This window comes from Manis pentadactyla, chromosome 1 (assembly GCF_030020395.1).
Source record: "Manis pentadactyla isolate mManPen7 chromosome 1, mManPen7.hap1, whole genome shotgun sequence".
NCBI classification, from domain to species: Eukaryota; Metazoa; Chordata; class Mammalia; order Pholidota; family Manidae; genus Manis; species Manis pentadactyla.
In genome coordinates this window covers 169311489-169455667 of record NC_080019.1, presented here as the reverse complement: position 1 = coordinate 169455667, position 144179 = coordinate 169311489, and the positions used below count along the sequence as shown (strand labels likewise).

At 38.3% G+C, this 144179-nt stretch overlaps 2 protein-coding genes across 16 annotated transcripts in view; one reads left to right on the top strand and one right to left on the bottom strand.

Moving 5' to 3' along the window:
* The window catches only part of SIDT1 (SID1 transmembrane family member 1), a 90064-nt gene extending 31682 nt beyond the window's left edge, over positions 1-58382 (bottom strand). The window contains exons 1-10 of one of the 7 annotated variants that reach the window (XM_057502716.1): positions 57456-57583; positions 45809-45929; positions 24164-24285; positions 22993-23163; positions 10662-10707; positions 7367-7468; positions 6696-6779; positions 5329-5416; positions 4118-4189; positions 3609-3702 (exon numbers count right to left, since the gene is read on the bottom strand). In XM_057502716.1, the coding sequence (XP_057358699.1) occupies positions 3609-3702; positions 4118-4189; positions 5329-5416; positions 6696-6779; positions 7367-7468; positions 10662-10707; positions 22993-23163; positions 24164-24285; positions 45809-45811 (782 nt within the window). In that variant the 5' untranslated portion in view covers positions 45812-45929; positions 57456-57583. Of the gene's footprint in view, positions 1-3608; positions 3703-4117; positions 4190-5328; positions 5417-6695; positions 6780-7366; positions 7469-9796; positions 9946-10661; positions 10708-22992; positions 23164-24163; positions 24286-45808; positions 45930-57455 lie in introns of those variants that run through there. The other 6 variants (XM_057502710.1, XM_036929593.2, XM_036929594.2 and 3 more) reach the window with 6 other exon arrangements.
* Positions 58383-73006: 14624 nt separating this feature from the next.
* On the top strand, positions 73007-143547 carry SPICE1 (spindle and centriole associated protein 1). 9 transcript variants are annotated; one of them, XM_036929583.2, is made up of 18 exons: positions 73007-73110; positions 80644-80742; positions 83366-83413; positions 86807-86950; positions 90860-90941; positions 91720-91826; positions 94295-94410; positions 111218-111360; positions 111557-111709; positions 112055-112320; positions 113699-113830; positions 117190-117334; positions 118256-118480; positions 124348-124835; positions 126128-126311; positions 127647-127749; positions 141365-141440; positions 142837-143547. In XM_036929583.2, the coding sequence occupies exons 2-18, from the start codon at positions 80644-80646 to the stop codon at positions 142888-142890; spliced, it is 2565 nt and encodes an 854-aa protein (XP_036785478.2). In that variant the 5' UTR covers positions 73007-73110; the 3' UTR covers positions 142891-143547. The 9 variants fall into 9 exon arrangements, with proteins under 9 accessions (XP_036785478.2, XP_036785477.2, XP_036785474.2 ...); XM_036929582.2 differs by having other exon boundaries at positions 90839-90941; positions 111572-111709; XM_036929579.2 differs by having other exon boundaries at positions 90839-90941.
* The last annotated feature ends 632 nt before the right edge of the window (positions 143548-144179 follow it).

Genomic DNA, 144179 nt, shown 5'->3' with positions numbered 1-144179 from the left:
AATTCCAAAATGATTACAAAATGAGTCTAAAATCAAGGTATCACTAGGGCTGTATTCCTTCTGGATGTTCCAGAGGGAGTATGCATTTCCTTGATTTTTCCAGCTTCTAGAAGTAGCCTGCATTCCTTGACTCAGGACCCCTTTCTGAATCTTCAGAGGGCATCATTTCAACCTCTGCTTCCATCATCACATCTGCTGACTTTGACCCTCCTGCCTCCCTCTTATAATGATCATTGTGGTTACATTACACTCCCAAGAGATAATCTGGGATAATCTCTGTAACTTTATCACATCTGCAAAATCTCTTATGCCATGTAAAGTAACATATTCTCAGGTTCTGGATATTAGGGCATGGACATATTTTGGAGGCCATTATTCTCTCCAATACACCATGTTAACAATATTAAGTCTTTCAGTCCATGAACCTGGGATGTCTTTCTATTTATTTAGGTCCTCTTTAATTTCCTAGGATGTTTTGTAGTTTTCTATGTACAAGTCCTATATTTAATTAGCTGAATTTATTCTTAAGTATTTTATTATTTTTGATGCTACTATAAATGGAATTATTTTCTTAATTTCATGTTTGAATTTTTCATTGCTAGCGTATAGAAATACACTTGATTTTTGTATATTGATCTTAAATCCTGCAATCTCAGTGAACCCAGGGTTTCTTTTTGGAGGTGATGAAAAATAGATAGAAGTGATGGTTAGGCAATTACTGTGAATATACTAAAAACCACTGAATTGTATATTTAAAAGGGTGAATTTTATGTTCTGTGCATTATTTCTCAATAAATCTATTATTTAGGAAAAAAATAGGTATACCATTTGGGGACACCTATCAAAAATTAAAATGTGAATTATCCTCTTCCCCAAAAACAAGCCTCCCTTTTGAATGTGAGGTTGTAGTCAGGAAGGAGGAATGTTGGAGGTTAGATGTGCTTGTGCTTTGGTACATGTGCTTATTTAGACAGGGACTCCTGCAGTTGCACACTTCTGATCCTGGTGTTTCATGGAAGAATTTCTCTTTATACCTCTTTTGTTCCTAGATACAGCAAACTTATCCCTGCATCAGGCTCTTTGCTCTTGTTCTCTGTGTGGGCCACTCTTTCCCCAGATCCTTATATGGCTGGCTCCTTCTTGCCATTCAGGTCCTGGTTCTGAGAGGTCTTCGTTGCTGAATAAATCAAATCTAAAGTAGCTTCCCCAATCCAATCATTCTCTGTCACACCATTGTCTTTATTCTTCTGTCACTAGCTGAAATTATTTTCTTTATTAATTCCTTGCTTGCATCTGTTCCCCCTCTGTACATTGTGAGCTTGGTTAGAGCAGGGATCTAGGTTGTCTTGTTCTCCACTGTACCCCTAACCTCTAGGATAGGGTCTGGCACATAGGATATGATAACTAAATATTTGTTGAATCAACAGGCATATCATTAAGAAGGGTAGTTACAATTTGTCCTGACTGTTGTGGCTGACAAATGAGGCTCTAGTGAAGTCCTTTTTAAAAATAATTTTAGTAATATTAACTGGCAAGCAATTATATGGACTTATAAAACATGATGTGTTTGGATATGTGTATTAATAGACCTTACTCACATTTGCCCTAGGTTTTGGAGCTGGTAAAATTCTTTAGTTGAGGAGTTAAATGATTTAGAAAGTTAGGGTGAGATAGGCAGTATCCCGTGAACCAAGGAAAAGCAGTAAACGAGAGCTGTGCTAGACTGATTGCAAAACGGCTACACCTCATCCTGTAGCCGGAGCCTTCAGTCAACAGGTGGAGTCTATCTTCATCCCTTGAATCTAGATTGGCCTCATGACTTATTTTGACCAGTGGAATGAGGCAGAAGTGTTATCATGCCACAGCTGATCCCACGTTTTAAGAAGGCCCTGCGTTCTTCTGCCATCTCTTGTGGAGATACAATAAACCAGGGCTAGCCTGCCAGAGGATGAAAGACCGAGAGCAGCTGAGGCCAGTCTAGAAGAGACAGCTCATCGTGGACCTGCCAGCTGACTGCACTCTGTGACCACACGCTGCTGAGATCTCTAAGCTCAGCCCAGATTAGCAGAATCATCCGGCTGACCCATAACATTTGTGAGTAAGCTTAAATATTTATTTCTGCATGTCACTGGAGTTTTTATGGTTGCCTTTCATGCAGCATTTTTGTGGTAATGGATAACTGATACAACAATCAAGGGCTGTTTGAACTCAATGTCTGCAGCTTGGTTGAGGGGAATGAATAAGAGAACACGTATGCAGTGCTTAGCCCTGGGCCTGCACATTCAGTGTGGGGACTCCATAAATACTTGCTGAGTGGATTGGGGCCGGTGGATACAAGGAGAATTGTGTTTAGGTTCAAGCTAATATGGCATAAAGACCCTTTGGATTCTTAGTTCCCTGAGTGCAGGGACCATGTCTCTTATCAGTGTTTTTGTTCTGATCTCATAGCATGTACTGCAAAACATGTTAATAATAAGGTACAGGGGACTCATCCTGCAAATGGCATTATGCTCCAGGACTGGCTTCATTTGGTTTTTTTTTTGGAAAACTTTGGTATTTCTACTTAGTTAAATGAAGGAAGTGTTCTGTGAGCATTTTCCCTCAGTCTCTTCTTCTGTTTAGAATGCCAAATGGTTTTCACGTCTCTAGATTTCTATTCTCAGTTTGTCTATATTTGAAAATAATCTATGCTTGTGCAATTGACTTTAGCAAAATAATCTGATCATGTGGCAGCTAGAGGTTTCGACTGAGCCTTACACCGCAGCTTTGAAACACTGCTCACTTCAGTAGGCTGAATAACAACTTTAGAGGGTGATATCCACTTACTTATTTAATTTTTTATCTGTATGTTGATTATGCATGCTAGATAACTGAAGAGGTGAAATCCTGTTTTCTAGAATCTAAAACTTCAGGAGTAGAGATGGTCTTCCTCAGACAGGCAAAAGAGATGAACTCCTTTCTTCCACGACATGGGAGATCCAAACTCGTGGGAAAGGAGATTTCCGTTGGCAAATTACAGCACCATTATCTCTTTTTTTCTCTCAAGGGATATTTTACTGGAAAACTGATGCTACAATAGTAAGACAGCACCTGGTATTGTAGTATCTAAGCACATTACTCCTGCTATTTACTATACCTTAAGATTTATTATAGGTGTTGATTTTACTTTTTGACGGCATGTTTAAAGCTGTTTCTAAATCTCCTTGTTAGGAAGAACTCACCATTTCCTACATTCTGTAGGATTTACAGTGAGTATTTTTTGGTCTAAAAAAATCCCCAAGCTGTCTTTCTGAGGAGGTTTCTTTCATTAACTATGAAATAACTAACACTCTACTGGTACTTACTCTGTGCAGGATATGGACATAAACAATGCAGTTATAATCTTCTTTGAGATAAATTCTTATCTCATTTTGCAGATGAGGAAACTGAAGTATAGAGGGGCTAAGTAACTTTCCCAAGGTCACACAGTTAATGGCTGAGGTAGATTTGAATCTCCACCCATGAGGTTTTTCTACAGAGGGGGTTCATCTTGATGTAAAGCCTAAAGCTCTAATCATGAAGCAGAGAGAGGCAAAGGGGGTTAGCATTTCTTGACACTATTCACCTACCTGATATAATGAACAAGTGCAATAAGCAGGCATCCCAAGTAGAAGGAGAAGAAGATGAGGAAACTGAGAAGAATGGATTTCACATACACGGCTTCTGAGGGAACAGAAACAACTTTGGTCAGGATGTCCTCAGGAGAAAAGAGGACCATGTCTGGGACAGGAGAGTTTCAATGGCTACCTCCATCACACCCATTCTGAAGTCCTAAGATATTTCTGCTCAAAGCAGCAAAGCTACTGGAGATCATCCAGATGGTATTCGTGAGTGCTGCCTTTCACAGTGATGACTTCCCAGTGGACGTTGGAAAGGGACTTCCTGCCTACAACTTCTCATCAGTGAGTTCCCTTCCTTTCTGGAAGATATTTAACAGAATGCTTTGATTCTCTCTTCTATCTTAAAGGTCAATTAATTTTCTTTTAATATTTCTCTGGAAGGATGATATTAGCATTAATTTATGTGTTCAGTTTCCTGCTGGAAGAATCTCTCCACTAAATCCTACGGTCAAACTGACCTTTAATGGAAGGAACAATGGTCACTTTAAGGTTCTTTGTCCGTTGTAGATTCCAGGTTTGGTTCTCCTTTTCTGGTAAAAAAGAACAGGGCACAGTGGCTCAAATCCTTGGCCCTTGGCCTTTCATCTGAACAATTGTTCAAAAACTGTCCAGAATTAACTCTGGCTGCTGAATTTTCTTTTAACAAGAACTAGCGTAAAACTTAACCCCCAATCCTTCCAACCATCTAATAGCCCTTTTGGTTAAGCTTTACATTTGACCTCTGCCTTTGTGTATTTTGATAGCATAACTGATGCAAATTAGACTGCAGCCTCCCTTCTTGAATGGAGAAGGCCTGACCCTTCCCCTGATATTCACATGGCTCAATATGCCACAGACATCTGAAGAAAACACCTGCAAAAATGGAAAGCTACCTTGTATTTTGATTCGCATTTTTCTAGCCAGTGGAGAATTTGATTTTCTTATAATCATCAAGGGGCTTGCAGTTTATCGAAGAACTTAGACATTGGCAAAACTCTAGAGCTATGAAATTAAGAGATTAAAGAAGTTTCACCTAAATATCAAGGGAGCCATGTTATATGAAATACTAAACACCTCTGTGTTGATCACATATGGTCCAGCAATTGCTGGGGGTCTGTTTTTTCAATCAACAGCCTGTTCCATTCCCAAAGTAGGTAATGGATAGTTACCCATAGCCATTTGTACAATGCCTAAGGACTCACACAACCCTTGGCTTTAGGATAAGTGTCCCATTTTGCTTTCTTACTATCTTGCAAGGCACAATTTTGGCAACTAGAATTGAGAACTCTGAATTTTCTTTGTATATTCTTGTGGAAATGATGACTACTGATAAGTGACCCCATTACCGTTGGCTACGAAACCAGTCTTAGAAAATGGGCCTTGATCTGCTGTATAAAGTTATTACTTCATAGTAGTGATTTGTTAAATAAAAGGCAACTGACCTCAATACACTTCACATGGACTGAGGGAGCACAAGATATTGAAAAGATACAATGCACAAATGACATTTTGTAATGAATAATACCTTTAGATCTATCATTTTCTTCCCTTATTTTTCCTCAAGTATCTCTCAGACTGCCTTGCAAGTCAATGCTGATGATCCTCACTTGGTAGGAGCCAGAGATGGGTGCTCTTGGCTTCCCTTCCATTCATTCCATTAGGTAGCCATATATTCCTCTCTACCTCTTACCCTGGATGAAGAAAGATCCTCCACAGGCATAATCTTCAGGCTTTATCACAAATACCACGAAGAACTGCTCACCTGGAAAATCCTTCTTCTGCATAAGACATAACAATCTTAATGATAAGCAGCAGGAAAGACAGCAAGAAGGGGGAAAGTCCATGGTGGTGGGGTTGGGGGCAGGAAGACAGAGGAAAGAGAAGGAAAGTAGAGTTCTCCCCTGCCTCCTAACTTGTTAGAAAGGACTTTCACATAACCGTGATCTGCTCCACATTATCCACAACAACATAATTGTTACATCAACAAAATTAAAGATACACTATTCTGATTTCAATCCATCTTGTGCCCACTTGAGTGCTTGGAACTATAGTAGGCCCCATGTAAAGTATATGTCAACAGCCTGTGTTTAATGAGTAGTACTTGTAGGTTAAGTTTTTAAAATTAAATAAACTCAGTTTTTTAGAGCAGTTTTAGATTCACTATATTTTCCATTATTTAAATTGCTAATGATAAATGACTTCACTAAAAGTCACACAGTCAGCAATTAAATAAATAATTTAGGATAGGGAGGCAAAGACTCGAGTCAGGAGACCTGAACAGAGTCATGGCTTTGATTTTCTCTAAGTGGCTTCACATGTGTCCCAGTTCCCTTATAAAATCTGAGGCTGTAGAAAATTAAAGCCTGACTGAGAAGGTTTTAGGTCTGATACCTAAGTTATAATTAACATCTCCTTAGTCTTTGCTTATTTAATGAGCAGCTATCACCTTACACTAGAGAACAATCAAGTTGCAGGTACCTCAAATAAATATCACCCCAAAGGCAGGGAGAGAATCTGAAAATTTACTGACATGATGTGTGTATATTTTTGCTATCAAATTATCATGGGAATGACAATTTAATTATAAATGCTAAAAAGGTAAGCTGCTATACAAATGTGGTCCATGTTTCTTTGAACCTATCCATTCTGTCCAGAGTTGAAGTCCTCTTTTGGAAACTGGAATTTTGGTAACAAATTATTGGAATTTGTTTAATTGCTTTAAATGGATGAGATAAATTTTACTCTAAATTGGCATCCTCCCGTGAGTAGGTTGGAATTTTACCTCACCTCTCTGAGAAGTCTCTCCGATAGATGCTCCCCTGAATCATGGGTTCCCAGCCTTCCCCAGTGGGAATGGGGCACCTGACAGAGTAGCCCATCATAGCCCAGGCTTTCATTTCAGGTGTAGCAATGTTTTGTTTTAAAGCCAATCAGAAAGGAAAGAGATTCAAGATACACAGTGAATGACAAACCCTTTTGGATGCTGCTCCAGCAGGTAACCTGACTGTAAACTGTGCACGGCCATTGACCATACCAACCACAGAAGCAGTGTCTCACCTGTAGGGTGATAGCAGCTTTCCTGGTCATGGACTGGTAGACACCATTAAATTCTACATTGTGGTCGAGGTCATATACTGGACACTGTCAGGTGCACGAGGGATAAAAAGAAAAGCATCACTAACGTCACGCCACATACCACCTGGATCTCCTGGATTTCTCTCTAAGCCAGAAACCAGGGGATGTTTTCCCCTAGAACAGTCATGAAACAGTCCTCCTAAAACTTGGTGACTTGTCCTCTAAATATAAAGACAATTTTTATCCAAGACAACTGAAAGGACTGTCTTAAAGTGTATAACACCTTTCTCATTGTTAATAATTAACACCTTATGAGACAAAGGGAAAAATGTTGCAATTAATTTTAAAAAACACAGCTGTGGATTTCTGTTTTTCTTGTGCAGCCCACAACTTGGTCTTCCTTGTTCTTTGTCATGATCCTCCCTCTCTTCCTCTGTTTATTTTGGTGAAGAGTCAATTCTTCTCTATCTCCCCCAAATGTATGCCCAAACATAGACTGCCCACTTGTATGCACAAGATACTGTTTTCATTATTTAGCAGTTTTGCAGGAGATACATAGTGAGAGAAGGACATGGCCCCCACCCTTCGTTTTGATTTACCCTGGGACAATATAATGCTCCATATAGGAAGGTTGACAAGTTATTAAGACTCACCATGGTGTTCTGGACTGAGACAACAGAACATGGATAAGTCATTTCAGACCTGACTTTAATGATAACTGAGTCCACATCTTCAGGAAACTTGTACAGAAAATACTGAGAATAAGAAAAAGAAAAGACATGATTTGTTAATTTTAAGACATGTTTACAAAGTTTTGAACTCAAACTATTTTCACATGAATAGGATTGTTTCCTCTAATATTAGGTACAAAGTTCAGATGTAAACCTCAGTAAATCACCACTGATGCAATCAGCCGTTCGTCTCAGAACATATTGAACACCTGCTCTGTGCAGGGCTCTGTACCAGCTGTTAGGAATATAGTGGTGAACAAGAGAAAGCAACCATTTCATACAATATTTCCGTGTCATTTTCTATGGTACTTCTTTCTCAACTAAACTTTACTATACTCCATTCCAGTTTCTACTTACGATCCCTCCAGCCCTTTGAATTAAGGAGATGTCAGATGTATCAGATGTAACATGAGACAAGATGTATTTCTGTTGTGTCATGCGTGGTCATTTTTTAAATAGAAGCTCTACCTTGAAAAGCAGATAAACCTGTTCTTCAAGAATCTTAACCTTCTTCCCATAGACAAGAATTAGCCCTAGACCCACCCCCACCTGGCTGGAATATAGTGCAATGACATTTAGATTCAAAGACAAAGCCTTATAACTAGCCCCCTGAAATATGTTCATGATTTTGGGCAGACAGAGACATCTTTAAAAGAATTTCTCAAATATCATCAGAATCAGAAAACATTTATAATACAAAGAGGTCATGCTATTTAGCTACTCAGATTATGAGTCTACTGAAAAAATTTATTAACTCTAAGTTTTAAACATGTTGTTAGTAATGAAGACAGGGGACAGATGCCCAGTAAGTATAAATATGGTAACTGGTTGAGAAGTTGACATGAAGAATATGAAGAAGATTTTGAGGTAACCAACCAACACAAGCCCTGATATCCTAGGATGCGAATAACTGGTATCACTTTCAAGGAGAGGCAAAACATGTTAAAACTTAATTTTGCATTCCAACATCCCATTCGCTAACCTTATTCTGAGACTGGAGCAATAAAAATAGAATGTTTTTCAATAATCCAAAGCTTTCCAATTCCAATGGGGGAAAAAAACAACTTTAAGATTAAGGAGGGTCATCAACACTGCTGTTTGGAAGTCTGTTCATGCCTTATAACAGATGGCAACACTCCCAAGAACCCACTTTATTTGCACTTTCATTTTGGAGCTTGTTTCAAATACATATAACACAGGGCTCTTTCAAAGGTGAACCCTCTGGCACCCTCAAAGGTGTTCTTGGTTCTTAGGGGAACCAAACTTTGTAACAATGTTACTATGATTCCTATTATTATGATTCCTGTTAGCAATATTAGGCATCTTATATATATTCCTGTGTATTATAGGAGTTGGTGATGTCCAAGCAGTAGACATCATCTGAAGCCTTATCTATATGCTAAAATATTATCAGCCTTCTTTATCTCTAAATTACCATAAACACCAAAGGGATGTTTATGACCTTTGCCTTGATAATCTACTTTTATTAGAAAGAAGCATATGGCAACTACCCAAAGCAATGGCTGGAATTTAGGCCAAACATCACCAGCTTGGGTCCTGATAACCCACCCAGTTTCTGTAACCTGCTCTTGTTTATAAGAACAGAGGCAGACAGTGCTGATGAAGGTTGTCTGAGAATGTGCAGTAGTTTAGGGGAGTTTATAGGCATAAGACATCTTTCCTGCAGTCGAAGAGGATATAAAATTTAGGTCAAAATGTGAACAGCTAAATAGTAAGGTGAAACTTTCATAAAAATTAAAGAATTTCTATTTTGTTTAATTAGTTTGTTCTAAGTATATTTTACTCTAGCTGGGGCTTACAAATTACTTAGGCTGTAATATTTACATACCTTTTTAAAATAAGAGGAAGCCGTAATATTTAATCATCATTGATTTTCAATCTACAAACTGAAAGTGCATTCAGTAAATCATATTTAGGAGAGTGCTGAACAGGACTCTGTATTTTCTGTAGCTGGCATTGCTGACTTTTTCCTCCCTTTCTAGATATCTCCCATGGCACCTAGCAACTCATGCTTTAACATGAATTAAGTGGCTGATAAATGCTAAGAGCAATGGATTGTGGGCCTACAGTCCTCTTCTGTCACTGGGTGGCAGGATATATGCACCTCAGAGGCTTTCACTGAAGGGAAGCTTGACTCTTAAAGGTGTGTGGGAGGGAGTCAACTCATATAGGTCTGGGGAGTTGACCGTGCTCATCTCTTCCCACCTCTGGGTTGACAGACTTTGTGTTGGCAGCTTGAAATTGAGCGTGGTGGAGGTATTTACACCACAGAAATGGGAAAATACTACAAATCAAGACTTTCTTCCTGAGAATCAGTTGTTAAATATTTACCAGCACACAAGTGGTTGTGATAGATTTACGACAGGATCCATATGTCAATCCTACTTTTAGTATATCCAAAGCAAAAACTGAGTAGCTATTGATGACCAGAGATGTATTATATGTAGCCTGCAGAAGATTTACAGTAAGTATCAGTATATTAATGAATCTGTTTTAAACTTGTATAGACTTTACTTTTCCAGAAGCTGTGAAAGAAAAAAGAAAGGTAGTTAGCAGTGTCACCAGAAAAGCAGCCTGAATCAATCAAGAGAAGTGTGGTTTTCATTCATTTATTCTGTTCATGACTGTGGTTTAATGGACAGCACAATTATGCAATTCTTCCAATAAACTTTTGCTAGCATTCCTGTTCTCTCTTTACATCAGGAGAAACTAATTTATTCCATCCATAACACTGTAGAAATTAAAATTGGTCTTATTTTTATTGTATTTCCAGGTCAATTGATTATGTATCGGTTCAGTGTTGGTCTTCCATTCCCCTGCCTCCCATCCCCATCCTGATTACAGAGTCCATGAAGGCAAAAGCTGCATCTCTTTTGTTTATCCTTCTATCCCTGGGACCTAGCACAGTCTAGAACTGGGCTTGGGACATAGCAGGCACATGATTTGATGAATGAAAGTTAAACCAAGGAACATCTGCAAACAAGTGTCGTGCCTCTGATTTCATGCCAATTAAGGTAAGGAGATTAAATGTTATTTCCAAAATCTCAGTAACATGAACAATATTCCCATAATACAAATACATCTCAAGTTGTGAAAGATCAAGAGCAACCCTACCTGCTGACTCTACCTATTACCATAGTTTCTTTGGGTAACCCTAACAGGTAAGATCATGGTAACTGGGGACCCCTTCACTTACCTGAGGTTGAGAGGGGCTGGCAGTGAAGTGAAAGGCAACATTTGTCCTGAGAAATGTAAGTGGGAGAGGGAAAAGGGGGAAAAGTGAGAGAAAAGCTAAGTTAGCAGGCAAAAATTATTTATTTAAAAGAGAACATCTTAAACTAGATGTAACAAAAGCTCTAGCCTTTGTGAAGGGAGTTGTGGTCCCATCAAAATGGCAAAGTAAATTGCATGGGGATTTGGTGGTTTCCATCTCAAGAATGATCACAGTGGGGAAGGGATGAATTTTATGTTTCTATATGCCCATGAAGTCATGTGTATAAAAGTAAGTACTTCTGTAAATACTTATACATTTGGATTCTCTTAAAATTTTACAATCAAGCACAGGGCCGCAGTGGGCTGAAAGAGGAAAAGACGGCTTGAGGTCCTTTTGGATAACGGAGGTACTACTTCAAATAATTTGGGTGTATACATGGCAAAAGGTCGTTTCTGAATCTTGCCGCTAAGCACTGTCCCAGTTGCCCGCCACACTGGCTGAAATTCCTCTCCTGGGCTGTGTCCTATCTGGGTTAGGCATTGCCTTCAATGGTCCTTTAAAATGCAAGCACCACCAAAAGAATATAATGAAGTTATTTTCTCTCCAGTTAGTAGTTTACTGTGAATTAAGTTACGAGCTATTTTCGTTCTTTGGTGAAAGAGCAATGACCCAGCCCGGAGGAGAGTGTGAGGAGATGGGGGAAGCAGCAGAGTGCTGTCTGCAACGCACATAGGCAAAATGTTCAAGAGGCTGGAAAAGACAAGACATTTGGTTTTCTCTGCAGTGTAGTAGGGGCTGCTTCGGCCTTTGCTCTTTCTGGCTCTCGCCTCAACTTCAGCTGTGAAGATCACTCACACTGTCCCACTGCCTTCTCCATACCCGCACCCCTCCAATGTGGCCTGTGTTTCTGGGAACCTGAACTTGAATTTCTTCTGGGATCCTGATTCTCCTTTTATAAAAACTAAACAGTTTATACATTAAAGATTCCTATAGAAAGGGCAGACAAGACATTTAAACAAGAAGATTCTAACTAGAGGTGTTCAGGAGTCATGAAATTTGAGCACTGTTTCTAAAGGTAATGCTCGGTAGTTTAGGCTGTTGGCAGACTTGGCTCAGAATGTAACAGTCGATGCCATTTTTATATATTCACTCTCAACAGAAGTCACCATCAATGTCAAGTAATGGTTCTGTGGAAGCACAGATGAAGTCATCTAGAGAAGCCAAAGGCACAGTCAGAGCCATGTGTGTGCTCCTGAGATTCCGCACCTGGGGCCCAGCCCCAGGGGGGCTGTGTGTGGCTGGGCAGCACCCTCCCAGCAGTGTGGGGAGTGTCCCGGCCGTTGCCAGGGCAACAGGGCCTTCAGCTCTTTGCTGCTGGGTCAAGGGACTGAAAAGAACACAATTTTCTTGACTAGCAGCAGACAGCATGAGATTTCCAGAAACAACCAAGTATTCTTGGGCCAGAACCTGTTTTTTTTTTTCATTGTCCCCTATTATTTGAATTCCAATTGTATCACTGAGTATTTGGACATCATTATGAATTTTCTGGGTTTTTTTCCCCCCTGTCCTTTATGTTTTCTTTGTTAGTACAACAAATACAAACTTAAAAAATATATTATTTTCTTTAAGACTGCCACATTGAAGCCCTGTCTTCTCATAAAGTCAACAGGGTGTGCAAAATAAACAGCCTCTGTTGCAGGTGAAATGTTCTAATTCCTCTCCGACAGGCCCTGACGGAGGTGGGGAAGGTTTATTGTATCAAGAGTCATTAACCGACAGAACAAAGCTAATTGAGACTCATGTGTACCTTTAGTTTTAGAGAGAGAAGTATACAATTTCAACATACTTGTTTAAAAAAATTAAACACAGGAAACAAATGTTTAGTCAATAAATCAGAAAAACCTCACACTGGCTTTGTTCCCTCATTTTGGCTAGTTTGAGGGAGAGGAGTCAAGAGAGATGGGTATGCAGATAAGGAGACTGGAGAAGAAGAGGGAGAGAGAGGCCCCGGGGACAGGTAGGGGAGGGGGAATAATACAGGAGAGTAAATAAAACTGAAGAAAAAAGAAAGGGGGGTGGGAAGAAAGGGTAAATGGGTAAGTTGCTTCTGAGGTGAGTATAGAGAGGCCGGGGGGTTGTTTCTGAGGTGAGTACCCAAGAGGCGGGCGAGAGTCATGGCCTCTTATTCATCTTCTGAGAGCAAGCCCCTAGCACAGGGAGCAGTGGGTGTTCAAGAGCCCCGTTTTTTTGTTAAGGAAATGACATCTGATTTTCATTTGGCCTGTAGAACAAAGACTGTCCCTCTCGGTATCTCCTGTTTGCCATCTGTCAGGAAATCCCCTGTCCTTCCCCAACCTTCCACCAGCCCTCTCCTCATCTGTAACCTGCACCTCAGCACACACACAATAAATCCTGTCCTTTCCTTCTCCAGGATGTTGCTTCTACAAAATCCAGCTCTCCTATACATTTTGTCTGCCTTTCTACCTCTTGGTTTATGAACAAACTCTAGTCTCAACCATTTTCAAAATATGTAACAAAAACATCCCAACAAAATTCCTCCCATGTCCCCGCCTTTCCCTACTGTGATGTCCTCTTACATCCTTCCTCTCCTTTACACGCCAGCTTCTTAAGAGTACTCTGCTCTCATCTCTCATTCATTCTCCCTCTCCCCACTGCCATCTGGATTCTTGCCCCACCATCCCTGTGAAGCTGCCTGTGCTCAGGGTGACAGTCACCAACTAATTGCTAAATCCAGTGACTTAGTCCTTAATGTTCTTGACCCCTCTTTGACACGGACACTGACAGCTGCTCCTTCTCTCTGGAAACCCCTCCCATGGCTCTGTGACACCAGCTTCCCTGGGTTTTCTCCCACACATCTGGATACGCCTACTCAGCTTCTTTTGATAAGTTCCTGTTTCTCAGGCAATCCCTTAAATAACAGCATTACCTATGATCCTGTTCTTGGATCACCTCATTTTCCTCAGCCACTTACATGTTCATATGCCATTAAAATACACATATATATTCAAATGCCATAAAGATCACATATATCGTCAGTTGCCGCAAACCCCACAAAAACACCAGTGAAGTTGAGTCTCTGTGTCCGGCCTGGGGCCATCTTCTGAGCCGGAGGGTGATCATCTGCTGGGTGCCTGCACTGGGCTCAAGGCCCCTCAAGCACCTCAAACTCCACGTGATCAGAGTGGGAGGTGCTGCTTCCCTGCTCCTGACCCACTGTGTGTTTTTGTCAGTAAACCTCCCCAGACTTCTGACATCATGGCTGGAGTCATCTTGGATTCCTCCCTCTTTGTCAACTTCCACATCTGATTGATCACCAAGTCTGACTGATTCTATTAGTGTAAAAATGGCCTGGATGCAGCTGCTCCCACCAGAAACACTGTCTGTGCCCAATATGGCATCCAGGAAGGAAAAAAACTGAAAAGTAATGTAAATCATGACTGCATTCTATCCCCAAAATACCAAAGGGTGATTACACAGTATGACCCATAGCAAAATGGTCTACAAGCCTCATTAGTCACCCATTTCCTCAAAACAGAACAAAACAAAAACAGAAACAACTACTACTTTTCACAGCGTGGCTGCCTCTCTCACTCAAAACTCTCTCAGAACAGACTCAAGATCCCTACTCAGAAGGCTAGAGGAGGCTGATGGTGCAAGTGCTCATACGGTGCTATACTTCTTATTCTAGCCCAAGTATTTTCTGAATTTGTGAATCATCCCAGGTGTATACTTGACTCTTTCTCTCTTAGAACTTTATTGCTGCTGTAACACGTTCTGGTCCTAATCATTTTTTATTCTCTATTCAAAGAGCTTTTCATTTGCCCATTTGCCTCTACCTTCTCCTTTCTCCAGTTCATCTTCCACACTGCCACAAAAGACATCTCGAACAGTCAGATCTGCTCATCTTATTTTGTTGCTTAAAATCTTTTAGTGGCTCTCAAAACTTGAAAGATCAAGTCTAAACTTCCTAGTGCAGCATACAAAATCTTGAATATCAAGGATGGGGTGCCATCTGTTTCTCTGCCTGCCTCCTGTAAGGCTGCCTTGGGCACCATGGGGAAGAGCCTTCCACGAGTGCTTTCGCTGGGCCTGCTACCTGTAACTCAGGCCTCTCTGCAGCAGGCACCTGCACTTCGGGTTTCAACACGTTCCAAAGTGAACCTATCCTTTCTTCCCTCCCTTCTCAAAATTCTCATTTTCTCTTAGTGGCACCACCATCTACAAGTGGGGGAGTCATCTTTGATTCTCTCATTTTTCTGCAGCCCAATCAGGTTTTGTCAATTTCTTCTATAAATTCAATTCCTCTCATTATTTTTCTTGACCACTGTCTCAGCCTTCTAATTTCTCTGCACAGAGTCTTGTCCCCTTTGAATCTGTTCTGCACACAACTATCACAATTTAGATAACTGCCTAAATTTCTTAACACTTCTTCCAAGCTCCCACTCCCCCATGATGAGGTGCCTGCCAGCTCCTACAGCTTCCTGCTCTTCCCTGTCTGCAACTTCACACTGAGACACTGAGCACCAGGGCACTGAAGTTTGGGAAAATGAGTTGTGGCAAAGTTGTGTGTAAGTGTGTGTGAAGGTGGGTGAGGGATAGTTAGACGGCAGGAAGTAATGCTTTAAGGCAGGATTTTATTTTCAAAGCTACATTTAAATAAATAGATGTTTTATGAAGTTGAGAACATATCTAGGGCAACATAAAAATTTGGAGCAGAGTTTTAGACAGGAAGTAGAAATAGCAGGTTATAGCAGGAAAAGCTTAGAACTGAAAGTCAGGAATAGAATCTAGCTTTGATTTCATTCTTTCCTAGCTGTGTGAGTATAGACAAGTCACTTAATCTCTCTGAGCATCGGATTGCTCCTTGGTAAAAATGATGTGACTGGATTGATTCCTGAAGTTCTTCTATTCTTAAAATTTGTAATTCTAGAAAACAAAATCATAGAACATGTTTCATATACCTTTTAGTCTGCCTCAAAAACATACAACAGCAACTGCAGTGTTAGGAATTTTGAGTTAATTCTTCAGTGTTTCTCTTAATACCTAGAGTCTAGATCTCACCACAGTCCTTGGCTCTTGCCTATTACCAACATCCTCTGGCTTTCTGGGTCACAGGCAAGGCTGGTGTGGGGCAATCCAGAGCCAGGGAGCAAGTGACACGAATATCTCAGTTACCATCTCTTCTCAGGCTTATCTTATTCTCACAGTCACTGTATACATTTTGAAATGCTCTGAATACTTGGTTGCTGAGGTCAAGGCACATTATAAAAGGTGGAAACAGAAAACAATTGTGAGGAGGGAACAGATTTGCACTTTCACCAGCATGCATATCATTCATTAGCACTTGAGTAGAGTTGTGACCTTATGACTTCAGCCTCACAGAATTCAGCTCTCCAAAGAGTATACTTTGTCTCACAGAAAACCAGCCCTGGAATTCCAGCACACTGCCACCAGGTGACAGTGACAGGTCAAAGACACAGAGACCAATCAGGAAATGCAAGGCATTTCCAAAGTTCAAACTACATTCTGTTCCAGTAATGTCCTGCTGCCTCCTTCAAATATGTAATCATGAATTCCTATATTGTTTGATATCTTAAGTAGATTTAATTATTAAAACAATGAAATGTAAACGCCATTTCTAGAAATTGCTTAAAGGCAGTGCTTCTCAACTCTGGCTGCACATTACAATCACAGGGGAACTTAAAAAATATAGATGCTAATGCTCAAACCTCCCTCCTAGAGACTCTGATTTAATTAATCTGGGTGGGTTTTATCCACCAGAGAATCTTTTTCTGCTTTCTTTTTTTTTCTGGGGATGGTGGGGAGTTCTTTGTTCTTGAAATTATATCACATTTTTCTACAACAAAACTAATGGAGAGACTTGGAAAAAAATGCTGTGATTACTTCTCCATCCTTCTGACCATTCATTCATCTATTTGCCCATCTGTCTTTATGGGTATACACTGTCAAAGGGCGTAGAGAAGACCACGATAACTATTTAATTTCTATTAGCAATTCTGCTGACTACAGACTTCTTTATAAACTGCCTTGGAAAATTTAAGTAGAGCTTTATAATAGGACAGAGCAAACCGTTCAGAAAAATAAGCTACAAAAAAGTAGTATATACTAACTTGAAATATTCTGATTTAAAAAAGTTTAACCTTTTAATTGAAGTATAACAAAGACAGAAAAGAGCACAAGTCATAAGTATGTACCTGAATAAATTCTCACCAGGTAAACATAACCATGTTTCCTCTTTCCTTCCTAAAGTTACCATTATCCTGACTTCTAACATTACAGAATGATTTTGCCTTTTTTTAAACTTTATGTAAATAGAATGGAACAGTATGTATTCCTTCTGTCTGGCATCTTTTCCATAATACTGTCTTTGTGAGGTTTATCCATGTTGTTAGGTATGGCAGGAGTTTGTCCATGTTTATTGTTGTGTAGTGTTGAATGAGTAGCACAAATGCCTAGGCATTGTGTGTATCACCAGGAGTGGAACTGCATTGTCAGCAGTTTGGCAGGTGTTGTGAAATCTCATCATAGTTTTAATTTGTGTTCCTGGTAGCTAATGAAGTTGGGCTTTTGGACCACTTGGTAGCTTCTTTGTTGAAGTGTCTATTTATGTCTCTTGACTATTTTTTTCAATGAACTTGCCTTTTTTATTTAAAAAAAAACAAACAGGTATAAAAATTATACTAGTCAATTCAAATAACTGGTTTATGGTTTTGGTTGACTCTGTCTATTCTCAATTTGGTATCAATTAATTCTTTTGTGCTTTTTAATTACTTCTTTTTACTTTAAGTTTTATTTTCAGTTCTTTTTCTAACTTCCTGAAATGGATACTTAACACACTGATTTTTAGACATTCTTCTTTGCTAACATCTACATTTGAAGCTATACATTTTCCTCTAGGTGGTGCTTTAGTTGCATCCCAGAAGTTTGGATACATCATATTTTCATTATCATTTGTTCAAAATATTTTCTAGGAGGCGGAGCCAACATGGCGGCGTGAGTAGGACAGTGGGAATCTCCTCCCAAAAACATATATACTTTTGAAAATACAACAAACACAACTAGCCCTAAAAGAGAGATCAGAAGACGCAGGACAGTGGCCAAACTGCAGCTACACCAGCGAGAACCCAGCGACTGGTGAAAGGGGTAAGATACAAGCCCCGGCCCGGCGGGACCCGAGCGCCCCTCCCCCCAGCTCCCGGCGGGAAAAGAATAGGCAGAGCGGGAGGGAGACGGAGCCCAGGACTGCCGAACACCCAGCCCCAGCCATCCAGGCCAGAGCGCAGACACAGTGCATGGACGGAGGGCCCTGGATACTGGGGGAACAGGGAGTAAGACCTCTGAGCGGGTGCCGAAGCTGATGCCCCTGTGACAAAGAAAAGCGAGGGCTTTTTGAAAGTCTTAAAGGGACAGGGACTTAACAGCTTGACGGAAACAACCCAGGTCACAGTTCAGCAGCTGGAAATTACAGGGAAAACCGGGCGCACTAACCCCCTGGGCAACAGCTCTGAGACCCCTCATGGAGGTAAACAGTCAAGCAGCCCCCCCATCCATTACCCCACCGGGCGCTGCGAAAGCAGAGAAGCAGCCTGAGACAAATTCCGCCCACAGAAAGGGAAATTTCTCCCTTCCGGCCCGGCAAGACACAAAGACCCACTCTACACGCAATTACCCAACACAAGCCACTAGGGGTCGCAGTTACCCCAGTAAAGAAAGGCCAGTAGCAAGTGAAAATTTTGGCCCTCCCAGCTGACAGTCAATAGCACCTGTCAACATGAAAAGGCAAAAAAATACAATCCAGACAAGACTAACCCAGACAGCTTTGGCATCTGCTACATCTTCCCCTGAGAAGGAATCTGGGGAGATAGATTTAGCCAGTCTTCCTGAAAAAGAATTCAAAACAAAAGTCATAACCATGCTGATGGACTTGCAGAGAAATATGCAAGAACTAAGGAAGGAGAATTCAGAAATAAAACAAGCTCTGGAAGGACTTCAAAGCAGAATGGACGAGATGCAAGAGACCATTAATGGACTAGAAAACAGAGAACAGGAACGCAGAGAAGCTGATGCAGAGAGAGATAAAAGGATCTCCAGGAATGAAAGAATTTTAAGAGAGCTGAGTGACCAAATGAAAAGGAACAATATATGAATTATAGGTATTCCAGAAGAAGTAGAGAGAGAAAAGGGGATAGAAAATGTCTTTGAAGAATTAATTGCTGAAAACTTCCCCAAACTAGGGGAGGAAATGGCCTCTCAGACCACAGAGGTACACAGAACTCCCATGACAAGGGATCCAAGGAGGGCAACACCAAGACACATAATAATTAAAATGGCAAAGATCAAAGACAAGGACAAAGTATTAAAGGCAGCCAGAGAGAAAAAAAGGTTACCTACAAAGGAAAACCCATCAGGCTATCATCAGACTTCTCAACAGAAACCCTACAGGCCAGAAGAGAATGGCATGATATACTTAATGCAATGAAACAGAAGGGCCTCGAACCAAGACTACTGTATCCAGCACAAATATCATTTAAATATGAAGGAGGGATTAAACAATTCCCAGACTAGCAAAAGTTGAGGGAATTTGCCTCCCACAAACCACCTCTACAGGGCATCCTACAGGGACTGCTCTAGATGGGAGCACTCCTAAAAAGAGCACACAACAAAACACCCAACATATGAAGAAGGGAGGAGGAGGAATAAGAAGGGAGAGAAATAAAGAATCATCAGACTGTGTTAATAATAGCTCAACAAGCAAGTTAAGTTAGACAGTAAGATAGTAAAGAAGCTAACCCTAAACCTTTGGTAACCACAAACTTAAAGCCTGCAATGGCAATAAATTCATACCTTTCAATAATCACCCTAAATGTAAATGGACTGAATGCACCAATCAAAAGACACAGAGTAATAGAATGGATAAAAAAGCAAGATCCATCCATATGCTGCTTACAAGAGACTCCCCTCAAACCCAAAGACGCGCACAGACTTAAAGTCAAGGGATGGAAAAAGATATTTCAAGCAAACAACAGAGAGAAGAAAGCAGGTGTTGCAATTCTGGTATCAGACAAAACAGACTTCAAAATAAAGAAAGTAACAAAAGACAAAGAAGGACATTACATAATGATAAAGGGCTCAGTCCATCAAGAGGATATAACCATTATAAATATATATGCACCCAATACAGGAGCACCAACATACCTGAAACAAATATTAACAGAACTAAAGGAGGAAATAGAATGCAATGCATTCATTCTAGGAGACTTCAACACACCACTCACTCCAAAGGACAGATCCACCAGACAGAAAATAAGTAAGGACACAGAGGCACTGAACAACACACTAGAACAGATGGACCTAATAGACATCTACAGAACTCTACATCCAAAAGCAACAGGATACACATTCTTCTCAAGTGCACATGGAACATTCTCCAGAATAGACCACATACTAGTACACAAAAAGAGCCTCAGTAAATTCCAAAAGATTGAAACCCTACCAACCAACTTTTCAGACCACAAAGGCATTAAACTAGAAATAAACTGTTCAAAGAAAGCAAAAAGGCTCACAAACACATGGAGGCTAAACAACATGCTCCTAAATAATCAATGGATCAATGACCAAATCAAAATGGAGATCCAGCAATATATGGAAACAAATGACAACAACAACACTAAGCCCCAACTTCTGTGGGACACAGCAAAAGCAGTCTTAAGAGGAAAGTATATAGCAATCCAAGCATATTTAAAAAAGGAAGAGCAATCCCAAATGAACGGTCTAATGTCACAATTATCGAAACTGGAAAAAGAAGAACAAATGAGGCCTAAGGTCAGCAGAAGGAGGGACATAATAAAGATCAGAGAAGAAATAAATAAAATTGAGAAGAATAAAACAATAGCAAAAATCAATGAAACCAAGAGCTGGTTCTTTGAGAAAATAAACAAAATAGATAAGCCTCTAGCCAGACTTATTAAGAGGAAAAGAGAGTCAACACAAATCAACAGTATCAGAAACGAGAAAGGAAAAATCACGACGGACCCCGCAGAAAATATTTTCTAAATTTTATTGTGATTTCTTCTTTTATCTCATAAGTTATTTGGAAGTAGACCACTCAATTTCCAAACATTTGGAGATTTTCTTAGATATCATTTTGTATTTGATTTCTATCTCAGTTCCATATAGAGGATTTCCGTCCTTTGAAATTTATCAACATAGGCATTAAAGTTTGGCACTTTTGGTAAATGTTACATGTGCACGTGAGAAGCTCAGGTGGTCTATCATTTTGAGATGTAGGTTTCTAAATATATTAATTAGCCCAAGTTTGTTAATCATGTCTATCTTCTCTTTTATATCAGGCATTGGCAAAATTTTTCTTTAGGGGCCACATAGTAAATATTTTAGCCTTGCAGGCCATTATGTCTCTATCCCAACTGCTCAGCTTTGTCAGTGTTGCATGAAAGCAGCCAGAGATAACATGTAAATGAATGGGTAGGTAGTCAAGGTGTTCCAAAAAATCTTTGTTTACAAAAACCAGTGGCCAGTCTGTGGGCCATGGTTTTCCAAAGCCTGTTCTATCTAATCAACACGTACAGACATACATAAATACGTATATTCACATAAATATGCATGTCTATGTATATATATATATATATTTCAAATTTTTATCTGCTTATTCTACTAGTTATAGAGAATTCTCCCACAAAGATTGTGCATTTTTCCTTAGTTCTCTTTTTCATTCTGCAGCTGTTGCTTTGTTTATTTTGAAGTGATGTTACTAGGTGCATACAAATTTAGAATTTAAGTTTATCTTCATGGTGAATGATTATTTTAGAAATATGTAATGTCCCTCTATCTCTAATAATCTTGACTTAAATAGTATCTTGTATAATACCACCTTGATACATCACCTTTTCCCTTGGTTAGTATCAGTATGGTGTTTCTTTTACCATCCTTTTATTTACACTTATATATTCTTTTATTTGAGGTTATACACTTACAAGCAACATATATTGGTTTTCTTTTTTTCTAAATTCCATTTGACATTCTGAGTCTTTTACTTGGCATATTTGAGTCCATTTATATTATGTATATGTTTTTTCATTGGGTAAATATAGACATAGATTCCCCTGCTGAGACTCTTCTGTCTCTGTCCTAAAGTTCTAGTGAGAGATCCAGGTCACAGGATTGTTTTCTCAGGTATAATATCTGCTCCTGAGATCTCATTTTGCCTCAGAAAACCTATTTGTTCCAGTAAAGCTAAGTCTGAACCTGTGAGCACACAGACTTGTATTTACCTGTGTGCCAGTCCCTACACTGAGCAGTGCCCAGACTCATAGGCTCCAAGATTCTTGCCCTATGAAGCTAAAGCCACAGAAGGGTGGGTGATAATGAGGACAGCAGCTAAGGAACTTGCCTATTTTTTCTTATTGATTTGTAGGAATTCTTTATATATTTTGTGCATAATGCCTTTGTCAGTTATGTGTGTTAGAAATATATTCTAGTCTATGGTTCTTTTTGTTCTCTTAATTATGAGTACAAATTCTAGTTTTTACCATAACCAATTTAACACTATTTTCTTTTAGAATTTATTTATAACACTGAGAGGGGAGGAAATGGTTTGAATCCTTGATAAGTCTTGAGTTTGAGGCAGAAAAGTCCCTGAAGTTTATGGCCTTATTAAGGAATGACCCTAGCCTTTCTGTTTAAATTTCCACACATATTTATGCAATATTTTTCAAGAGTAATCTCTGGGAGAGAACAGATCCTTTGGAGACAAGGCGTCCAAGTGAATTTATTATACTCTGCATCTAACATAAACAATTTGAGGTGGTAGATCCGAAGTGATTTGGATCCCAGCCTGGATGGAGAAAACTGGAATAGAAATAGGAGTAAGAAAAAAATAGCTTAAGGTCTTTCTTAAAACAATTCCAAAACTCCTTGCAGAAGAGTGACACTGGTGAATAATACAGGACTACCCAGTCACCAGTGCCTCTTGCTCGGATGACAGGCAGGACAGGGTCCTCACACAGCGCCTTGAAGACAGATGCTCTGTGGGGTCAGCTGCCCTAACTCCCTCCACCAGCCTCCACTGTGTCCTCCCTGCTGCCCAGATTAACGCTCTGCTGCCCAGCGGTGAGCAGGAGAGTTCAGAAGGCGCTAAAACAGTACTCCAAGGGGGGAGTTTCCTTGCTGAGTGCTGATCTGGAAGGCAGGAAGCTAGACTGAGCACGCACGAGCAGGGGAAGAGCAGAGAGAGGCCACAGTGGGCCCTGCTTACTGCAGCTGGAAGTGCTTGAGCTTGGTGACCAGCAGTTTGTACTGGGCACCCAGGGGCGCCATGGACGCTACATCTACAAATATCGGTTGCTCCAGAGGTCCTGTTTCATTGGTTGCTTCCGAGGGACACAAGGTGCGGCTCACTCCCTGGTAGCTGTAGCTCCTCTGGTACCTGCAGCGGCCAGTGGAGGAGAGAAGCAGCAAGAACAAGGAAGACTCGATGAACAAGCAAGGGAAGAAACGCATCTCAGTCCACCTCTCTGCTAATTTGTTTCTGAATCCTATGTTTTAAAGTTCAGACTGGACTTACTGATAGTGATTTTTGAGCTAGTGTGTTAGCTTGAGTTTGTCCCATGCTAGGGGTGTGAGGCCTGCTCAGTGCTGGCCGGTTCCTTCAGGCCATGTCACAGTACACTGACCATCCTCCTCATTTAATGAGGAAAAAGTAGCCTATTTTAAAGGGGAAACTGTCCTGATAAAACAACTAATTGATTCCATTTTTCTCTTCTTTGAAAGTTTTGCTAAAAGAGTCCCAGAGCCCAAGTCAAGGCTTTCAGAATTAGCATTTCAACCCTCAGATTTCTCAACGTCTAAAATGATTGAACACCATACTATGTGTCCATGTCTGAATGCTTTTTGTTTTTTTTCTTATCAGTGCTATCGTACCTTGTACAGTTTCCTCTGCCAAAATATTTGCTTCACAAGGGAGGGACTTTGTTGTTGTTGATCTTCCGCTGCCATTACCCTAGCATTTAGCACTTAGCAGTGCTCAGTAAATATGGAATGAAGACCCCACACTCAGTGGACATTTTAAAGAGTGGGGGAGGTGCTGCTCATTTAAGTTGACTGTTGGGCTTAGCCCTGTCCTCAGTGGATGATACACCAACCAGCCAAGAGCTACGGAACATACTGGATCGAATTAAAACGCTACAAGTTTTTCTAGATGTTAAAAATCTTGGCAGAGTGCTCATCTGAACTTCAAAGTGGATGGAAATCAAGCACAGCTGCCCAGGTCAGGGTATGCACCTCGACCAATGCTTGCACCTAGCATGCAAAATATGTCAGCATTCCACATGTTCGATTTCTCCTTTTATTAGGGAAAGAGCATTTAAAGTCTATGACCTTGAAAGAAACCAAATGTAATGAAGTTGTCTGGGCAAAGATCCACTTACAGTCCTTGGAAGAGCAGAGGAACCTGCCAGGATAGCACCTCTTTCTGTTGGCGAACCACCACGAGGACTGGGTAGTCGAGGTTCTCCGAGGAACTGTTCACATACACCCGCACGGCATTCACCTGCACATCAGGGTGGAGAGGTGAATCAAATCGCACATGTACATAGATGCACACTCATGCACACATCGTAGCTGCCATCTGATGAGGTCTTGGGTGAAGGCAAATTGTGGGGGCTTCAAATGGCAGGCAGAGGAGTTTGAACTGGGTGGTCAACACAGATTTGGAGAATGATCCCAGAACAGGAAAAGAAAGATACTGATGTGCTTCTCCTCTTACTTGACTACAAAGGCTAAAGATACAAATACCTGCAAAAATAAGAAATCTACAAGCATCTCAATTGCTGATAAACTTTAATTTTGGTTTGGAAAGTATTCTGTGCTTCAAACCAAAATGTTATTGCCGTGTTTTATTAAAGCCTAGCCAATGGCCTGATGCCTCCCCAGCAACAGATAACACAGGGGCTGAGTAGTCTTCTCTTTGCCTGGCTCCAGGGCAGAAATCAATCCCTGGCACAAAATGCTTTTTATGTGAGCAGCTCCATGGCTCCTTCTGAATACACAAGTCAACCCAAGGACTTAACATTATCATGGCTGTTTCAAAGACAGGAAATTGAATGCTGGCCAGAATCTAGATGGTTTTGGTGTTTTTCTTCAGTTTTTGTATAACATAGAAAAAACAAAATTTTTAAAAAAGGTAAGATAAAAAAGAAAAAGTAAAATTTGATCTTTCAGATGAGATTTTCCCCCCATAATGTATTAAAGTCCTCCCTAGTGTTGTCTTGAAAATTCCCTTATTAGGGGAAAGAAATTAAATAAGAAAATCTGGCAGTCAAACCCTGAAGATCTCTACATGTTTAAAATGGAAATCGAGAGGACACAGAATAGCATGAATGGTTATTATCATACATTAGTATTTTTTTCTCTTATATCATTTTTGATTAAACCACTTTGCTTTTGTAATGTTAGCACAGTCCAAGAGTAATTTTTTAATTTGATAAGAAGCACTTGATGAAGGGAGTGTCTTCTTGTGCCTACCCTCCATGTGTTTCCATGGAAATTATGCTGCAGCTAATAACTGCCCACACCCTGTCCTTGTGCAGACCTCTTCCCTGAGTGCTGGATGTTCTGCAGGTGCCTCAACTCAACCTGTCTGAAATGGGACCTCTTGCACCCTTCACCCCTCACTTTAATTTCTTCTAAATTTCCTGGTTTGTAGAATGGCCTCACCATGCAGTCATTCATCTGTGTCAGAATCCTGAGAGTCATCCTTGACTCCTACGTCTTCTACTCCTTCTGCTGTTTCTACTGCTTGACTCCTTCCACTGCTTCTACTCCTTCATCCTGATCCTTCCCTCCACCCCAATGTCACCCAAATGTCACTTTCAGATTTACCCCAAAGAAATGAGAACAGTATAATGAATCCTTATGTACTTATCACCCAGCTTTAATAATTATAACACCAGTACCATTTTATTTAATTTACACCTCCTATTTCCCACATATACCTGTACTGGATTATTTTAAAGTAAATACCTAAGATCATACCATTTCATCTGCAAATAGTTCAATCTATACCTCTAGGAGATAAGACCTCCTCTTTTTCACATAACACATTACAATGATCACAATTGATAAATTAATAGTAATTATTTAAAATTATCCAATATCCACGCAATATTTGAATTTCTTGTTTCAAAACTGCTTTATTTTCAGTTAAAAAAAATTTGGGTACAAACATGATCCACACTTTGCATTTGGTTGATATGTCTTTTGACTCTCTTTTAATGTATAGGTATACCTCCTTGCTTTCTTATTTTTATCTTTTTGCACTTTTTTATTAAGGAAAGCAACTCATAAACAGCAGTAAATCTGAAGTGCCCACATTCTAGATTTTGCTGACTGCGCCATTGATCAGGTTCCTTTATCTCATTTTTTTCTGTAAACTGGTAGTTAGGGCTAGAGACTTGATTAGTTTCAGGGAGCCACATTTCTCAGTTTTTTCCCTGGATTTTGAGTCACAGTCAAGAAAGTTTTTACAAGTCCAGCTTCCTAAGCCTTACGTTTTCTTTTAGTATTTTATGGTTTTATTTTTTAAATATTTATATCTCTGATTCCTTTGCAATCAATACTAGTACATGGTATAAGGAACAATTTCAGTTTTATCTTTTTTCTTATTCCTCTCCAGTTATCCCAACCCCACTTATTAACTAATCCACCTTCTTGCCACTAATCTGAATCCCTCAAGGCTCTTCTTGACTCCTGTCATCTCCTCTAGTTTCTTACCTGCCAATCTCCTTCATGCCCAATGACTCTGTTTCTCAAAAGGATGGTGTCTCTAGTGACTGACCTTTGGATATCATCCTCATCCCTAAAGTCCCCCCTTTGGGAAGTGATATTGCCCCACCCTCCTTTGTGGGGACCCCATGTGGGCTTTGATTATCCTTATGTGGCATGTTAATACCACTGTGAAATAATAGAAAAAGTACATATGGTCTCTGCCTTCCATTACTGGCACAGAGCTCCTAAAACCCTTGTAATTTCCTAACTGATATGAGCACAAGGAGTATCTTTGTTCTAATATTTGTTCCTTGACACTAAGTTAATTTCAGAGCTCTCAAATTCTTTGGAATTTCCTGGGTGATAGGCATCTCCTTTGTTCTAATGAGGAGACTCTGGGTGGGCTCCTGAATAGCTTCAGGATGGGAGGTGGTCGCCAGGAAGACCAAGCCATGATTAGAAGCTTGGAACTTTGAGCTCCACCGTTCTGTAGAAAGAGGAGGGAGGTGGAGACTGAGTTAATGATTGGTCATTCCTACATGATGGAGTCTCCATAAATATCTCCTAAGTGCGTGTGAGGTTTGGCGCACTCGCGGGTTGGTGAATGCATCTGGGAGGGTGGAGCACCTCAACTCCACAGGGACCTCATCCTGTGCATCTCTCCCCTATGGCTCATCCTGAGTTATAGCATTTGATAATAAACCAGTAATCTAGTGAATAAATAACTTCCCTGAGTTCTGTGAGCTGCTCCAACAAGTTAATCGAAACCAAAAAGTGGGTTGTTGGAACCTCTGATCTATAGCTGGTTAGTCAGAAGCACTGGTGACAACCTGGACTTTTGATTGGCTTCTAAAGTGGGGGATTGGCAGTCTTGTAGGACTGAGCCCTAACCTATGAGATCTGATGCTAACACCAGGTAGGTAGTGTCAGAACTGAATTGAATTGTAGGACACTCAGCTGATGTCAAAGAATTGCTTGGTGTGTGGAAAACCTCACACATCAGGTGTTAGAAATGTTGTAGTATGAGTAGAAAGACACATAAGTGAGTTTTTCCTACAGATAACCACAAAGCATTTTTCTCATGTAGTCAAATTTATTATTTTTTCTTTGGACACTTCTTCCATCATTTAAAAAAATTGGGATATAATTCACATACCACACAATTCCTAAAGTGTGCAACTCAGTAGTTTTAAGTATATTCACAGAGCTGTGCAACTATCACCACTATCGAATTCCAGAATATTCTCATCACCCCAAAAGGAAGCCCCATGCCCATTAGCAATCACTCCTCATTCCCTCCTCCAATCCCTGGTAAGCACTAAGCTAATTTCTGTCTCTCCGGATTTGCCTATTCTGGACATTTCATATAAATGAAATAATATAATATATGCCCTTTTATATCTGGTTTATTTCACTTAACAGAAGATTTTCAAGATTCTTCTACCTTTTAGCACGTATCAATACTTCACCTCTTTCAAATGGTAAATAATATCCCATTGTATGTATGTACCACATTTGTTTATCTATCCTTCAGTTGATGGACATTTTGGTTATTTCCACTTTTTGGCTACTACAAACAATGCTGCTATGCACATTCCAATAGAGTTTATGTATGAAAATGTTTTTAATTCTTTTGAGTGTATACTTAGGAATAGAATTGCTAGGTGACATTGTAACTCTATGTTTAACTTTTGAGGAACTGCAAAAATGTTTCCAAAGAGTATGTCATTTTACATTCCAGCAATTTCCATTACCATTATGTAAAAGAGTTCCCATTTCTCCACATCCTTGCCAACACTGTTACTGTCTTCTTGATTATAATCATCCTAGTGGGTGTGAGGTGGTATCTTATTGTGGACCATATGGTATTTTAACCAGTTTACCTGCCTGGCCCTTCTAGCATGCTGCAAACCTTTGGCATCCTTACTGCTGGCCAAATGAATTAGCTTAGAAGCAGGATTACTTTTGAGGTTCACAACACAAATATTGACTGGCATTATACAACACATGTTGTAGAGCACACTTTAGTTTGACTTTAATTAACAGCAGTCAGAATGGAGGTAAACCCTAATGAGAGCTGTGAACTAGGCAAGCTTCATCTTTTGCCTGTCTGCTTCCCTTTTCAATACCTATGAAGCAACCTCTCCTTCCTTCTTAGGTACTTAGTGCCAGAAGGGATTTCCCTCCATTTTTGTTTCCACACTTTACTCTGAGGCAGCAATTCTCAAATTTTAGTGTGCTTTTTGTCATTCAAATCCCTCAAGCCTCCCCCACCCCATCTTCTGGCCCCAGCATTTTTTTTTTTTTTGAGAGGGCATCTCTCATATTTATTGATCAAATGGTTGTTAACAACAATCAAATTCTGTATAGGGGACTCAATGCACAATCATTAATCAACCCCAAGCCTAATTCTCAACAGTCTCCAATCTTCTGAAACATAACGAACAAGTTCTTACATGGTGAACAAATTCTTACATAGTGAATAAGTTCTTACATGGTGAACAGTGCAAGGGCAGTCATCACAGAAACTTTCGGTTTTGATCATGCATTATGAACTATAAACAATCAGGTCAAATATGAATATTCGTTTGATTTTTATACTTGATTTATATGTGAATCCCACATTTCTCCCTTATTATTATTATTATTATTTTTAATAAAATGCTGAAGTGGTAGGTAGATGCAAGATAAAGGTAGAAAACATAGTTTAGTGCTGTAAGAGGGCAAATGTAGATGATCAGGTGTGTGCCTATAGACTAAGTATTAATCCAAGCTAGACAAGAGCAACAAAACATCCATGGATGCAGAAGATTTCTCTCAAAACAGAGGGGGTGAGGTTCTAGGCCTCACCTCTGTTGATCCCCAATTTCTCACCTGATGGCCCCCCTGCGACTGTGCCTGTCTTAGGTTGTTCCTCCCTTGAGGAATCTTACCTGTCTCTGGCTAACCAGTCATCTTCTGGTGGCCCAAGCATTTTTGATAAAGCAGATAAGAAATATGTATTTTTAACAAGCACGCTGGGGAACTCTGATGCACATGGGTTGGAGCCTACACTTTGGGAGGTACTGTGCAAAGGAAACCATCTAGTGAATGACTCCGTTATGACAGGACATACAATCATGAGATCACTAACATGGCTGGAAGCTGGTGTCTGGAGGGGCTGAAATTGGGCTGCCAGGAAGGAGGTCTGCTGGGAGAAGCACGGAACAGATGTATCCCTGCCACAGCCACCCCACCCCACTCTACTGTTCATCTCCACACCCTAATTTTATTCCTGGTCTGGTTCTCGTAATCCACTTACTTTTTTATTATTTAATGATGATCTTACTAATTATAATAAAAACAAACACAGAGATACTGGCATAATAAATTTGCAAAAAAATACGTTAGAGTAGGAGATAGAAAACACTGCACAGTTTTTCAAGATGAACAGATAATGTATTACCCCCAGGGAAGGATAGAGTCCTGCTCAAATTTTGCTTTGCTTTTCCAGAGACTAATGTGCAACTGAGAAAATTGGATTATATTTGCAGCAGTGAAGTAAGCTGTGTAAAGTCAAAACTAAACGAAGGACAGGGTATTATCCATGCATAATTTGCCCTGATACCTTGTAACAGACCATTCTTAAGAGCCAGGAGTTTCCCTCCCATTGCTTCTTCCCATTGTCATGAGCAATTTTATTATAGTTGTCCCCCTTATCCACAGGGGTATGTTCTAAGACCCCAGAGGATGTCTAAACCTGCAGGTAGTACCAAACACTGCATGTACTATGTTTTTTCCTGTATATACATACCTATGATAAAATGTAATTAGAAAATTAGGCTGAGGAAGAGATTAACAAAAATAACTAATAATAAAATAGAACAATTGTAACAATGTATTATAATACAAGTTATATGAATGTGGTCTCTCTCTCTCTCCCTCTCAAAATACCTTACTCATCCTGCTTCTGGTGATGATGTGAGCTGATAAAATGCCTAAGTGATGAGATAAGTGACATAGGCATTGTGATGTAGTGTTAGGCTACTACAGCAGCGACCTTCTGGCAAAATGTCAGGAGGAGGATCATCTGCTTCCAGTCCACAGTTGACCACAATTGACTGAAACCACAGAAGGCAAAACTATGGATAAGATGGGACTATAGTACATAATCTTGTTTTCTTCCTTTATTTGCTACAAGCAGGGAATTGCATTATAGCTAAGAGAGAATAATTATTTAAGTACTCCCATCTCGTATTATGTAGATCGCAATTATGAAAGGTCCTAAAGATTAGAGACTCCCTTTTTAATCTTTTAGAACATGTCAGTTGGGAAAAGTTCAAAATAATAAGTAATATAGTTTTGTTGCATAAAGAGGATGAAGATGAGTTTAATTCAAACTCTATTTTGGTTTTGCTAAAATAATGAGACTAGGATTTATTAGTTGGAAGATCAGATTAAAAATCAGAAATTATTGGTCTCTATTAATAAGCAACTGTTGTTTTCCCATGTGATCCAGGAAAACTGACTCCACTTGTAAAATACTTGCAATAGTATTTGTTTATGGTTCATTTTACTAATGTGTAACTGTTTTGGGAATTCTGTTAAATTCATTTGGGTACATACGTTCTTTAGTCCTTCTTTTCTTCCTCCACCCCTTTCCTTCTTCCAACCTTTCTTCCTACCTCCCTGAGTTCCTCCATCATTCTTCAAGCATTCACTGAGTCAGGAGCTATGGGAGGTGCTGGGGATATACTAAGGTCAACCCTGTCCTACAGAAGCTCATGATCTAGTCAGAGAGATAACTGGTGCTATCACCAACAGCATTATGTGATACTGTGATAGCGATGTGAGCAGGGGCTGTGGGTACATTGAGAACTAAGTGGCTACCCCTGTGAGGAAGTTAGGGAAAACAACACAGAAGCTGCCCAGTCACTTCCCAAGTTATAGTAAAGTTGGGCTTATCCATATAGGCCCTGCTGTTGCCTGCCTGGTAGACATGACTTTGACTCTAAGTGTTAGAGAAACTTACATTTGGGAAGGTGCTTAGGGGGACCATCTAGCCCAAAGGTGCCATTTCCAGATAAGGAGCCCCAGACACAGATGTGATGTGACTTCCCCAGAGACACTCAACTATGGAAGAATCATGCCTAGAGCCCAATCTTCTTGCAGCCCAGTCTCTATACAATGCTTGGTCAGATCATACTCTCATCACTATTTTGAATCCCTGACTCCATTGAACACCACTATGAATACAGACTTCTCCTGGAACTCCACTGTGAAAAGTTATAGAAACACCATGAATGAAGGGAAGAGACAAGCCAGAGAGCAGATGTTATTTGTATATAAATAAGAGACAAAATATCAGTATCTTGAATATATAAACAAACCGTAACACACAACAACCCAGTAGGAAAATGGGTAAAGGATACAAACAGCAATGAAGAGGAAAAGAAAGACCAAAGAACATGTGAAAAGATGTACAGCACTTAACACTCATCAGAGAGGTAAAGCCCCGCAAGCATGATGGTACACACTTGCAAGGATGTAGAGAAACAGGAAATCTTGCATATTGCTTATGAAATGTTATTCGGTACAATCACTTCAGGAAGCAAGTTGGCGGTATCTACTAAAGCTGAAGGTAAGTTCACATTACATTCCAGTGTTTCCACTCCTAAATTTATACACAAGAAAAATCCTTACACATGCACAAGGAGTCATGAACAAGAATGAAATGGATGACCTAGAACATGGATCAGTACTGATAACTCTGAAGAAGACAAATTGAGAAAGAGCAGGCTGCTGAAGGATACATACATACTGCATGATCCCATTTAAATAAACTTTGTAAACAAGTAAAAAAATACTGTCATCTATCATCTATCTATCTATCATGTATCTATCTATCTATCTATCTACCTATCTATCTATCTATCTATCTATCTATCTATCTATCTATCTATCTATCTATCTATCTATATCTGTATCATCTCTATCTTCTATCTAGCAAAATACACATACACAGAAATAATAAACACCAAATTGAAGATAACTGTCTTCAAAATCTTTGAAGGATCTGAGGCTTCCCCCCTTGACACAGTTTCATTGATTTTGGTAGAAGACAGATTCCTGGGTTAGAGAAAAAGGACTATATTCCGTTTGTCATGGCAAGCAGCATGAGTATCGGCACAGTTGCACCAGTTCCCGCGACCCCCGTGTACCATGCAGGTGATGAGAAGGGACGTGGGGAGATGCCCATGTGCATGCTGTGGGCTGACCTACAGGAGAGGAACCATGAACTTAGGAAATCTGTATCTTTTCTAATGGGCAGTGAGCCTGCTTGACCTTTGCTCCAGGGGGGAACACTGTCTCTATCTTCTGAGGCTGTTCACTATACAAATATCCTTGAAATGATAGTATAGAAAACATTTCAATCATTACCTTTCTGTAAGATGTGCAGGAATTAAGAAACCTATGGAGAATTGTCTCCCCAAAATGGTCACTTTTGGGGATGAAGGGTAGGGACGGGTAGGGGTAAATAGGGAACACTCATTGCTTTTTTGTTTCTTGAGCTGAGTTGTGTGTACACAGGTGTTTGTTATGTTATTTTCTATACCTGTTTATATGTCTAAAATGTTTCATAATGATAATGAAAAAGAAGCCACAATGTGCTGGCCTATGTGTTTGCCTGCTTCTGAGTGTCAAACCTCATTCTGTAAGGCAGATTTGTTATTCAGAGATGTGGCAAACGTTCAGTCCCCGAGACATACTCTTCCGGATCTCCTGGCTCCTTATGCCGTCATCCGTCCTTGCTCTGGTGCTTGGCCTCCTTTCACTGCCTTCACTGATTGCGGCCTCTGTCTCTCAGCCAGCTGTGAAGTTTGCATTGTCTTTGATCTAATTAACACAGCTCATTTCTTCATGGCTTCACACTGGAAAAGAAATATGCTCAGGCGACCCAAGTGAAGCTGGTGCTACATTGAACAGTAATATGCTAGCCTAGAATTGGTTATTAGGTGTATTAGTAGTTTCCTAAAGCCACTGTGAAAGTGCCACAAACTGAGAGGTTTAAAACAACAGAGATGTATTCTCTCCCAGTTCTGGAGGCTGGAAGTCTGAAATCAAGATGTCAGCCAGGCCACTCTCCATCTGAGACTCAGGGTAGGATCCTTCCTTGCCTCCCGCAAGCTTCTGGTGGTGGCTGTGAATCCTTGGTGTGCCTGTGCCTCGGCTCACAGTTTCATTACTCCATCCCTGGCCTCTGTCATCACATGTTTCACATGCTGTTCTCCTCTCTGTGTACATCTATGTCCAAATTTCCCTCCTACCAGGATTCCACTTACACTGGATCAGGGCCTGCTTTAATGATGTCTCTTCACTTGCTTACATCTGCAAAGATCCTACTTTCGATAAGGTATACATTCACAGGTCACAGGGGTTAGGACTTCAACATATATTTTTGGAGGACATAAATCAACCCATAACAGATTTGTAAGATTTGTAAGCAATAAAGTCATTCTCCCAAACTATCAGCTTATCTCCAACTTGTACCCACTTGCCAAGATCCTTGGTGCTCAGTGAGGCAGGCCTTCTGGGAGAGCCCATTATGGGACTTTTGCATGAAAACAGCTGCTCCTGAGCAGAGCAGCCTTGCAGTTCCAAATCCCTTTCTTATTAGAGGCTAGAGAGTCCTATTCAATGGAGCCTTTCATCCCAAGATTTTCATAACTGCTACAGGGGACTGAGCTGCTTCAATCACAGGTTATACTCTTTTTAAAAAAAAAAAACATTAAAACGATTCATATACTGATTGATGTGACTATTCGAAATCCCCTCTGCCTTATTCAGCCTTGGAAAACCATCTCCTGTAGACTCATGCCATATGAAGAAAGACGTGTAGACCTGATTTTTATTTCTGGCACTAACGCCTACTATCTGGGTGACCTTGGACACATCATTTAAATTCTCTGGGCCTCAGGTTCCTTAACTGTAGAATGGAAACAGTAGCACCCAGACTGTCTACCTCCCTAGACTGTGGTGACAGTGCTTTGTGACCTGCAGAGCCCCGGGAAGGGCAGAAGGCAGAGCTGTCCCTACTGGACTTCATGTTGGGGCAGTGCTTTTCCACTCCCACCTATTCACTGATAAATCAGGTATGGTCTGTCTGCTCCCCGTGTGTGGAGATAAGCTTATAAGCCCAGAAGCCCCTGGCAGAGGAGAAGGTTATATGGTTCATCTCACGTAGGATATTAATTTACTTTCACAGCCTGGCTTCCAGCTTCCCTGGAACAGCTCATTCATCTCACTGAAAAGAGCTGTTTGCCCCTTGGGAGCTATTTATTCCCTCTGCTCTTAGATACTCAGCATTTTGTATGCAGAGCACTTTTCCTAAGAAGGATGCTTTACAGGCCTCATCTCACCCATTTCATTATGCCAACAGTAATCCAGACACAAATATCTCCATATAACTTTCCTATTTTGGCTTATGATTTAAATTTCATACTAAACATTTCCATTCCAATAAAAGCATTGAAGAGAGGTATAATAATTGGCAGGCTTGGAATACAGTCTAGATTCTATCTACTTTATGATGAACTTTGCTCATTCAATAAATGTTTGACTCCCTATCCTGTGCGCATTGTTCTGGGCATAGGAGATACATTCCTAAGCAGTGCAACCTAGTCCCTGCCCTCATTCAGATCACAGGTGTACATGTGGAGTGCCAATCAAACAAGCATTGCATTGCATTAACATGCAAGTTCCTATGCAAGTGTGTAGCATAGATTTTCAGGGGAAATATTTCCTAAGGGATGAGTAGGAATTAATCAAAAAAATAAGTGGAACAGAGCAAGAGAACTGTCCAAATAAAGGGAATAGTGTAGTAGTGCTGGGAGCCATGCTACTCAAGCTGTGTAGCAGAGCTCAGGCTGGAGGAAGACCCCCACAAAGCAGGGGCCTTCACAGCTGGCTCCCCCTATTACCCACCTTGCTTTTGTTTTTCTCCATTATACTATTGGCTTTGCTTTTGCTTGCATTTTTGCCAAAGACTAAGCTAACCTTTGATAAGCAGTACAGAAAGGAGGAGAACATAAACTTCCCAGAAGCTTTTCAGGATAGTGCTCTTGAAGAATAGAACACGCAGGGGCCAGATGGCGATCTTGGCATAGAATACTGAAACCTACAGTTAGTTGGTCAAACACTGACCGCCCCATCTCCACTAAGTGAGAATGCCCCCCCCTTTTTTTTATTACAATGCTAGTGAAACTAGTGATGGAGAGTTTTACAGAAATAGAGCTATGAGAGAATATTGAATAAAATAACCCTGTCTGACACTTAATCAATCTTCTCATGTTTTCTTCCCTCTGCTACTTCTATGGTTTTTCTTCTTCCTTCCTAATTACAGCCCTTTACTAGGATTTGTGCCTTATATGTGAAATTACCAAATACCATAATTTTCCAAGTGATAAAAATACCTCAAGACAAGTGCTGGGCATAGAAGGCACGGGGCATAAATCTGCAAAGAAGTAAAAAGCTAACATTTTCAAAGAATATTACTTCTCTCTCACTTACCAGCTTTATGTCTCCCTGTATGGCCGGAAGATGGCTGTTAGCCAGAGATGGGTAAGATTCCTCAAGGGAGGAACAACCTAAGACAGGCACAGTCGCAGGGGCGCCATCAGGTGAGAAAATGGGGGCGAACAGAGGTGAGGCTTAGAACCTCATCTCCTCAATTTTGAGAGAAATTGTCTACACCCATGGATGTTTTGTTGCCCTTGTCTGGCTTGGATTAATACCTAGTCTATAGGCACATACTTGATCATCTACACTTGCCCTCTTACAGCACTAAATCATGCTTTCTATCTTTATCTTGCATCTACCTATGATAGAATAAATATTATGAGGAGATAAAATGTACCCACTGCATTAGAAATATAGATGATGATACCTGCCTAGCTAACTGTAGTAGTGAGTGACCCGTATTTCACCCTGAGCTGATAGACTCCATAGTCACTGCTACGTGCTGCACGTTTCTGTGGTCACATGCATTACTTAGAAACCGCTTTGCATAGAAACAAGAAACACAATAGAGTCCATGTTGCTAAGAAAAGTTTAGGTCAAGGAACAGAAAAAAAATCCCCTAACACTTGGCTAACCATGTATAGATTAGAAGGAAACAGAAAGAAAAAAGCTTGCCTATGCTTGTTAATCAAAAGAACAAATAAAAAATAATCATATCCTTGTGCAAAGTGGTATAAATAAAGCTGTCATCGGCACTTTGTCGAGAGACCACCTCCATCTGACTCTGTGTCCTGTCTCTCTGTGCACTGACTCTGTCTCATCCTTTTGAGCTTCACCGCCCCCCACCCCACCCCCCCAGCTGGAGCTGGACTCCGGAATAGTAGACATAAGGAGGGATGGAGAAGAGAGAGAGAAGGCAAGAAGCAAGTTTGAAGAATTAAGAGGGAATCCATTTGGCTGAAGCATGAGATATGTGAAGGACAATTACAGTCCTCAAGAGTCTTAAAGTCATCTCAGGAAGGTTGGCACTTTACTCCGAGGGCAGCAGAAAGCCTTTGGAAGGTTTTAAGTGCTACCAGCACAGTGCCACAGCATCCCTGGAGACCCAGCGCTGCCTCTGTTCTCGCTGAACAGCTGCCTTCCTGCATCACTGACTCCCAAGTCAGTGTCTGGGGAAAGCAGATCTGACTGGCACCACCAAGACCACATGCCCGTGACTGAGCTTGATGTGTGTGTGTGAAAACAGGTGCTTGCTGTTTAACTTCTGCAGTGGAAGTAGCTCTACCTCCAGTAGAGACTCACAAAATGCAGAATTCCCCCAAACATATAGGAATGGGGCGCGGATGTTGGGCAGTTAAAACACAGCCAAGTTCTACTACACCTGGAACCCCTTTTACATGCAACACCAAGACACTCTACAGACAGGTGTACCATGGAACTGACTTTGGGAAATGCTGTCCAAGGGTTTTTTGTTTTTTTTTTCACAAGAATTAGTGTCAAGTCAGGTATATTCTGAAAACCCTAACACCTTAATCTTGCCATGTAATACTCATAAAATGTAGTGATGGTACTACCCAATTTTGCACTCAATTCCTTCATATCTTCATGTTTGTAACATTTGCTAATAGTTCCATGATTTGTTCTGTCTTTGAAGATTTTTATCTGTGATATATTTGGAATTAAGCATGTATTTGATAGTACATACACAGCAAATATTTACTGTTTTTACATGGGTGGAGGTAGTTCAGTTAAGGTTGTAACTTTCAACAAGTCCTAAAAAATACCCCCAGGGTTATCAGGGAAGTGGCTGTTGTTAAATCTTTAGCATTATTTCTGCAAATATTTCTTTCTCTCCATTTGCTTTCTTCTTGTGGGGCTCCTATTATGTTGACGTCATGACTGGGTTTGCCTTCCCAAGTTCTTGGTTTTTCTGTTCTATTCTACATCTCTTTAGGGAAATCTTCAGCCTGATCCTCTAGTTCTCTAATCCATTGTTCATTCTAATGTCCAGCCCATAGTTGAGGTCTTTACATAAGCAGTATTATTTTTAAAAACTGGGATTTCCAGTTGGTTCATCTTTATTACTGTAACCTGCTTCATTTTAGCAATGTCCTCCTATCTCTCTCTCTCCCAGGGTAGTCACTTTGTTTATGTTAAAGTCTTATTCTTCATTCTTCCTGTTTATTAATTCTGCTACATCTGGTGAAGACCTTTCAGTTTGACGTCTCTCTTCTAGCTTCCTTCTGCAGATAGTTGTCCCTTTCTTCTGTGAGCGCTGATTCCCTGGGCTATCAGCTGCCTGGGTAGTCCTGAGAGCCCGTAGGGGAGGAGGTGAATGTGGAGAGTTCAGAGGGAAGGGGTCATGGAATGGAAAACCCCCTTCGGGAGGAGAACCTGAGTTGATTATACCCCTTTTCATCCCCCCTTGGGGGTCCAGTCTGCCCCCATCTAATTGTACTTCTATCCTCCACTTGCACTGCTCCTGCTTCCACTGTAGTCTGCTGGCCTCTGAAGGGGTGGCAGGGAGGCAGGCAGTGTTCAGTCAGGCATGGTGGTGACCCTGCCACAGACGCCATCCCTTGGAGCCCAGGAAGCCCTGGGCTGGTGCCACTTGTTCTTCTCCCTCACAAAGGTGATAAGCAGGGCAGGTGGCAATCCACCCAGTCCAAAATGAGGGAGGCAAAAAAGCGCAGTGAAAAAGCCGTCTCCCAACTTATTCCTTACGGCCTTTTCAATTGTGGGCTGCCATTTGCCTCTCACTCCATCTCCTGTCTCCTCAGGTTTCTTGCAGATTTTGCATTAGCTCCTCTGTTCCCCTGACCTCCTCTGGCTTTAGGCATCTCCAGACTAGGCTCCTGGGAGAGCCAGCAGCCTCTAGGTTCGCCGACCCCTCAGGTAGCTGGATCTGCACACTTCTAGCGCAGGAGTCTTTCCTCCTCTTTATTTTTCCTGCCTTGCTCTCCGTCTCTCATTTATATTCCTTCTCCTGTGAAGGGGGTTGGAGAGGGAACAATAATTATTTTATGGTTTGAGGCAGAACTCAAGGATCCACTCCCTGGATTTTATTTATATGCTGAGTGATTGCACAGCAGGTAAGTTTTTTTTGAGAGCTATTCTGAGACCTACTTAATTAATGCTCTGAAGATGGAGATGCCCTAGGAAATTGTTATGGTTGTCAGAGTTATGATCTGACACTTACCAGCTATTTATTTCTGTAGTAGTGTTTATTGTTCGACCAGTGCCATTTATGATTTAAAAAATAATTTTGGGACATAAACATTATCTAAAGGCAACTTCTTTCAAAATAAGACAAAACTGATCATCTGCGAACATCTTCCTCAACTCTTCTAAGAAAATTTCTTGGGACAAGTAGAAGAGGCCTTAGGGAAAGTCCTGTTTAAGAGACAAACCATTTCTGATCATGGAGTGAACATTGTGGCAGAGATGCTATGTACTACGTGAATTCTTTGAAACTTAGATTAGTGTCCCTCTTTAAATGGCTGAAGATAGAAGGCTGAAGCACCCCAGTCTTCCTCCCTGCCACAGCGTGGTCCCTGACCACCTAGCTCTGGGTCCATGTTGCTGTCTTCCAACAAATGCCCTAGCTCAAGAACACCCCAAGAGGACTGGTGGTGGGGTTTATTTGGGGGCTACCCAGCATCCAAATCCCTTGTGTGTTTTAGAGGAGCTCCCTCCATCCCACCTCACTGTGTGGTTTTGTGGGAGGCAAGGTTGCCCGTGGATGCCAAGAGAGACAGAAATGTGACCCATGCTCAGATAGTGGATGCACCCACTTGGTACTTTCAGTGATGATTAAGTGATACAAGAATGAAGGGAGAGTTTAGAATTCATGGCAATGGTGACACCAGTGGGACCGTGGCAGCAGGGTTCAGGGGTGACCATCTCTGCCCAGATGAGCACCTGCCCAAACCATTCTTGCTGCATGACCGCTGCTGTTGTTTCCTGCAGCTGAGTCTTCCTTGGTCCCCAGTCATAGTCTGAGCGGGGGAACTCAGGTTTGTGAGCTACCCAATACCCTTCTAATAAATTCCTTGTCTGCTATGTTTGCTGCTTGACTTCTGTTGCTTGCAGCTAAGAGCCTTGCCTGACCCGGTGTCTTCTTTCCTCATCTCCTTCACTCATGCCCCACAGCTATCTTGGGGGCCTACTGTCCACAGACCTCCCAAATCATCTCTGTGCACCCAGATTTCACCCTGTTTGCCTTGCTTCTTATCCCCTATTTTTAATCCCTTTATTACCCAGGTAAACATGGTCTCCTTCCTAGAAAGATATAATTCCTCCACTTTGGTGAAGGTGGTGTGGGGAGACCAGTACATGATTTCTTTTTGCAAATATTGGAGAGGATAAAATGGTGAGCATTTACATGTTAATTTTTAACATACACTTTCAGGCTAATAAAATGGTTGTGAGTCATTTTGTCCACAAAAGGGCAGTTAAACTTAGAGGGACAGAAATAGTTATTCTTGTTTGCCTCCCTGTTTGCTATGGCTTATCTTCATGGCTGTTTAGTGGGAATCCAGAAATACCAGTTCTCAGGATTAGCACTGCCCTAGAATAACAAACAGGCTAACAGCTTGCATCTCCAAGCTGCCCTGTGCCTGGCCCAAAGGAACCCAGCACAAAAGAGGTGGAGAGTGGCTCTCTAGGTCTGCAGGGAGTCAAAGTAAGATCACTGTTAGTGGGTTGCTATGGCTCTGTGAAATACTGAGGAAAATCTGCCAACTTCACCATTTTACTTAGTGTCAACCCTGCTTGCCTAACTTACTCAGACAAATGGATGGCTGGACAGTTCATGGGGGAACAAGAAAAATGACAAATCTGCTGTTTCACTTTTCGGTAATTGTCAGGGAGTCTCACATGAAGCTCTTAAACTGTGTGGTCAAATGACCTGACCGTGAGATATGACTCAGGTATTTTTAAATGATTTTTACTGTTATTGATAAGAATACAGATGTGCTCTGGTGGGAGGGAAAGTGGTTTAGTAGAAATATCCTGAGGAAATATCCTTAGGAACCTGAGTTATATTCCTGGTTTTGCCTCAAGCTAATTGCACGATTTGGACACTGCGGGTAAAATTGCAATATTTCCAGATACTCTGGCCTGGCCTTAGTGCATCTCCATATCAATAGGTGTTTCCAAGGGGTGGAGAGAAGTAGTCCATCTCAGTATCAGTAGGTAATTACAAGGGCGAGCTAGGGCATATCTGGATAGGAGAGATTGGGTGGGGCCCTTCTTCTGAAGCTGGGTCACAGGAGACACAGAAGAGCAATAGTGGACGACTGCTTGTAAGCAATAAACAGGTTTCTCCCACTTTATTTCTCTCTTCGACTGATTTCAGTTTCAAAGGTATTCTGCTCTGTGATTTTCCCCCTGGAGTTACAGACACATAATTCATTTCACTGAGTCTCTCTTTTCTCTCCTGTTAAATGAGGAGATTGGGTGATTTAAAAGTTCCTTTTAGCTCTTAAATTTAAAAGACAGTTATCTCTTTCTTTGGTTGCAAGGGATATTTTATGTTTCTTTAGTTACAGAAAAGGGAACCAAAATAGATCTCAGTGTGAGCTCAGTTACAACTCTGTAGCTGAGCAGACTTGACAGGAAAATCTTGATGCTGTGAATAAGGCACATGAAGTCAACACCAGTGTTTACTGACTGCTCAAATTATGTATGTTCTTCATCCTCCACCACTGGTATTATTAAAATTTTATAGCAAAACCTTGAAAATAGGGAGGTTGGCTCTCTAGTAACTGAGATTACCCATCACGGCTCTGAATCAGGAAGTAAGGAACAAAACATCTCCTGAGATGAAGAAGGAATGTCCTCACCAGTAGCAAAGCCTCAAACAAGCTGAGCAGATCTATCAGAGAAGAGGAAGAACCTGATGGGCCTACAGTGTTCATAAAAGATTTCAGAGACAAAGAGGATGGGAGAGGCAGAGGAATAAGATAAGATACACAGGAAAAAGAGGAACAAGACAGTGGTAGAAGTTAGAGGTGGTGCTAGCAGAAGGCAAGTCGGGAACAATGGTAAGAATAATGAGACCTAAATAAGGAGCTGCTTCAAATTTTTTGGTCCATTTTGGCTATAGATACATACAATGCACACAACTGCAATACTAGGAATATAAGTGGTCTCTTCAATAAAGGTGCTGGAACTATTGAATATCGTATGCAACAATGGCAAAGATATAGACAGAGACCATATACCTTTCATACAATTAACCCACAATTGAACCATAAGCTAAAATGTAAAATTAAAAACTATAAATCTTCCAGAAGATAATATAGGAGAAAATCTAGGTGACCGTAGATTTGTTGACAACTTTTTAGATACAACACCAAAGGTGTGATCCATGAAAAAAAATTGATAAGTGGTATTTCATTCAATTTAAAAGCATCTGCTTTGTGGAAAACACTATGAAGAGAAGAAAAAGACAAGTCACAGATAAGGATAAAATATTTGCAAAACTTGTGTCTCGTAAAGGACTGGTGTCCAAAATCTACAAAAAACTCTTAAAATTCAACAGTAGGGAAACAATCCAATTTAAAAGTGGGCAAAAGATCTGACTAGACACCTCACTAAAGAAGATATACAGATGGCAACTAATCATATGAAAAGATGCTCAAAAGCATCTGCCATTAGGAAATTACAAATTAAAAGAACAAGGTATCATTATATACCTATTAGAATTGCTAAACTCTGAAGCACTGATGAGACCAGATGCAAGTGAGGAAGTGGAATTACAGGAATCCTGTAGTTTCTGATGGGAACACAGGTTTGGAAGATAAGTTTGATGGTTTCTTACAAAACTAAACATACTCTTTCCATCTGACCCAGGAATTAAGTTCCTTGATATTTACCCAAAGGAGTTGAAAACTAATTGTAAGATAAATTTTAGCCAAAATAAGCAGGCAAAGAGAGGCAACAAAGGGCCAGGTAGTTTATTTGAGTGCAACTCCCGGGTGATGTTCCGCAGTCTGGGTGTTACAGGCCGGGGAAGTCACACCCGGTCAGGGAGGTGGGGGGCTTATAAGGGATTAGGAGGGGGAGGAGTGGGCAAGCTATCCTAGGGGGGTGTGGAGAGGTATGATTGGCTAAAGGTGACATAATAGACAACTAGAAACTTTTTTTCCTTCCAAGAGGGAGGAGGCTGACATCCGGGTCTTAGTTGGCACATCAGAAGGTTGGAATTCAGGAAGAGCTGTCCCCTTTCCATATAAGGCACGGACCTTGGGGTCTGGTCTGGTCTGTTCTCCCCCTGTGGCATCTCTCTGTTCTGTTTGCATGTCCTTGTTTTTCCTTCCTCCAGCCTAACACTAATGTCCACATGAAAACCTGCACACAAATGTTTACAGCAGCTTTACTCATAATTGCCAAAAAATCGGAGGCAATCAAGATGGCCTTTAATAGGTGAATGGATAAACAAATGGTGGTACATCCAAACAATGGAATATTATTCAGTACTAAAATGTAAAAAGCTATCACATCATGAAAATGTTACGGGTTGAGTTCATTCTTCTCTGTTCTTGTCCCCACCACAACAAATTGAAGGGCAGAGACAGCTGTGAAGCAGAGTGAAAGTTTTATTTACATATATACTCCAAGGGAGGAGTGGGCCAGAGTCAAGGTAGGCAAAGGCACTGAACTTTTAGGGGAGGGTCTATTTATCACCAGCTAGCTGGGAGCCTCTTCTTTTGATTTACAGGGTGAGGTCATGTTATGGACAGCTCTAGTTCTATACCCATTCTTTTTGGTGTACATGTCTTTTCCCAGAATGTACACAAAAAAGCCCATGGGAGATGGGGGAGCAAAACCACAATTTTATTTTAATGAGATTATAAGGAGGTGTGGTTTGGGTGGTTCTTAGTTTTGTTCCATTGTACCCTTCTCGGGGGCCTGATTGGGACTGGTTTGGCCTGGTCCCAATAGGTAAGAAGTGATCTCCCTACAAAGCCTTTGTCTTCACATGGGAACCCTACCTGGGCAGTTTGGGCTATTTTCCCTGGAACTTTATCTTCCCCTTCCCCAGACGCTCATGTCTGTCTTTCTACCTAATATTCCTAACAAAAAAGAGGAGAAACCTTAAATGCATATTACTAAGTGAAAGAAGCCAGTCTGAAAAGGCTACATGCTGTATGATTTCAATTATATGATATTATGGAAGGCAAAACTAGAGAGACAGTTAAAAAAAAAATCAGTGGTTGTCAGGGTTTGAGGGCAAGAGGGAGGGATGAATAGGTGGAGCATAGGGAATTTTTATGGGGGGTGATACTATATTCTATACAATCCACTGTGATGGTGGGTACATGACATTATGCATTTCTCAAAACTCAAAGAACTAGATAACACCAAGAGTGAACCCTAATATAAACTGTGGACTTCAGTAAATGAAAAAGATCAATACAATATCAGTATTGTATCAATATAATTTCATCACCAGTGTACTACATTAGCAGAGGATGTTAATAGTAGGGGAAACTATGTATGTTGGCAGGTGGAGGGTGGAAGAGGATATATGGGAACTCTCTTCACTTTCTGCTTAATTTTTCTGCTTTAAAAAATAAGGTCTACTTAAAAATATATATAGGGAAACTGAGGAAGTGAACAAAGTTGAAAAGCTTTTGCATCCCAGCTTAGGCAGAGGGAGGGGCGAACCTTTATTTACACTCTTAAAGGTCTGAAGTTCCAACTGTAGGTGCCCCAAGAAGCCAGAGGATGATTTTACTCAGGACTAAATGTTCCTTGATGATATCAGATAAACTTGAATTTTGCTGCCCTTTTCAGAAATAAAGTATTTTATTCAAAACTTAATAGCCTGACTAAAACCTAAGTGATCTTCACCTTTAAATAAGCAAATACGTTCATAGTTACATACTGACACCCCTGGCCAGTGTCAGATCAGTTGGTAGAAGAGGGGTCCAAAATTAAGTTCCTTAAAACTATGAGTTGAGAACTAGCTCCTAACAAGCTTTCAAATAGAGAGAAAGTTCTTGGGAGCTGTGACAAGGAAGTGGATTCCCAGAACTTTCTTATCAGGAAAGAAGGCTTACATTCAACTTTCTCTGGACACATTTTTCAATACAGGACACCTTCAGCCAGTTTCACTCTTCTTGTTCAACCCATTGAAATATCCCCTCTTCAATCTTGTACAAAATTAACATTTGAATATCCTTCTTCCTAATAGCGAAATCAATTTCTTTGCCTATTATAGTCACTTCAAATATACTGAGAGGATGAGGAAAATGAGAATTTGGAATAATTAATGACTATAGCAAATTAATTTTAATTAATTTTATTATGAAAAACACGTTATATAAATTTACATTTGTTATGTATCACTCAGCTTGCTTTTCCCTCTCCAGGAATGGAGCACTATTTTTTACCATGTAAATTAGCTGCTTCTCCTGTATAAATCACTTTACACACTTTCATAGAAACTCATTATATATGAAACCCAAAGGATCGTAGACTGAGGACTTAATGGGATACAATACAATGTTGTTCTCATTGCTGACCTCAGATTTTAAGCAAAATTCAGATCCTTTAGTTTTGTTTTTGGTTTGCATAGCCAACTAATGTACTGAAAAAACCTCAGAGTTTCCATTTTCAAAATATCCAAGAAAAAGGAAAGCAGTGTTTATAATTTTTTTTTAGCAAAATAGAAAAGACTATGATGGTATTGTCTGGCAGCGCCATGATATGTTTGGTATTTTCCTTAGCAAATAAGCAGAAAAGATGGCGAGCCCACAGTTCAAATAGTTCATTAGATGTGCTTTTCATGAACGCACCATCTTGGTGTGTTGTCCTGGTGCTTCAGTTCGCTCCAGAGTGAAACACTATAGGAAGAGCTGGCTAGCATACTCTGGGGTGCTGCATGGAAATGTGTACTAATCTCAACATGGTGTTCTTCTATTTGAAAAGAAGAAAGAAATACTGGCGTCTTCTAGCAGCAAAGAAGTTTCACAGTATCTCAAGTATCTCCAAGGGCCTTGGTCTTTTAGATTCAAGCCAACAGTGAGAAATGACATAGGATGCACTTCAGATAACATGTTGAAACAAAAGTAGAAAGGACGCAAGGCTGAAAATCCCTATATTGTATCAGATACCCGCCCCCCCACTTCAGAAGGGACCATCACATCAGTGAAATCAAAGCAAAATAAACCAACAGCCGAAAAACCAACCCACCACAGCTAGCCTACTGACATGACCCTCAGCAAGAAACTAAAGAACAGGAGGAGGACACAGAAAGGAGTTGGAATCCAAGGTCAGCACATGCGTAAAGCTGAAGGGAAGAAACAAACAAGACAAAATCCCCTCCCCGGAGTGAAGAGCCCTCTGGGAAGCATATCAAAAGGAAAATAAGACAAAAACAAAAACAAAAACAAAAAGTAGTATTTTGAAACAGTCATTTAAAGTTTTCATTTATTTGCTTTTATAAGTTGAAAATGATCTTCTTGATACAGGGTTTCTCTTATTTGTCTATGATTAAGAAAAAATTACAATCTCACACATGGTAAAAAGAGAATCAGAACACCAAACCTTACAGATTGAATAAGGACCAATAATTCAGTCTTCTCTCCTTATCGGTGAAGAAAATAAAGCTCAGGGAGAGAATAGGATTTGATGAAGGTCCACAGGTTGTTTCAGGGATAAAAACATGAATCTCCTGGTGCCCCACTCAGTCTCTTCCCCAAAACTGCTCAGTCTCTTGGCTATTTATTGTTCTTGTCTTAGAAAAAAATAAAACATATTTAGGGTGAAATATCTAGAAAATACAGAAAAGCACAGAAAAGAACATTAAAATTCTCTGTGATCTCACCACCCAGAGATAATGCAAAGTTTACTGTGTTTCAGAAACCACTAATGAAAACCTACATTAAAAATATATCCTGAGTACTCCATAGTCCAGGACTTGAAATGGATAAAATTATGGACCTGAAATCAGACACAGGAATTCTAGCTTCAGTTATCACTGATACAATTTGTTTCACTACTCTGGCTTTCAGTTTCTCATGAAACAAATATATGCTTATTCTTTTAACTTCAAATTCAAAACAGAGGATTACTATTCTTATCAAATGGTCTGGAGGATCTGCTTAGGACCCAACAGATGATCTGGATAATGGGTCACAATAGATGACCTAGATGTTGATGTCATCTTCCTTTGTGATTTCTTAAAAACCATTGAAATGTCATTGTTTTGCTAGTGATGTGGAGGTATAATTCTGCACCCTGAATTACAGTGTGTGTTTTTTCCCCACATAATCAAGCAATTTTTAGACACCAACTAGGTGTCCTACAGTTTAAATAAATTCTGACATTATCTACCTGTAGAAAGCATCAGATCCCACAAGTTAAAGACTCAGTTCAAGACTGCCCCCCTCCCCTGCTTTCAGATGCCAATTAAAATTCCGGGTTGTCACCTATGCTTCTGACTGACTAGCTATATAGATCAGAGTTTTCAACAACCTCCTCCTTGAGTTTGATTAATTTGCTACAGGGGTTCAGAGAACTTAGAGAAACATTTTACTTACTAGATAATCCATTTATTACAAAGGATATAATTCAGGAAGAGCCAGATGGCAGAGATGTGTAGAATAAGGTATGTGGGATGGGCCATGGAGCTTCCAAGCCCTCTCCAGACACACCATTACTCTGCACCTCCACATGCTCACCAGCCTGGAAGCTCTCCAAAGCCAGTCCTGTTACATAGGCATCATCGGCCATTGTAACTGATTTAACTTCCAGCTCTCTCCTCTCCCCAGAGGAAAGATCCAACCCTCCACTTACAATGTTGGTTCCCCTAGCAATCAGCCCACCTCCTGCTGTCCCCAAGTCACTTCTGGCAACCTCCAAAAGTCACCTCATTAACATAAGCTCAGATGTGTTATAAATGATGAGACACATTTATCACTCTTATCATTTAGGAAATCCTAAGGGTTTTAGGGGCTGTATACCAGAAATGAGTTGAAGAACAAGAACATATTTATTAAAAATCACAGTATCACAGGAGGGAAGAGAAGAAACCTTCTTTCTGGGTTAAAGTGAAAGAGATTTTTAATATGTCCACTACAGACATGGATTATGACTGATTTGAAGGGGAAAAAATTACTTAATGCTTGGAATGGTAGGTTATTTAAAACAAAATTTTAATGTAAATAAAAGCATTGAGTATTAGGCTCAAATAAGAATCCAAAAGTCCATAGTGACATAAATAAATAAATGAATATATAAATGGCAGAGAAGGAAAAGCTCTTTCTTACAGTAGAATGTCAACTGGTAAATGTAGAATGATGAATTAGGAAATTACTAGTCGAGTTGGAAGCCATCATAGTAATAGCTGATTCAGGCAAGAATTAACAATGGATACTAAAGCAAGCTAATGGTTAAAAGTTTATGAGGTATAGTATATTTAGACAGTCTCAAGGTATTGCTTCAAAAATTACTTTTTAATTACAAAAGGAAAATAATAACTAAAGTGGAGAGATTGAGAAAGACCATCTTAACCAAGTAACCAAAATTACCCACAACAGCGGTAATAGGAAATATCACAAGCTTCTGGTATGATGCACTAAGGATATATCATCACTCCTGTGGTGTTCTGCCAAAAATGTATACCCTGCATCTTATCATGAGGTCAGGCAAATCCAAATTGAGGGACAATCTCTAAAAAAACCTTGAGGTCCTGGAAGACAAAATAGAATGAGGAAATGTTCCAGATTAAGAAGACTAAAGGTTCATGACAACAAAACTCAATGTGTATTCTTGGATTGGATTCTGAAAGAAGGGGAAAAAAAAATGCTTTTTTCCTTTTTGCTATAAAACACACTATTGGGAAATTGCTGAAATTTGAATAAAGTCTGTAGATTAAACAGTGGCATTATTATTAATGTTAATTTTCTGATTTTGATCGTTGTTCCATAGCTATGTAAGAAAATGCCTTTGATCATAGGAAATGTACACTGAAGTATTTAGGGATGAAGGAACATCATGTCCGTAACTTACTCTCAAGTGTTTCAGGAAAAAATAATCTTATATGGAGAAAGACTGATAAAGCAAATCTGAGAAAATGTTAACAATTGGGAAATCTGAGTGAAGGGCTTATTGGAGTTCATTATACTGTTTTAACTTTTATGTTAGTTTGAAGTTATTTCAAAATTAGAAGTTTCAGGGAAAAAAACGAGGCGAGGATTCGAAGATCATATCAATAGCAGCATAGATTTTGAATCTCTGAATATCCCCTGTGAAAACAGAGCAAATGGGATACCAAAACCAAAGTAACATGGAAAACAGCTATTAGAGAACCCCTAGGTGATAAGACTTCCCCCACAAATCCTAAAACATGAGTGGGTGGGAAAAATTATCAGCAACTTCAACAAGTTTGTAGTATTAACAATTGTGGGAAAAGCAGAGGGAAGGCATGGAGCTATGATGTCTGAGAATCAGAGAACCACCAAATTCTTTAAAAGGTGCTCACTGAAGAGACTAGAGGGTCAATCTGAGAACAGCAGTTAAAACTGGAGGGAGTTTTGTAGGCTCCAAATCATGGGTAAGGGTAAGGCTACTTCAGGAAGTCCAGAGCATTCTGAAACAGTGTTGGCCTCATTAATTCTCAAACCTAACGAATCCAAACTCCCTTCCTAGAAAAAGTCCTGCCTGAGGAAAAGCTATGGGAGTGAAATCCAAACTGAGCAGGATGGAGCATGAATGAACACAGAGGAAGGCTCCATACAATGGGGAAGAGGACCTGGGGAGGAAGATCTCAGAAACAAATCATGTTTTGATGACTTCACAAAAGGTAGCAGAAGAAAACGAGGAAAACTATGCAGATCTACCTTTTTTTCTAAAATAAGAAGTCACCTAATGTAAGAGCAATAGACAAGGGTTGCAGTTGAATCCCACACAAAGACACTGTAAGTAAAAGATAATAAGAATCAGAAAATGCCATTTTAGATGGTGAGCATAGGCCAAAAAGCTATGACTACAAAACAGATGGAAATTATAGCCTACTATCTCAAAATTAAAAATTATGAAAATTTTGTTCTTCATGTAATTGTAGATTAATGATAATAAAATGAATTAAATAAAAAAAGAAAAGAAAAGAAAAAAAAAAGAAACACGATGTTCAGTAAGAATATTCAACCATGTTTAACCTCACAAACAATAAAAGAATTATAAATTGTAAAAAAAATTATGAAAATTTAAAAGACTGAAAAAAATAAGAATTAAAAAAATTAGAAATGAGATGACTGGAGAAAGTGAAATTAAAAAAAAAAGAAATGGCAGAACTCAGGAAAACATTAGAAATAAAACTTTAAATTATTTCATAAATGAATATGTAATTTGAAGGAGCACAAGGATATAACAAATACCTCAATAACATCATAAGGAAAATATAAAGTGGAAAGGAGAAAAAAATTTTTAAGCAGGAAAAAAAATAATTCTAGAAAAACTGATATAGAAAACAACAAGGGAGGGCCAATGTAAGTGTAAAGGGAATTTCAAAAGAAGATAATCAAGCTTTGGAATAGACTAATGTTAAAAACTCTAAGAAGAATTTCCTGAATTAAAAAAAAATCATTGAAACTACATATTTAAAGATTATACCACATATCTGGGAAAAATTGACCTACTAGACATCTCTGGTAAAATGACTGGATTTCAAAGAAAAAGGAAAAAAAGTGTTTCTGGAATCCAGGAAGAAACATGAAGTTATTTATAAAGGAAAGAAAATCGGTTAATTATCACTTTTGCCAGAACAAAGGAATAATATGTTTAAAACTCAAGGCAAAAAATGTGAACCAAGGATTTTATATTCAGCCAAACAGACCTTACAAGTACAAAGGCCATGGACAAACTGTTATGAATGTGAAAGAATTCTAGGAATATTGTTCCCATGAGTCCCTCCTGCATTACCTCCTCGAGAAAAAGCTTTGGACAGTCAAAATGACCGGGAAATATTAACATAAGGATTAGTTGTGAAATATAAATATGTATGTACCTGTTGAACTAAGACTAAGGATTGGTTATAAGGGAGATAGTAGAGCTAATAATGGCTGTAGGTTCTGACAATGCAGATACAGTACAACTAACCAAAAGTGGGGGAGAGTGGAAACAATGTATGAAAAGTAGAATAAGTTCATTAATTTCTTTATAGGCATTCACTAGGTTTAGATTTTAGGGTTGAAGAAAGAGATGGAAAAGAAGATATTAGCTAATTTCAATATTGCTCATTATAGAGAACTAATAGACAAAAACAGGAAACTAAGGACATTATATAAATATATTAGTAAAAAGGAAACCATTAGAACAACAACAAGATCCAGAACAAAATGCTTTATCTTACAGACCTTACATTTTTAAGGGCTTACCTATAGAGGAAGACAGAGAATGAGGTACAGGAGGTAAGGATAGAAGCTAGACTTCTTTTAATATGTCATGTTTTGTAGATTTTTGTTTGTTAATTTTCAAACAGAATTAAGCATCCCTAAAATTCAAAAGTAAAATGAAATAAATGAATTTAATTGATAGTATAACTGTACTGAAAGGAACTATGCACCTACATTACTTTAAAACAGTAATTTGACTCATCATAATGAAATATGTCCTATGGTAAAAGGAAGTATAAAAATAAATCTTAAAACTATTGCTGGTAATCTTATTGTTGATGGTAATGTTTCATACTGTTACTAACACTGTTATGTGTATGTTGTGGGTTAAAGCAAATGAGTAATTAAGCTGATATAGTTGAGAACCAGGATTTTTGACAAGGGTGAAAGGAGATACAGATGTAAGTTTACTGAGGTTAAATAAAAGCCTGTATTTATGAATTTTAATTAGAAGTACTAGTATGAACTTGTGATATAATGTATTCCTTAGCTCTGTCCATGGAAAAAGCTTAGAAGAAAATTCCCAATCTGTGAACAGTGAAGGCTTCTAGTTCTCAAACTGTTGTCTCCAAACACTATTTCTTACTCTATAGAATCTGACTTTCCTGGAGAAATGGCTGATTCCAGGTAGGGGACAGGAACTAAACCTGATGAACCTAGAATAACTTCATGCAAGACAGCAAAGATGTCAGAGAGCACTTGGATTTTATCAAAAGAATTTGGGAGTCAACTCAAACTGGCTTTTACTGGCCAAACATGAACAACTTGAACTTAAAAAGTATAATTGTAATAGATTGAAACACATCAAATATGTTTAAATTCATGAGCTCATGATTATGCTAAACAAAATGTCATTGATCATTGTTGCAGGATGCTAAGAGACCAGCTCATTATTTTGAAAATTGGTAAATAAGGTAAAGAATGAAGACTTCATTCCATGTTTGTTCATTAACAGTAGCTTAAGGTAACCAAATAACTGATGAGAGGTTTCTCTTTATAGAAGTATTCAAGCTCATAAATCAAAAAATAAATAATATAATAAAATATTATCTTACTGTTCCTAATGAATTCATGATCAATTGTGGCTATTATCATAAAAAGAGACAATCAGACATATGTGCCTCCTGGTAGAAATATACACTACTGCCTCACGTGCAGTCTTGTCAAAAAAGAAATCGGATTATTTTCCCATATCTCAAAGGCCTTTCCTCTTTCTGCCAATCCAAGTTCTGCTTATCTATATATGACCTTTTCAAGCCTCATTTACTCCAACAGAGCTATCTGTGGGTTGTAATGACTTCTCTAAAGTCTTATAGCACTCAGAGCAGTGCTGCCCAATAAAAATATAATATGAGCTGCATATGTGTTTTTGAATTTTCTAATAGCTACATTAAAAAAGTAAAAAGAAATAGGTTTTTTAAATTAATATATTTTATTTATGTTAATATATCCAAAATATTATCATTTAAACATATAATTAATAAAAATTTTAAGGCACATCTTATTATTTTTAATACTGTCTTCAAAATCTGGTGTGTATTTTACACTTATAGTACATCTTATTTTGTCACCAGCCCTATTGCAAGTGCTTGATAGCCACATGTAAATAGAGGCTCCTCTGCTGGACAGCACCAGTTTACAGAATCCCACTATACAAATAATCATGTGATTGTCATGTGTAAGTAGGTAGATGGGTCCTTCATAAAATCAAACCCATAACTGGAGTAATGTCAGCCCCTAAATACCCTTACAACACATTGATGTTCTGTTTGCAGAGTCACAGATAAAAATTTGGGAGGTGACTGCTGTGGATGAAATGTTTGTGTCCCCCCTAAATTCATACTTGGAAGCGTAATATCCCACATGCTAATATTTGGAGGTAGAGCCTGTAGAATATAATTAGTTCATGAGGTTGGCATCCTCATGATGAGATTAGTGCCCTTGTAAGAAGGGATGGGAGAGAGCTTGGTTCTTGCTCTGCTGTCTGGGCCATGTGAGGACCCAGTGAGAAGGTGCTGTCTACCAGCTAGGAAGCAGGCTCTTAGCAGACACCAGGTCTGAGGGCACTCTGATCTTGATAAATGTTTGTTTTTTAAGCCACCTCGTCTATGGTATTCTGTTACAATATCCAGAACTGACGGAGACAGTAACCAGCCACCCAGATAATGTGCTGAAGAGTTGATACTCTTCTCACAAACAAGCGCCAGTCCAGTTCAGTAAAAGGATGTGGAAGAAGTTGAGAGGATGCTTCTCCACCTCAGTGCATTGAGAATGTGGGTAGAGTTCATGCAGTTTTTAATTATTCTATATAACTAATAATGTGTATAGCTAGAAGTTACCACTGGAATGTGCTGATAAATATTTTATTGTTCCTGAGAACTGTATAGGCTTTTGAATCTGGATCCAAGAGGCTGGTATAACTGGTTTGAGATACATAACTACTGGTTGATATTAATAAAGCCAAAGATTGTTCCTTGGGCATATAAAAGTACATGTAACTAAAAGAGAAGTGCATCAGTTTAATAAACAAAGTAAATATTTCCAGGGAGACATTTCAAATTCAAAAATCTATGGTGAACAATGAATTCTGTTATTGAAAACCTCAAAGAAGACATTTTGTTGCACAAGGTTAGATTTTTATTTAAGGGCTTCTTATCACCATCTAGTTCAAATATAAGTATCTGATTATTGCTCCCACCTGTCTCCACAAGAGTATTCTCATTCCCCAGTAAACCTGCTTTTGTGCCCTCTGTCCCAGTCACAAATATCTCTGGCCACATTCTCAACAAGGTGATTTCCTTCTAGTTTGGCTCCAGCGCTGTGGTCATGGAACAGCCTGTTTGCCACAGTGAAACCCAACTCCCTTCAAAAGGGGCGCTTCCTCTCCAGGAAATGAAATGAACCATGATCTTGCCTAACCTGCACCTTCAATCCTTATTTTCATTATTCTTCTTTAAACCAGTCACTCACTTCATTCTTTCAGTTTTTTTTTTTTTTTTTTAAGGCAACTTCAGATTTACATTACTCTCTGCCTGGAAGGCAAGTGAGACTTTTCCTGGTGCTGAGCTCAGCTAATTAGCATGACACATGCTTGGCTAAATAGTTCTCTGGGACAGCTTTGGGTCTGGGAGGGAGATGCAGTGGCTGACAGAAAGATTAGGAGCAAACACTACCATAACAGCTTCCTCTCCTCATCAAAGTCTAAACTGAGAATAGGCTTTCTTCTCCAAACTAAGGAAAAAGAATAGTAAACATAACAATGGCTTGAAGAGAAAAGGAAAAAAGATTAAAACTCAAAAAATTAGACTTTCTTGTTCTAAATCAAATTCTTTGCTGCGCTGAAGTGGGGAAGGTGGCAAATGACCCTTGTAGGGAAGGGAGTCCTAACCAAGACTTGTCAAAGGAACAAGGTCATGCATGACTAAGCTTCTGCTCTTGGGTGCATAGATCTTTATTTAGCAGAGCTCTTTAGTGAGTTTGGGGTTGGCAATGGAGGCTTGATATCAGAGAGTGATGGAAATTTAGAGTCGGAGGCCAGCATTCAGGGTGAGGGGTGGCCAAGAAGGTGGCGACAAGCTGGGGCCTGAAAAATCGTGCCATCATCTTGAAATTACTCCCCTTGGGGACTAGCTGGTAAATCGTGATGACAGTGTTGCCTAGATTTCTGATTTAATCACAAATTCCTGTGCTGTTTTGCAGTATTTTATATTATTCTAAACCTTCAGGAAAATTCCTCCATATCTGGCAGCAGTGTTTTGTGGTGTTGGAAGGAGGGGCTGCTGGTGTCAAACATGAGGCAAAAAGAACAAAGAAGAGAGCGGCCTTTAAGAGAAACATAGTAATACTTTGGAAAGATAGATCAGAAAAATGCCATCTCTGGAGAAATCAGTGGGAATACTGGCAGGAGGGAGAGGAAGGTATAATTTCCCAGAGTAAGTAGATTGAGGGTTCTACTGTCTTATTTGCATACTGAAGACATGGCTCAGAAAGCTCTAAGATTTTAGGAAATCTGGTTCATATTATTGCCTACTGGCATGAAAATAATTAAAATATTTGAGTTATGTGCTAGTGCCATGGTTCCCAACTATATTTAGGGCTTCCAGAATTGTCCACTTTTATTGTATCATGCAAAGATTTTTAGAAAACTAATCACCATTGTTTCATAAAAGAAAGGGCATTTTAACACACATACAGGCAAAAGAGAAAGGGCATAATCTCAGAATAATTTTAAAAAATATTTTGTTTTTATCTGAAATGCTGTCATACTTTCAACCTATTAAAAATTATACATTTTATTTCATTTAGTTTCAGCTTAAAGATTCCTTGAGTCTTTCTTCACTTATTTATTCATTTTTTTCAAAAACATTCAAAAACCTTTTAGGTGCCTGTCACTGTGCTAGGTATCAGGGTGCACAGATGAACATGACTCTGTTCGTGACCTCATTATCTCACACGTCTGAAGAAAGTCAAAGATGTGGCCCCAACTGCCAATACTGCAGCACGTGATCTAGTAAAGGAACTCACCAAATACTAAGGGCAAAATGGCTAAAACAACAGTTAAAAACAGTCAACCTATGTCTAAGCTGAAGTGCAAGAAAGGAAAAAGCCTGATTGTCAGGACTACTTTGCGCATTTGAGTTTCTTTACCAATGATTTAGGGAGAAACTAATAGTACACCCTAGAGATCCTGGGGTCTTTCAGACTTTTATTTATTCTGAGCCAGTCACAGAACTTGGAACACAACTCTTGGGCAATGTCAGCTGGTCCATATGGCACACTGGACAGCAAGAGGTGCGATACATGGAATTTGAGAAACAAAAACTGTCCCCTCCCACTTGTCTACGTAGAGTGACTTTGCACACAGCCATTCTGCTCACTCAGAACATACGACCTGAAGGTCGGCAGAGGACAGGACGGTAAGGGCTGTACTGTCATGGTAACAGCACCTGAGGGTTTGGTGCCAGTCTGGAGATGGGGCACTTGCTCAGTATTCACAGTTGGGAGCTGTCTGGAGTGGTGATGGACACATTGGTCCCTCAGGCTCAGTACTACCCTAAGCTACCAGGTTTCTGAGTTCTGATCCTGTGTGTGTATGTGTGTGTGAGTGTGAGAGAGGCATATGGTGGTATCCCAATCATCTGGTTCTGGAATTTCCCAAGGGAGTAGGGAATGCTGGCATAGTAAGGATTAAAATAAACATTCATATGGGAATGAGAAACAGAGGCAGGTACACTGGGGAATTTTTTCTTTTCTCTGTGCCCTAGAGGGTACCCACCCTGTTAGAGGGAAAAAGCTGACTGTATGCATTTTCTTACATTATAATCAGGGTGCATGTGTCAAAAGGATAGTTGCTGGAACAGTGATTTCCTCTCCTTGTCTCACCTCAAATCTTGTCAGAAATAGGTCTAGAACTTTCACACACTTATCCAGACTTATTTAAAACCAGAACCTTGACAAATCAGCTGAAGGCTGCAGTTACAATATCTTTGTCCAGTCTAGTAGCTTGTCTAAAGCACGTACGGGTGATACGGTACAGAAACACAGGAAGGGACTAGAACACACAGAGGTTCTGCAGCCTGCGTCCATTCTCACACACACACTCGCGTTTTAAATTCTGAGCAGCTCTCCCTCCCAGCACTATGAAACAGAAGGCTCTGGCAGAATCATCCGCATGAAATGAGGCTCCTTCCCGCAGGGGATTAGGAACAGAGGTGTGGTCCTTTCCCTTCGCAACCCTAGAAATCTTGACTTTCCAAGAGAAAGGCCCGGCAGGGGGCCAGGACCCAGTGCGGGGGGAACCAGCACCTCTGCAGAGCCGAGAAATGCCAGCGACCAGGCCAGGGGAGACGCTAGATGAAGCGGAGTTGTCCCCAGGCGGAGGATGCGACAGCTTCAGTAGGGCAGTGATTGCTTTGAAGGGAACAGGGGAAGAGGGTTGCCTGGCCCCTGAGGTCTCCCGAGGTAAATGCCCAGGGGACGCAGAGCAGTGACGGGGCTGAGATTTGGCGAGTTCCTGCGAGTCGAGCGAGGAGAGCAAGTGTCTTACCTGGCCGGGCTGGCTGGTGTAGTTGAAGGAATAGATGTTCTCGGTGCTGAGGCTCACCACCCCGCTGTAGAGGCGACCGAAGTCGGCGCCCCTGGCGGGGTCGCGGCGCGGCGCGAGGGGCAGCGCGGGGTGGCCGGGCGCCGCCGCCCGCAGGAGCCAGGGCAGCGCGCAGAGGAGCGCGAGCCGCGGGCAGCCCCGCATGGTGCGCGCCGCGCGCCGGTCGCCCAGGACAGCCGCCCCGGGGAGCGGGCGAGCGCAGAGCCGGTCCTTCCGAGGCCCCCGGCGGACCCGGCGCTGGTTTCCGCGCAGCGCGGGCGATGCCTGGCTAGCCCCGCCGGCAGGGCTGGCAAGGCGCTGGCGAAGGGCAGGTCGAGTATCTGCGCTGCCGCCGGGGTTTTCCCCAGGAGGTCACCGGCCGGGGGCAGGGGGTGCGGAGAATCCCGGGGCCAGGGGCTGCTGCTTTGCTCTCTGGCTTCTAAATCCGTTTCCCTCCCGCTTTCTCATTTCTGAGAATCGCCCACTTACCCAGCCAGAATTTCAACCGATCGCTTCCCCCTCAGCCTCCCAAAAATACGTAAATAAAAAATTAAAAAGGCACTGGAGACATTAAAAAGGAATATCCACTAGTCTGGAAGAGTCAGCCCCATCAGCCATTGAGCAGGAAATTCAGTCCATTCCAAATAAATGTGCACCCTGGCTGCAAGCGAAGCAATAGGAAGCAACAGAGCCTGTCCCCAAGGAGGGGTGCCCAGTTCGCTTCTGCAGTCGGCTACCTGCAGAGAACTCCTGCCCGTCTGAACGACGGTTATTAACTCTCAATTCTCCCTTCGCTCACAGAAACCCTTCCCAGACACCTGTGTTATTTCCTCACCACCTCCTGTTCAGAAGGAGAGTCTCACGTCATTGCTCTCTCCCTTGCTATACTTACATAATGTAAATATGTACAGTCATAAAAAGGTAAATAGATATGGTACAGAAGACAATTCCGAACACCGCCCCAAGTCTGGTCCCGGAAGTTGTCAAAGACCACTGAGAGTTACTGGATTTACTCAGAGGGCATTTTTTCCCTCCCCAACTTCTTGCCTATTTTACCTCTGCAATGACTTCTTAGATTCTGTGAGACTCCCCGGTATATTGCATTATTTTTCAAAAGAGAGAAACCACACGCCATCATTAAAAGAAAATACCCTTTTGGCAAATATTAGGGCATGGGATTTGAACAGTTGAAGAAGCCGATAGAGGGTGAGGTAAGATCTCTTTGAAGTTCCTGCAGAGCATCAGTCACAATTCAGGTGTATAAGAGAACTGTTTTGTTTCAGCTTCAAGTTATTTGTAAACTAAAAAAGAACATAATTGCATTCAACCTGAAGGGACATTAAAATAAGAAGCCACAAAAAGGAAAAAAATCATGTTCAAAAGAGTTAAGATTTCAGATCAAAATCCTTGCACTTAACCATTCAAGGGGAGGTTTTTTCCCAACTTTATTGATTTCCTACAATTTGTTAAAACTTTAAAAATGAGTGCAATACATTTGGTGTGAAGTTTTATAACTGCCATCAGAAAACAATACCGATGGAAGATTGAGTTAGACAACTCCTATTAGGACAATTTTCACTTTAAAAAAATGTTCTTGACTTATTCACTATGTAAGAATTTGTTCACCATGTAAGAACTTGTTCGTTATGCTTCAGAAGATCGGAGACTGATGAGAATTAGGCTTGGGGTGGATTAATGATTGTGCATTGAGTCCCCTATACAGAATTTTATTGTTGTTAACAACCATTTGATCAATAAATATGAGAGATGCCCTCTCAAAAAAAAATAAGTTCTTGAAAATGTGTGGGCATCTGGACAAAAATACTAATTCAAAGAGGAGTCTGGAGGTAAAGTTTAAAGTAAAACTCACTGTTTTTGGGAAACAGAACATAATTTCATCCAGAATTTGAATGACATTAAGCTGCTGTATTTAAAATGTCTATGCCTCTTTTTAGAATTTAACAAAATTTCATAAACTTGAGGTTTATGAAGTCCTTTAAGGTTAGTGATCAAGGCTAGTTCAAGCATCCCTAGAGGTGTAGGATCATCAAGTCAACTCAAAACTGCAAGAGATGAGGAACTGCTTTGTCACAAGGCAACCCCTTCTTGGGGGGAAACGTCTCATGATTAGAAAGTTATTTCACATTCTAAACTGAAATGTGCATCCCTTCCACTTACTGGCATGAGTTCTGTGCTTTAGGGCCATAGGAATAAACCTAATCCTTCTTCCATTTGACAGCCTTCTAGGTATTTGAAAAGAACTGACCTTTCAAGGCTTTATCCTAACTTTAAGCAATGAAACTGGAGGCAATTGGAACCCAAAATATTTTATTTTAAAGCTATTATAGATGATATCTATACTGGAGAATTTGAGTGATGTATTACAAATCACTTTATAGTATGATCTAATCCTAATTCTATGAATGACCTTAGGTAGTTAACCTCCTGGGATCACAAGGTTGCTGTGAGGCTAAAAGAGGGAAGAATGAATTTGAAAGTGTATTATAATTGTATAAAATGTTATATGACCAAATATTGCTACTATATGACTCCTAGTTGAAGAGTTAGAAAGTAAAATATGGTCATTCAGCCAGGTTTTTAAAATATCTCTGATGCCAAACTTCTACTGTTAAAGACAGAATAGACACAGACAATGGTCAGCCCATACATGACAACAGACCTCTGGTCCATAGCCTCTGTAATAACCAGTCCAGGAAGCTGAACCACAGCCTCTGCAGCAAATGGCTTAGAATACTCAGGACCTGGTCAGTGACTGCCAGCTTCCCCAATTTTTGACCCTGCTTGCAAATCAGGATCAATCAGAGGAAGCCAAATATGCTCCACAAACCATAAATGCCCTGCTTCTAGTTAGCATCCACTTCTCCATGCCACTGAGATCCAATCAGAGCATTTCTGAAACCTTTTCCTTTTTTCTCTATAAATCTTCCCCAACTTCCTGCCCGCTTTTGGGTCTCTGCCAAACACAAGTGACGGAGGCTTGCTCTGACAAGCTCTGAATAAATAACCTGTTTGTTTTCATTTGGGGGTTCTTTGTTTATTTCCAGTTTCTTGAAGTTTCCATCAAGGTAATGTCTGCACTGCCTATCACAGACTGTAGCCATCAGCCAGATGTGGAACCCGTCAAGGCCGTTGTACTCTGCTGCTCGCAGTGCCAAGTGTGCGTTGATGTAGTAAATCGGCACCGAGTCTGCGACTCTGTTGTCTTTGCTTTTGAGTTCTTTGGCTGTCTAGTCTCGGTTTGATCGCTGGGTTTTGTTATTGGTTCCCATGTCTTTGGTGGAGTCAGGCCATTCCTTTCTGTCTGTTTTTACTCTTTTCTGCTTCTGTTTTGTGTCGTGTTGTCTAAAAGTGTTGTTTGTTACAGTGTAAAACACTGGACCGGCATTCTGTCGGACAAACTTTGCATTGGGTCACCAATACATTCAGGTAAGGTTATCATTGTGTTTCAGTTTTTTTGTCTTGAGAGTTTGGCTTTGATTCACAGGGAGCACTCTTTCTGGTTTCCACCTGCCTGGAAGTGTATGTTGTTGGATCTATGTTTGAAGTCAGCTACCATCAAGTTGTGGTCTCAAGACTCAAAGTGCACAAGCATTGTTATCAGCCGATTGCTGCCAGTTCTTCTGGGGTTGGTCAAAGAATTCTTCTCTTCTTTCTGGGAAAACTCCCACTTCTTATGTCTACTTACTGCAATGGACTCATATGTCTACTTGTACCATGTTTCAAATGTCATAACTTACCAAGATGATCTGAGCCTTCATTGACCATTCTGTGGAACACTGGACTTGAACAAAATCACTCATTTGAGAGATGCCTTAAATAAGAAAGAGGATAAGATTTCTCAGACCTACTGGGCAGCATTCTTTTTTTTTTTTTTTCTTTTTTTTTTTTTGTAGATAATCATTTTTTATTGAAGGGTAGTTGACACAGTATTACATTACATTAGTTTCAGGTGTACAACATAGTGATTCAACATTTATATACATGACAATTCTAGGTACCAGCTATCACCCTACCAAGCTGTTACAATATCTTGACTATATTCATTACATCCCAGTTACTTATTATTTTACCATTGGAAGTGTGTACTTTTTTTTTTTTTTTTTGTGAGGGCATCTCTCATATTTATTGATCAAATGGTTGTTAACAACAATAAAATTCTGTATAGGGGAGTCAGTGCTCAATGCACAATCATTAATCCACCCCAAGCCTAATTTTCGTCAGTCTCCAATCTTCTGAGGCATAACAAACAAGTTCTTACATGGAGAACAAAATCTTACATAGTGAATAAGTTCTTACATGGTGAACAGTACAAGGGCAACCATCACAGAAACCTTCGGTTTTGCTCATGCATTATGAACTATAATCAGTCAGTTCAAATATGAATACTCATTTGATTTTTATACTTGATTTATATGTGGATACCACATTTCTCTCTTTATTATTATATTTTTAATAAAATGCTGAAGTGGTAGGTAGATACAAGATAAAGGTAGAAAACATAGTTTAGTGTTGTAAGAGAGCAAATGTAGATGATCAGGTGTGTGCCTGTAGACTATGTGTTAATCCAAGCTAGACAAGGGCAATAAAACATCCATGTATGCAGAAGATTTCTCTCAGAACAGGGGGGGTGAGGTTCTAAGCCTCACCTCTGTTGATCCCCAATTTCTCACCTGATGACCCCCCTGCAACTGTGCCTGTCTTAGGTTGTTCCTCCCTTGAGGAATCTTACCCGTCTCTGGCTAAGCAGTCATCTTCCGGGGCCATACAGGGAAATGTAAAGTTGGTAAGTGAGAGAGAAGCCTTATTGTTTGAAATGGTTAGCTTTTTATTTCTTTGCATATTTATGCCCTGTGGCTTCTATGCCCAGAATTTGTCTTTGGGCAGCATTCTTTTAATTGGTTTGTGGAGGCTTTTAAATGAAATTCTGTTTAAAATTTGCTTCACTAAAAGATTCTTTGGTCAAAGCTATTGCATAGTTTGGCAAACTTACAATCTAGATTCATTTCCATGTAAGTCTTCAGCCCCCTTGTTCTCCAGTTGCCTCCCTGTAGCCAGCTCTCCCTCTTTCCGCTTGTCTTTGTAATCTCTTCCCTTCTCCACCTCCTCCTTCCTCTTCCCCTTGTCCAGACCCCCTACTTTTTCCAAAGCACTCCTAAAAACCCCAAATGCCAGTTTCCTGTAAGGATCCATCCCTCCCATGAGCCAGATACACAGGCAACTGCAGACTTTAACCTTGGACTCAAATGAATCAAAAGCTATGATGAAAGATTCCCTTAACCCAGGCAGGACCTGTGAGTATTCATAGAAGAATTTGGAATTACTTGGATATGGCCTAGCATTAACTGACCTATGTCAACTTGTGCACATGTTGATCAGAACCCCAGATGCTAAATCCTGGATGACAAAAGCTGATTGGTCCAACCCAGAGAGGGACCTACAGGATCCCTCTTTCCACAAAAAACTTCAGGGTCAAAGAAAAGGCAAAAAAAATAGGTCAAAGTCTCCTAAAAGTCATGCCTGAAACATTTCCAGTGAAAGTTGATTGTTCCATAATTCAATTATGAAAACAAATGAAAAAGATGAGATTACAGGAGATTTGGGGATAAACTAGAAAATATCTTCCCAAAACACAGGTCTTTCTGCATTGAACCCTGCTGTCTTTGTTTAATCTCTTCCTTGGAATAAATACAGAATACAAGTGGCAAGTATTTCAAATAACTCACAGATTTTCCCCTCTCTTCCAGCCCTCACTACAACCCTTGGGTCCCTGACCAAAAAATATTCCTTCCTGCTCTATGGTACCACAGCCACAGATTTATCAGGGAGATATACTTTGCAAATAGCACTGTAATATTAAATACACCCTAGAAGGACTACTTTTTGATTCAAAGGACTCATCTCCTCCTAATCAAATTGTGTCTGGTCTTTGTAAACCTTTTCTTCTCCACTATACCTGATGTATATTCAGGTACAGATCTTGACACTGTACTTGACTCTCTATGGGCTAAAATTCCCATTGACAGAGGAAAACTAATTGGAGCAGAATCTATTAAAACTCAGATAGATTCCACCAAGCTATTACCCAAACTTCCCCAAAGCTAGATGCTAGAGGGAAAGAAACTCTCAAATCTATAGTTAAGAGCCTTATATCCAAAGGTCTTTTCATAACCTGCACTGCCTCTTGTAACATTAGTGTCCCACCAGTAAAGAACAAAAGTGAATGTGTTCAAGATCTCAGGGACATCAATACAATTACTATCCCTCCCTTTCCTTTAGTACCTAAACTGAATACTAAACTGTCATCAGTTCTTCCCAAACACCTCCTTCACTGTAGTGGATTATTGCTCTGCCTTTCTCAGTGTGTCCCTACACCATGACAGTCAGTGCCTTTCTGCCTTCATCCGGGAGGATAATACTATACTTAGATAGGTGGGTCCTAAGGGTTCACTGAAGTCCTTTCCTGTTTTTCTTAGGTCCTTAATCAAGAACTAAAAAATCCAATTTCCCAAAATTCATCTCACAATTGTGCATGGATTCACCTGTCAATAATTTATGACCAACCTTGTAATGCATCCTCATAGAGTATTTGTGCAAAACAGCTGTCAATATTATGATGAGGGCAAGGAAGAGAAAAGCAGGTAAGACAGTAAAGAGGGCAGAGAACACAGAAGAAAAGAGACATATTGGAGGTCAAAATGAATGCTGAAAGTACTAAGAAAGCCCAACCAACTTTACTCTTAGCTGAAAAACAGTATGACAAAGCTGTAATTTCTGCATTTATCAACTCTGTTGGTAGGCCATTATTTTGTTCTAGTTAATGGAGTCCTAGAAATAGAGTCAGCACAGCTGAACTTGAATTTTCATTTCACCTTTAACTAGGTATTTACCTGCAATTAGCCACAAATCCTTGGTTTTTCAAGGAGATTTTAATTTCTGGCTCTACTAGAGTTATTTCTTGTTCTTAAAAAGAGCCACTGGAGTCGACATAGTGTGTTCCCATGATTTGTTCCTTTACTTGTGACAGTCTATGAGATACAATTGGAAGGCGAAATATACTTCTGAATATTTCTAAATAAAGAAAGATTTAAATATCTTCAATGAGAGCTATTTTATTTTATTCATCAACATAATCATGATTATGATAAAAAGCATCATGAAACAGCAGCAACCCCATCTTTTTCTTTTCCTCTATTAAATAGCCCAAAGGATATATCTGCCACACCTCTAACTGACAGGATATTGTGTAATGTGAGATTGTAGGAAAATTGCTCTTAGAAGAAAGCCTTCTCCTATTAAAATATGAATAATCCAAAAAATTGGTAATGAATATAATAAAGTACCAGTCCTATTGGCTGAGGTATGAACATTTTGGAAGGCAAAACATGTTTTACTCTTTTATGATTACTGATTTGCAGTTTTCAGCAATTCCTCAGTAATTATGGTGAAAAGGTATTGTTGGAAGATAACTGTTTGCTGAGATGATGATTTGTCTCTTTCTTATTTTCTTTTAAACTTTCCCACTGGTACTATTTTTATTTCCAGTGGGGTTTCCATATTGTTGGAGAGACATTTATAGCTTTCTCATGTTTATTAATATGTGAATAGAAACGTGTCAAAGTCACTGGATTTTTTACTTTAAAATGGTTAGTTTTATGCTCCATGAGTTTTGCTTTAATAAGAAGTGTTAATTAAAAAAATCCAATTGTCCTTGTGATTCAGTTTTTGACATAATATGTAGATGATCTACTTTGTTCAGAGAAACCTGTAAAAAGGATTCCATTTCCTTGTTCTCAGTCTTAGCAGAAAAAGGACATAAGTTTCAAAAAAGATAAATAATGATTTTGCCAAAACATAGTCCATTATTTAGGGCACGACCTATTTAAGGAGGGAAATCTCACGACCAGAAGAAGACTATCCACTCCTACCCTAGCCTCCTCACAAAACTACACTTGGGACCACATCTAGATCTAACTGAGTATTTCAGAAAATGGGTGTGAATTTTTCTGAGATTGTGACACCTCTCCATGACATGGCTAAGTCTTTCATAAGAACCCCTCTTTTCTGGGAGCCCAAGTGTTAGACAAGCCTTCTATAATCTGAAGAAGGCTAGTCTTCACCTAACAACACCACCCCTAATAACAACAATAAACCCTTTTGCCTATTTGTACATGAGCCTTGTGGACAAACCTTGGGGTTTTAACTCAACTTTATGGGGACCATCAAAACTCCATCACTTACTGTAGCCTCAGCCTCAGTTGCAAAGGCTGATCCCCTTGCCTTAGGGCAATACTGCTGCTATAAAAATTGTCAGTGTTTCTGCTGAATTAGTACTAGGCTCCCTGTTTGACTTTATGGTTCCCCATTCAGTACAGACTTTACTGTGAACTGAGGACACACACTTTTTAGTCAGTCAATTAACCTCTTATAATTTCTGTGGCCCTCTCCCTCTCATTGCTGCAATACCCTGAATTCTGCCCCTCTCCTGTCCTTACCCAGAAGAAGGGGAACCGCATGATTGTCTTACTTGAGTTGGGGAAATTTCTGTACCTTGCTCAGCTTTATTAGAAGCTCCTATTTAGAGTCCTGACCTAATATTTGTTGATGGGTCATATTTAAAAATTGAAATTGGAGGTTATTAAACTATCTCTAGTGCCTTCACTAATCTAAACTCTCCTTTATAAGACAGTTCTCTGCCTGAGGTAAAGTGAGTCCAGAGGGCAGAATTTATTATAGCTTATCAACTAGCCAAAAGCTAGAGAGTAAATAGGAACATAGACAGCAGCATGCTTTTGGAGTTGTACATGATGTTTTAGAAGCAAAAAGCTTTTCTCACCTCTGCTGGGACCCCCATCAAAAGTGGACAAGAAGTTAAAGAATTTTTAGATGCTCTTCTACTTCCCAGTGAAATGGCTGTTATACAGATTGAGGTCTATGCTGACAGAGGTAGTAGGGAAGTTAAAGGAAATACCCTAGTACATCATCTTGCCAAACAAGCAGCCTTAACCAAAGTTATGCTACTAACTAAATCCCCAAAGGGTAAATCTCTAGGCTGAGTCAATTAGGCCACTTTCAAATATCTACAGTTAGCCCTGATCTGGAAAACGAAGAATAGAAAAATTGCGGTATATGTTCTTCCTTCAGATAATCCTTGGCACTCTCAAGATGACCATTTGGTGGCACCAGATGATTTCAAATGGATATTAGCCAGTGTTCTCCATGAAACTACTCATTGTGATGAAGATGGATTGCTCACTATTTTAAATCAACATTGGTGGAAACTTTCAAAAGACAGCTGAGATTATTTTAGGGTCATGTGTTACTTGTGAACAATATAATCCTGAAAAGAACTGTAAAGATGAAGCATGGCCAGGCAACAAAGCCTTAAGGACCCTTTGAATACCTTCAGAAGGGTTTTATCCAGCTCCCACTTTCCACATGATTTGTTTGTTGTCAGGATGGGTTAAAGCATTTCCTTGTTGAAAATCTTCATCGGAAATTCCTTTCAGTCTCTGAAAACATGCTTGATTTTGTGTTTTCGACGTGGTGCATAGCAATAGCAATTTTACATCAAGTGACCAGGGCACGCAATTTACATGAACCACTATAAGGAACTTTGTAAGATATTACCCTTCTCAAAAACTATACTGCTCTTACCACTCACAAACTTCTGGAAAGTTCAAAAGAACCAATGGCATCCTTACAAAAATTAGTAAAACTTAAAAATATCCGAGTTCCCTTGGCTAAAAATACTCCCATTAGCCCTATGCCATATGATCCATTCCCTCAGAGACACATTGGTTATATCTGTATAAACTGTTAACAAAATGGCTCATACATTTAGAATTTTTACCTGTGATGATATACTCTTCTCTGCCATATGCAGATGTGGCAAAATATTGCAAGGCAGTCATGTACTAAACCCAGTCCTATCATGAATAAGTTAAGGCCAGCTTCCAGGAACTCTTCTTAAATAAGCTCTTCATGATTATTAGCCGTGAAATTTCATCTATTGGAAGAGACACTGGGAAAAAAAAATGCTCTTGAATCTCATTGGAAGGGACCCGATCAGGTACTACTAACAACAAATACATTAGTGAAATTTCAGCAAGTCTACCTTTGACTTCGCAGTTTACCACTAAAAAACAAAAGAATTCTACACAACGGGAAGGTTATTCCAATAGGCAACGTTCAGCTGAGGATTCTTAAAGATCATCTAGGAGCAGCCTGTCTTTGAAAATAGTTGATTCAAGACCTTTGCACATGACCTCAGATAATGGAGCTTCCACCTAGAATATTGGACCAGGACCCTTGTCTAATTCCTGTTTTGTTTTTGACCTGCTTACTAATAATTGCTCTCTTCATTTACTATAGACCACTGGTGTTTTCTACTAATAATGGCCCTGTCTTTCTTTTTTTTTCTTCTTTAATTATAATCAATTTAACTATAATTCTAATTGTTATAAGAATATACTCATTCTAACACTATACTTAGATTATCACAAATTGTAGCTTCCGTACTCAATCTCACTCACTGTTGAATATGCCATCTATCATTGGACCCCCACAATAAAAATCTCTAGTCTATTCCAGTCTCATCAAATGAGATCATAAGGAATTACAGCCAGTGGTGATTCCACAAATGTCGTTTAACATATTAACCAATGACTTTGTTAGTTTCCTTTCTCCTACAAAAAGAATAAATTATTACAATCTATTGAACAGACCACAGATAATTCTAAATTTGAATTTCAACAACTCTTGTAGGCTGATAGGTCAAATACTTGCCACCTAGAAGAGACTAAGAGAGATCCAAATATGTGAGACCTTGGGTCTGACTTCAGAGCAGTCTTCCCAGTGGTGAAAATTACACAAGCAGGAAAAACTTTGAGAAACTTACCATTAATTCTGTCAGATGTTATTAATGATACCACACCTCAGCTCTAGATGGAGTACAATCAATCTCAACTCATTGGCATGAGCAGGGGTAGACAATTGCATTTTTCTTGATTTCTTGTTTGCAAGTCACGGTGGCATCTGTATCATTGCTACTATTCCTTGTATTAATGAGATCAGCAAGATAGAATAAGCTGTGCATTGCCTTCAGGGAAAAGCCACTTAAGGTTGATCCTCATGACTTCAAGGATTTGTTTTCTTGACCTGAGTTGGGCAGTTAGGATTCCTGGTTCTGGAGCATCTTACAGGGACTACTAATTGTTATTGTTCTTGTTATAATGGCCGTGATGTTGGTCCACTGCATTCTACCTAGAGTCTTAAATACTTCTGTGCACCTGCGCTTTCATCAGATGATTGCTATGATGATGCACCAATAAAAAAGTCAAGAAGATTTCAAAATACAGTTGAATCTTTGAGAGATTAACTAAATTGATGATTTCATTTCAGAGACAACTGGATAATCTCAAGTGGTGAAGATATAGGTTTCATCTTCTCTGAATTGCTCAAACTCTTGCAAGCAAGAGATTGGCCAAAGGAAGGGACTGCAAGACTGAATATTCAAATGGACAATGGCCAGACCATATGTGACAATAAAACTTGACCCATAATCTCTGCAGCAATTTTTTTTATTAAGGTATAATTGGTATACACTCTTTTGAAGGTTTCACATGAAAAACATTGTGATTACTACATTCACCCACATTATCAAGTCCCCCCCATACCCCATTGAAGTCACTGTCCATCAGTGTAGTAAGGTGCCACAGAGTCCTTATTTGTCTTCTCTGAGCTACACTGCCTTCCCTGTGACCCTTCCAGCAACATGTACTAATCATAACACCCCTCAATCCCCTTTCCCTCTCTCCCCACCCACTATCTCCCACCCGTCCCCTTTGGTAACCACTAGTTCCTTTTTGGAGTCTGTGAGTCTGCTGCTGTTTTATTCCTTCAGTTTTGTTTTGCTGTTATACTCCACATATGAGTGAAGTCATTTGGTACTTGTCTTTCTCCTCCTGGTTTATTTCACTGAGCATAATACCCTCTAGCTCTGAAGCAATCTCAAAGCCAAACCGTAGCCTTTGCAACAATCATAGCAGAATGGTCATGACCGCCTGCCTCCCTATTTTTTGTCCTTCATGACCAAGAAGAGATCCTTATAATATATATATCTTAGTTTAGGTATTTTTACATTTTAGAAATCAGGCATACAAAAACTATGACTCTTCTCATAGTAATCCTCAATATGAATCTTCCCAATATTTAAAAACAATCAGTGTCATTAAAAAAAATTCAGCAATTGTAGAAACAAGACTACTGACATGAGAATAAACAGGAACTATCAATTCAGAACTTAACATAGGAAGGGTTTCAGACACTATTATTTGTATTTGGCAGACACTCAAATACAGGAGGGGAGTGAAAAAGGTTTATCGTGAAATAAAGGAAAGATTTCATAGACACTCTGATTAAAAGCTGGAATGGGGAAGCTGAAAGTGGGCTAGGTAGAAGCAGGACATCTTATGATTCGGGTAGCATATCTGTCCCATATTTGGTGCTAAAGGAAGAACCCAGGGCTTTCTTGAGGTATAATTGACAGACAATGAACTTCACATATTTAAAGCATGTGTATCGCCTGCGTTATATACACACATACCTGTAAAACCATTGTCTATATATCCATCACCCTCTAACCTTTCCTTCCTTCCTTAAATCTCTCTCTTAACTTCCTCCTGGCTTCCTTTCTATGCCCAAGCAACCACTAGTCTGTTCTCTGTCTCTGATAAGTTTCAATTTTCTAGTCTTTCATATAAATGTGCTCACACAGCATGTGCTCTTTTTTCATTTGACTTGTTTCGCTCAGCATGATTATTTTGTTAGATGAATTTTGTTAAAATTTTGATAAGAATTTTTACATCTATATTCATAAGAGAGGTTTGTCTGTAGTTTTCTTTTATTGCAGTGTCCCTCTCTGGTTTAGGTATCAGGGTAATTCTGGCTTCACAGAGTGAGTTGGGATATGTTACCTCTTTCTCAGTTTTTTTCAAAGAGTTTGTGTATAATTGGTAATATTTCTTACCCAAATGTTTGGTAGAATTCACCAGTGAAGCCATCTAGGCATGTAGTTTTCTTTGCAGGAAGATGTTTGTTTTTTTTTTAACTATATCTTAAATTTCTTTAATAGACATCAGGCTATTTGATGTATCCATTTTTGAGAAATCTTTGGTAATTTATGTTTTATAACAAATGTGCCCATTTTATCTGTTGCCAAATTTATTCCCATAAAATCATTCAAAATATTATATTATTCTTTTAGTATCTGTCAAATAGTCACCTCTTTCAGTTCTGATATTGGTAATTTATATGTAACTTTTCCCTGAATAATTTGCATAGAAATTTAACTTCAATTTAGTTAATCTATCAAAGATTCAGCTCTTAGTTTCATTGGTATTCTCTATTGTTTTCTGGTTTTCTGTTATATTGATTGAGCTTTAATCTTTATTATTTCCTTTCTTCTTCTTACTTTGGATTTAACTTGCTCTACTTTATCTGATTTCTAATGGTAGTAGCTGAGTAATTGATTTGAGACCTTTCTTAATGTAGGTATTTAGTGCTGTAAGTTTCTGCTCAGTCACATTTCACAGATTTTGGTATGCTGCATTTCCATTTGCGTTCAGTTAAAAATATATTCTGTTTTCTGTTTTGATTTCTTGCCTGATTAATGACTTATATAGAAGTGGACCCTCATTATGAAAAATGTTAAAGTACATACTTCAAGCAGAAGGAAAATGATACCAGTTGGAAATCTGAATCTACACAATGAAGAGCACTGGAAATAGCTACAGGGGTAAATATATAAGACTATTTTTCCTATTATTTAAATCTCTTTAAAAGAGAATTGACTACTTAAACAAATAAAAATGTATTGTGAGGTTTATAATCTATAAAAGTAAAGATTACTATATATAAAAATGTATTGTGAGGTTTATAATCTATAAAAGTATAGATTACTATATAATCTATAAAAGTAATCTACATTTACATAAAGGCCAGAGTAAAGAAATGGGAGTTCATTATTGTAAGGTTCTTATACTATTCCTGATGTGTTATAATATTACTTGAAGGTAGACTGTGATATGTTAAAGATGTATACCATAAACCTAAAGGCATCACTAAAATAATAAGTTATAACTGATTACTTTGTGCCTTTATGTAATGTTCTTTATGTTTCTTGTGTTTGGGTTTTGTTGAGCTTCTGGAAGGCAGATTTGTGAGTAAAGATACTGATAAGAGGATTGAATTAGTGATGGGAATTTATGGAAGTTCTCTTCAGATTGCTTCAATGCTGTCAGTGAAGTAGGAAGCAAGGTTATCAGCTGAGACTGATGATAGATGAAGAGATGTTGGACATGTGAGAAGGAATAAAGTTGTCTAGGAGGGTAGAAGAGTCAATGGAGCAGGAAACTGTAATATGGTCTCCAGGCATCTTTCATAGCCCACTTTAAAACTGGTGATCATGAATTTCCAGCTGGCATGATTGGGTGTTTTTCTACTTCCAGTTTCAGTGGCAAGGGTGCAGGCACTGATTACGTACAGTGGTGGGAAGGCCAGGGTGGTGGTTTTGCGAAGTGTCTGTTCTAGTACCTGAGAGAAGGGCAGAGAGTTGAGAATATATGCATGATTACATTGATAGACCATTAAATGTATTTACATCAAAGTTCCTCAATCAGAGTAGATACTATTAGAAGGCAGTTCTTTGCATCTAGGTGTTGAATATGTATTTGTTGATCCATCTATGGGTGTGTCTTAAGAGTAGAAAACCAGGGCCTAAGGAAGTAGTCTTATTGGAGCATACTCACTGTCTTCCAATGAAATGTCTTGTAAAGACCTTGAGATGGCTACACAGCTCTGCCTGTTCCAGCTCCAGCCTATTAGGGCCGCCTCCCTTACACAGAGCTTCCACTGTTCTTTGAACTCCGGACATAACTTCTTCCTTTCCCTCACGCTTGCCATACACCTTTGCATATGTGGCTTTCTCTGCAGGAACACTCTACTGTTCTCTGGTAGCTTACTCATCCTTGTGTTTTAGCTTTCTTGAGTAATTCAAATATCCCTATAAGCTGATATTTAGTTAGTATACCTACTTTTTAGTACCTGTCAGTTTTAATTTTACATTTGTGTCATTGATAAGCTGCCTGCTACTACATAGTAAGCTTACCTGTTTTTAGACCCCATTGAACATGACTCCATTAGCATGGTCTCTGGTACACTGGTAGGTGGTAAACATTTTTGAACAAATAGATGTGAGAGCAAGGAAGTGTGATATGTGAAGATTGGTGTGCACAGCATCTTTCTTCTAGAGAATTCAGAAGAAACTGGCTACATGCCTACGCTCCAAAGCTTTGCCCAGAACCCTGCAGAGGGTACCCGGGGTGAAGGGATGACACACGAGTTCTTCCCTCAGCCTACACCAGATTCTCGGAGGCACCTGCGCACTGCCCTCGCCGGATATACGCAAGGGACTGGGGCGGGGCTTCAGTAACCGAGGCAACATCCCGGAAGCGGCGAGCTGCGTTAACCTGTGGCGGGCCCGCAGCTCTGGAGGCTGAAGATTTCATCGTGGTGGAGGCAGCAATTGGGAACCAGCAAGGCAGGTTGCAATGACCAGGCGGAGGCCTGTAACCCGCAGTCGCGCGGAATCTTAGGAAGCGGGCTACTGGGCGGGGGGAACGGCGTGTCCCTTTCTTTTCCCTGGGGATCCAGGCGCCTGGGTAGAGGGGTTTTACCACAGAAAGAGTCCCTGCGGCTCTGTGTTTTGCGAGTGTCAGGATGCCTGTTTGGCTGTGTTTGTGTCTAGAGCGCTCCCTTTAGGAGCGCCCTGAGTGTGCGCGTGCGCACCGCTTTCTGGCCCCTTTGCACAGAGCTAGAAGTCGGGGGTACACGGTTGTGGCTTTCTAGCAGGAGAGAGACAGATTACTCAGGGTACTTGGGGACGGGGAGCGTCATTTAAGTCTATTGGATGGTTGGGGCCGGGTTTATCCAGAGGTGCCGCTTGAGTGAGTTTTGAGAAGTGAGTGGGATCTAACCCCGCGGAGAAGGGAGCGAAAGTCTGCAGGGTGTTCCAAGCAGGGCGAAAAGAATGGTTGGAACTATGTATGGAAGTGAGAGCTTTGTTTTAGGATGTGTGGGAGTTGTGGAAGGAGAAAAGACTGGAAAGTCAGCCGGGCTCCAAGTGGGGAGAGGGTCTCAGTGCTAAGCTGGGTTGATTCCTCTCTGAAGGGGGCAGCTAGTGGATTGATTGAAGGGACAGCATTTGCAAAGAGGTCATGTTTTCGTGGGATCTATTTTCCACTAGCCACCGTGGATTTGCTAAATCTCATCAAAACTCTTCTTGCTTAAAATCCTGCAGTGGCTTCCTGTTGGTCTTTTGGATAGCGTTCAAATTACGGTTCAGGAAGCCGTGACCTGGTCTCTGCTTTCATTATATCCTCTTCCTAGTCTCTTATCCTCTCATAAATCTTTGTTAGTCAAAGTGAACTTCTCAAACCGTTTATAATAATGACTTTTACCCCACTTGGAACATTCTTTCCTCTGCTTCTAACTTTTATTCATACTTTAGCTCTCAGCTTAAACATTTTTGGGGGAATTAGAGGGAGGAGGTGGCCTTCCCTTACTGTGTAGAATAAGTTGGTATTACCATGACACTGAATTTACTTCCTGTGTTACCCTTTTATTGTAATTACTCATTTAATTGTGGTCCCTTGATAAACTATGTCTGTGACGGTGCAGACTATGCCACTTTCTGGTGGTATTTGGTGCCTTGCTCTTGGCAGGTGCTTTAAAACTATTTGTTGAAATAATAGATGAATAATGAAATGAGTGAGCGAATGAGTAAAATGAAGTTCATTTGGGAAAAATGAACAATGGATAAACACATTTGTACTAGAGATGAAGAAGAGAGGACAGGTGAGAGATAATTCAGGGCAATAATGGCTTCTGGTATTTAACTGGCTATCAGACAAGAAGGAAGAGAAGATGATGCTAAGGTTTTAAACTGGAGCAACTAAAAAAATGGTTGTTTTGTGAGTTTAGCTGAAGTCAGAAGACATTTACTGAGCAAGCCAATTACATGTCAAGAGCTGGAGGTTGGTGGAAGGAGGATGTGGGATGTGGGTGGTAAGCTGTATTTTGTCTATACTGTATTTGAGATATTTAGGAGATATGCACAAAAGGCAGTTGGGAAGGAGCATTTGGTGTTCTGAGGAAGGGTGTGAATTCTTGATTTGGGACTCACCTTCACAGTGTGTTTGTGTGCCCAGTACATTTATAGCTTTGCCCAAGGAGATGGGTGAGGTCACTTGACGGAAGCCGAGAATCAGGTGATCTAGAAAGTAAGTTCCATGAGAGCTGGCACCATATTAGACCTGTTTACTACTATTTTATCTCCAGTGCCTGACATTTAATACTTTCAAAAACAATTATTGGTGAAGAGAGAGGGTGTCCAATGGAAAAACAAGAGCACTGGGATAGAACCAGGCAAAGCTCCTTGACTATAGGGTGTGAGGAGGGGCCAACAGAACCTGCAAAGAATAGGAGAGAAACCAGGAGAAAGAGTGTCATGAAAGCTAAGGAAGGGAAGAGCTTCCAGGAGTGGGAGTCTGTAGAGTTACAAGGGGCCTGAGAAATAAGAAGGGATAATTTTATTAATTAGGAAGCTAGTAATATTTTATATTTTTTCCAGTCAAGCCTGGATTTTCTGGTCTGTGCCAATTTTGTTACTTGACTCCTTATCACTGTAAACTGTCAGAAAATATCTCTACAGTCTCATATTTCAGCATGTGAACTATAGCACCTTCATGATACGTGTTTTCTGTAAGTGACATAAAACCTGTTTGTTAGACTGCAAATCCTGATCCTTGGTTAAGAAAAATATGGTCACCATTATTGCTGATTTTCATGAGAGTACTTTTCAGTGCAAGGGTGGTCCCCATGTTACAAAAGTTTGAAGATTAACTTTTAAGAGTAAAATTATTTTAAGAGTAACAAGGGTTCATTGTAGAAAGTTTGGAAAACACAGAACCAACCAGAGAGAACTCAATTCTAGAACACTTTTCTAGAAGGTGCATGACATTTAGTCAGTCGGACCCGGTTTTGAGTGTCAGCTCTCAGCTCTGCCATTATTTGTGTGAATTTAAGCAATATACTTAATATCTCAATTTTTTCTCATTTGGGAAAAGGGGTTAATAGTTTTTGTCATTGACATCATCATCATCAGTCATTAAATAGGACTTAGTATGTGCTAGGCAGGCATTCTTAGCACCTTATATATTTTATTAATTCTATTTTACAGTTAGTGTCAAATTGGGATATGAACCCAGATAGTCTGGTTTCAGATTATATTCTTAACTAAACTATATTGTTTCTCAAGATAGTTATGTGTCTCATAGGGTTGTGGGATTAAATATGAAGTACTTGGCACAGATAAGTGCTTATTAATAATGTATGTGTATTAACATCACTGAGTGCATACTATACATGTTCTTTTTACACTTAACTTTTTATGTATTTTCCTGTGTCATTAAATATTTTTCTTAATATATTTTTAGTGGCTATATATATACATCTCAAATAGATTTATTGACAGTTTATGATTGTCCTTTGTTTCCACAGAGTTAATTGAAAATCTAAGTGGATAAAGAGTAAAATATATTCGTTTTTTTTTTTTTGGTATCATTAATCTACAATTACATGAACAACATTATGGATACTAGACTCCCCCCATCATTAAGTCCCCACCACATACCCCATTACAGTCACTGTCCATCAGCATAGTAAGATGCTATAGAATTACTACTTGTCTTCTCTGTGTTGTACAGCCCTCCCCAAGCACCACCCCCCACATTATGTCTGCTAATTGTATACATTTGGTTTTTTGAAGAACTATTACATTTTTCTTATAGTTTTACTGAGTTGTATTTAAGTACCATAAAGTTTACCTCTTTAAAGTGTACAATACAGAGCTTTTTAGTATATTTGCAGAGTTGTGCAATCATCACCACTATGAAATCCTAAAACATTGTCATCCTGAAAAGAAACTCTGTGCCCATTAGCAGTCACTCTCCATACTGTGCATTCCCTCTTCCCTCCCACCCTGCTGGCTACTTCTCTATGTTTCTCTGGCTTTGTTTATCCTGGGCATTGCATATAAACGAATCATACAATATATGGCCTTTAGTGTCCGGTTTCTTTCTTTTAGCATGGTATTCTCAGTATTCATCCATATTGTAGTCTCTATCAGTACCTTATTCCTCATATTGACAAATAATATTCCATTTATGGATACATTTTTTATTTGTCCATTCATTTCCACTTTTTGTCTACTAAGAATAATGCTGCTATGAACATTCATTTATAAGTTTCTGTGTGGACATAAGTTTTCAATTCTTTGGTATATACATAGGACTAGAATTGCTGGGTCATGTGGTAACTGTGCTTAGCTTTTTAGGAATTGCCAAACTGTTTTCCAAAGTGGCTACACAACTATATCCCATTAGCAATATATGAAGATTCCAATTTCTCCATATTCTCCCCAATGCTTGCTATTAACATCTTTTTGTTTGTAACTATTCTAGTGGGTAAGAAGTGGTATCTCCTGTGGTTTTGATTTGCATTTCCCTAATGACTAATGATACTGACTGTCTTTTCCTGTGTTTATTGGCCATTTGTAGTATCTTCTTTGGAGAAATGTTTATTCAGATCCCTTAGCCAATAAAAATTGGCTTATTTGTGTTTTTACTATTGAGTTATAAGAGTTCTTTATATATTCTGGATAAGTTCCTTATCAGATATATTTGTAAATATTTTCTTCCATTCTTTTGGCTGTTATTTCACTTTCTTGATGGTGTTCTTGAAGCACAAAAGTTTTTTATATTGATGGGGTCCAATGTTTTCTTTGATTGCTTATGCTTTCAGTGTCATATCTAAGAAACCACTGTATAACCCAAGGTTCATGAAGATTTACGTTTATGTTTTCTTCTAGGAGTTTTTTACTTTTAGGTTTTATATTTAAGTCTGTGACTTAATTTAATTTATATATATATTGTGAGGTAGGGGTCCTGCTTCATTCTTTTTTCATATGGATATCCACTTGTCCCAGCACCATTTTTTGAAAAGTCTGTTCTTTCCCCATTGAACGGTTTCTTGGTACCCTTGTTTAAAAGTAACCGACCATAAAGAGTTTGTTTTGGACTCATACTTCTATTCCATTTTATATCTTAAAATGGCGCTTATGGCTTAGTCACTTACTGTGTGACATTCACAGTTGGTTAATTCTGTCCCTTAGTTTTCCTATCTGTAAAATGAGTATAAATAGTAAATACTTCATGCAATTATTATGAAGATCTCTTTTAAGATAATATATGGCAAGAGCCTGTTTTGTCAGAAGCGTTCACTATATGTTAGCTGATGCCATCATTACCACCACCACTGTGGTCATCATCATCATCACAGTAAAACTTAAATGTTATTCTCTAACTTCTGTGTGACTTATTGATGCCGGAGTTCTTGTTTGCAGAGCCGAAGAATGAGCTTCACAAACAGTCAAGGTAGGAGAGCGAGATACAGGCTTTTATTTAGAGATAAAGTGAAAGGACAGAGCTCCCTGCTCACGCCAGGAGGGGACAAGAGAGTCCCTAGTGGTGCGTTGTCTAGGGGGTTTTATAGGCAGTTGAGGATTTTTCAAGAACATGAGAAAACTTAGGGGTGTGGACTTAAGTGGTCCCTGAATATTAAAAATTAACTTAAGGAATTTCCTGCCTTGATTTCTCTCTGGGACACCGGCGCCTTGGTCTGGGAGCGCATCAAAAGGCTGCCTGTCCAGCCCCCAAGGTGGGCTGAGGTATTGTCTACTTGCTAAAGAATCTTGCCTCTTGAACTTCCTGGGTGTTAAAATGCAATCTTATCTTTAAGATGGAATTCTTCCTGCCTTTTACTATGCCGTCTACAGTTGGGTCTGCATGCTAAGTTAGTTGCTCAGTTTGCAAAATCACCTTGTCAGATCTGAAGGAGGAAAGACAGCACATAGGCCTGGGCCTTTTAGCATGCTAAAGTGAATCTTACACATGGTTACAAATGATTAGCATAATAAAACATGTGCTACTCTTCTTTATCTGGGGAACATTAACTGATTTCACTGAAGAATGATTCTAGAGCTCAATGTTTAACATAGAGTTTTAGCAGGGGGGTTTCCTTGTGTGTAGTTACATTGCTCTGACTGCAAATATCCTGCCCTGCCCCCTCCGGAGGCCTTCAGTCTATTCTGACTACATCTATGGTCCCTGTCTAATTATCTCCTCCGCTGGATTTTAAACCCTGAAATTAGGTACCATATTTAAAGAGTAATTGTGATTGATAAGAGCAAGATAGGACAGAGAACAAATAGGATTGAGGGAACTCTTGAAAATTCTTGCATTTAGGCGTTTTCATTACAGTAGACTAAATGACTTCAAAAATATACTTAAGGAAAATAATAGAGTCTTTGTTTTAGGATAATTTGGAGTAAGGGGGTCAGTTGGAAAGTTCTGTAATGATTTGGGTGTGTAAATAAAGTTCTGAAATGTGGTGGGTGGGGAGATAAAGAGGCACAAAACTCTCAATCATAATAAGTTGGTCATTGGAGTGGAAGTGCAACATGGAGAATATAGTCAGTGATTCTGTAACATCTTTCTATGTTGACAGATGGTAACTGCACTATTTGTGGTGAGGATTTAATAGTGTGTGTAATCACTGTATTATTTATTAATCACTGTATTCAACAATAATGTTGAATCACTGTATTGTTTACTTGAAACCAATATAATATATATCAACTATACTTCAGTAAAATAATAAATGTTGTGCCCAAAGTCGCGAATCCCAGAAGACCACCAAGGAGCCAACACCAATGCAAAAGCAAAGAGCCTTTATTCAAGCTAGCTTGAGCTCAATCTCTCATCTGCATCAACGCAGTGGCAAAATGCCAGAGAAAGAGCGAGTTTCAAAAGTACAAATGTTTTATTAGGGATCTAGGGGTGGTTGGTGGGGTGAGAGGTGTGGCCTTGGCCAATTGGCTGGGTCTAGGGGTAGTTGGTGGGGTGAGAGGTCATGGTTCTGGTCGATTGGCAGTGTCTAAGGGTGGTTGGTGGGCTTCTTGCTGACTGGTGAGGAGAGAGCCCAAGCTCCGACTGGCTGAGGTAGGATCCGGGTCCCAATTGGCTGAAATAGAATCCGGGAGCTTGCCCTTTCAATAAACACACACAAAAGAAGTTCCGAAATAGGAATCAGGTATATGTGTTGCTTGTTACAAGTCATATGTATATATATTGTAAAATTCTAGTGTTCAGGGACCGTAAGTCTTTTTTAAATTTTGTATAATGTTTAGTCCAATGTCCTTAGTGTTGTTAATTTAAGAGTGACAAGCTTCTATGTTCTAGTTTAGTATCAATAATAATCTCCATTTACTATTACTATTGGCACTTAAACAATGTGGGGCTTAGGAGTGCTGAGCTCTGTGAAGCTGAAAATCTGTATATAACTTTTGACTCCCCAGAAACTTTACTAATAGCCTACTGTTGATTAGAAGCCTTATGGATAACATAGTCAATGAACATGTATTTTGTTTGTTAGAAATATTATATTCTGTATTCTTACAATAAAGTAAACTACAGAAAAGAAAATGTTTTTTCAGATTGTCACAAATCTACAAAAAATTTTCCAGTATATTTATTGAAAGAAATCCACATAGAAGTGGACCCATGTAGTTCAAATGCATGTTTTTGAAAGGTGAACTGTATATGAAAAATGTGCTAGAAATGATACAACTCATGTGTTCTCTAAAGTTTAACCACCTTAGTTGTAAGTTAAGTACATATGTGTCCGCTGGTGATTTTGAGTGTTTGAATGCTTAAAAAAGAGCTCCAATTCTCTTTGCCCTTCTCCTCTTGCATTCATGTTGTTAGTGATCAACATTTTCTCTATTTGTGGATTTGTGTAACTGATGCAAAGCTTATGACTGCTATCCTAAAGCTCTCTGCTTAAATTTTTCTTCTGATGTTTTAAAGTTTATTTTCCTAGATGTTTTTGTCCCCCTCTGGTGATACTTGATACTTTTTCCTGTATTTTAAAAACCTGATATTATTACTCCTAGATGTCATTTGTCAGAGTGAACCGTTACGGTCCCCGGGGAGGAGGAAGGAAAGCACTGAAAGTAAAGAAGAAGAAAACGTCAGTGAAGCAAGAATGGGATGTAAGTACGTGGGTTCATAGACAGAGTAACATCACTCTGAAGGAATAGATGTGATGACATGGCCCTAGTCACTCAGGATGGTGCTCTGAATGGGGCTCAGCATGTATTGGGTGGAATGAGTTTCTGGGCATGTTGTATTCTAGACCTTGGAGGAAAGAGCAGAATCTTTTGGGGATCTCTTTAAGAATGTACATGTTGAGGCTGTAACCTCTACCTCTTTTGAAAAGTTGGAATCTTAAGGGGGTGGGAGTGTGTTTTTTAAAAAGTACTCCCTTCTCCTTTGAGAACACTGCTTTAAAAGGCAACTAGTAAAATCTAAATTTTTTTTCATCCTTTTTTTAGACTTACCCATAGCAACCAATGATACCATAATCACGTGAGTGGCATTTTTGGTTGAAAAAAGTGGGTGATCCTTGCTCTCCTTCTCCTCACTTGTTTGTTGCTCATCTCCAGAGGCTGGTCAGTTTTCAGTACAAAGGTTCTCTTAAGATAGAAAGCAAGTCTTAGACACCTGGGACGTATGGTCCCTGGCTCCCACCCTGATTACTGCTTGGAATTACCGAGGAGATCTTTATTGTTTGTAGCCTGGTACTTCAGTTTAGACCATGAGACTTTAGATGCCTTTACACTCTGTTGTAGAGAGCTAGTTATGGACTAGTTTGAATCTCAGGGATTCTTTCAGATTGGAAACTTCGGGTTTTGGCCCAATCACCTTAGCCAGACATCTTGGCCAAACTGACAGCATTTGGAAGTGGGACAGTGGGGATTTCTTAGTGTTTATATTACTTTGTTGCCATCTGTTATAAAATATTTTAAGGGTGTGGTTCTATGGAGAAAAAAGGTGCATAAGTTGTCCCCTTCAGAGTGATTACTTTGGGAAGTTCAGTATTTATTCTGATGCACTGCTCTTGCTCAGAACATATTTGAAAAACCCATCATTTGAAATTACAATCAGAATTTACTTTTTATTATCTCTGGTGCTAGAAAAACCTTTGTTTTTTGTAAACTGAACTTGAAAGTAGTTATAAGTCATTTGGAGTGAATGGTTTATAAAGGGAGAGAGATCAGACTGAATAATACCATTTTGATAAAAACAGTGAGATGTTTTCTGAAATGGTTTGTGGATTAGATTTATAGGCAACTTCAAAAGAAAATAGTTTTAAGCAATAATAGTATTAATGAAAATATATTTTCTCCTATGAAAACTAAAGCCAAGCATATCACTTATTTATATGCTTAAACCTTATTTTGATTATTAAAAAGAATTCTCATGATCTTATAGTTGTATCTTTTGTAATTCATTATGAAAAGAATAGCAGTTTTAGTTTTGAAAAGCCTTGAACTAAATATAAACTGTGGCCAAAAAGTTAAGGCTTTTGAATACATTAGAAGCTATTTCATCAGACTCAGTTCTCTAAATTTCTCATAGAGGTAAAACTCTTAAGTTGTTTTATTCCTGCATTACCAAATCTCTAAAACAAAAGGGCTGAAGTTATTTTGGAGAGGGCCAAATTGCAGGGCAGCTAGTGAGAGCCGTGTAGGCTATATATGGCACAATTCCAAGGGATACTGTATTTACACGGACTGGGATTCTAATGGTGCCTCCTGGAGTTGTGCAGTGTGGTAGCCCTGCCATACTGGCTTAGTGCCTTTTCACTTGAGTGACTGTATTCATATTTTATGAAATTATACAGTGGCCTCAAACTTCATCTCTTATTATGATAGGTTCTATACTTAAGGTGTTTTCATGGACACACACTGAACCTGTCTTTATTTCTCACAGTTTATCTTTTAGGAAACTTTAGAGGTGTCTCATTCCATGGAATACAGTTTGAAAAATACAACTTAAGCTTAAGTTATTCACTTTGAATACTACCCTGTTTTGTTTGTTGTTTAAATGTAATGTATGCCTGATTGATGAATTTGGTGCTTATTTTCTGTAAGACACCTAAAAATAGTGTTATTTTCTACAATATGTCTAAAATATTTAATTTGAGAATACTGGTTCCTGGAATGATGAAGTCTTTTTGGTCCCAGGATATTGAATCTGCTTCTACCCATTAAAATCCATTACATATTCATGCCTAAATATACACATGGGCAAGGTATAACTTTCTGAAAAATATGAAAGAAAATGGTAATAAGTTTGAATCATAAAACTAATATTTTCATTTAAATAAATACATTTATTTTATATAAAAATAACAAGTTTTATTTCAATTTAAAATAAAAATTTTAGCTTGTTAAAATGAGATGATCAAACCCCTTAACTCTTCAAGGAAAGATTTTTTCTTAATTAAAAGGTTTCTTTTAATTAAGTATGCTTAATTCAAAGCATAGTCTTTTAACTGAGACCCATCTGTCCCATAGGGAAAAAGGCACAGAAGGCTTAATCTAATGAAAAAAGGCGTTTGAAAGTAAAGGAAAATCAATTCATCAAAAATGAACTAAAACTGATTTCATAAATCATTTTTTAAACCTGTCTAAAGGGAATTTTTCCTTCAAGAAAACTATCCAAAGAAAGTGACTAAACATTGAAATCCTATTTTTAAAAAATCTAGTAATACTGATATTTTGTAAGAAACCTCTTTTTTTTTTTTAAGAAATTTCATCTTTTTTGTAGAGTACTGTTAGTGATCTAACAGTTCATCGGGCAACTCCTGAAGATTTGGTAAGTTTAATATCAAAAGCTAAGATTTCTTCAGTGTTTTATATGATGTTTGTTTTTTAAGAATAGAAACCAGGGGCTCTTCCTGAAAGTTGTTCAGTTATATTTAATGTTGCTAATATCTATGTAAAATCAAAAAGCATATCTCTGGACTTCCTGATTTTACCTAGGAATGACAGGTAGCGTGAGTTAGAATTTCATTAGGTAAGTTTGGTTATAGTTCACATCTTTCTAGCCCAGTGATGTCCTGTACACTCTATGGTCTTTTACTATCTATAGATATCTCCAGCATTATATACTCTTACTTCCCTATGCAAACATACTCTCTAGTCAGTGTAGTAATTTATTCCTTGAACATGCCACGTATATGTCCACATCTGAGTGCCAATTCATGCTATTTTCCTTACTTGGAACAACTTGTCTACCTTCTTCTCTACCTGTACAAACTTACATTGTTTCCTTATCCTAGTTCAAGTCTTAATTTTTCTTTTTTAAGTTTCTACTATAGATTTAAAAAAAGTTATTGAAATATAATGAACATACCATAAAACCTACCCTTTTAAAATGTACAATTCATTGGTTTTTAGTCTATTCATAGTTACATAACCATCATCACTTTTTTTGTAAACTCCCAAAAGAAATCTTGAACCCATTAAATTACTTGCTATTCAGCCTCCTCCTGCCCCCATCCCCTGGCAACAACTAATCTACTTTATGTCTTTATGGATTTGCCTATTCAGGACACTTCATATAAATGTAATATAATATGTGTCCTTTTGTGTCTAGTGTCTTTTCTCTTAGAGTAATGTATGCAAGGCTCATCCATGTGTAGCATGTATCAGTTCTTCATCCCTTATTGCTCAATACAATTTCATTGTATGGATATACCATATTTTATATATCCATTTATCAGTCAGACATTTGAGTTGTTTTCACTTTTTGACTGTTAGGAATACTGCTGCTATGAACACCCATGTACAAGTTTTTGTGTGAACATACATTGTCAGTTCTCTTGGATATAAACCCGGGATAGAATTGCTGAGTCATATGATATCTCTATATTTAACTGTCTGAGCAGTTGCCAAACTGTTTTCCAAAGTAGTTATAGTATTTACATTCTCACCAACATGCTGAGGATCCCAATTTTTTCATATTTTTTGTCAACACTTATCATCTTCTTGGTTTTAGTTTTCTTTGTGGTTATAAAGTGGAATCTCATTGAGGTTTTGTTTTGTATTGTCCAAATGACTAATGGTGTTGAATATCCTTTCACATGTTTATTGGTCATTTGTATTATCTTCTTTGGATATTCAAATCTCTTAGCCATTTAAAAATTGGATTAGTTGTGTTTTTATTGCTGAGCTTTAAGAGTTATTATGGATCAAAGTGCTTATCAGATACATAATTTGCAAATATTTTCCCCTATTGGTTGTCTTTTTACTTTCTTGATGGTATCCTTTGAAGCACAGAAGTTCTTAATTTGATGAGGTTCAATTAACCTATTTTTTTCTTTTGTCACTTGTACTTTTAGTGTCACATCTAAGAGATCATTGTTTAACCCATGGTTCACAAATATTTATTCCTGTTTTCTTCTAAGAATTTTATAGTTTTGGCTCTTAAGTTTAGGTCTTTGATCTGTTTGGAGTTAATTTTTGTTTATTGTGGGAGGTAGGGGTCCAACTCCATGTTTTTCAAATGGATATACAGTTATTCAGGCACCATTTGTTAAAAAGACTTTTTTGGATTTAATGGAATTATCTTGGCACCCTTGTTGAAAATCAGTTGTTCATAAATACAAGGTTTATTTTGGCTACTTTGTTCTATTCCACTGATCTATATGTCTATACTTATGCCAGTACTGCACTGTCTTGATTATTATCTGTTTGTACTAAGTTTGAAGTCCTAACTTTTTGAAGCTGCCCAACAGTTGGTATCTCTTTTGAACTGTTGTACTTAACTATTTACATAAGTCATTGAGGTAATGCATATCGTTTATCTTTATATATATATATATATATATATATATATGCCCAATCTCCCTGGACAGATTGTTAATGCTTTTAAAGGATAAGGACCTTCTTTGATGTCTTTGTGGACCTAATAATTTTAGTCCTAATAGTTGCTCAGTAAATATTTGTTGAAGATAATAATGATACCCTACTAACTTAAAATTTCTTTTTATGATGAAAATTTGAACAGGTGAAAGTGGGGACAAGTATAATGATGTCTCATATGCTGTTTACCCAGACATAATTGTTTTTAAAACTTTCCCATCATTGCTTCATTTTTCATATCCTTCCTTTGCTGAAGTATTTTAAAGCAAAAACCAGAAACCAGCACAAACAAACTTTGTGCTGACATATTTAGTTTGCATTTTAAAAAACACAGGCAATTTCTTGTATAACCACAGTGGCATTATCACACCTAACAAAAGAAATGAAATTTTTGGCATTACCCAATTCCCAGTCCATACACAGATATTTCCTCATTGTCTCAGAAATGTCATCTTCATTTCATTTTTGTACATAGTATTTGGTTGTTAATCTTTGAATGGATTGCTTTCTTCTTTACATGGTGAAGACAGAGCAGTACATTTTATCAGATGACGTACAGGTTTTGTTCATATTCATAGCTCTGAGTACTAGAGTGCTTGTTTAGCCAGTATCTGCTTTTATTCTCTAGCCACCTCAGCAAACTCCTTCCTGCCCTCTAACTTGTAAGCTCTGGGTCACATCCCTGCTCTGCTTCAGGAATTCCACTTCCTTGGAGTCATGCTTCTCTAGTGATACACTTCCACATGCAGCCATTACAGGGCTATAAAAATACTGCATTGTTCTCGGTTGTGATGTGAGTATCATGAAGTGAGTGTGTCTCTTTGCCAAAGGTGACTCAGGAGTTTTGTGCCTTTTACACTGTGCTCAGTGTGTGTATATGCATGTGTGTATGTAATTACATGTATATATACAATATATAACTGAAAGGTTTAATGAACAATTCCTAACTTTATTATATGCGATGTGGTCTTAATATTGTCTATTCTATATTCTTATTTAAAAATGTTGGTTATGACCCAGTAATTGGTTTTACCACTCATTAAATAAATCCCAATGTACACTTTGAAAAATGCTAGTTTATTGGATAGCCTTGTGCAAAGGAAGTAGAAATTAATATTCTTCTCATTTGGTCTTTAGCTAGGTCTACTAGTTCTAGGTACTTCTTTTTTTTTAAAGAATTTTTTAAAGTTTAGAAGACTGAAAATTTTGGTTGTGAATATACATAAATATGCATATGTTGGACCAGGAAAAAAAACCAACTAGATTAGGTGCTTCCACCATCTGAGTAGGTAACTTGTTTGCTCCTGAAACATTCTTTTATATATATATTTTTTACATATAGGTACGTCGTCATGAAATACATAAATCGAAGAATAGAGCATTAGTACACTGGGAACTCCAAGAAAAAGCTTTGAAAAGAAAATGGAAGAGGCAGAAACCAGAAATTGCTAATCTTGAGAGAAAAAGATTGTCTATCATGAAGGAGGTAATATTAAATTGCATAATCTTTTGAGTTAGAAAGAGAAAAGTAGGTTCTCATTTCTCCTAAATCTGTTTCACATTGGAGACTCTAGCAATAACTGTTTTCTTATACAATGATTTACATGTGGACTTTGAAAAAAGCACAGTGATGATTAGAATCTAGTTTGGTGTTTTGAATTACTGCTGTACAATTTTTCAGCTCTTTGACCTTAAACAAATTATTAATTTATCTGTCTGAATTCCTATATTTAAAATGGGAATAGCATAGTTATTCATTAGGGTTCTTAGAGAAATACAATTTATTAGCTCTGTGATCTTAAATTGTTAGCTTCTTAGCCGAAATTTTCTCATTTTTAAAATGGGAATAATAGAGAGTTATTCATTAGGCTTCTTGGTGAAATACAAAAGTCTTGAATTATATCTCCCAAATAAATGTTTGCATTAATGTGTACCAAGAGCAGTGGAATGAGAGAAAATGGTTCTTTACAAATAAGTATCTTTTAGTGATCTTGGAAAAGTCATATACATTTACATGTTGTGTGGTAATTCTCTGTGAAAGGTCTAACAACACAGATCTGACCAGGAAAAAAGGCAGTCCCTTTGAGGAAACCGGGGCTTTTGTTTCCCCTCTCCAGGGGCTCCTGCTCACGCTCTGAATCTCTCTCTCTTTTTTTAAGGGCTTTACTGTTTATTTAATTAATGGTGATGTGTCCTGAATTTCTTATACAAATAATAGATGTAGTAGAAGTAGGGGTTGAAGGAAGAGTGGAGAGAGAGGCTGGGGGGAGTCTCCTTGCCTTCCCTCTGTAGCGACATTTCCTCGGGCCTTAGCGCAGTTTCAGCTCGACTGCACAGTGGAATCTAAGGGTTGAGAACTTTTCATTTAAAACATTCAGTATGTTTGGACTCAGATATATCTATATTCAGATATTCTGATTTGTTGACCTGGGTTATGGCCACACTTAGGTACTTTTTAGACAGTTCCTATGTGCTGTTAATGTGTGGCCAGGCTTAAGAGCCTCTGCTTTTAGTGGGATCAGGTATTTCTATTGAACAATATATTTTGGAGGATATTCCATATCAGTATTTAGAAATCTATCTTTTCTTTTTAATGGTCAGGTAGTATACAGGTGTATTACAATTTATTTATCCAGTGTTTTATTTGTAGACATTTAGGATATGTATTATCATTTAAGCTTCTGCAAAATTAAGACCCCAAAATAGAGTGGTTTAAACAAAATAGAAATCTGTTTTTCTCTTATGAAACAGTTCAGAGGTAAATGATAGTTGGTAGGGGGCGCTGTGGTCCTTCATTACAAGGGTTCCACCTGTGAGTGGAGAATGGCTGTTGCAGCTTCTTTCTGCTATATTCCAGCCAGCATGAAGTGGGAAAGAGAATTCATGCTGCTTCTTTTTCATACCACCCAGAAGTTCTGGCTTATATCTCACTGTCCAGAGATCACTTGACCTTTCTCACTTGCAAGGAAGGTTGGGAAATCTAGCTATGTACTTAGCTAAAACTTTGGAGTTCTCATGTTCGAGGGAAAATAGAAATAAAGGATATTGGTGGGTAAGTAGCAGTGTCTGACACCCACAGATTGTTACCTGCTTTGACGCTATATATTGAGTATGTTTTTAAGTACAGTATATTTGTAGGATAAATTCTTAAAAGAGGAATTGCTGAGTCAAAGGATATACACATCTGCTGTTTCAGTGTTGCTAAATTTGTATGTCTCTGTTAAAGAATGTAATGGGACCAAAGGAAGAGGCCTCCCTAAGCATGTGCACCTAGACTTTGTCATTATTTATTAGAGCTACCAGGACGCATCCCCGAGAAGCTGGGCTCCTAGGTTAACAAAAATTTAGAGCAAATCTCTTTGGCCAGCATAATCTTAGATTGCATTTGCTGCATGATGTACTCATGTCGTGGGAATCAAGCAAATAAGGGTTCAGATCCAAATCAGACAGGGAGGCTTTGACAAAGATTTTATAAATTCCATAATATAATAATTTCTCAAGTCTTTGTAATTTCCCAATTCCATCTGTTTTTTATTACCAGAGAAAAAAGTGCTGGGATGAGAAGTTTCCAATAATGTTTTTGAAGGGACCTTGACTGATCCTTTGAAAATCCAAGTGATGTGTAACCCGCCATTCATAAGTTCGGCTCTGTTCTCTGCAGACCATCAGGGGAAGTAATATATACAGAAGGGCTTGCAGAGATTGGTTTGCCTATCAAGAGGATGAGTTTTATTAGAGAAAAGTGATACAGAAATGTGGAAAGAATAAAAGAGAGTCAATACACTGATTTCTTGCCACTCAAATCATCTGCCCTAAGGAGACTGGGCAGGCAGGAGCAGAGGACAGACAGCAGGGCAGTGGCTTTACTGGAGGCCTTATTATAGTTAATACCAGATATTGATATGATAGAGTTATTCCTCTACAGCTTGCTCTGTCACTCATACCAAGGTCAATGCTTTTAAAAAAAAATACTAAGCTCTTAAAACTGCTATTAGGAAATATTTTGTGTCTAATTTTTCTAGTAGAGGTGATAATCATAATGCTCCATTTATTCTTTCCTAAGCTCTAATTGCATATACTTGCAAAATGGCTAACCAAGGATAGAAATTTGTTCATGGGATAATATAATTTAAGTTGTAACAGTGTTCTCAAATATCTCTAGAGTGGTATACAGGTTTTCAGTGTGTCATCCTTATAACAACCCCGTGGGGTTGGAGAGGTGGTCAGATCTTCATTTACACATCAGGAAGCTAAGTGAAAGAGGTTGAATTTTGCTTAGTATCTCTTGACTGAGCCCAAGATCCCAGTCTTTTGGCTCCAAATGTGCTTTTTGCTTTATGCCATTACAAATTTTACTCCTTGTGAAAGGCATGAGTTCAGGACTTAATTCTCACCAACAGAGCCAGCCAACCTGCTGGGCTGTAGTGGGGGAAGAAGGAGAAAAAGTCAGAACGCGATTCTTGTTACTTTTCTCAATGTCCTAAAACAGTAATTGAGGTCATAGTATGTACTTGTTTTCCATGGTCTAGAGAAATCCTGGTAAGAGGATTTGTTACCAGGTGTTTCATTGTTTTTGAGTCAGTGAAATTCCTTTCAACTTTAGAATGCCATCTGGTGGTGGTGGTTAGAGGTGACTTGCTTTTACTCTAGCATGTTCCTCTTTGCTTGTCATTATGAAAGTTCCTAAATTGAAAGTGCATTGAAAGTGCATAATCAGAGGCCCTACTGTAATGGTATTTTTTGAGTTCTTATCTCTCCAGGATTAAAAACCTCTGACCTGTTTGTAAATACAGAAGCATCACTTTTTTGTTTGATGCCCCCAAACTCATGTCTTAAATCATGTTTTTTAAGTTATGGACCATGACCCATTAGTTGATTATGAAGTCATTTCAGTGGTTGAAATACCTCTGAGTTTATAGCTCAAAGATTCATATCTTTAATCAGTGTTTTTCAAACTGTGGTACAGAACTTGATAATTGATTGTGAAGTCAAGTTAAGTGGGTTGCAACCATTATTTAAAAACAGAGAACAGAAACTAAAAAGAAAATATCAGAGTGGTTCTCAAAGAGTAAGATTAAGTAAAATTTTAATTTTGTTATATAATTACATTTGCATTTACATTTTTACATTTGTGTGTGTACTGGGTTCACATTTTAATGATGTGTTTCTTTGGATTGTAGCCAAGCATGACATCCACTCATTATTGTAATATCCCCATCTACTGGTACTTAAGAATATTGCCACTGAAAGATTTTAGGAAGGTAGTTGGCCTATGGTTATTTTTGTTCTGTGCCTTTGTATGAACTTTTCCATCGTGATTTGGTAAGTATATATATTTTTTGAATAATAGTTTTTGTCATTAACACATGTCTAGATTCTTTTTGATCAATACCAGATGCAGGATGTATTGGAAAAATCTGATCACTTGATGGCTGCAGCAAAAGATTTGTTTGTTGATTTTCCTCGTAGGCGCACAGGTAAAGTATTCAATTCAAACAAAAGCTTCTTTTTCTTAGTAACCATAACCCACAACTGGCTATTTGGAAAGATTTGAAATCTTTTGTCAGGCATCATATTATTTATATTACAAGTACTCTGGAGTGGATAGCATATAGCACTTGTTAGGCATAGATTCATTATAATTTGTTTGCTTTTCATTAAGAATATTAACTACTACAAATCACTGAGCTAAGGAAAGGTACATTTTTGTATGGTACAATGTACAAGATTTTATAATTTCAAATATGACTCTTCAGTTTACTAAATTATCATAGAAATTATTTGTGTATATGTAATTTGAGTAAAGCTTAATTTGAAACCTAAAACAACTTCAGTTTCTTTCTGAAAGGAACTTTGCCTCTTGTCAGATACATAGCATTATTCACCTTAATGTGTATATAGCCCATTGTTCATCTTAATCCTTAAAAACAGATCATTAGTTTTTAGTTTAAGGTTCGAATCCTGGCTCAGCCACTTACTAGTGTGGGCCAGTTACTTCATGTCTTTGAGTTTCAGTTTATTGATCTGTAAAATAATAATAGTTAATGACCTCATAGGATTTTGTGAGGGTAAAATGATTTAATATATGTAAAAGCCTTTAGAATGGCACTTGGCATATAGTAAGCACTATTTAAGTGTGAGCTGCTCTTACTGTTATTTCAGATTTTCATATGCTATAAACCTATGGCAGTGTATAGTGCTTGTGAAGTCAACTTAATTAAAACAAAATCATCATAACTTATTTTCCTTCTGCAGGGTTTCCAAATGTAACAATGGCTCCTGATTCCTCTCAGGGTCCCATTGTGGTAAATCAAGACCCTGTCACCCAGGTCATCCTTAGTGAATCTGTGTTAGTGCCCCAGGTAATATGCTCTGTTCACAGCCATAATGTGCATGCTGAAATTCAGCTTAAGTTGATGTAGGCACTGTAAATATTTCAATAGCTTAAATATCAACAAATACCAAGTTGTGGTTGCTAGAATTATTCTTACTTGAGCATAATGTACTTTCTGCAATATTTGTACTAAACAAGATAGGAGTGGATAATAATAGTTACCATTTATTGAGTGCTTACCTAGGAAGTAGTACTATTATCTCCATTTAGCAGATGAAGAAATTGAGGCTCAGAAAAATTAAGTGACTTGTCCAAGATCACTAGCTAGTTAGCATCAGAGATGGTGTTCACATCTAGGCTGTCTGGTCCCATGAGACTGTGCCATCAGCCACCAGTAAGGAAATAGCAGGGAGTCTTTCCATTTTCACTTTGGAGTCAAGTGGGTCTATGTTCATATTCTGCTGCTTCTTGCTGTTTGATCTTGAATTGATTTCTTAAAGTATCTGAGTTGGCTCAGAGTGTTTTTGTTCTTTATTAAATGGGAATAGAGTATAGATGCTCTGGTGGTTGTGAGGATCAGCTGAGATAAGTTATGTAATGTGTGTAGCACAACACCAGATACAAGTTTCTCACTGAACATTAGTCCCTTCTAATGTATTTTAGTCCCTTCTAATGTATTAGTGTGTTTAAAAAGTAGCCACCCAGGAAACTTGGAATTTATTGACTAGTTCCATGGTAAAATTACATTATAGTAGGAAAATATTAATTAGCTGTATCTTAACCTAATTGGGACTCTTAATTAGTCAAAATGTTTAAAATTTTGAGATAGGAAACATGTCCTTAAAAAGGCATGAAGAATGTAATATAAAAATAAGACAACTTTTTATGAATAAGTAGGATTCAGTACCTGTTTAATGCCATTTCCTAAGTTATTTATATCTTCCATGAAAGAAAGGAGATTTATCAATTATAGGGATGATCCTAGGGAATTGCAAGACCCAGACTCATAAAAGACATGTTAGGTATACTGTTTTCTACTTACAAAGGCAGTTAAGTAGAATGTACGTGTAATTTAAATAGCCAAGACCTCTTAGGCCTATCCTAGCCAAAAACTGTTTATGTTTTGGCACTTAATAAGTTAGCTTTCAGGTAATTGTGGCTTCTATCATGGCGGGGGTGGGGAAATAGCATGAGCTGAGGTTAGAGAAACAGGGAGGAGCTAGATAATAATGAAGAGCTTAGGAGCAGAAGTAAGAGTAGAGCCACTAAAGCGTTTTAAGAAGAGTGGAGTCATGATGAAATTGACTGTAGTGTGGAAGATGACTGGGGAGGGGCAAGAGTGGTGGAGAGGTTCTGGGTTGAAGACTTAGGATGGAATCTCAGTGAGAAGTGGTAAGGGAGGGCCTGACTCAAACAGTGGCAATGAGAAAGGAGGTAGAGGGGAAGAGGGACAGGTTTGAGAGATTAAAAAGGGATAAAATTGACGGGATTGGGTGGCTGATTGAATGTGATAGATGAGAAGGAAGGGTTGACTCTCAGTTTGTTGACTTGAGTATCAGAGTAGATGGTGATGTTGTTCATGGTCTTAGGTAATATGGCAGGAACAAGGTTTCTGGAACAATAGTAGGAGAGGGCTTCGAAGGTGAACAGTTTTGGACATATTGAGTAATAGGATAGTTGACTAGGGTATATCTTTCAGACAGTTGTATATAAATGTCCAGGGCTTGAGAGAGATCTGGATGAAGATAGAGATTTGGAAATTAGCAGCATTTGACTTGTAATTGCAGCTTTTGGAATTAGAATCATTTGGACAGTGAGTCAGATGAGAGGAGAAAAGATCCAAAAGGAAAACCATGAGTTGCATCAGATATAAGGGAAGCATAGAAAAAGAAGAACCAATAAAGCAGATTGAGAAGGAGCAGCCAGAAGAATAGAAGAAAAACCATGGAAACATGGTATCATGAAAAATAAAAGAAGACTGTGTCAAGAAGATTTTGAAGAAAAGAGATGAGTGGTCATTAATGCTGAATGAGTCAAAGAAGTAGGGGAAGGCAAAGAATGAGAACTATCCATTTGATTTAGGAGGAAGTGTGTCGATGTTGACCTTGTAGAAAGCAGTTTTAGTGGAATGGTAGGGCAGAAGCAAAGTTACAGGGAATAGATGGTAAATGAGAAGTGGGGGACAACTCTTTCAAGAAATTTGGTGGTGAAAGAGAGAAGATAGTAGCTTGAAGAGGGTTAGGGTCAGGATAAAATGGCAGAGACTTGCTCACATTTAAATGTGGATGAACTGAAGCCAGTCCAGAGAGAGACTGTAGATGCAGGAGAGAAAAGACGAAATTGATGGAGTGGAAAGAGGTGAGAGGGTTTAGGTTCTAGGACACTGTAGAGGGATTAACTTTAGGAGGGACCTCTCTTCTGTGTTATGGCAGAAAGAAAGAATGAGTGTATATATAACCAACTTGTGTTGCTATTTTTATTGTTGTGTTGAGAAAGGCTCTTAATGAAGTAGATGATGATGAAGAAGGAGGAACTGTTAACAGCCAGTCAGAAGAAAGCGAGCATGAGTTGGATAGCTCTCTACAGTCTCAGTCAAACACGAATGCAGACAGGTATGGATATAGGACATAAATATCTACAGTGCTTCCCCTTTTTCCAGGGCCATTTCTTTTTTTTTCTTTATTGAGATAGAATTGGCATATAATATTGTGTTAGTTTCAGATGTACAATGTGTTGATTTGATACATATACTGCTAAATGATTACTACCATAGCATTAGCTAGTATGTTCATCACATGTAATAACCCTTTCTTTTTTGCGGTGAAAACATTTAAGATCTACTCACCTGGCAAATTTCAAGTATATAATACAATATAACTAGCTATATTCACCATGCTGTACATGAAGTACAGTGTAAAGTTACTTATCTTATAACTGGAAGTTTGTATCTTTTTACCATCTCCCCATTTCTATCCACCCCACCACCCCACTGCTGTCACCCGACCTCTGGTAAACACCACTCTACTGTGTATCTGTGTTTTTGGCTTTTTTAAGTTCCACATATAAATACAGTATTTGCCATTCTTTGTCTGACTTATTTTACTTAGCATAATGCCCTCAGTGTTCCATCTGTGTTGTCACATATGGCAGAATTCCTTTCTTTTTCATGGCTAAATAATATTTCATTGTCTGTGTATATATACACACCACATCTTGTTTATCCTATCATCTGTTAACAGACACTTGGGTTGTTTCATATCTTGGCTATTGTGAATAATGCTGTAATGAACCATGGGAGTGCAGTTCTCTCTTCAAGGTTCTGTTTTTATTACCTTTGGCTATATACCCACAGGTGGGATTGCTGGATCATATAGTAGTTATATTTCTAATTTTTTGAGGAATCTCCATACTGTTTTCCATAGTGGTGGCTCCAATTTATATTTCCACCAATGGTGTACATACACTCTTCTTCACATCCTCACCAACTCTTGTTATCTCTGACTTTTTGATGATAGTCATTATAACAGGTGAGCTATTTAACATATATCTCATTCTGGTTTTGAATAGCATTTCCTTAATGATTAGTGATGTCAAGCACTTTTCATATATCTTTTAGCTATATATATCTTCTTTGGAAAAATGTTTGTTCAATTCCTCTGCCCATTTTATTTTTATCAGGTGGTTTTTATTTTTGCTATTGAGTTGAATGAATTCTTTATATTTTTAGGTATTAACTCCTTACATGATTTGCAAATATCTTCTCCCATTCACAGGATGCCTTTTCATTTTGTTGACCATTTCTTTTGTTGTGCAGAAGCTTCTTAGTTTGATGTAGTCTTTTTAAATTTATTTTTGCTTTTGTTGCTTATGCTTTTGGGGTCATATCCAAACATTTATTAACAAGACCAGTGTCAAGGAGCTTTTCCCCTAGGAGTTGTAACATTTCATGTCATATTAATGTCTTTAATTCATTTTGAGGTAATTTTGTGAATGGTATGAGGTAGGGGTTCAATTTCATTCTAATGTATGTGTTTTTCCAACATCTTATATATAAGCATTTCGGTTGTTTCCACCATTTTCCAATTACAAAAATTATTACAATGAGTAATGTGTATCTATATATTTTTGTATTATTGGAGGTCCATATGTAGAGTAAGTTGCTACAAGTGGGATTTTTTGGTTAAAAGGTAAATGCTATGTAATTTTGTTCAGAAATTGCTCAATTCTGTTTCATGAGGGTTGTAGTATTTTGCACTCTCATTGGAAATATGCAAGAATGCCTGCACCAGAGTGTGTTTTCAGACTCTTTGATTTTTGCTTGTTTCATATGTGAGAATTATATCTCAGTGTAGTTTATTTTGCATTTCTCTTATGAGTAAAATTGAAAATCTTTTCATTTATTTAAGGGACATTACAATGAATTGTCTGTTCATGTCTTTTTCCCATTTTTCTTTTAGGGTTTTGATCCTTTTTTCTTAATTTGTAAGCATTGTTTACATATTAAGGGTATTAGTCTTTTATTGTGTAATATGTTATATTTTCTCCAACTTTGTTGTCTTTTTGAATTTGCTCTGGCATTTTTTTTTAACTCATCCAAAGATTAAAAAAATATATGTAGAGTTGGAATTCATCATTCATTGTTTTGCACATGGATCTTGAATCATACTCTGAAATTCTTTCCTAAATTGGTTTTGGAGGAATTTGCTCATGTTTTCTTTTCTTCTAATACTTGGTTTGGTTTTATTTTTTCCATTTAATTCTCTGATCCATTTAAAGTTTATTTTTGGTATATAGTGTGAGGTATGGATATAATGTTTATCTTTTTCTAAATGGCTATCCAGTTGCCCCACCACCATTTTTTTAAAAGATTTTTCTTACCTCACAGATTTGAGATGCTGCTTGTGTACATAAATTGCCATGTGTACTTGTATCTATTTATGGACTTTTTATTCTAGTCCACTGGCCTTTTTTCTCTAGTGGTGTTTCAATACCACACTGTTTTAATTAGAGAAACTTTATACTTTAATGGATTTCCCTCCTAGCTCTTTTTAATTCATAGTTTTCTTAATGATTCTTACATGTTTATTTTCCCATATAAACTTTACTATCAATTTATCTAACTTCATAAGAAGAAGCTTATTGTATTTTTGTTATATAAATAAATTAACTAGGGAGAACTGACATCTTTATTGAGTTTTACTATCTAAGAATGCAGTATGTTTTTGCATATGTTAGATTCTACTTTTTTTGTTTTTGCAGGGTGTGTTAATGTTTTTTTAATATAGGTTTTGCTCATTTCTTGTTGTTTATTCCTAGATATTTTATGTTTTAATTTTAATTACTCTTTTAAATGGGATTTTCTCTTCCATTACACCTTTTAACTAGTTTTTGTTTATGAAGGGTTTTTGATTTGAGCATGTTATCTTGATATCCTGCTACTTTATTGAATCTTAGTTGGGTTAGTTTTAGAATTGATTTTCTAGGATTTTTCAGGTAATCTATCATGTCATCTGAAAATAGACATAATTTTACTTATTGTCTAAGTCTTGTACCTCTAATTGGTTTCTTATTAATTTCTTTTAATTATTTATTTTTACTTTGGTATCTTTAATGCACAGTTACATGAGCAACATTATGGTCACTAGACTCCCCCTATTATGAAGTCCCCATCACATACCCCATTACAGTCACTGTCTGACAGCGTAGTAAGATGCTATAAAATCACTACTTGTCTTCTCTGTGTAATACTGCCTTCCACTTGTCCCCCCCTCCACATTATGTGTGCTAATCGTAATGCCCCTTTTCCCCCCTTATCCCTCCCTTCCCTTCCCATCCTCTCTAGTCCCTTTCCCTTTGGTAACTGTTAGTCCATTCTTGGGTTCTGTGGGTCTGCTGCTGCTGTTTTGTTCCTTCAGTTTTTGCTTTGTTCTTATACTCCACAGATGATTTAAATCATTTGGTACTTGTCTTTCTTTGCTGGCTTATCTCACTGAGCATAATACCCTCTAGCTCCATCTATGTTGTTGCAAATGGTAAGATTTGTTCTCTTCTTATGGCTGAATAGTATTCCATTGTGTATATGTACCACATCTTCTTTATCCATTCATCTACTGATGGACACATAGGTTGCTTCCATTTCTTGGCTATTGTAAATAGTGCTGCGATAAACATAAGGGTGCATATGTCTTTTTCAAACTGGGCTCCTGTATTCTTAGGGTAAATTCCTAGGAGTGGAATTCCTGGGTCAAATGGTGTTTCTATTTTGAGTAACCTCCATACTGCTTTCCACAATGGCTGAACTAATTTATATTCCCACCAGCAGTGCAGGAGGGTTCCTCTTTCTCCACATCCTTGCAAACATTTATAGTTGTTTGTCTTTTGGATGTTGGCCATCCTAACTGGTGTGAGGTGATATCTCATTGTGGTTTTAATTTGCATTTCTCGGATAATTAGTGATGTGGAGCATCTTCTCATGTGCTTGTTGGCCATCTGAATTTCTTCTTTGGAGAAGTGTCTGTTCAGCTCCTCTGCACATTTTTTAATTGGGTTATTTGCTTTTTGTTTATTGAGGTGTGTGAGCTCTTTATATAATTTGGATGTCAACTCCTTATCAGATATGTCATTTATGAATATGTTCTCCCATACTGTAGGATGTCTTTTTGTTCTACTGATGGTGTCCTTTGCTGTACAGAAGCTTTGTAGTTTGATATAGTCCCACTTATTCATTTTTGCTTTTGTTTCCCTTGCCCAGGGAGATATGTTCATGAAGAAGTTGCTCATGTTTATGTCCAAGAGATTTTTGCCTATGTATTTTTCTAAGAGTTTTATGGTTTCATGACATACATTCAGGTCTTTGATCCATTTTGAGTTTACTTTTGTGTATGGGATTAGACAATAATCCAGTTTCATTCTCTTACATGTAGCTGTCCAGTTTTGCCAACACCAGCTGTTGAAGAGGCTGTCATTTCCCCATTGTATGTAGCATGGCTCCTTTATCATTTATTAATTGACTATATATGCTTGGGTTTATATCTGGGCTCTGTAGTCTGTTCCATTGGTCTGTGGGTCAGTTCTTGTTCCAGTACCAAATTGTCTTGATTACTGTGGCTTTTTAGTAGAGCTTGAAGTCAGAGAGTGTAATTTCCCCTGCTTTATTCTTCGTTCTCTGGATTGCTTTGGCTACTTGGGGTCTTTTGTAGTTCCATATGAATTTTAGAACTATTTGCTCTAATTTCTTGAAGAATGTTTTGGTATTTTGATGGGATTGCATTGAATCTGTAGATTGCTTTAGACAGGATGGCCATTTTGACAATATTAATTCTTCCAATCCATGAGCATGGGATGTGTTTCCATTTATTGTTATCTTCTTTAATTTCTCTCAAGAGTGTCTTGTAGTTTTCAGAGTATAGGTCTTTCACTTCCTTGGTTATGTTTATTCCTAGGTATTATTCTTTTTGATACAATTGTAAATGGAATTGTTTTCCTGATTTCTCTTTCCGCTAGTTCATCGTTAGGAATGCAACAGATTTCCATGTATTAATTTTGTATCCCACAACTTTGCTGAAATTAGAGATATTAGAAAAAATATTAGATCTAGTAGTTTTGGAGTGGACTCTTTAGGGCTTTTTATGTACAATATCATGTCATCTGCAAACAGGGACAATTTGACTTCTTCCTTTACAATCTGGATGCCTTTTATTTCTTTGTGTTGTCTAATTGCCGTGACTAGGACCTCCAGAACCATGTTGAATAAAAATGGGGAGAGTGGACATCCTTGTCTTTTTCCTGATCTTAAAGGAAAAGTTTTCAGCTTCTCACTGTTAAGTATAATGTTGGCTGTGGGTTTGTCATATATGGCCTTTATTATGTTGAGATACTTGCCCTCTATACCCATTTTGTTGAGAGTTTTTATCATGAATGGATGTTGAATTTTGTCGAATGCTTTTTCAGCATGTATGGAGATGATCATGTAGTTATTGTTCTTCTTTTTGTTGATGTGGTGGATGATGTTGATGGATTTTTGTCTAATTGGTTTCCTTTATATGTTGCAGTAGCTATAGGACTGTGTTAAATAATAGTGGAAATAGGACCATGTTAAGTAACAGTGGAAACAGTGGGCATCTTTGCATTCCTGTTCTGTGAAAATGACTCTATTGTTTCCTCTTAAGTAAAGTGCTGGCTTCAGTAATGAGGTTTTGCTTTTTTTTTTTTTTTAACAATGCTAAGAAAATCTAACATTTCCTACTTTCTTGAGCATTTTTGTCAATAATCAGTGTTGAATTTTGCCAAAGTCTTTTTCCAACATCTGTAAAGATAGTCTTATGAGTTTCCTCCTTAGACCTATTAATATGGAGTATTATATTACAGATTTCCTAATATTAAACTATCCTTGCATTCCTGAAATAAATTCTACCTGGCCATCATGTGTTATTTTTTATTATTGTGGTATTGGATATTGTTTGTTAATATTTTATTTAGTATTCTTGTATCAATATTCATAAGTGATATTCATAGCCTATAATTGAAAAAATATGCAGACTTAGATTGAGGTAACAATATTATGCTTGATTTCATAAGAACATCTGTCTATTTAAGTTGTGCGACAATTTATGTTGTATTGGGAGTATCTGTTTTTTGAACTTTTGGCAGAATCACAAACTAGGAAACTGTTAGAGCCTGGTGCTTTTTTGTGGAGATGTGTCCTAATTTATTTTATGGAAATTAGATTATTTAAGCTTTCTGTTTCTACTCAGGTCAATTTTGGTAAGTTGTATTTTCTTAGGAAATTATCCATTTTATCTGGGTGTATCAATATATTTCCATACAGGATATAAATAAGCTTTATGTTTCTAAAAAAAATGTCTTTTGCTCCAGTGCTTATCTTCTACTCAGCATTTCTTTGGGTCCTTCCCCCTATTTAAAATTAAATCAGTTAATGCTTTGTCTATTTTGTTAATTTGTAGAGAACCAGGAATTTGATTTATTAATGAGTGCTACTATTTTTCTGATTTCTTCCTCATCAGTTTTGCTTTTATCTTTTTCTCTTCCTTGTGCTTTCTTTTCTTTTACTTGATTTTTTCTTACTTTTTGAGTTGGAAATTTGATGTTTTCATTCTTTTATTTTTAATTGATAAACATGTTTAAGGTTTTGAATTTTATTTTTCATCATTGCTTTAAATGTGTACCATACGTTCTGTACTGTTTTGTTATTTTAGAAATTAGGTTACTTCAGTTTATATTTTCCCTTTTACCTAATAGTTGTTTAATAGAAAGCTTATTTTTTAAAATTCCAGTTAGAAGATTCTCTTTGTTTTATTGTTTTCTTATTTCTAGTTTTATTATATTGCATTCAGAATGTGGTTTGAAATAGTTCTTCTTGTTGAACTTAGTGATGTTTTCTATATGACCTGACATGGGATCACATTTTTGTGAATGTTCCATGTGTGTGCTTGAGAAGAAGGTATATATGCTCTATTAACAAAGTATAAAGTTCTATATGTAAATCCATTAGATCTACTTTATTGAATATGTTTACTTCTCCTGTAAACTGTGTTGTTTACTTATTTTTGCCATCATCTTATATTGATAGTGTATTAAAGTATCTTAGTATTAGTGTGTTTCTATGTTTCTTTAAATTTGATATTTAAGTATATTTAATTCTATTTGGTGTTAAATGCCACCATCTTTATAAAGTGATTTTTATGTTTTTTTAGCTATATAGAAATCTTCATTGTGAAATATTTAGCATTATAAAGTATCCTTTGTCACATTTAATGCCTTTTGCTTCAGTTCTACTTTTTTGATATCAGGAATGAAACCTCTGCTTTGTTTCTAATTGCCTAGTTCATCTTTGTTCGTTCTTTTATTTTTAGTTTTTCTGAATTATTTGTACTAGGTGTGCCTCTTATATTCAACACAGTTGGGTCTTGCCTTGTTAGCCACTTTGAAGATCTTTTTCTTTTAATTGGTGAAATAAGCTTTAACATTTGTTGATATGGCTGATATATTTGGTGTCACTTTTGTCATATTATTTTATAGTACCATGTGTATTATAATTATAGTATATATTTTTTTTCTTTTAAAAAAATTTCTTTTGATATTTAGGAAGTTTGTAATTTTGTTCTAGTTGGTTGCTTTTGTTTCTAATTTTTATTGAGCCTTTAGTCCCCTGTTTTCTTTAAACATTCACTGTCTGGTGTGTTGGTTTTAAATGGTGTTTTTTTTTACTTCCACTTACTGCCTGTGCAACAAATGAGTTATTCTGTGTTCTCATTCTTTTCCTTGTTTCTCTCCATCTTTCTTTTTTAGCTGCATATTTTTGCTTTGACATGACATAAAACATTTACATATTATTCTTCCTTGTGTATTCCCATTTTTGTTTTAATATTAATGTTACAATTAAATATATTAAGTGCTCATCATTAGTCCTTTTATGGTGTTTTCCTAGTTAACTCTTGGATATTCACAGACAAACTTTATGCTGTAGGGTTTGTGAATAGAGTATTCTGTGAGTTCTTGAAAGCTTACAAGTTTTTCTGTAACTTTGGTACTTGAAGAACAGTTTAGCTGGATATAAAGTCTTTGGTTCATACTTTGTTTCCTTAACTGTTTTGAGAATACTCTTACTTTGTTTCCTTTGAATGTTATTTTTGAGAAGTCTAATGCTAGGATAACTTTCTTGCCCTTATAAATACATTGACATTTTTATATAGTGACTTGATTTCTTTTATCTTTAAAATTTATTTCCTTTATCTTTAATATTTAAATATTTCTAAGCTATATCTTTGAGTTTACCTTTCCAGGTCAATTTTTCCTTTCCCAACACAGTTGGGCCTTTCATCTATAGATTTATTATAATTTTTTTTTTCTGGAAAGTTTTCCTGGTTTATAGTTTTAAATAATAGATCTTTATCACTATTTTGTTTTTCTTTTTCAGGGACTGCTTTTATATTTATAACTGGTCTTTCCTGTCTACTATTTCAAGTACTTCCTCACTAACCTTATTTTTTTCTTTTTGTTGTTTTCTTAGTATTCTTCAATGTTTTATACTAAATGTTTAAAAATTCTTCATTGGACACATTATATTTAATCTTTGAGTTTTTCTTTTTCTTCGTTTTCTTTCCTGAGTTCTATCAATTCCTGTTTAGTTTCTTTTTGGCCTTTGTCCATTTCTGGGCTTAGTTTTGAAATTTCAGATTCAATATTTAGATAGATAGATAGATTGAGAGATAGATAAATACAGATCCTTGTTTACATCTATTTAATTTCTTTAAAGTTAAGTTGTTTTCTTTTGCTTTTTCTTGGGAGGTGAGAAATTTTCATTAGATCAAATATTTCAGTTAAGTTTTCTGTTTTGTTATACAGTCCTTTGTACAGATGTAGACTCTTTTAGTCTGTACTTTTTGTGGAGATGGTTGGGAGTTTGGGGTGGTTCTTCTCTCAGTTACAGTGATGCACAGTTTAATTAATGGGTGCTTTTTAAAAAATTTAAGTATTGGTGGGTTAAGGTTGGTTTGTCCTCTTGTTCTCTTTTGTCTTGATAGTTCTCTGTAGTTAAGTGTTAAGATAATGCACTTTTCCCCTTTAGCACTCAGCTTCCAAAGGGCACCTCGCCCTTCCTGTTTACTCTCTTTTTCTTAAGAAGTGATGTCTTTCCAAGACTACTGCTTTGGGTTCTACACACTTCTTGGTAGTGTTGTGATTGCCCAAGTTTTTAATTTCTTTTTAAGTATTTGCATACTTAGAGTAGACTCTTTCTTTCTGGGGGTGAATTTCTTTACCATTAGGTTTTTAGCTTTCTTCTCTGTGCATTCATTTTGAACTGCCCCCATTCTCTGCTCCAACTTCTAACAGGAATTTAAGAAATATCTTTGCTGGAATTTGGCGTGTATTTCTCTGCTTATAGATAGTTCAAAGTCAACAATTTCTGTCTTCTAGTAATGTAGAAGGTTAAGTGCTGTCTTATTTGCTCTTCCTGTTGCACTGTATAGTGTTTTGGAGGATATGTAGAGTGATTCAAATTTAGCTGGTCACGATTTTCTTAGGGATACCTGGAAATATCTCATAAGTACTTTATCTTTCAGAACATAGATATAACAAAACTTGTACAGAATTGCCTTTATTCTTTACATTTGAATCAAATTCTTGTTTTTATTTGGTTGGTTAAGGCTAGTTTTATCTCACTGGTTGTGTGAACAGGCAGTTTTCAACTTTGAACACCTTATATCACAAAATGTTAACAATTAAATATTGTTATAATAAACATGTTTATTATAACAATTAAACAAGGTATTACTAGGTACATTAGACTTGGAATCTGGAGACTAAGCCTTTGGTTATTTACTAGTAAGATAATCTATGGGTCTTTATTTCCTCAGTTTTAAAACATGAGGGATAGAACAAGTGATCTCTAAGGTATCTTCTGGTTTGGAAATTTCTGTGAATATATATTCTTGTGAGCACAGAATAGATTTCTCATAGAGATAATATTATGCATGATAAATAAGTTCCTAACTCAACCCTCAAAAGCCTCTACTTTTGATTATGATTTGTCTGGAGGTCAGTGTATTCCAAATGAGGAAGCAGTGATTCTAAGTGTTTCACTTTTGTTTCACAAAGGTATAAAGCTAGAAATAAATTGTACAAAGAAAACAAAAAGACTCACAAACACATGGAGGTGTGTTTGGTAGAATTTCAAACTTTTTAATATGGTTATTGATATGTCTGGAGGTCAGTGTATTCCAAATGAGGAAGCAGTGATTCTAAGTGTTTCACTTTTCCCTTTGCTGCTGCCTTACTCCCTCTATAGACCATTGCATGAAGAGAACTAAGGCTAGGGTTGGAAGAGGGAGAGGTGATGTTAGGGGCATCCATGGGGAAAAAAGGGGGGAAAATATGAGAGGAGGAAATCCCAAGTGGTAAAAACTAATTGACAAGGAAAACTGCTGTTAGTTTCCTAGAGTTACTCTAACAAATTACTACAAACCTGGTGACTCAAAACAACAGAAATTTATTTTCTCACAGTTCTGGAGGCAAGAAACTGAAATCAGTTTTACTGGATCAAGAAACAAGGTGTTAGCAGGCCACACTTCCCACAGAGGCTCTGAAAGAGAATCTCTTCCTAATGTTATCCAGCTTTTGATGGTTGTTGGTCTTCGGTGGCTATGTCTGCATCACTCCAATGTCTGCCTCTGTCTTCACACCATCTTATTCTCTGTGTGTGTGTCAAAATCTCCTTTTGCCTCACTTTTCTTTTTTTTTTTTTATTAAGGTATCATTGATATACACTCTTACTAAGGTTTCAGAAGAAAAAAACAATATGGTTATTACATTCACCCTTATTATTGAGTCCCCACCACACCCTATTTCAGGCACTGTCCATCAGTGTAGTAAGGTGCCACAGAGTCCTTATTTGTCTTCTCTATGCTACACTGTCTTCCCCGTGACCCCACACACACCATGTACACCAATCATGATACCCCACAATCCCCTTCTGCCTCCCTCCTCACCCACCCTCCCCCCTTTGGTAACCACTAGTCCCTTCTTGGAGTCTGTGAGTCTGCTGCTATTTTCTTCCTTCAGTTTTGTTTCATTGTTATACTCCACAAATGAGGGAAATCATTTGGTGTTTGTCTTTCTCTGCCTGACTTATTTCACTGAGCATAATATCCTCTAGCTCCTTCCATGTTGTTGCAAATGGTAGGATTTGTTTCTTTCTTATAACTGAATAGTATTCCATTGTGTATATGTACCACATCTTCTTTTTCCATTCATCTACTGATGGACACTTAGGTTGCTTCCGTATCTTGGCTATTGTAAATAGTGCTGCGATAAACATAAGGGTGCATATGTCTTTTTGAATCTGAGAACTTGTTTTCTTTGGGTGAATTCCTAGGAGTGGAATTCTTGGGTCAAATGGTATTTCTATTTTTAGTTATTTGAGGAACCTCCATATTGCTTTCCATAATGGTTGAACTAGTTTACATTCCCACTAGCAGTGTAGGAGGGTGCCCCTTTCTCTGCCTCTTCACCAGCATTTGTTGTTCCTAGTCTTTTCTATGTTGGTCATCCTAACAGGTATGAGGTGATATCTCATTCATTTCCCTGATAATTAGCGATGTGGAGCATCTTTTCATGTTCCTGTTGGCCATCTGAATTTCTTCTTTGGAGAAGTGTCTGTTCATATCCTCTGGCCATTTTTAATTGGGTTGTTTGTTTTTTGAAGGTTGAGGCGTGTGAGTTCTTTATATACTTTGGATGTTAACCCCTTGTCGGATCTGTCATTTACAAATGTATTCTCCCATATTGTAGGATGCTTTTCTGTTCTGCTTATGGTGTCCTTTGCTGTACAGAAGTTTTTAGCATGATGTAGTCCCATTTATTCATTTTTTATTTTGTTTCCCTTGCTGAAGGAGTTGCGTTCAGGAAGAAGTTGCTCATGTTTATAGTCAAGAGATTTTTGTCTATGTTTTCTGGACATAGTAAGTGGGTTAACATAAGAGTTCTATGATTTCATGACTTACATTCAAGTCTTTGATCCATTTCAAGTTTACTTTTGTGTATGGAGTTAAACAATAATCCAGTTTCATTCTCTTACATGTCGCTGTCCAGTTTTGCCAACACCAGTTGTTGAAGAGGCTGTCATATCCCCATTGTATGTCCATAGCTCTTTTATCGTATATTAATTGACCATATGTGGTTGGGTTTGTAGTTTTCGGAGTATAGGTCTTTCACTTCCTTGGTTATGTTTATTCCTAGGTATTTTATTCTTTTTGATGCAATGGTGAATGGAATATTTTTCCTAAATTCTCTTTCTGCTAGTTCATTGTTAGTGTATAGAGTGCAACAGTTTTCTGTGTATTAATTTTGTATCCTGTAACTTTGCTGAATTCAGATATTAGATCTGGTAGTTTTGGAGTGGATTCTTTAGTGTTTTTTATATACAATATCATGTCATCTGCAAGCAGGGACAGTTTAACTTCTTCTTTGACAATCTGGATGCCTTTTATTTCTTTGTGTTGTCTGAGTGCCATGATTAGGACCTCCAGAACTATGTTGAATAAAAGAGACAGTGGGCATCCTTGTCTTGTTCCCGATCTTAAAAGAAAAGCTTTCAGCTTCTCGCTGTAAAGTATGATGCTGGCTGTGGGTTTGTCATATATGGCCTTTATTGTGTTGAGGTACTTGCCCTCTATACCCATTTTGCTGAGAGTTTTTATCATGAATGGATATTGAATTTTGTCAAATGCTTTTTCAGCATGTATGGAAATGATCATGTAGTTTTTGTCCCTCTTTTTGTTGATGTGGTGGATGATGTTGATGGTTTTTCTAATATTGTACCATCCTTGTATCCCTGGAATAAATCAAACTTGATCATGATGGATGATCTTTTTGATGTATTTTTGAATTCGGTTTGCTAATATTTTGTTGAGTATTTTTGCATCTATGTTCATCAGTGATATTGGTCTGTAATTTTCTTTTTTTGTGGTGTCTTTGCCTGGTTTTCGTATTACAATGATGCTGGCTTCATAGAATGAGTTTGGGAGTATTCCCTCCTTTTCTACTTTTTGGAAAACTTGAAGGAGGATGGGTATTATGTTTTCTTTAAATGTCTGATAAAATTCAGTGGTGAATCCATCTAGTCTGGGTGTTGTGTTCTTAGGTTTTTTTATTTCCAATTCAGTTTCATTGCTGGTAATTGGTCTGTTCAGATTTTCTGCTTTTTCCTTGGTTAATCTTGGAAGGTTGTTTTTTTTTCTAGAAAGTTGTCCATTTCTTCTTGGTTATCCAGTTTGTTAGCATATAATTTTTCATTGTATTCTCTAATAATTCTTCGTGTGGTGTCCAGAGTGATTCTTCCTTTCTCATTTTTTATTCTGTTTCTGTGTATAGGTTCTTTTTTCTTTATAAGTCTGACTAGGGGTTTATCTATTTTGTTTACTTTCTAAAAGCACCAGCTCTTGGTTTCTTTCATTTTTTTCTATTGTTTTATTTTCTCAATTTTATTTATTTCTTCTCTGATCTTTATTATGTCCCTCCTTCTGCTGACTTTGGGCCTCATTTGTTCTTCTTTTTCCAGTTTCAAAAATTGTGACTTTAGACTATTCATTTGGGATTGTTCTTCCTTCTTTAAATAGGCCTGGATTGCCATATACTTTCCTGTTAGAACTGCCTTCACTGTGTCACACAGTAGTTGGGGTGTTGTGTTGTTGTTTTCATTTGTCTCCATATATTGCTTGATCTCTGTTTGAATTTGGTCATTGATCCATTGATTATTTAGGAGCATGTTGTTAAGCCTCCATGTGTTTGTGAGTCTTTTTGCTTTCTTTGTACAATTTATTTCTAGCTTTATACCTTTGTGATCTGATAAGTTGTTTGGTAGAATTTTAAACTTTTTGCATTTGCTGAGGCTCTTTTTTGTGGTCTAGTATGTGGTCTATTCTGGAAAATGTTCCATGTGCACTTGAGAAGAATGTGTATCCTGCTGCTTTTGGCTGGAATGTTCTATAGATGTCTGTTAGGTCCATCTGTTCTAATGTGTTGTTCAGTGCCTCTGTTCTTACTTATTGGTTGATCTGGTCTTTGGAGTGAGTGGTTTGTTTGAAGTCTCCTAAAATGAATGCATTGCATTCTGTTTCCCCCTTTTAATTCTGTTAGTATTTGTTTCACATATGTAGGTGTTCCTGTGTTGGGTGCATAGATATTTATAATGGTTATATCCTCTTGTTGGACTGCCCCCTTTATCATTATGTAATGCTTGGTCTCTTGTTACTTTCTTTGTTTTGAAGTCTATTTTGTCTGATACAAGTACTGCAACTACTGCTTTTTCCTTCCTATTAGTTGCATGAAATATCTTTTTCCATTCCTTCAGTTTTAGTCTGTGTATGTCTTTGGGTTTGAAGTGAGTCTTGTAGGGAACATGTAAATGGGTCTTGCTTTTTAATCCATTCTGTAACTCTGTGTCTTTTGATTGGTGCATTCAGGGTGACTTATTTACATTTAGGGTGACTTATTGCCATTTCAGGCTTTGGATTCATGGTTACCAAAGGTTCAAGGGCAGCTTCTTTACTAACAGTCTAACTTAACCCACTTATTATGCTATTATAAGCACAGTCTGATGATTCTTTTTTCTTTCCCTTCTTTTTGTTACTCCTCCACTCTTTATATGTTAGATTTCACATTCTGTTCTCTTTGTGTATCCCTTGACTGACTTTTTGGATAGCAGGCTTAATTTTGCTTTTGGGTAGTATTTAGTTGGTTACTTACTTTGCTGTGGTTTTATTTTCTCTGGTGACAGCTGTGTAGCCTTAGACATCTTACTTCTGGTCACTCTTTTAGGAAGAGTTGTGTTTGCTGTATTTTCAAAATATATGTGGTTCTGGAAGGAGATTTCCTCCACATTACTCATGCTGCCATCTTTTCCTCCTCCCTCTACCAGTAGTTTTTTTTAAAGCAACCGTGGCTTTTTCTATCATTCACTTAAAAATTCTTCAGCTTTTACCCATTACCCAATCCCAAAGCTACTTCTTTCAAGTATTTGTTACCCAGCACCCCATTTCTAGGTACTAAAATCTGTGTTTGTTTTCTTTGGTTGCTTTTACAAATTATCTCAAACTTGATGCCTTAAAACAATAGAAGTTTATTCTCTCACAGTTCTGGATGCCTGAAATCCAAAAATCTGTTTCACTAGTCTGAAATCAAGGTGTTGGTAGAGCCACAGTCCCACTGGATACTCTAGGAGAAAACCCATTCCTTGCCACTTCCTGCTTCTGGTGGCTGATGGCATTCCTTGACTTGTGTCCGCAGAGCTCCAATCTCTGCTTCCATTTTCACATCACCTCCTCTGTGTGTGTGTCACAATCTTCCTCTGTCTCCCTCTTGTAAGGATGCACATAATTGCATTTGGAGCCCAGCTGGAAAATCCAGGGTCATCTCCCTATTTCAAGATCCTTCTTAAACTGATCACACCAGCAAAGCCCCTTATTAGTCAGACAAGGTAATATTCATGGTTGCAGAGATCAGGTGGTGGGTTTCTTTTGAGGGGCTAGTCCTAAGCCTACTGGAGATAGTATTGTATTATTTTTCGTTTGTTGCTATTTTTTCACATAACCTGATTTTTAAAAGTATAAACATTAGAGATCATGTGAGTTCAAACTGGTTTGTATTCTCCCAATTTGTACAGAAATCTCATTACAATATTTTCTTAGGATTTATTCTGAAGGTTATTTCTTAGGATTTAGAGGAATCTTGCTGATGCTTCAATAAACAACCTTCTATGAATGGACTATATTACAAGCCTTTGCCAAACATTTTATAATGACTGATGTTCAATATGCTCCCCTTAAGCTGTTTGAAAGCATCTTTAGAGTGAAGGTTGTGAAGCCACTAAATAAAATTTCCCTCTTTCCTCTTTTTAATAACAGTTTTATTGAGTTATAGCTCACATACCCTACAGTCTACCTATTTAAAGTAAAATATTCAGTGATCTTTAGTATATTCACAGAATTGTACAACCTGATATTAATTTTAGAACGTTTTCATTACCTTAAAAGAAACTCCATATTCTTTAACATCCATTTCCTCCCAAATCCCTACCTCATCTATTTGATTAATCTGTTTTCTACTTCTATAGCTTTGCCTTTCTGGATATTTCATTCATATAAACCCATTCAATATGTAGTCTTTTGTGTCTGGTGTCTTTCACCAGACATGAAATTTCATAATGTTTGTAAGATTCAATGGCTGCATAATATTCCACTGTGTGGATTTGGCACGTTTTATGTATCCATTCATCAGCTGGTGGACATTTGGGTTGTTTTTGCTCTTTGGCCTTCTACCTCTTTTAAGTCTCAGTTCAGCTGAGAAGTAGACAGAGGAATACATTTTAATTGGAGATTAAAATATCAACTGTATCAATGGTAACTATGATTACAGTAAAAGACGTAGCTCTCTAGCCCCCTACCGTGCAGCTCTTATTCCCCCTTGTTCTCACTGCTCCCCATCACACCTGGGGAGAGTCTGCTCCAGTCACTTTACTTTGGGGATGAGCAGAGACAGTGCTCTGAGGACAGGCTCCTTCATAGGAGAGAGAAATGAGAAAGGACCCAGCTATGTGCCTTCTCTAGAGAAAGAGAAAAGAGGATGGGCCCCTTGCCACAAAACTTCAGAGAGGGAAAATTCTGCCTGTTTGAGGAGCCAGCATAGGTAGGAAACTGGAAGATGGAATGATTACTTTTAACACAAAGAAGACTGGCATTTTAGCTATCTTATCAGTTAAAGCAAAATGTATTTTTTCTTTGATTATAAATTTTCTTTGATTATAAACTTAGAAAAGTTTCTTCAAATCAAACATGTAAGCAGTTGAACAGTTTTAATTATAACAGTTATTAATTCTAATATAGCTTGTTCCATAATTCATAGGTTTCTCTCTCAACTAAAGGAGGATAGTCCTCAGTTAATTAATAAACTATGGACTGATACTCAGCGAAAAAGAGCAACACAGTCACCAGTAACAACCCCTCCAGGAACTCCGTCATCCACCCTTTCACCAGGGGAACAAAAAGGTTTGTTCCCCCATTGTGTTATTTCTCACAGGGCAGCAGCTTGCTTTATTATATTCTTTCTTAACATAGTCGTTTTTAAAGGAATGTTATTTGAGTTTTGACTGTCTTAGCCTGTTTGAGTAATATATTGTTTGATCTGTCAACTGAAATGCTTTAAAAAGTTTTTGTTGTTGTTCACTTGAGATACTTTTGAAAGTATTCTTCCTTTTAGTTGCTCTGAATGCTACCAATGCTGTCAAGAGAATCCACACAAGACTTCAATCTAAAGACTCCACTGAGACTGTAGACTCAAGCTATGTTGTGGGACAAGTACTGAACTCAAGGAAGCAAAAGCAGCTGTTAAATAAAGGTTCAGTCCCTTAGTTCACAAAGATGAGTTATTAAACATGTAACTTGATTCAGCTATCTTAATGTCTTAGTAAATTATTTTTTCCTTAAACTTCAGTTAGTTCCAGTAAGAGTTTGTTGAATAGTAGCTAAGAAATGCCTCCTTTCATTCTCTGTAACTGTAAAAATATGGTTCTAGTATATTCATTATAGGTAGTATAAACTTGGTCTAAACTGCATAGGTTTTTTAATGAGAAAATGGTGATAGCTTCTGTAAAAACCTTTTATTAAAAACCTTTTATTTTGTAGTCATTTTCTAGTATAATATTTCATGGTTTTAAAATAGAATGACTTCTGTCATTATCAGTGAAAAGAAAACCAGATTTGTGTGCTTCACCCAAGCCAAAGAAAAACACATTATCAGCTAGCACTGCCTCCACAGAGTTACCAAGTAGCAATAATACCAGCCTGGATGTCCTCAAAGGCATGATACAGGAAGTGGAACATGAAATGGAAGAATATGAACGGTTGACAGGACGTGAGGTCAAGGGACTGCAGAGCAGTCAAGGTCTCACAGGCTTTACTCTGTCACTAGTGAGCTCCCTCTGCCGTCTGGTTCGATACCTGAAAGAGGTAAGAGCTTGAGGTTACTAGAATCTCCTGTTCAGAGTCCCGGCAGAAATGTGTGGGTATTTTTTTTCCCTCTACACTTAATTTATTGCAACCTCTGAATAAAGTACAGTCAAATTTGAATAGCTTTAAGATAGTTCAGTTTTATATTATCTGCTGTACAGGTTTATCCTCTTAATTTCCCTCTACATGCTAATTTATATATCTAGCATGTTGATACATGCTCAGGTAAGTGATACTGATTTTAATATGAGCTTTAGTAAGATATGTAGTAAGGTAGATCTGCTGTAAATTTACATCTTGTGCTAATCCATGAATGTTACTGTTTGGCAGTTACAGATTAAATAGAACTACTAAATGTGTCCTTACTGTATTGCTTTTCTCTGCTTCCTACTCTACTTTAGTTCAGTTTAGGGAGTAGCATGTCTATAATCTAGCCACAGGTTGAGCAAATTCTTCATGTTATCTGTATGACTGGTAACTTGGGTTTCTGCTTCAGTCTCTGGAGTGGGAGATGTTTTGTTGTTGTGAAAATAAAACAAGCAACAATTGTTAATTTGATGTCTTTGTAATAATCAGTCCTCAGAATTAGTCAGCTATATATTTCATTTTTAAAAGATCTATTTAAACTATTTAAACTATTTTTTATGTATTTAAATTTGTTAAACAAACATGACAAAAATGTTTCAGGAAATACTCAGAAAAGTTGATTAACCACTCTAATTCAGATGTTTCAATTTCTCTGGAGCCATCTAACCAGAATTGCTTTTTGGTGAAGATTTGTTATGCTGTCAGAGTTATGAAAGTCTTAACATTCTTCCACCCCTCAGTCAGAAGTCTCTAGAAGTGTACTTTTGGTTCTTTGAAAGTATTGCAGGCTTAGAAGCATGTATTTTTTAGCCAATCACTTGCTTTACAAAGCTAGCCCAATTTATATTTTAACAAACTTAATTTTTGAATTGGTGATGTATTCACATGGTGTGAAATTCAGAGACACAGAAGGGTGTACCACAGAAAATTCAGTTCCCACCCCTAACTTCCATTTAACCTGTTTGCTTCCTTGTAGCCAACTATTAGCAGACACCAGTGTATCCTTCTAGATACGGCCTATGTATATTCAAGCAATATTGTATGTATTTTCCTCTATAAAAACTGTAGTTATTTCATCCTATTTGTCATTCTGTTTATTGTGTTCTATTTAAAGAAGAGGAGAAAGCAACACATTACAATGAAATACAAGCTTTTTTAATAAAAATATTTAATTCTTATTATTGTCACATAATATATTCTTTGTAAGTATTATCTTCTTTGACAATTTTGCATAGAAACTTTTAGTTTCCAACATGTGATACTATTGATGGGAGTTTGATATTTTTTGTAGAGTGAGCTCCAACTGCGTAAAGAAGTAGAGACAAGGCGGCAGCTGGAACAAGTATTAGGTGAACATCGAGAGCTCATCGATGCTCTGACAGCTGAAATTCTTCTTCTTAGACAGGAAAATACTGCTACCCAGGTACTCAGATGCAATCCCAAACTTTTCTGTTCAGTTGTATAAAGTATCTTTAAGTATGTATGAGCTTCTCTTCTAGTTCCCTTTAACTTAGTTGTGCTGGTGTGATTACTCATCACTTCTTTATTATCCTCAGTGGCAGCTTCCATGGAACATGTGTTGGAGTTTCTCTAGTAGAAACTTGGACTGCAAGGAGTATATAGAATAATTCTACCATCTTTAAGAAACTTACTGTTTAGGGGGGAAGACAGACTCTACATTTAAATGATTACAAATATTATAATAGTTTACCCAAAATGTGAAATGAGTGTTATGCTAGTTCTAATTTCAAAACAGCAGAGGATGCCATTTGAGGACCTCTCCTGTCAGCACATACAATTTAAAGTTGTTGACAGTAGCTTTATATTTATTAGGTAAGTCCTCCTTGTCACTTGTCTGATTGCTTCTTCCTTAAAAAAAGACCTGTACAGTATTTCTTCCGGAAAATCTGCCTTCATGCTGCGTTAAGTATCCTTCCTTTGTGCACTTGCACACCCTCTAGATATTGCCGTCATTACATTTACCAATTCGTGTTACACATACATGAGCACCTGTCGTCAATACTGTGAGTGGCTAGAGGGCAGAGATAGTTTTATTCATCTTTTTGTTCTCAAATGGTGGTTATTATTTTTAATTATCAGCCAGGCTAGTATTACTTTTAATTATCAACCAAAAGGGACTAGAAAAGCAATCATTAGTAGCAAGTTGTGTCTGTGCCAATGGATGTAGATATAAGATATGCAACTTTTCTGTTGATACATGGTTCACATGCTGTTTGATTCACCCTCCAAAGTGCAGTTGTTTTTAGTGTATTCACAGAGTTGTTCACCAGCTCCATTACCTAATTCCAGAACCTTTTCATTACCCCTAAGACTACTTACTAGCAGTCACTCTACATTCTCTCCTCCCCAACTCCTAGTGATCACAAATCTACTTTATGTTTCTATTGATTTGCTGAATCTCGGTATTTCATATAAATGATATTATGCAATACAGGGTCTTTTGTGTCTGGCTTCTTTCACTTAGCATGATGTTTTCAAGGTTTATCCACGTTGTAGTGCATATTAGTACCTCCTTCCATTTTATTGCCCAGTCATATTCCATTGTATGGATATATGACATTTTGCTTATCCATTTATTCAGTTGATGGACATTTCAGTTGTTTCCAGTTTTTGTGTATTATAATTGAATAACACTGCTGTGAATATTCACATATAAATATTTGTTTGAATATGTGTTTTAAATTCTCCTGGGATGATGGGAAATTTTAAAATGTACTAATTTGTAAAGTAGATTTTAATGAACACCTACAGGGGTCCTGGCACTACTGTAGGTGAGGAAATACAGTAGTGAACAAAGAAGTAATCTTTGCCTTTATGGAACTTATATTCTAAACAAATCCTGGGGAAAAAAGTGAAATATATTGTAGGTTAGATGGTGACACTTATTGTAAAGAATAATAAGGCAGGTAAAAGGCACAGGAAGTACCTAGGGTGGGAAGTTGTAAATTGGGTGGGCCATGCCTGCCTGAGGAGGTGAGGGGACAAGTATACAGATAGCTGAGGGAAGAGCAGTCTAGGTGGAGGAACAGTGAGTGCAGAGGTCTTGATGTAGGTGTATGGCTGTTTTGCTAAAAACATCAAGGAGACCAGTGTTGTTGGAGTGAAATGTGGGAAAGGCAAAGTAGTAGGAGCAAGAGCAGATCCTGTGGGGCGTTGCAGGCTAGGTAAGCACTTGGGCTTTTACACATAGTGAGATGGGAAACTACTGCAGAGTTTTGAGTAGAGCAGAGATGTGATCTGATTTGGGTTTTAAGAGGATTCCTGTGGGCTGCTATGCTGACATGAGATCAGAGATCATTGCCCTTTCTTGGTTCATGGTGTCCTTAGTGTTTCAAGACACCCGTAGGCCAAAAGAAATACCCAGCAGTTCATTTCTTAAGTAGTTAGGTTCAAACAACTTAGTATTTGTCTTAACAACTTTGATGCTGTTTGGAAAACTTGTAAAATGATAGGAAAAATCATATTTTTATTAATGACTAAATAACCACAATTATTTACTAATGGTATAGATCCACCTGTTGGGCACTGAACAGCTTCCTGCAGCTTGGAATCATATTGGACACCATCACTCTTGTTTTCTATTACACAATAATTTTTATGTAGTATTGCTTTTAGGCAAAGAAACTACTGAAAACCCTGCTTCATGAGGCTATGACATCATCAAATGTACATATTTTGACCTAATGTTGAGTTTGTGAGCTGCCTCAAGCTAGTAGTTCACTGGTGCCAGACAAATGTTGAGCCTCATTGGTCCCCTCAAAACTTTAAAATGTCCTGTGGTGCCCCTGTGAGTTCACTCTAGTGCCCAAGGTGCCTCTGCCTCATTTGGGAACAATACAGGACTTGACTCTAGGTGGTCAACCACAGAGGCAGAGTATTGCAGACCAGAATTATTGGAGTAATTCAGATGAAATATGCAGCTTGGTCTAGGGTAGAGGCAGGAAAAGTTGTGAAAAGTAACCAAACTATATTTTGAAGGCAGCCAATAGTATTTGCTGATGTGTGGATATGTGAACAAGATGTGAGCAAGAGTCAAGGGTGATACCAAAGTTTGGATGGAGTTGTTATTGATGAGGTGGGGATGTTCAGGAGTTTGGTTTTGTATTTTAAGAGAAGCTAATGTGAGTTTTAGGTGGAGATGTTGAGTAGGCTATTGGATATATGGGTGTGGAATCTGCGGAAAAATTTGGGCTGAAATAAAAATGCTCAGTATACTTTATTCAGTAGTCCTCCTAATAATATTTCTTACTTAAGACCGCATCTGATTTATATCAAATGTCTGTCCATGTTGGAGAGATATATGTATCTGCATGTGTATATAATATCTCTATATTTTTTCTCTTAACATTATTTTACATGCATTATTATAAATCTTTATAGTGTTTCTCAGTTTCAATGCCTGTGTAATGTTCTATTGCGTTTCCACCACCTGATAGGAATGTCTCTTGGGGTAGCTTGAGAGTCAGTTGATAACATCTATACAAAGAAGTTTTATAAATCAAAAGCCCCATAAAAAGGGTAATCCTTTTTTTTGTTATAAAGTATATTTACTAATAATATTCCATGATATATTTAACCATTCCTCTGTCATGGGGCTTTAAAAATATTTATAATTATGTATTCTTATGAATGCTTTGTTTTGGTATTTGAATGAAAGTCTAAAGTTCCTAAAGTATTTAAAATAATGATATGCTTATACATATCTAGGTAGTGATTTGATGTCTGATGTTCCAGTGGTGTCACTTCATCTTTGTTCTCTAGGCAAGACTACAGCAGTACGTGGTCACAACAGATGAGCAACTTACATCGCTCACACATGCCGTTAAGAACTGTCCAGTGATAAATAGCCACAAAGAAAGTCAGGCATCAGAAAGGGGAGCCACAAGTAGAATTATAGACAATCCAGGTGAGTGTGGTCTTATTACCCCAGGTTGATAAAAAAGTACTTATAAACAAATAAAAGCTGTAAACTTACATGGAGTTATTGGCTGTTTATGCACATACAGCATTGCCATTACAATTATCAGTACTGTTTCCAGCTAATATTTATTGGATACTTGCTCTATGCCAGGTACTTTTTCAGTGTTTTACGTGTATTATCTTATTTAATCCTTACAATAGTCTTATGAGGTAGGTATTGTGGTTATCCCTATTCTTGAGATGAGAGAACCGAGGCTTAGGGAGGGTGGGTAGCTCAGTGGTCATGCACACAGACAGCAGCAGAACCAGCTTCCTATACCAGTGGGGCTTTGGTGCAGCCCCCTGATCACCATGCGCCAGGCTCAGGAGGAGGAGGGATGGTCTTGGAAGGAAAACAAAATGAGCTTTGGAAATTCATAACTTTGTTCACTTATGGTGATGTTTGAAAGCCTCTCTTCATTTTGTGCTGTCATATGCCATTGGCTGAGTAGGACATTTAAGCCTTTTCATGTTTTTTGCTTCTAAGTAGTGCTTTGATGACTGTTTTTATGGGGGAAAGTGCTTTATGTATTTAGGAGTGTTTGCTCAGGAAGGGGGATTCTAAGAAATGGCTGACGAAAATTTAACCTGCCTGAGATAAACTCAGTGGCTAGCGTAGGTCTCAAGGACTGGGGCCCTCAGGGCTTTTCTCAGAGGCAGTCACTCCTTGCCAGGCTGGCCCTGCTGGAACCTCCCTGTGAGTTACTGCTGAAGGAGGAGATGGCCTAAAAGGTGGAGGCTGTGCAGTCTGTGGGATGTTTGTCCTTTACAGAAATGCAGTTAAGGGTAAGCACCTTATACTTACATGGTATAATACATGATGTGCCCATAGTTCCTGTAAGTGCTGATAGCCTCTCATCTTTTTCAGAGAGCTCCATCGTAAATGCTAATGTCTCCATGCCACCGAGGTTCAGAGGGGAAGAAGTGGTTGAATTCCCACAGGAAGACTTGCCTGTGAAGTTCTCTCAGGTGCCAAACCCTCTAGGTGGTGTGAACCTGGCCAGCAATTTCCCAGCACGTATGTTTGAGCCAGCTCTGTTGCTGACACCACCAAGGCAGAAGAGCAACTCAGAATTCTCTCCTATGCAGGAAGGTAAGCAGGCTTCTTCTAAAGGTAGTTGGCAGTTGTTTTTTATGCTTTATATATGTAATATATTGTGTTTGTGGTTACCTGATAAACAATTTAAAAAGATACTGATTACCATACAAAACCTTTAGCCTGAAGGAGGATTTTTCAGGGTGGTTTATGTAATGTTTGTTACACGTATGGTAAAATGTGATGCTGCATTTCATTATGTATCTGTTCCATTAGACATTGTAAATATTAAACCTAGATGAAAGGATCCAAGTCTTCAGCATTACAGTGTGGAGTAAGGGGAATCCTCTTTGTCCCTATGGTCCGGGAGCGTAGGAGGGGCCCGACCCCAGAGGAGATTGTACTCCAGAGGGTAATGAAAGTTTAACTGAGGGAAGGTAAGAATGGTGGCTTTACAGATTTTTAAAGTCCTGTCTGGTTATTAACTTCCTCCTCAAAAGTTTTTACTGCAGTCACTTGGGAGAATTTTCTAACAAAAATCATTAGACAATTAAAAATAGCTTTAGAGTCACTTTGACAGCACATATGTAGAATTCTGAATAAAATTTTAAAAATGTTACCATTAATCCTTAGCTCAGAGGTTCTTAACTTGGGACTCATGGATGGTCTTCAGGAGTTTCATGGATTGCTTCATTGTTTGGAAAGTTAGAGTTATTTGCCCACATGTGCATTTTTCAGGAGCTGTAACTTTCATTTCACTTTTCAGAATAGTTCTGTAATCAAAAAAGTACATTAAGATGCTTTTCTAGAGTTTTTAGAAAGATAGTATTCAGCCCTGATTTGCCTAAATTTTTATTTATTTAAAGAGAGTGCTTATATTTTTATATAGGGGAATAGAAGAATAACTTTTATTGTCTTTGGGACTTAGAAGTTTTGCCAGATTTTCTGCACCTGTTAGAAGTCTTCTAATAGAAGACATGATGAGGCCATAAGGAGTTAAAGAAAATGACAAATCCTTGCTGTTATAAAACTTATTTTGGCATTTATCATGCAGTTGTAGAGTCTGTCAGATGTGTGTGGTATGGGGAGACAGGGCTAGACTGAGTGTCAGAAGTATGGGAGTCTTGGTCTGGCTATCTAATGACTATCTGTGAGGCATGGGGCTAAGATATTTAACCTTTTCTGGACTTCAGATAAAGACATATTCCTTTATCTTTAATGTTCTTTCAATTCTACTTCTGTGATCTGATTATTCCTGCTAAGATGGGCAGAGAGTATAACTAACTCTGGCCAGATTTAGGAAGTATGAATTGAATTCTAATTTCTGTTCAGGTTAGATTTTCATTCCTTGAAGTAATTTTTCAAATGTTTGCATGTATTAGGTTTCTAAATGATCTCTTTTGAGATATAATTTTTCATTGGTGATAGTAAAATGGCTTGAAGTTCTTTTATTTATTTATTTTGTAGTAGTTTTTTTAAATTAAGGTATCATTGATGATATACACTCTTATGAAGGTTTCACAAGAAAAACAATGTGGTTATTACATTCACTCTTATCGAGTTCCCCCCCATACCCCATTGCACTCACTGTCCATCCGTGTAGTAAGATACCACAGAGTCCCTATTTGTGGCTTGAAGTTTTTTTAAAGAAACAATTACAATAAATACTTTTACTCTGATTGCAATTATACTAAATACTGACTAAAGCAACTTATTCAGGGATTGTTATAGACAGTATTTTACTAGCACTTTCTGCAGGTTCTGTGCTGAAAGTAACAGTGCACATTTTTCTTTCCCAATGTGCAGATAGAACTACCTGTGACCATATTCTGAGTTGGTTAAGTTTTATCATTTTTTTCAGCATTTTGTTTGGAATGCTCATATGTAAAGAACTGTGCAGTTAAACTGAACATTTAGATATGGATAGAGATACATAGGGCCTTTGATCAGCATTCAGTTAAGCTTTAGAACAACTCTATCTGATAGAACTTTCTGTAATAATGAAACTGCTCTGTCTGCTCCATTCAGGATGGTAGCCACTATGGGGCTGTTGGGTACCTGAAATGTGGCTAATGTGACTGAGAAACTGAAATATTATTTTGTTTAATTTTAATTAGTTTAATCTGAATAGCCACTTGTGGCCAGAGGCTACCATAAAGGACAGCATTACTCTAGAACTCATCATAACTATTTTCCTTTAACTACTACTTGATTTCTTCTTTCCTTTACAGCCACACTTCTTGCAAGAGTAGTATATATGTGTCATTTTCATTTTATCTTCCATTCATTATTCATTTTAAAGTGTTCATTCAAATTCATATTTTCAAGTGGTTTTTAAAAAAGCACATAAAGGGTCTCTTCCTCCCCATCTCTAGGTCTGTCAGCCACAAGAGGTAATCATTTTTATCCCAGTATGATTTCTTTACTTGGGGTGGTCTGCGTAATTAATATAAAATATATATATACATTAAAAAAATACCAACTTTACACAATAATTGTAAACTCTCCTTTATTAAAGAAGAGGGTTTAATTCATATTAGCACCCATCTCCCTTCCCTATCTGATTTGTATAATTGTATTTTTATTTTTAATTCTATTGCTTAGCTCTGTAACTTTAAGTACTCTCTCTTCTTCATTAACTTGAAGCAGCATCTCTCGGCTTCCCACTGTGTAAGACCAAACTGCTAGCTCCCTTTCCCTTTGTTTCCATTTGCTACCTGCATTCTGCTCTACCTTTCCTTTTATAGTATCAAGTTTGACAGCATTTATATTGTTCCATTACCACATTTATGTTTTCTGTGTCTTGTCTATAGATACTAAAAGTTAAAAACAAATTTCCTTTTTGATCTATTGTGACTATCAATCCTTATGCCACAGAAAAGAAAAAGTTCTTAACATAAAGATCAAGGTAAATCTTATTTCACTCTATCAGTTTCTCAGAATCTTTGTTTGCCTTTATTTGTACTGTGACTTTCTTGTTCAGTTTTTGTTTCGCCTGGAGTTTCAACTTGCTTTTACTCTCTTGTTTACAAAAGCATAATGTGCTTTCACCATGTCTTCAAGTCCTTCAGTCAGACTGTCTATGGCATGAAATCCACTTTTAGCCTAGAGATACCTTCCAAAGCCCTGCAGGCCCTGCTCTGGTCTCCACTGATGGCTCTTGGGGCTGCTGCACAGTTCTTTTCTGGGACTGGCTGTCACTAGCCTGAGTTGGAGCCACTGTTACCTCAATTCCATTTCTTCCTCTCTTTTGGTATTCTCCCTCAATTTCCTGAAAGAAATAATCAGAAAGGTGTATAGAAGGTAAACCCTAGGTTCTTGAAAATCTGAGAGTATTTTCATTTTTCTATTACCCTTGATTGATGACTTGGCTAGATGTAGAATTCTAGGACCATAGTCCCTTTGCCTGAGAAATTAAAGGCATTGTTCCATTAAATTTTAGTATCAAGTGTTGCAGTTGAGATGTCTGATATAATATCTTTTTTTCTTTGTATTTGACCTACTTTTTCTCTGTGGAAGCTTTTAGAATTCCTTTATTTTTATTCTGAAATTGCACAAGGTGTGTCTAAATATGGTTTTTTTTCTCATTGCACTGTAATTCACCAGTAGGACCTTTCAGACTGAAGACACACGACTTTCTGCAGTTTGGGGAAACTGTATGTTGACTTTCTGTATTATTTTCTCATGTATTTAGCCTTATATCTTCCTTATATTCTGGGAGATTTTTTCACTTTATATTTAAGTCTGTCTTTTAGATTTTTAACTTCAGCAATCATACTTTTAATTTCTAAGAAAGAACCCTTTCTTACTGTCTGGTTGTCCCTTTTTCATTGAAGCTTATTACAAATGCAGTATCTTCCAGAAACTCTCTTCTGAGTATACCAGTAAGAATTTTGTAACATTTTCTTCTGCACCTGAATTTTCTTTCTTAGTCTGTTGTTCTGTTTACCTATCCTGGCTTTTCTTATTCATGCTGCTGGTTTTCCTTTTATGTCTGGTGACACTATATTGCCTGATCATGTTTAAGAAAGATGACTAGATTGAATGTTACAGGTAGCTGGCATAAGTTTTCTCTTCTGTGATATAGCTAGGTCTAGATCTGTTCTCCCAATAGGCTTTCACATAAGCAGTTGCTCTGGGTGTAAGGGTGTGCTATGTTAACTGCAGGCTTCCTGATAGGGTGTGAAAGTAGGATATAGTATTTGATTGGGGTTGCCACATTTGCTCTCCCAAGCTGTTTTTTGGTTTCTAGGATGGGTAGGGGAAGTAGTGAGCAACTGCTTGACTGGCATAACTGTATAGTAGACTAATTTTCAAGTAATTCTCCAGGTTTACAGTCCTGCTTATTACTCTCTCTCTCTGCACTTGTCAGCTTGGAGCTTGCAGCCTTCTCAGGTTTCCCCCAGAAAGACTGGCTTTCACCTAGAGCTTCTTTATAAGACATACATATTCTGGACTGTGGCTTCTGCTCCATTTCATTCTTTCACACACTTCCCATCCACTCTCAGTCTTCCAGAAATATGTTGAAATATCTCATTTGTTAATAACTGTCTCCCCAGACCATTATCTTTACTGATGTGGTTTTATTTATTTTTATATTTCCTTACTGATAGTGAAAGGAGGTGTGATAACCATGTGCTCGATCTGTAGTCTTGAACAAAGCATCTGACCTCTAATTCATTCACTGTTAGGTCATTCTACCTAAACTGTTCTTGCTAGGGGCTCCCGGGGCCTCCATGTTACTAAGTCCAGTGTACAGGTTCCTGTCTTTATGATTCTAGGTCATATAGTAGTAGTATACACAGTTCATCACTCCCTCTCTAGTTTCCTTGATACCACACTTCTGTAGTATTTCTCTTATCTTTCTGGCTGTTTTGTTTCAGTCTGCTTCACCAGCTTCCCATCCTTTACCTGACTTTAAATGTTGAGTTCCTCGTGTCTTAGTACTAGTTTCTTTTCTCATTCTATTCTTTATCTTTAAATAGTCCTACTCATTCTCATGCCTTCCAGTACTTTCTATATGCCAGTGACTTCTAGTTTTGTATCTTAGCCTAGATGACTCCCTTGAATTCCTGATGCATGTATCCCTCTCAGTAAGTGACATCACCACTGTTCAGTTGTGCATGCCATCTTGATCTGTGTGTTTCTTTTATTCCCCCCTTGCAGTTCATCTCTCTCCTAGTGCCTCTCAAGTTTATCTACTTCTCTCCATGGCTATAACCAACATGCTTAGTCAAAACTACCATGAACTTTCTTCTAGACTACCGCAATTGCTTACTGGTCTCCCTACTTCCATTCCTGGACCTTCCAATTATCCATAGCATTTAAGAAATGTAAATCAAGTCATTGCCAAACCTCCCAGTTTCATTGCTCTTTGATTAAATTGAAAAATTCCTAGTATGGCTTAAAAAGCTCTGTAAGAAATACTTGCCCCTGCATACCTCTCCAATCTCAAATTTTCCCATTTCTTCCTTGTTGCTGTGCCACAGCTATACTGGCCTCCTCTCTATTTCCTGTTTTTGGGTCTTCACATATGTTGTTCTCACTGTCTTGTTCTCACTTTGCTCTACTTTGTGCCACATAACGTAATCGTTTTAAAATTTTACTCCTTCAGAGATGCCTTTCCTGATCATCCTCAGTTTACATCAGGTTATCTAAATCCCCAAGATTCCCAGATATGAGTTAATATATGTGTTAAAATGTGAAGTTGACGGATGGTTTTTCACAAGGATACTCATAAAGCTTTAAGGAATATAAAAGTCTTTGTACTTGGTTGTCAGAGCTGGTATTGCTGTTATATTCCCTGTTAAAATAATTGAGGCATTCAGAAACCAAACCCTTTTATCGAAAGGCTAATGAGATGATTATAGTGCCAATCTGTGGCTAAATGAAATGTGTTTGTGATGTTTTAATTTTATCTACAGTATTGAGGAGGACTGTTCAAACTCATCCTGCTCCACGAATTCCTCCAGCTGTGGAAATAATTGAGAAGGAGCAAAATTGGGAAAAGAAGACCTTACCCCCTGGCACAGACATTCAGAATTCAAGTGAAGAGAGCCATCTCTTCCCTCAGAGGTGGAGGGTCTCTCACATGAGAGAAGATCTGGAGAATAAAACCCAGGCTCCTTTTGTTAGCCTCTCACAACCCCTCTGTGGTTCCCATCCAAACTCTGTGCAGGCGAGAAACCCTGTGTTTTCAGAAGATCCCCCAGTACTTGGAGATGGGCAACAGCTTGGAACGAATGGGGCAATACAAAGAAAGGACATCATGGCACGGATTGCTGAGCTGACACTACAGAATTCAACTATCAAGGCACATCTGAATAATAATATTGGGCCAGTGGGAGAGCAAGGGGATGGACTTCGGGAGTTAAACAGACAGGAGACAAGTCATGCAAGTGACATGACTGCTGTGAGTACCAGTGAGGGTTGACTAGGGACATCTAGGAATTTAATTAATTGTTTTAGCAGTGGGAGGGAGCTGGGCAGCTTCCTGGGTTAGGGGTTCCGGAGGGGACTGCTTCCATAAGGGCTTTACCAATGTTGGATTGAGGGCTTCCATGAGGAAGTGGGAATGGGTGGGGATAAGGGCCATCGCTGTCAGCACTGGCTTGTGGGGAAGAGGGGCAGTATGGGTGTTGATTCGCAGACAGAGTGGTCAGAAGGGATTGGCAGAAGAGGAGCCAGGAAGGGGTATTGCAGGTGGGCAGCAGATCAATACAGATGCATTTAAGTATGAACTACCTCAATTTTGAGTCATTGGAGACATTCCATATTTGTAGTTTTGAAGATTATTTGAAACAACTCTTGGCTTAAAAAAAAGACAGCAGAGTTAGAAATTGAGCTTGCCTCTTTTTCTACTTAGTATGTATTTATCAGGTCAAAGAGGACAATCTAATATTATTGCCCTCACTGCCATTTTTTGTTACAGTCAGAATACAAAATGATCTGAATTTATATTTTTGCTTATCGCTTTTTTTACTAATGGGCTTAAGCTACAAATTAGTGATCTCTATGGGAGGTTGTTTCTTCACAGGGACATATTTAAATAAGTGAAATAATTAAGAATAACACTACATTTCCATCAGGAATTTGCAAAGTAAACTTATGTTATATTCCTTGGGTGGCTCCTTTTTACTTTACCTCAAACATTCCTCTCCAGTCACCAACTTCTTGAATCAGCTATCTTTGGGCAAAAGTGTCCTGAGAGGCTGACACGTGGCCAGAAGCAGTGGTAAAGTTCCTAGAAGTCTTTGTCAAATAACTCATGATGTGTATATGAGAATTATAATTATAGAAGTATCTCTTTCAACTACAGAGTATTTTCTTTTGTATATTGTGATTCAAACCCCAGACCTGCCATTAATAGATAACGTTATTAGAAGTCGGCAGTAGGGTCTTCGCTTGTGTGATCTTTTATGCAGCTCAGCAAATACTAAGAAATGCAGGAAACCTTTGTCCCACATCACATTCCATGGACAAAGGATTGGAGGGTTTATGTGGCACCAATATTAAGAGGGTTAATATCCCTTTACTTTAGCCCTAGTTTTTCAGTTAAGCAACTTGTAAATCTATTCAAGCTTAATTATAGCAAGGGCTACAAACACTAACTTGCTGGCTCTTAGTGGAAGAGTTTATTTTTACAAAAAGTCAAAATTGTTTGGCTATTTTTAATATGAAATCTGTGCCTTTTTTTAAAAAAAGACTTTTCCAGCAGCACAACCTCTAATGCCAAGTAGCATGGAGGAATGGATTGCAGAATTGAATCGGCAGAGTATGGAGGCACGTGGAAAACTCTTGCAGTTAGTAGAGCAGCAGAAACTTACTGGTTTTCATGCTTCCTCTCCACCAGCATCCCCTACTCAGTCACCTCTTGGAGCATGGACAGGTTGGTCACAAATTCATGTTTAAAAACTAGACATATGAGAATTTTGACTTTCTAGATTTTGCAGGTATACATTGAGCTGAAAGATTGCTCAGAGAGCATATATTTCAGTGCCTTCAAATTTACATAGAAAGAAACAGCTCCAAGTTACAGAATAAGGGACAGAAACAGGACTGGTCTGATAGAAAGTTATCTCATGATATGTGCAGCTTATCTTTGGTGTCTGAGTTCCTAAGGTGCCCTACATGTAAATGGGAATCGTTACAGTATATGACTCACTTAGGACAAATGCGGAGGCTAATTATAAAGTATAAGCATCAAAAGAATAATTTAGAAGTTCCTCAGCAACAAATTACAAGCTTTTACTCTGTTAAAACCATTAAAACATTTTCATTTGTAAATTAGCTTTCTGTTCTATTGTTACATTTAGGAATGTGAAAAACTAGAGGGGATTCTAAATAGTAGAACAGTAACAAAGCTGATATTATACTTATTTGGTAAATAAATAAACTGAGGCAAAAGAGGTTAAGTGATTTGAAGTTCTAAAACAAATTGGTGTATCTACAGCTGTGTTCTTTCTTTCCAGTAGTTATATTCTAAGATATTCTTAAGTAAAATTCTTGTTTTCATAGGAACCTCTGTGGGCTGTAATAATAAAAATAAAAATAAATATGCCATGCAAAACCTCTTTTATTCTCTAGGGCAACTAAGGAATGTGTTATAAAATTAAATATGATTTCATTGCCCCCTTTTTTAAGGCCCAGAAAATGCTTGTTTTAAGCAGTGATTCATAGGAACCTCTGTGAAACTGCCTGGGATGGACATGAAGTCTTTGATTAGTATATACTTAGTAAATATTTGTTGATCAATAACATCTTCCTGAAATACTGAAAATGAACATAATTATACTTGTCATTGGCCATATGAGCTCTTTAAACAGCTTTCCCCTCCTATTTTAATACCTTTGGTAATAGTAATAACTATTTAAAATTTTACTGAATGATTTCAGAAATTCTCCTTTTCCTCTTTTGGAATTGACAAAAACCTCAAGTTCTTCTGTTTTTCACTTCCAGATCTGACATTATACTACTTGCCTGAAGATTCTGGCTTTCTGTGAATTGGCATGCTACTGACTTGACACTAACAACTAAAGTTTCTTATCTCACAGTTCATTTAAGAAAAAAAAAATCCATCAAGTGTTTAGGCCATGATGGTAAAAACCTAGAAAGAAAACCCAAATTTATAATGTAAAATTTACAGTAAGACAGAAATCAAGTTAAATTCTTATTTTTATTTTACTGAAAGGTAATGAAACTAATATTTATTTTTATATTTTAGAAGGAGAGAAGAGGACAATTGAGGTATCTGTTCCAGGAGCAGAAGCTCCAGAAAGCTCAAAATGCAGTACTGTCTCTCCTACCAGTGGGGTGAATACAAGAAGGTAGGGTTGCAAATGTGAATAACTACTTCAAAAAAATCAAGAATGTGGCTTCTGTTTTAATCTCTTGGTGAAAAAAGGAGGTGCATAAAATCTGACTAAGATTCAGGCCGACTCATTCGTGTAGAAAAAATAATTATAGTTACCAGTGGAACACGCTGAGTTTCTCCAGTTCTTGTCTTCTCAAAGGAAAGAATTCAGTCAAGAGACAGACTTAGGACAGTTTTAAACAGCCGGAGTTTATTAAGCAAAGCGTAAGTGCACTCTCAAGAAGGGTGGAGAGCAGGCTACCTGGATACCAGAAGAGCATTGCTCTTAGAGTTAGACTGGCTTTCATTTTCTCTTCCTTTTTGATCTTAGGTAGTTTTTTGAATATCAATTCAATTTTGTTGCTGGTAATTGCTCTGTTCAGATTTTCTGTTTCTTTCTGGGTCAGCCTTGGAAGGTTGTATTTTTCTAGAAAGTTGTCCACTTCTACTTGGTTATCCAGTTTGTTAGCATTAATTTTTCATAGTATTCTCTAATAATTCTTTGTATTTCTGTGGTGTCTGTCATGATTTTTTCCTTTCTCATTTCTGATTCTGTTTATGTGTGCAGACTGTCTTTTTTTCTTGGTAAGTCTGGCTAGGGGTTTATCTATTTTGTTTATTTTCTTGAAGAACCAGCTACTGCTTTCATTGATTCTTCCTATTATTTTATTCTTCTCGATTTTATTTATTTCTGCTCTAATCTTTATTATGTCCCTCCTTCTACTGACTTTGGGCCTCATTTCTTCTTCTTTTTCTAGTTTCAGTAATTGTGAGTTTGGACTGTTCATATGGGATGTAGAAGGAATGTACCCCCTTCCTTCCGGGGGTAGACCAGTATTGCAATATACTTCCCTTTTAGCACTGCCTTCGCTGCATCACACAGATTTTGCAGTGTTGAATTATTGTTGCCATTTGTCTCCATATATTGCTTGATCTATGTTTTTATTTGGTCATTGATCCATTGGTTATTTAGGAGCATGTTGTTAAGCCTCCATGTGTTTGTAGGCTTTTTCGTTTTCTTTGTGTAATTTGATTCTAGTTTAATACCCTTGTGGTCTGGGAAGCTCGTTGGTACAATTTCAATCTTTTTGAATTTACTGGAGGCTCTTTTTGTGGCCTAGTATGTGGTGTATTCTGGAAAATGTTCCATGTGTACTTGAGAAGAATGTGTATCTTTTTGCTTTTGGTGGAGAGTTCTGTAGATGTCTGTTAGGTCCATCTGTTCTAATGTGTTGTTGTTCAGTGCCTCTGTCTCTGTTCTTATTTTCTGTCTGGTGGATCTGTCCTTTGGAGTGAGTGGAGTGTTGAAGTCTCCTAGAATGAATGCATTGCATTCTATTTGCCCTTTTAATTCTGTTAGTATTTGTTTCACATATGTAGGTGCTCCTGTGTTTGGTGCATAGATATTTATAATGGTTATATCCTCTTATTGGATTGACCCCTTTATCATTATGTAATGTCCTTCTTTGTCTCTTGTGACTTTCTTTGTTTTAAAGTATATTTTGTCTGATATAAGTACTGTAACACCTGCTTTTTTCTCCCTATTAGTTGCATGAAATATCTTTTTCCATCCCTTCATTTTTAGACTTAGTATGTCTTTGGGTTTGAAGTGAGTCTCTTGTAGGCAGCATATAGTTGGGTCTTGTTTTTTATCCATTCAGTGACTCTGTGTCTTTTTTTTTTTTTTTTTTTTTTAAATATTTTTTATTGAAGGGTAGTTGATGCACAGTATTACATTACATTAGTTTCAAGTGTACAACACAGTGGTAGAACATTTATATACATAATTCTAGGTTCCAGGTATCACCCTACCAAGCTGTTACAATATCTTGACTATATTCCTTATGCTATACATTACATCCCGGTTACTTATTTATTTTACCATTGGAAGTCTGTCCTTTTTTTTTTTTTTTTTTTTTTTTTTGTGAGGGCATCTCTCATATTTATTGATCAAATGGTTGTTAACGACAATAAAATTCTGTATAGGAGAGTCAATGCTCAATGCACAATCATGAATCCACCCCAAGCCTAATTTTCGTCAGTCTCCAATCTTCTGAGGCATAACAAACAAGTTCTTACATGGAGAACAAATTCTTACATAATGAATAAGTTACATAGTGAACAGTACAAGGGCAGTCATCACAGAAACTTTTGGTTTTGCTCATGCATTATGAACTCTAAACAGTCAGTTCAAATATGAATACTCATTTGGTTTTTATACTTGATTTATATGTGGATACCACATTTCTCTCTTTATTATTATTATTTTTAATAAAATGCTGAAGTGGTAGGTAGATACAAGATAAAGGTAGAAAACATAGTTTAGTGTTGTAAGAGAGCAAATGTAGATGATCAGGTGTGTGCCTGTAGACTATGTGTTAATCCAAGCTAGACCAGGGCAATAAAACATCCACGTATGCAGAAGATTTCTCTCAGAACAGGGGGGGTGAGGTTCTAAGCCTCACCTCTGTTGATCCCCAATTTCTCACCTGATGGCCCCCCTGCGACTGTGCCTGTCTTAGGTTGTTCCTCCCTTGAGGAATCTTACCCGTCTCTGGCTAACCAGTCATCTTCCAGGGCCATACAGGGAAATGTAGAGTTGGTAAGTGAGAGAGAAGCCTTATTGTTTGAAAAGGTTAGCTTTTTACTTCTTTGCATATTTATGCCCTGTGGCTTCTATGCCCAGCATTTGTCTTGAGGTATCTTTACCACTTGGAGGAGTTATGATACTCGGTAAATTTGATATGAGGCACGAATTCTATTTAAGGGTTGTAATTAGGAAGGAAGAAGAAAAGCTATAGAAGTAGCAGGCGGAAGAAAACATGGGAAGATTGATTATTTCTTTGACATATCTTCTTGTAGAGTAACTTCAGCGTATATAGGTTTTAAGCTACTACTTAAATTGCGCACACACATTAACATAATAGGAGTATAGTTACATAACCAAAGCATATCTGTAATTACCAGCCATCTCCAGTGAAACCAAGAAAACCATTAAGGCACCTTAGGCATTTGTGAAAACTTATCTATGATATGGTGGATATTGTCCAACTGAACTTGAACAGTCTGAGAGAAATCAGACAAATTAAAACAACCCATTCCTGGGGACTGTTCACATGCCATATGTTCTTTTAACAGTAAATAGTCTGTAGTTGTAAGAGTTTGGAGCGCTACAATTTGCACTTCTCCAAATTCTTGGTTGAGTTCCAACAGTATAGATCCAGTCAAATTTGTTGTTTTACTGTATGCACAGGCCAGCTTAGATATCTCCTTCCTCATTCCCATGGCAAGTCCAGGAACTGGTGGGATGAGTGCATCTACTGCTGTAACAGTGCGTGGATCTTTATTGGGGTTTTTTGATGATCATCTTCTGGCATGAGTCTTCCAGAGAGTGCAGATGTTGGAAGTTCTTTTTCATATCGTATCTTAGTTCATTTTTGGGGTAGCCCAATTAGGCTTTGATCCTCTGTATAAACACAAACAGACCCTTTGCCTACACTTTTATATGCCCTTTATACCCTTGTGTAGAACTCGTTGGAGGTTACCACACAGGAACTGCCCTTTTTTTTTTTTTTTTTTTTTTTGCTTTGTTTTTGGTATCACTAATCTACACTTACATGACGAATATTATGTTTACTAGGCTCTCCCCTATACCAGGTCTCCCCTATAAACCCCTTTACAGTCACTGTCCATCAGCATAGCAAAATGTTGTAGAATCACTACTTGCCTTCTCTGTGTTGTACAGCCCTCCCTTTTCTCCTACCCCCCCATGTATGTTAATCTTAATACCCCCCTACTTCTCCCCCCCTTATCCCTCCCTACCCACCCATCCTCCCCAGTCCCTTTCCCTTTGGTACCTGTTAGTCCATTCTTGAGTTCTGTGATTCTGCTGCTGTTTTGTTCCTTCAGTTTTTCCTTTGTTCTTATATTCCACAGATAAGTGAAATCATTTGGTATTTCTCTTTCTCCGCTTGGCTTGTTTCACTGAGCATAATACCCTCCAGCTCCATCCATGTTGCTGCAAATGATTGGATTTGCCCTTTTCTTATGGCTGAGTAGTATTCCATTGTGTATATGTACCACATCTTCTTTATCCATTCATCTATTGATGGACATTTAGGTTCCTTCCAATTCTTGGCTATTGTAAATAGTGCTACGATAAACATAGGGGTGCACTGATCTTTCTCATACTTGATTGCTGCATTCTTAGGGTAAATTCCTAAGAGTGCAATTCCTGGGTCAAATGGTAAGTCTGTTTTGAGCATTTTGATGTACCTCCATACTGCTTTCCACAGTGGTTGAACTAACTTACATTCCCACCAGCAGTGTAGGAGGGTTCCCCTTTCTCCACAGCCTCGCCAACATTTGTTGTTGTTTGTCTTTTGGATGGCAGCCATCCTTACTGGTGTGAGGTGATACCTCATTGTAGTTTTAATTTGCATTTCTCTGATAATTAGCGATGTGGAGCATCTTTTCATGTGTCTGTTGGCCATCTGTATTTCTTTTTTGGAGAACTGTCTGTTCAGTTCCTCTGCCCATTTTTTAATTGGGTTATTTGTTTTTTGTTTGTTGAGGCGTGAGAGCTCCTTATATATTCTGGACGTCAAGCCTTTATCGGTTGTGTCATTTTCAAATATATTCTCCCATACTGTAGGGATCCTTCTTGTTCTATTGATGGTGTCTTTTGCTGTACAGAAGCTTTTCAGCTTAATATAGTCCCACTTACTCATTTTTGCTGTTGTTTTCCTTGCCCGGGGAGATATGTTCAAGAAGAGGTCACTCATGTTTATGTCTAAGAGGTTTGTGCCTATGTTTTCTTCCAAGAGTTTAATGGTTTCATGGCTTACATTCAGGTCTTTGATCCATTTTGAGTTTACTTTGTATATGGGGTTAGACAATGGTCCAGTTTCATTCTCCTACATGTAGCTGTCCAGTTTTGCCAGCACCATCTGTTGAAGAGACTGTCATTTCGCCATTGTATGTCCATGGCTCCTTTATCAAATATTAATTGACCATATATGTCTGGGTTAATGTCTGGATTCTCTAGTCTGTTCCATTGGTCTGTGGCTCTGCTCTTGTGCCAGTACCAAATTGTCTTGATTACTATGGCTTTATAGTAGAGCTTGAAGTTGGGGAGTGAGATCCCCCCTACTTTATTCTTCTTTCTCAGGATTGCTTTGGCTATTCGGGGTCTTTGGTGTTTCCATATGAATTTTTGAATTATTTGTTCCAGTTCATTGAAGAATGTTGCTGGTAGTTTCATAGGGATTGCATCAAATCTGTATATTGCTTTGGGCAGGATGGCCATTTTAACGATATTAATTCTTCCTAGCCACGAGCATGGGATGAGTTTCCATCTGTTAGTGTCCCCTTTAATTTCTCTTAAGAGTGACTTGTAGTTTTCAGAGTATAAGTCTTTCACTTCTTTGGTTAGGTTTATTCCTAGGTATTTTATTTTTTTGGATGCAATTGTGAATGGAGTTGTTTTCCTGATTTCTCTTTCTGTTGGTTCGTTGTTAGTATATAGGCAAGCCACAGATTTCTGTGTGTTGATTTTGTATCCTGCAACTTTGCTGTATTCCGATATCAGTTCTAGTAGTTTTGGGGTGGAGTCTTTAGGGTTTTTTATGTACAGTATCATGTCATCTGCAAATAGTGACAGTTTAACTTCTTCTTTACCAATCTGGATTCCTTGTATTTCTTTATTTTGTCTGATTGCCGTGGCTAGGACCTCCAGTACTATGTTAAATAACAGTGGAGAGAGTGGGCATCCCTGTCTAGTTCCCGATCTCAGTGGAAATGCTTTCAGCTTCTCGCTGTTCAATATAATGTTGGCTGTGGGTTTATCATAGATGGCCTTTATTATGTTGAGGTACTTGCCCTCTATTCCCATTTTGCTGAGAGTTTTTAACATGAATGGATGTTGAACTTTGTCAAATGCTTTTTCAGCATCTATGGAGATGATCATGTGGTTTTTGTCTTTCTTTTTGTTGATGTGGTGGATGATGTTGATGGACTTTCGAATGTTGTACCATCCTTGCATCCCTGGGATGAATCCCACTTGGTCATGGTGTATGATCCTTTTGATGTATTTTTGAATTCGGTTTGCTAATATTTTGTTGAGTATTTTTGCATCTACGTTCATCAGGGATATTGGTCTGTAGTTTTCTTTTTTGGTGGTGTCTTTGCCTGGTTTTGGTATTAGGGTGATGTTAGCTTCATAGAATGAGTTTGGGAGTATCCCCTCCTCCTCTATTTTTTGGAAAACTTTAAGGAGAATGGGTATTATGTCTTCCCTGTATGTCTGATAAAATTCCGAGGTAAATCCATCTGCCCCGGGGGTTTTGTTCTTTGGTAGTTTTTTGATTACCGCTTCAGTTTTGTTGCTGGTAATTGGTCTGTTTAGATTTTCTGTTTCTTCCTGGGTCAATCTTGGAAGGTTATATTTTTCTAGGAAGTTGTCCATTTCTCCTAGGTTTCCCAGCTTGTTAGCATATAGGTTTTCATAGTATTCTCCAATAATTCTTTGCATTTCCGTGGGGTCCGTCGTGATTTTTCCTTTCTCGTTTCTGATACTGTTGATTTGTGTTGACTCTCTTTTCTTCTTAATAAGTCTGGCTAGAGGCTTATCGATTTTGTTTATTTTCTCGAAGAACCAGCTCTTGGTTTCATTGATTTTTGCTATTGTTTTATTCTTCTCAATTTTATTTATTTCTTCTCTGATCTTTATTATGTCCCTCCTTCTGCTGACCTTAGGCCTCATCTGTTCTTCTTTTTCCAATTTCGATAATTGTGACATTAGACCATTCATTTGGGATTGCTCTTCCTTTTTTAAATATGCTTGGATTGCTATATACTTTCCTCTTAAGACTGCTTTTGCTGTGTCCCACAGAAGTTGGGGCTTAGTGTTGTTGTTGTCATTTGTTTCCATATATTGCTGGATCTCCATTTTGATTTGGTCATTGATCCATTGATTATTTAGGAGCGTGTTGTTAAGCCTCCATGTGTTTGTGAGCCTCTTTGCTTTCTTTGTACAGTTTATTTCTAGTTTTATGCCTTTGTGGTCTGAAAAGTTGGTTGGTAGGATTTCAATCTTTTGGAATTTTCTGAGGCTCTTTTTGTGGCCTAGTATGTAGTCTATTCTGGAGAATGTTCCGTGTGCACTTGAGAAGAATGTATATCCCGGTGCTTTTGGATGTAGAGTTCTATAGATGTCTATTAGGTCCATCTGCTCTACTGTGTTGTTCAGTGCTTCCGTGTCCTTACTTATTTTCTGCCCAGTGGATCTATCCTTTGGGGTGAGTGGTGTGTTGAAGTCTCCTAGAATGAATGCATTGCAGTCTATATCCCCCTTTAGTTCTGTTAGTATTTGTTTCACATATGCTGGTGCTCCTGTGTTGGGTGCATATATATTTAGAATGGTTATATCCTCTTGTTTGACTGAGCCCTTTATCATTATGTAGTGTCCTTCTTTATCTCTTGTTACTTTCTTTGTTTTGAAGTCTATTTTGTCTGATATTAGTACTGCAACCCCTGCTTTCTTCTCACTGTTGTTTGCTTGAAATATGTTTTTCCATCCCTTGACTTTTAGTCTGTACATGTCTTTGGGTTTGAGGTGAGTTTCTTGTAAGCAGCATATAGATGGGTCTTGCTTTTTTATCCATTCTGTTACTCTGTGTCTTTTGATTGGTGCATTCAACCCATTAACATTTAGGGTGACTATTGAAAGATATGTACTTATTGCCATTGCAGGCTTTAAATTCGTGGTTACCAAAGGTTCAAGGTTAGCCTCTTTAGTATCTTACTGCCTAACTTAGCTCGCTAATTGAGCTGTTATATACACTATCTGGAGATTCTTTTCTTCTCTCCCTTCTTGTTCCTCCTCCTCGATTCTTCATATGTTGGGTGTTTTGTGCTGTGCTCTTTCTAGGAGTGCTCCCATCTAGAGCAGTCCCTGTAAGATGTTCTGTAGAGGTGGTTTGTGGAAAGCAAATTCCCTCAGCTTTTGTTTGTCTGGGAATTGTTTAATCCCACCGTCATATTTGAATGATAGTCGTGCTGGATACAGTATCCTTGGTTCAAGGCCCTTCTGTTTCATTGTATTAAATATATCATGCCATTCTCTTCTGGCCTGTAGGGTTTCTGTTGAGAAATCTGACGTTAGCCTGATGGGTTTCCCTTTATAGGTGACCTTTTTCTCTCTAGCTGCCTTTAACACTCTTTCCTTGTCCTTGATCTTTGCCATTTTAATTATTATGTGTCTTGGTGTTGCCCTTCTTGGATCCTTTCTGTTGGGGGTTCTGTGTATTTCCATGGTCTGTTCGATTACTTCCTCCCCCAGTGTGGGGAAGTTTTCAGCAATTATTTCTTCTAAGATACTTTCCATCTCTTTTCCTCTCTCTTCTTCTTCTGGGACCCCTATAATACGGATATTGTTCCTTTTGGATTGGTCACACAGTTCTCTTAATATTGTTTCATTCCTGGAGATCCTTTTGTCTTTCTCTATGTCAGCTTCTATGCGTTCCTGTTCTCTGATTTCAATTCCATCAATGGCCTCTTGCATTCTATCCATTCTGCTTTTAAACCCTTCCAGAGTTTGTTTCATTTCTGCGATCTCCTTTCTGGCATCTGTGATCTCCTTCCGGACTTCATCCCATTTCTCTTGCGTATTTCTCTGCGTCTCTGTCAGCATGTTTATGATTCTTATTTTGAATTCTTTTTCAGGGAGACTGGTTAGGTCTGTCTCCTTCTCTGGTGTTGTCTCTGTGATCTTTGTCTGCCTGTAGCTTTGCCTTTTCATGGTGATAGGAATTGTCTGCAGAACTGGGACGAGTGACGGCTGGAAGGACTTCCTTTCTTGTTGGTTTGTGGCCCTCCTCTCCTGGGAGAACAGCGGCCTCTAGTGGCTTGTGCTGCGCAGCCGCGCGGAGACAGGGTTCCTGCTTCCTGCCCGGCTGCTATGGAGTTAATCTCCGCTGTTGCTGTGGGCGTGGCCTGGCTCGGGCAGCTACTCCAAAATGGTGGAGTCGCGTTGGAGCAGGAGCGGCTGGGAGGCTATTTATCTCCGTAAGGGGCCTCCCTGCTCCCTGCAGCCCAGGGGTTAGGGTGCCCAGAGATCCCGGATTCCCTACCTCTGGATTAAGTGACCCGCCCTGCCCCTTTAAGACTTCCAAAAAGCACCTGCCAAAACAAAACAACGCCCACCAAAAAAAAAGAAAAAAAAAAGTTTTTTTTTAATTAAAAAAAAAAAAAAAAAGTTTGTAATTAAAAAAAAAAAAAAAAGGTGGTCGTTCGTTTTTCTTTATTCTCCGGTGCCAGCCTCAGGCCTCTGCTCACCGGTCTTTCTGCCCTGTTTCCCTAGTATTGGGGTCCCTATCCCTTTAAAACTCCCAAAAAGCGCTCGCCAAAACAAAACAGCAAAAAAGCAAAAAAAAAAATGGTCGCGCGCTTTTCTTATGTCCTCTGTCGCCCAGCCTCCAGTGCCTGCTCACTGTTCTTGCTGCCCTGTTTTCCTAGTATCGAGGGCCCTGCACTCTGGCCTGGATGGCTGGGGCTGGGTGTTCGGCAGCCCTGTGCTCCGTCTCCCTCCCGCTCTGCCTGCTCTTTTCCCGCCGGGAGCTGGGGGGAGGGGCGCTCGGCTCCCGCGGGGCCGGGGCTTGTATCTTACCCCTTTCACCAGGCGCTGGGTTCTCTCAGGTGCGGATGTGGTCTGGATATTGTCCTGTGTCCTCTGGTCTTTATTCTGGGAAGGGTTGTCTTTGTTATATTTTCATAGATATATGTTGTTTTGGGAGGAGATTTCCGCTGCTCTACTCACGCCGCCATCTTCTGCCCCTCTCTCGACTCTGTGTCTTTTGACTGGTGCATTCAGACCATTTACATTTAGGGTGATTATCAATAGGTATGTACTTATTGCCATTGCAGGCTTTAGATTCATGGTTACCAAAGGTTCAAGGGTAACTTCCTTACTATCTAAGAGTCTAACTTAACTCATTTAGTATGCTATTACAAACACAACCTAAAGGTTCTTTTTTTTTCCCTCCTTTTTTTCCTCCTCCATTCTTTATATATTAGGTATCATATTCTGTGCTCTTTGTCTATCCCTTTCTTTTTATTACCTCTGGTGACAGATAGTTAACCTTAGGAACACTTCCATCTTAGCAGTTCCCCCAAAATACACTGTAGAGATGGTTTGTGGGAGCTAAATTCTCTCAACTTTTGCTTATCTGTAAATTGTTTAATCCCTCCTTCAAATTTAAATGATAATCTTGCCGGATAAATTATTCTTGGTTTGAGGCCCTTCTGCTTCATTGCATTAAATGTATCATGCCACTTCCTTCTGGTATGTAAGGTTTCTGATAAGAAGTCTGATGATAGCCTGATGGATTTTCCTTTGTATGTGATCTTATTTCTCACTCTAGCTGCTTTTAATAGTCTGTCCTTATCCTTGATCTTTGCCATTTTAATTATTATATGTCTTGGTGTTGTCCTCCTTGGGTCTCTTGTGTTGGGAGAACTGTGCACCTCCATGGCCTGAGAAACTATCTCCTTCCCCAGATTGGGGAAGTTTTCAGCAATTACTTCCTCAAAGACATTTTCTATCCCTTTTTCTCTCTCTTTTTCTTCTGGTTCCCCTATAATACGAATATTGTTCTGTTTGGATTGGTTACACAGTTCTCTCAGTATTCTTTCATTCCTAGAGACCCTTTTTCTCTCTGTGCCTCAGCTTTGTAGTCTTCTTCCTTAGTTTCTATTTCATTTATTGTCTCCTCCACTGTATCTAATCTGCTTTTAATATCCTCCATTGTGCTCTTCAATAAATGGATCTCTGTCCTAAATTCATTCCCGAGTTCTTGAATACTTTTCTGTACGTCCATGAGCATGTTTATGATTTTTATTTTGAAATCTCTTTTAGGAAGGTTTATTAATTCAGTGTCACTCAGTCCTTTCTCTGGTGTTGAGATTTTGCTTTGAACCAGGTTCCTCTGACATTTCATATTTGTGTGTGGCCCCCTCTAGTGCCCAAAAGCTCTACTCTCTGGAGATGCTCAGCCCCTGGAGTGATGTTGAGGGTGGCAGGGGTGTGGTGCTGGTGCCTGGAGGGAGGAAAAAGCTGTTTGCTGTTTTCCGGATGTTATGCCTGTCTCCATAGCCAGAACCAGTGGGCCGAACACACAGGTGTAAGCCTCTATGCTTTGTGGTTGTAGCTGCTGTAGGTGGTGCTTCTCTCTGGCTGGCCTGATATAAGGGCAGGGGCTGCCAGTTTGCAAGCCAGGTGAAGGCTAGCTGAGAGGAAGACACAGCAGGCTGCGTATCACAGTGGGAGGCCTTGGAGCTGTGTAGCCAGCCAGGGGGATGGAGTGCCTGAAGAGCATTTAAGTTCCCAACCTGATGGGCAGAGTTCACCTGGACAATTTTGTCTACCTGTCCTTTCTCCTGAGCAGTAAACTCTGTGTAATCCTTGCGTCTTTAGCAGCCCTCTCGCCGTTAGGAAATCTCTCAGACTGCCTGCTCAGCTCAGCCATATATGAATTTCTGTTTTCTACAGGCAGCTGGAATCTCTGTCTCTCCAGGTATTCTGCCTGTCTTAGCTATCCAACCCCACTAATCAGAGCACCATGGAATGTAGATTTGTGCTCCCAGAGCCGATCTCCAGGGCTAGGTGTCAGCAGTCCCAGGTCTCCACTCCCTCCCTGCTCTGTTTCTCTTCCTCCTGCCCGGTGAGCTGGGGTAGGGGAAGGGCTTGGGTCCTGCCCGGTCCCAGCTTTGTTACCTTGCCCTGTTCCATGAGGTCTGCTCTTTTCTCCACGTGTATGCAGTCCAGTGCAGCCCTCTTTCCTGTTGCTCTTTCAGGACTAGTTGTGTTAATTATATTTTCATATTATATGTGGTTTTAGGAGGAGGTCTCTCTCTCGCCTCTCACCCCGCCATCTTTAGTCCAATCTCCCCTTTACTTTCAAAAACCAGATTAAACCCTGCTTGAGGGTCCGTGTGCCAAGTTTGGCAAAAACCACAGAAGAGAATGGCAGAAGGTGGAATTGCTCAGGCTAAACCCAGCATTGTAGGGCTTGGTCAGCCTGAAAACTTGAAGAGGAACTTTGTCTTCTACCTTTGATGTTCCTGCTAACCTGATTTGGTTTAACTCATTTCTAATCAAAAAGTAAATTTATCATGAATGTTTAAATATGAAAATAACCTTAAATGAGCCTTTTATGGTGAGGATTTTTAAAATGTCTATAGTTTATGCAATTGCTTACAGACTTCCAGCAGCTAAACTCTTGACTTCCTGAGCATTTAAGCAGTCTTCCCATCTCTCTCTTGACCAGGCTGCCACAGAAGAGCCTGCCCTGCATCTTATGTCATTTGATTGACAACTCTAGGTTACGTAACCTTTTTCTCAGTGCGCAGGCACCTAACTCATAAGTACCTAAGTGAAGCCTACAAAGGGGCCAAAATGCTAATTAGATTTAGGTGTTTTTTAACGAGGTGGGGTTACTTCAGACCAGATCTTCGGACCCTGCATATGCCCTATAATCAGGGAAACCCTTGTGGTCCTGGGCCTCTTGACAATCTAGGTGTCCTTGACTGTCTGGGCCTCCTGACAAACTAGGCATCCTTGACTGTGAACTGGGAACTAAGGGGTGCTTAGGGGTTGGTCAGGGAGGAGTCTTCCTTGGTGATGGTCTGACCTTTTTCTCTGCTTATGCCTAACTAACTGCCTACTCTAACAACTGGAGAGCAGATTTTTGGGGAAAAGGAGGAAGAGTGAAGTACAAGTCTTAATTAAGTAGAAAACCATGGGTTGGCTATTGAAACAAAAGTGGGATAATAGCACATACATAGGATGCCTAATCCGTTACAGAATTAGGAGATAATAGATGACAGAGTGGGTTAATTGACCACTAGTATTTTCTTTATAATAAATGGAACTGAAGTTCCTAATTGCTTAGATGGATCACATAGTTGGTAAATGGTGACCCTAAGGATGTACCTGTTTCTTCCGTCTCTGCTCTGCGTGCTTACTGCTGCACTGTGCTGCTGCTCCAAGTCTCCTTACTTCTCCTTTACCTGGTGTTCTTCCCCACCCCCTACATCCATTGTTCCCCTTTAATGTTAAGAACTTGCCAGTATGATACTGTAATGGTAGCTACATGACATTACATTTGTTAAAACCCACAGGATGTATAACACAAAGCATGAGCCCTATCGAAAACTATGGATTTAATTAATAGTAGTATATCAATTTAATCTCATTAATTGTAACAGATGTACCATACTGAAGCAAGGTGATAATAATAGGAAAAGCTTTGGAAGGGGTGGAGGGGAGGACTGTATTGGAAGTCTCTGTACCTTACACTCAGTCTTTCTGTAAACCTAAAGCTGCTCTAAAAGAGAAAGCCTGTTAATTTTTTCTTCTAAAAACACAGGTTGGTGAAAATATGTTACAGATAATTTACCTCATTTGGACTTAACTCAGCCATTACTAGTCAAGCTCTTGCCAGTATTGAGAACTGTCAGTCTTACATAAATTTTGAAGGTTAATAATGATAGATCACCCTCTCCCTCTTTTTTATATTTCTTATAAATAGATCTTCAGGGGCTACTAGTAATTCTTGTTCTCCATTAAATGCCACCTCAGGAAGTGGAGGATCCCTAAGGGCAAAGGTATGTGATGAAATGTAGTTGTGAAATATGTGTAGGGGTCAAGGGAGTCAGGGTAGATGGAGGCTGATCTGTTGATTTAGTAATGCTTAATTATTATTTCAGTTATCCTAAAGATGATATAAAATTTCCCAAAGAAAATAAATACTAATTCACCTTGATTACAGAAAACAAATAAGCCATACAGTTTCCAGCAAAGCCTGGAAATTACTGGTTCAGGCAGAGCATTTCAAATAGTGTGGCAGGACACACAGGTGTGTCCTGAGATTGCAGGGATACTGGGATATTGGTTCCCTCAGTCCTTGCTGTGGCTCTGTAGGGCTTGGGGAGCCAGAGCCCCGGGCCAGTCACTCTCCCTGTCACTTTGTCCTAGCTAGCCGTATCTGAGTGTGTTGCTCACTAAAGAAGTTATGGTACAAAGCGTAAATAAATGTCTTACGTGTTCTTCATGTGTTCTGATTTGCTGTAGGAATCTATAGAAACTAAGCATCTTATAATCTATCCAAAATTTTTGCAGAAGGCAGTATTCTATGTTGGTAATACAGCAAAATACAGTTCCTTTGAGTATCTGGTCATAGCAAATTGTGAGGATATCTTCTAAATTCTAAACGTTACATTTATAAACTTGAACTGACAAATTGTCTGATATGGGGAAGGGTGATCTTTCCCATTCTTATTACCAATTTTAGTAATTAGATCACATAGTGAGTGCTTCAATAAACAATAAGTATTTATAGTCCAAAGTAGTTGACAGGCTCAGATATCCCAATTGTCCTCCACTAGATTTGTCCTTTGCTGATTCTTATATTCTGAAAAAGCTTTGAAGTAAACTGTTTTATGTAATTTGTCTGTAGTGTCTGGAATTCAGTAACAAATTTAAGATCAAATAACTCTTCATATTTTAAAAAGTTGTACCTGATTTGTATAAAATACTGGACTTATCCTTTTTTAAAAAATTTTTGTTATAATTAATCTGCAATTACATGAAGAGAATTATATTTACTAGGCTCCCCTCTTCACCAAGTCCCCACCACATACCCCTTCACAGTCACTGTCCATCAGCATAGTAAGATGCTGTAGAATCACTACTTGTCTTCTCTGTGTTGTACAGCCCTCCCCATGCTTCCCCACCCCCCACATTATAAATGCTATGGACTTATCCTTTTTTAAAAAAATTACATCTTCTAAATCAGTAAGGGGATCTGTTGACCAGGGAGTCAGTTATTTGGGAGTATCTGTTAGAAGGTAACAATTGTCAGTAGCAGTTTAATTTTCACCACTCTTCAATGGCATAGGATAAGTTTGGTTATGGGTAGTTGTTCTAAATAATTATAAATCTTGAGTGGACTCATGTTCCTGGCTACTTTGTAAATCCATTTTGCCTCTTTATTTTCAATAGGTTGAGAAACAGAACGAAGAAGGCTGGTTTGCTCTGTCTACCCACGTGGCATAAGTGAAGTCAAGCTTTACAGAATTTGTTTTTACTAATACATTCTTAAGCCTCTACTCCCCTTTCTCTGCTCATGTTATGCCCTTCTTCAGAGAAAACCTTCAAAGATCTTGTGACTTAGAACTAATAGAACAAAGAAAGAAACAATTATTTTAATTTTTGACCTTTTCAAATAGATTTCTAACAACCAACCAAAACCTCCTCTGAATAATATTTTAATCATAGGGAAATTGAAGTTTTATATTCTAATAGTTTGTAAGTATTTTAAGGCTTTTTTGAGTAATATATTTTTATATTTATCATACTCATTCAGGTTTTCTTTTTTGTTTAGTGTATCTTAAATGTTGATCTATTTCACTTTTATTTTTTCTGAAGAACTAAATTGCTTTGCATATAACTTACAATAAAATGCCTCTGTGTGACTGGCTTTCAGAAAAATTGAACACCCTCTTTTGTTTTTTTTTGAGAAAGTCATTGTTGTCCATCAGTTTTTTCATCAAGTGGAATGCACATCTTTAAAAACTAAGCTTGGGAGTATTTGTTTATATTTATTTAAGCAGGTAAGAGTGGTTGTATATATTATAAAATTCTTACATAGCCTAAAGATGTGAAAATGTCATCAGTAATGCTAATGTACATCAAATAAATAATGATCACAGAGCTCAAATGTCTAAGTGCAGTAACATTGATTTATTGGTATTCTTAGAGTCTGAAACAAAATTGAATACAAAATATTGCTGTCAGTTTTCCCAATCCTGATTCTACTATGCATTCAGGGTGAGTTCTTCTTCAAGACACCTGTTTGGCTCTCACACATTGGTTTCTACTTTAGACTTGTATTTTGAATTATCTCTGTCCCTTTGCTCTATGATAGGAATTCTCAACCTAAGTGCAGTGGGAGTCAGGGAGGGGAAGCACATTGAAACTACTTGAGGAACTTTCTCAGACAGCTTCCCTCCACCTGCAGTTGTAAAATGCTCTTCTAGGAAGGGTCCTATGCAGCTTCATTTGGGCCTGTTCTGTTGTGGTGGCACAAACAAAATTATTCTCTTCTGGTATCCCTGATGGTATTTATGGGAAGTCATCTGTATTCATTTGCATTATTGCAGAGACTTCAAAAAATGTATTGTACTTTTTGAAACTTGGTATTTAATAAATACTAGCCCTGTCTGAATACAAAACCATTTCAGTGCTATTCCTTTTATGATTGAAATGTCAAGTTATCTGCTTGGTTTGTAAATATATTTTTTTGACGTGCATTTTTCTTACTGTTTTCCAACTGGTTGGCCCTT

What these genes read in the sequence shown, in the direction of transcription:
- SPICE1 (XM_036929579.2), top strand. Translation starts at nt 80,644, where the DNA reads ATGTCATTTGTCAGAGTGAACCGTTACGGTCCCCGGGGAGGAGGAAGG. An exon ending in GATTGTCTATCATGAAGGAG is followed by an intron (nt 86,951 to 90,838) that starts GTAATATTAAAT and finishes ACACATGTCTAG; the next exon opens with ATTCTTTTTGATCAATACCA. An exon ending in ATTCTCTCCTATGCAGGAAG is followed by an intron (nt 118,481 to 124,347) that starts GTAAGCAGGCTT and finishes TTTTATCTACAG; the next exon opens with TATTGAGGAGGACTGTTCAA.